This window comes from Megalops cyprinoides, chromosome 17, assembly GCF_013368585.1.
Source record: "Megalops cyprinoides isolate fMegCyp1 chromosome 17, fMegCyp1.pri, whole genome shotgun sequence".
Classification (NCBI taxonomy): Eukaryota; Metazoa; Chordata; class Actinopteri; order Elopiformes; family Megalopidae; genus Megalops; species Megalops cyprinoides.
In genome coordinates, this window is record NC_050599.1 from 18,051,058 (window position 1) to 18,195,236 (window position 144,179).

The following is a 144,179-nucleotide window of genomic DNA, read 5'->3' on the forward strand; positions in this document are numbered from 1 at the left end:
ACCTTGATCAAAATCACAGATTACAGTAAAAGTATAAGGATGGACTTTTTGTATTTGTAGACTCGTACTGCATTGAAAGACTGCTAAAGAATAAAAGAAAAGAAGAAAATAAATACATCCAAACTGAAAAGCCCTTAGGGCATGTTTGGACACGATGTGTATGGATGTTTTCTCATTCATATACATACAGCAGCTTTCAGAGTTCATCTCTGTGCTGTTACCATGGTTTCCTTTTTTCTTTTTTTTTTTGCTCCATGTTTTACCTGGTCTGTGGGTTTGCAATAGAGAGAGCAACATCATATAATGCCATTTATTTTACTATTATGGTACAGGACAACATTTTAATAAAGATGGAATTCATCATACTCCTTCAAACACGCACATACACACGCACGCACACACACACACATACACACGCACACACACACCTCATTTGAGCACACATAATGTATAAAAAAATTTCCAATAAATCCATCTTCCTGTGCCATTGTCAATCCTCCACTGCCCATGAAAACACTTGGTCTATTCTGTATTCCTCAATGACAACATTTGTTAATTCAAGCAACTTGAAAGTCAAGATGAAACACCAATAAAGTTGTACACATGATACTTTTTCAGCCAACAGGACACATCAACAAATAGATGGCTACAACTGTTGTTTGCTATGTGGCACATAAACTTTGAAAGACCACACTCTCTTCAGATGGTAGGATGAAAGAAAACCACAGGAACTTGCAGGAAAGATTTTGGGGACTTCGGTTATGCTGCTTTTGAATAGTGCTTGCTCAGCTCCTGCTCGGTAATGTGGAACTGTTTAGTGCAAACTGGCATCATTTTAACATCATTAATTTTTTGAGAAGACCATTTTAATGCAAGAAATATTTTTGCAAGTGTTTTTTTTCCTGTCTTACAGAGAAAACTGCTTTCTGTATCTCGCAATATTTTGTATGTGAAAAGCATTTTTGTGCAGATTTAAAAATGCTAAGAGTAAGAGATGGAATGCATACACCAAAAATCTGTAGTGGCGTGGAGCCTCCAGGATGCAGAGTCGTCAGATACAGTACAGTGGCTAGTTATGATAAATATCTGTAGAAATGGTTGAGCTATGCCCAGAAGTAATTTGCATTTTCACAGGGTGCGAACTTTTGGACTAAGGGATCCTTCAACATTCAAATCGCTATTAATTATGATTTATCAGGCAAGTCAAGTAGCTACTGACCATGATTACTGATGCATCCAGCTAATAAATTAATAATCCAGGTCTAAAATGCATATTTATGTCATATAAATAAAAATTTGTGGACTAGCAAAAGGGCTTGTATTAATTTACAGCAAATGACAAGAACGGGAAATAGAAAAATGGCCATGCCTGTCAAACTTTAAAACTATGAAGTTAGCCGGCTAGAATTTAGACAGGACAACCAATGTAATATCAGGTTGATAATTAGCTTTCATCAGATTGGCTTGGAGATGGCAGTCAGTGAGCAGCACTTCTTCCTTGCAGTATGATCTACCTACATCCTGAAGTGTGCTGCTCTTCTCATAATTATGATAATGGCACAGATGGTAAGTAGAAGTATCTCCGTATTCAACATTCTCGCATTACAGAGCCGGTCTAAGCTGCTGCCTCTGTGGAGGCAAACTTTCCATGAATACCCATTCTGCTCTCACTCAGGCAAACTGCAATTTCTATTATTATTTATTTGTTTGAATTATTGATGGATTGACTTACCTGACAAAAGCCTCCACTAACACATTTACAACTGAAAGGAATTCGAGGATGTTCTCATTTCAGCAGCTAGATATGTGAAGGGTCACAGATGAGTACCTTGATTAAGGGCATAATGACATAATGGGTTTTTTTTTGAGGTCCAGAATGCTAAAAACCCCACTGCACCCTGAAAGGTGGTTTACAGGTTCATTAAGGATCATAGTGTCCCCTCCCCAAAAACATGGAATGAGTACTCACAGTTGGTCCCCTAAACAAATGCAAGTCACATTCATCACATCAAATATTTGTATATCATTGTCACTGTGTATCATTCATTTTCACAATGTGCCAGTCTTGGTCTTTCTCTCCGTTTCATAGAATTGTTTCATAGCAGACCCTTTTATCCCATATTTGGGAGTCTCTGTTAAAGGAATGCGTGGTCAGTTCTTTGGATTACATCCAAAGGCATATGAGGCAAGTTCATATTCTCTCAGGTGTGGAAGAGTGGCTGTAATCAACAGAAGACTGTGAAGACACAGCTGCCACTCCTACCACACAAAAGCCAGGAGCCTCTCTTGATTTTACTCTTCCCTCTCCATCACACGCACACTGCTCCCTCTTCCTTCCTTCTCTCGTGCTCTCCCCCTCTGCCACGTTCAGACGGGCATCTCCATTTGCTCTTCGTATCGGCCCATACAGAATGGCACTATTCATTCTGCGGGCTGAGAGAGGGGTCGTATCAAAGATTCCTTTCATTTCTCCAGCCTCTCTCTGCTGAGCTATTTCATTGCCTACATTAAAGCCTTGCCTAGCTGAACATGCACACTACAGCACTGATGGGGATGAAAGGAGCATACATTTCAAATTGATAACGCTGTGATTTACATAGAGATTTTAATTTATGTTTTACTCCTGGGCCGCAATGCAATATATATTTTTTTATTTTCCAGAAAGAAATCTAGAAGTATTTTACCTCTGACCCAGAGGCAATAAAGCATCATCAAAGTCCATCTTCTTAGGGTGGAGCTGGAATGCAAGTGGATTCAAGGATAAAAGACACGGATATTAGCTATTGCTTGGTTTTACAAAAATGTAACTGAACAACGTTCCTTTGTTCTTATCTTGTAGATCCCTTTTTCCAAGAACAAATGGCAGTGGTAAACAAAAAGTGCTGGAAAATGTACAGAACACCACAGAAAGCAAATAAAAAAAAAGATCTGCATGAAGATTAGAGTTGTCTCATACAACTGGAAACTTACCAGACCAGCAGTATGAGGGACTGAGATGAAAGCGTTGTAATGCATGGTTACATGAGTAACAGCATCATGCCATTAGTTACCACTCCCACAACAGGGCAAACAATTTACGCATCATAATGGAAGCCTTGCAGTTATGATAAAGGCTCACGTGCAGGTACTCATGTGACAAACTTTAGTGAAAACATGAGAAATCCAAAACTTTGTTGAAACCTACTGGGAGTGAGAGTGTTCAGAACTGTAATCTGTTTAATGTCTGCAGCAGACACCTGTCAAAAGTTGCTGTAACACGAGTGGTGAATTGGCATGTTCTTGTTTTATTGAACCATTATTTTCAATGGCCCATATACATAATGTAATCAACTATGGTGTGCATTTGTACAATCCTCTTAAAAGGACTGTTTTAAGATTGTCAGCAATTGCAAAGTATTGTGAACTACAGACTATGTTATCAGAACAGCATTGTGTGTAGAGCCCAAGATTAGTGTCTCAATGTGAATATACTGCAATTACTGCCCATCCCAAACTACTATGGTAACATAGTATGACAACATACCATTTAAAAACCAATGAAGTTCCATATAGCTTTACCTGTAGTAAGAAATAGATATAGGATTCATTTTACATATTGTTTCCTTATGAGGTTAATAGCAGCCAATTAAATCTAATGCAGACCATCTCACAGGCCTGAAATGTTATTTTGTCCAGCATAATTAATTGTCACCAAAGCATAAATACCATGTAAGTAAAACTGAGACAACAGACTACTAATTTCATAAACTGTGATTTAACTGTCTCATTTAACTTGTGTAAAAGTGTCTTTCTCTGTGGTGATGGTGTGTAACAGATTGTATTGAATGCGTACTGGTGTATCTTGTTGCATGCTCCACACACCGATTTGGAAGTAGTGGAAGTGCTGTCACAGGCAGGCAATTTTCTTGTCAAACTTTCAAATTCTATTTTAAGAATTACAACCTGCCATTTTTCCACAACAAATTTCCCTTTGTCATTAGAGACTGTTTATGTTTTAAAAGCACACATCATTTTAGTTAATAGACAACATACAAACGTGACCTCGCTTGTCTTATTTCCACACCTTTAGAAAATGTCCCTTTGACTGCCTCATATGAAGGCTAATGGATCTCAGATAGCACTGTTGAAAATACTAAGCAGTTATTAGGTAGCTGCAATACAATTTTCGTCTGTCAGCGGCGCTGACGTGACTCGTTTCATGAATGGCACTAAAATAACGCGAGCACAGCATGCAGATCATAGTCTTTATGTTTATTATTATCAAGGTAGGGCTGACATTATGCACACACTAACAGAATACGTTCAGCATGGTGCATGGAAAATGTCTGGGTTAAAATATTCACTGGGTAATTAGTTACATGATCTATCACAATTTCTGGGAAGATAGGTTAAAATTAGGATTATGCATTTGCGTCGCATCCAACTCAGATTCCACTCAATGTTCTCGCTATGTAATCCCTGTAATCAGTACTAAAGTTTTACTAGCTACACTGTGATTTCAAGTATTGTCTTCTCAATATCGAAAAAAAAAACATCATTTACACAAGAGTAGTAATAGTAACATTTTCTTGGCAGAAACGAGGAAATAATCAGTGTTAATATGTACATGTTTTCGCGCCCTTGACATGCAATTTTGCGCGCGAGTTTGTTGAAACATAAGTTTCAAAACTTTTTGTTATTGTTTTTGTTTTGCTGTTTGTTAGTATACTGTATAAATAACATGCTGGAGACGTTCCGTGTTTTCTGGTTCTAATTATATGCAAGCCAATTACGAAGAGTGGATATAATATCAACATGACAAGTACTGATCAGAGGACTGTTCTGAGAACTGTTCATGAGAGGTCAGTCATGACGACTGGCTTCACAAAAACACCCCGAGAGAAACTATATCGTTGAAATGGATATCTTGAAATGGAGAATCTTCACAGCGTCTGTGTTCAAACAGCTACCGCTATAATACCACCTTCATGACGTTATAGCATAGCTGATCTCATGGAAAACGTACGTGGTATAGCCTCCGTGAAAACGGTCTGTAATGCATAAAAGAAAAAGGAGAAAAGGATAATAAAACGTTAACGTCTTCCCAAGCGTGATTATTCTCCGACTCCAAGTGATGCTGTCCGTGGTGCTGAATTCCATCGGCTCACTGAAATGATCATCTTCCTGTGATACAGATGGATAGTGCCACAAATGACGTGTAGCCAGCAGATAAACCCTACTAAAACTGCAATTTTATGTTCCCAATGGATACGTCAAGGGCAGCACAAAGTCCATTTGAAGGTCAAAGGACAATAACATTTTCAAATGTTATCACACCAACAAGATGACACAAAAAGGTAAACCGAGAAAAACAACGAACAAAAATAGACAACGCAAAACAGCAGAAATAAACCACAAAACACAATAAAAACAGATTAATGTTTCAGAACATTTTCTGTATTTAAAGGGGTAATTACGACAGTGTATCCACACGATGTATTACAAATGCTACTACTACTATAATAATAATAAAAAAAATCATTATAATAAATGCAATTGAGCATGCGGGGAAGGGGCGAACCCCTGATAATATGTCTAAGAATAACGTGATGTAAAGGCACGTAATAAATGGACGCCGTCTTTCTGATATGAACTGTGTACCACAATCACCTTGATAACTTTATCACTCAGTGATTAAAATATTGATTTTAAAGCGCGACATGCCACATTTCGACTATGAAGGGTCTGAGCTGAGACATGCAAATTATTTAAGTAAATAATTAAAATAACGTTCTGTGGCAGATGTGTCTCGTAGGAGAGATGGACATATGGATAGCTAATTGAATTCTGGAGCAATCTGAGTTCAGCGAAACCAGCCAGAAATAAACCAAATATTTTTTTTCTCCCTCTCGCTCACAATGAGCTAAGCTCGACGTCAGATGCTGCGCAGCAGTGCAGCAGAATGGGAGCAGAGACAACCAACTGCCTTTTAGGTTGATATTGCGATTCCAGCTCGAGAGTTTGGCTCTCCTGGATGCGATCCTGTTTGGATATCCATCGCTTTTGCAGTCGTTCTCTCTTTCAGACCGGTACTGAGTGGATTTCTCCTGGATTTTCGCCGCCCGACATGGATTGCCCACCGTTTCTTAAATCGGTGGATTGTTTCTTGGCGCAGTGAGAGAGGGAACATGCGGGGCTTGCTAATGGATTTGGACAGCATATGCTCGCCTCTGAAAGTGACCATGCCGTGATCCTGCGCGTGGGCCGTTATCCTGCTTAAACGTCAGTAGAAGAATTCGGGGGGAATCTAACGACACAAAAGGATTAACACTGAGTGTTATTCAAACAACATGAAGATTACCTACCCCGTGCTAACTAAGCTGATCCTCAGGTGGACCACTTGGCTACTTCCGCTGCTATTACACTGTGTGGGATATTCTCGCGGGATGCCGCACGTTTTAAGATTTGGTAAGATGACTTTTTTAAAGGTTATGGCCCTGACGATCACACTTGTCTTACTCAGGGGCAGTGTTGTCCCTTTTCACTATGGTACAATGAATTTGGACATCATAGCACGGGTTGTACTTGCTCGTTAACATGTTGCCATGTCCCTGCTTATAGACTTGCGTTTTCTTTTCTGACCGAGTCGTACCTTTTCAACAGACGGATGCAGTGCTCCTGTTTACCAACAAAATCCTGGTCGGTGGAGATAATAACAAAACATCAAAAGCACATCTTTCAATGAACGATATGGCTAGCATGTGTAGAGATACCGTAAATTGTATGTCTGGATAAGAGCATCTGCTTAGCAATACAGCAATATAGCAATATATATTAAGCTACTGCAGAATTACTGACTTGTTGAGTTTTCCAGACTAGAATAATCAGCTGTACTTCGTGGTTTCATTTAGGGTACACAAAAAGACGAACACCCAACTCAGCTGTCCCCACTCGATAGAATGTATCTGTTATAACCGGTATCTGTTGTCAATTTACACACTAAGCATACCAAGATATGATGTTTGTCATCCTTTGCCTGGGTAAAGGATCTTAGACTTAGCGTTTGTTTTCATTAAAGACAAAGTGAACTCAGGCCTCCTGCGGGCAATGATTGCAGTAGTCATGTAGTTATGGACTTGACTTATTCATATATGCATTGTGAAAACTGCATTAGTTCAGAAGTGATTGCAAATAATAACTTAAAAACTGAGAAGTATCGGCTACTTACTTCGGTCACTGGTTGCTTTCAGCACGTTGCTATTAGCAACCATTGCAGTGAGTGCATTGTTTCATCCCACGGTATTCATAACCTTTCGTGTTACTTGAAAGACGCGCTTTGAAAAAAATGTATATATACATAGCTCTTATGAGGTTCATCGAGGCCCTTCACGTAGGCCTTGTGACAACCCACCCTTTTAAAATGAAGAGATGACTATATGTTTTCCGCACCATTCTAGGCTAAAAGAGTAAGATATAAGCTCGGCTACGTTCCGTCGTGCCATCAACTTTTCATTTGAAACTTGAGGGCTAGTTGACAGAGCAATTCTACGTTTCACAATCACTTAATCAGAGTAGGGATCTGCATGCTGTTTTCTGTAACTCCTGGAAATGTCAAGTCCGACCTGGTTTACATTATTAACGACTGTATGTCAGTGACTACAGCACATTCTTCAGAGCGAGTGTCATCCCGTGTTACATGTACTATGTCCTACTGATAATCACAAATGCTGGAGGCCCTGTTTAAAAGTCATACCGCGTTCTCACGAGCTGCCTCTGTGGCAACGGGGATGCGCTGGCTTGGCCTGTCCTGGAAAACGTCACGTTAACTCAACGATTTTCGCATCAGGATTCGCTCTTCCACGTTAGTATTAGCTGCAGGCTACAGGCGCATTAAATATAATCCAATTATTAGTTGATTTGTTTAAATAGATCGCTATACTAAAATGCGATATGTTACAGAAGGGTACTCATCTGTCTACATGCTTTATATCATTTGTTTGGGCGCTCTGGAAAGCCCATCGCTACCTCTGTGTTGATATTAACTACTTTGTGGACGTGCACCATTCTTATCTGTGACTTCACCCTTTGCACGGCGGCCGCAAGGGAAACGGTATAAACAGCACCGATGACCACCACTGCCTGCCCCGAATTCCAATGACTGAAAGCCTGTTAGTTGTTTGCATTTACCAAGAGGGGAAATTCAAGTTCAGTAAAGCACAACAGATATTATTATTGTCGTCATTAGTGGTAGCAGCAGTGCTGATATACCGGAACCTAAATAAAAAAAAAAGTAGGTACATAACAAACTACAGTCACAAGTAAAATTCCATTTAAAATAAAATGTAACTGCCATAATACACTTTTAAGAATCTTGAAAATTAACAGACACATAGTAATACACAAAGTCATCACATCACTGAAACGCTGTATCGAACTCGCGTTTAGCAAAGAGCAAAAAGCTAAGCTGCTCTACACAATAAGCGCTGGTGATAACAGCAAAGTCTCGTGTACTCGATAATGCAGGCTTGATAGGCAGAGACACCGAAAAAAAAAACACGCACATGAACAACAGGGATGACTGAAGTGAATAACCTTTGCCATAAGTTAAGGATATGGGCACAATGATAACACATATACTCCCCTGCCTTCAATTGATAACATCGAAACAAGGCTGTAACGTAAGGTGCTAATGACTAGTTTAAGTTAATCAAATGGTTTCATTTGAATGGTAACGTTGACCTTGCAATTTTCAGTCCTAACAGTTAATTCAGTCTTATGTTGTAATAAGGACTTGTCAGAAAAAAATAAGTTATTTTAATAACTGTTACATCTGTACATGAGAAATCGTAATCCTTAAATGGTACTGTTTTATTGATTACTTTTCAGAGAAAATATACTTTTAATGGATGGATTATCAGATAATGTATCTTGGTTGAAGCAGGGACATTAATCAGACAGAAAGTAGCTGAACATTTCATAGAATATAATTGGTATTTGTACTGTACAATGTATTAATTCTGTCATAAAGAATTCTAAAACAATGTGAACGTAACTCTCATTTTAAACACCACTAATTTCACACACTCATACCTTCAGCTGGGTCAGTATGTCATGCAGTTGCATAAATTCCTCTTCCATTGTGATAAGTTGTTACCACCATATTACTCCATATAACTCAACAAATTGTGTACAGATTCTCTGAAATTTATGCTACCAGAAAAATGCACATGAAAAACTAATTTGGAGAAAATCTAATGTCGGAGGACATTCAGCCCATCGAAGTGGTCCTATACAATTAACTTTGTATAATGAAATCTAACAAGCATTGCATTTTTCAAAGTCAATTTATTTTTCATTAATTTGAATATACGATCTTCCTTCGTGTACTGTAAGAATAAAAATGCAAAATTACACAAATTGGCTTCTCAAAGTTAAGGACAAAGGTCATAGCAGTGCCCCTTTATGCCATTAGTCCATAATTGTATTAAAGTAAACCTCGATCAGCTTTTGCGAACACAATGTTATTATAATTGTATTTCTTTTGCATGCCATGTTCCTTTTTAATTACACCTCAATGCTCACACTTATATGCTATGGTCAAGATTCTACAATAGCAACATGACAGCGGTTCTACACAACCTTGTGAATTTTTCAGCCGTATTAAGGTCAGAATTTTGATGCTGGGTCATTGTGGAGGAGTAGAAAGAAAAAGCTGTTTCCCTTTGAGTTTCACAGCCTCTGTTCTCCCTGATGTCCTGTGTTCATTTATAAATCTGTCCTCCCCTGTGCTCCTGTTCATTTGTAAAAGCGCCGAACTCTTGACCCCCAGCACTCTTGCACAGCATAGAACTCCGTGTAGTGAGAAGCCGGGGAGAGCCGGAAATGTGTATTCCCTCAACTCTGCTCACAGTACACTCCCGCGAAACTGTGGAACATGAGGATATTACAAGAAACATGACATGTGCTGTCTCACCTGTCAATCAAACATCCAAAACAGAATCCATCACTCAATGAGTCATTCACGATCACCCAAGTGTTATTTTACATAAACTATTTATATGTGGATACTTTAATAACTCATTATTAAGTAATAACTCACCCTTTATGTGAAATAGGTAATATGTGATAGGCATACATAATTAGGTAAGTGTACAGTGCAATGTAATTAAATGAGAACTACAATCTAGCTGCACCTATAGCATTATGACAGAACCAATTAATTAGATTAGTTAGAAGAGCAAGCGCATATGTGTCTGAAATTTCAGAGGTTTGCATATTATGTTTGATACATTGGAAATTGATTTTAACCAAATTCCTTGAAATGTATTATTCTTGGCTCCTAAGACACAAACAACATGGTAGGAATTTGACAAACAAATCAACAAACACACAAGTCAAGACAAACAATCCAATTTTCCACCATAATCCACAGGGTACATTTATCCACAACAATTCCACAGTAAAATTCGAATACCTCGAAAATGATGTTATCGCCACACAGATCCACAAATATTGTCTATGTTGCATGTTGTTGAAATTAGATTTGTAGTGTAGTATAAAATACAGTTTACCAACTCTGATTATTGTTCCACCCTCTACTCCACTAAAACTAGCTGCTCAGTCATGGCACTGTATAAAGTATTTCAGCTATTTGCATAATTAAGTTTTGGTTATGAATGCTTCAAAAAAAAGGATGCTTATGCAACCTATGAGCTCTCATATTTAGTAAGTACATAAGCTTAGTTATACATTAACATTTTCACAGTTCTTCATGGTAAAGACATAACCACTACATTATGATAGCTACCTAATTTTGTCAATAAAATATTATCTTAGCATGCAAATCTACATTTATAATGATGTTACATGTATGTATGATGAGTGATGTACTGAATGATTCCTATGGAGTTCCTATCAAAAGCTTGCAAAGATTTGAATAAAAAACAGCTTGCTTTAAATACCCCCAACCCCACCCCTAATGTGTCTGTGCACGCATGTATGGTTTTGAGATACTTTTACATTTTATGCAGATGCAGATTAGATATAGAAAACAAAAATGAAATATTGTTTTTGTCTCCTGCATGGCTCTTTTGCCATAGCATCATTAATATTCATGATTTAATTAAAGTTAATCTACAAGGAAATGCAGCCAAGAACAATTTAACACAGACTGATCAGAAGACAATATATTACATTAAGAAGTAAAGTCACCGGAATTATTTTTACGAAGGGTTCTGCTTGTCAGTAGTATATTTTCAAAAACAGTTCAGAGATGGTAGTAATATTTAATCAGAAACAGCAGTGTCCATGAGTGTTGTTATCCATAGGGAAAGAAGCATGTGGGAGATATGAGGAGCTCAGCTCCCTTTAAAGAGGCTAAAGCTCCTATAGAAGCATCTCCATCAAACTTTGGAGGGGTCTCTGTGAGAAGTGATCACTAGAACACTTAATTTTTTGTATGTGAATATGCTCCTCTGTAGTAGTACATCTTAGTGGAAATGCTTCTTGTAAATATGAACACCCCTGGGACTAGATTCAGACCAGTTGTTTTCAAGAATTTTAACTCCACACCAGGTAAGGAGCTACACTTAGAGGAAGCACATGCACATTTTTTCACATGGGGAAAAACTGCAGGTATTACTGGTGCTTGTCATTGAAGTGTGTGTGTGTGTGTGTGTGTATGTTGAATTTTTGTGTCATGGGTACAGCATTAATTTGAATAAAAAATCTCTCAAAATTGAAGAGCCGAACAAATGCATTCATTATATTCATTCATGATATTATTACACTAATATTATATTCATGCAACATAAATTATCGCGCAGACTAATGTAATGTTTTAGGCACTGCAACAGATAAATACTTTATAGTGGATTCAGTTTCCCCCCTACTTTAGGTGCAATTAGTCTGGAAACTATTAAGTACATTTATTTGATTTTCAAATAGCCTTTTTAAATGTTCCTGTTAGCTGGAGCTGAGGTTGTTAGTTGAAAACATACGGCCAATTAATCACACATGTGATCTGAAGTAAAATGTGAGAAGCAAATATTTTAAATTAAATAACCACTGTTAATTTAAGAGTCTCTGCAGATTCTCAATTAACCACAGTAATAGGCCTTACAATCAATGATGTTGTATGAAAGTCACCACATTGTAAGTTAAGTAGACACAGTGGGAGCGAGAAAAATGTAATAATAATAATGCTAATAACAATAATAATGCTAATAATACTACTAATGATAATAAAACTACTAATAATAATAATAATAATGATGTAATGCATTTTAAAATTCAAGGAAAAAAGTAAGGAATCAGCATTAGCAGTGCCACAACAGCTCAACAGTTCTTTGGCAGCACAGCTTTATTTTGTTAGTGGATAATTATACAGGTGAGGCTGGTTAGCCAATGCTTGGCCTCATAGATGCACACATCCTTCACACAGACAAGCAACTGACCAGCTTTAAATTATACTGATGGAAGTGGAAGAGGTGGTATACGCTCATGAACTTGTAACCCAAGTAGTGGAATGTCAGCAGTCAGAATAGCTGGGTCACTGTCCACTTCCTTGCAGGGACTGAAAACCCACTTATTTTGACTACATCTTGACTCCCCAAACTCTGACCTCTCCCCTAAAATATGATTCATAGCTATTAGGTTTTATACTCTGAGCTAATTGCTCTAAGCTAGCATTCTGACATGCACCGGTTGGTGCAGTTTGGCGGTTCGGTGCCTCTCCTCCCCCCTGCAGTGAGGATGCCAACAAAGACTGGGGGAGGGGGTTTCTTCTCTAAATTTGAAGGGGTGCGTGGTCGCCAGTGGCCAGTTCAGGGTTTTAGGGTGGGGAAAGTTAATTGAAGTGTAGTAACAGGTCGAGATTGTGCCAGTTGGTGCCATGTGTCTGGTGGGTGTGGGTGTACTAGGCGAGTCTGGAGCTGCTTCTCTTTCACGCAAATGAGTCGTTTCTTCCGTTTGGAAGCCTTAGAAATTTGATTGCTTTTTTTGCATGCACAACCCACCCTAGTCTGTAAGATCAGGAAATAAATGTTCTGAATCTGAGATATCCAGTCACCCACTCCTTCTTCCATGTCAGAGCTGAAACCAGACTCGGAGACCATGAACGCTACTATATATATAATATGCTTAATAACAGTTTACATACAGTTTTCTGAATGTTTGCACAGTATCAAATACTAATCCCATCTGAATGTGTTTTTATTTATATACCATGAAGTTATCCTATTTGTTTAGATATTCATAATCCCGTTGTTCCGAAAAGCATCACTGTTGCTTTTTCTGTGTAAATATGGATCTTATTGTCTCTGTATGATTTTGCTAGGTCTCACAGCTCCATATTTACCCTTTCTGCGTTATCTGCACAGCACTTTAGCGAAGGGGACAAAATTAATTAAAAAATGCTTCAGTTAATTGACTTTATTTGCTTCGGTGCTGCCAGTCTAAATTATCAGCTCTCTCAAATTGAGTTTAACGTCACTTGCTTTGTGGGTATTACAGCGTGCCCTGGCCCTCTGCCAGCCCGTTCAGAGCAGATACATTCAAATCTTCTCTAAGCTGCTTAAAACATTCATGTATCGCTCACAGCTAATTTAAGGACATGGGGAAACTGTCACTTGCAAATCAGTTACATGGTTAAAGATATTTCAGTTTCACAGACAGAAGTATTTCCAGGCATGTTCTGAAACACAGAGAACAGAGATAAGTAGAGGAGGAAATTGGGCTGGCTGTTGGAACAGTGCTTTTAGTACTGTGTTTTCGAAGGGTCCATAACACTGCAATGTGTGTAGCAATGTTCTTTGAAGTGATTATCCAAAGAATTTTCTATATTTTCCTTTGAAATAGATCACTGTCACTAGAGAAATATCAAGGAAATGTTCTCTTTGTGCTCTGTATCCAGCTTTGCCTCATTTTTACAAGTGCCACAGAAGAAATTAAATCAATGTCTTAGTTCTCCTTAGTTCATCAGAAGGAGTTGTGGTTGGGTTTAAGGAATAGCCTGTTGGTTCTACCATAAAGAATCTGAACCCTTAGCTTTGAGTTTGATGAGCTGACATGTTGATTTAATTCTGACCACAGTGGGTCAATATCGTCTTCCTCAAGTAAGTGGTGATGGGAGTATTTCTTTGGTATGTTGTATATTTTTTTCTTTCAATATCATCTCTCTATCAAAAAGGCCCTATCAGAAATATAATTTCACAGCAATATAGTTTGGATTCTTGCCCCTCCTCCTTTCCTTTATATATTAATTGATAACCCCTGTCTGTCTTACTCTAGTCTAGACAGTGTTATCCATTGACATTAATTAATAGTTTTGTGGAGTCAATCTGATCCTATCTTCCAGGTTCTCCTAGTAACTATAGTTAGTGCTCATATAACTGAATTGGGATGCTTATTAAACAGTACATACACAGCATTGGGGACCAGTCATCGTCACTCCAGTCTGGTGCTCTTTTGGTGGGCTTTGTTTGTTGGGTACAGAGATAAATGAGTCTGAGATTCCCTGCTGTCACTCCTACTTATCTCTCGTTGTACCTCAATGCCTATGGAGTATACACAGATCCTACAGTGTGAGACACTAACATCAGTCCCTCTCGATGCCCCTACACATGGAGCCTGTAGCATTCTACTCTAATGTTGGTGTTCATAAATGGATCTAGTTAGAGTGCCATAACAACTAACACAATAACTCTACTCCTCAGATATGAAGAGTTGCACAAGTTAAGTCTTGTCAGGGAAAGTGAGAAGTGAGTTTGTCATATTTTTTCTCAATTCATTCCTCCAGACAAGGTGTGTTACAGTCTTTCATACTTACACTTATATACCTGGTATTACCAGCTTGAGATTGGGTTTATGGAATGTGCGAAGAATTCAGAGGTGAAATTTCTCACGAATTTTCTCATTTTTAAAATCTTCGTCAACCTCCTAAGTGAGGCAAATGAAAGGGTATGTCACAGTGCAGGGTGCAGCGTGATTCGGCAGTAGTGCTTTCATACGCTAGAACCACTGGTCTCATGCTGTTCCACTCCTGCGCTTCTTTTCCATTTATACAATATCTAGTTTGTTGATTTCCACCTGAGAGAACTGCGAAGAAACTGAGAAGAAAAGTAATCCTTGAATGTGAATATTATATCCTTTTCATTTTAGGAACTCCCCATTTCTCATATCTACACTGTTCTCTGAGATTTGAACCGGTGGAGGATTTATGACTGGATAAAAGACAAAAACCTGGGTCATGACAAAGGCCTGCCATTCTCTGTGCCTCTCTACACAATTCAGCACTCGTTGAGTTTCCCATTTTAACTCCCGCTCTCAAGTCTGATTTCATAACCCGTGGCATATCATACCCGCTGAAATGCCCACTGTGATTCTCTCCCTGTGTGATATGGAGAGAAGCAGCAGCAGACAGAGGCAGTGTGCTCTTAGCAGTCTGTGAAGGGGGAGAACAGCGCTTTGATTTCCCTAGGTGTCACAGACAGGCTAAGGCACACCTAGGCCACTCACACCAATCCACACTGGAAAAGGTAGTGGGGGAGGGGGGATTAATGAGAGCAAGGAGAGTGACAAAGAGAGAAAGGTGCAGAGTGAGATGGACCAAAAAGCTGGTTTAGAGTGGGAGAAAGAAAAGGGGAAATAGGCAGAGGTGGGTGAGAGTTACAGGGAGTGAGGAAGACACATATGCAAGAGGAGTGTTTATGAAAGTGAGAGGAAAATATGAGTGTGAGAAAGTAGAGTGGGGGAGAAGGCTGTAAGACCACATGCAACCTGAAAAGATGCTGTTTATAGATGAACATGTCAGATATGAAATACATCTGTAAGATTTCAGCTTGGTGAGTCATGTGCAGGACAAAAATGTAAAAAATTAAGCTCAAAACAGGGTTTTATTCTCAGAATATCACTGCAGTGCTAATAATAAGAAAAATATGTGGGACTAATGACACACATCGTTCTTTTCTCTTGTGATGTCTTTGATTCTCAGATCATTTTTGAATGACTTCTTTTTCTTATAAGGTGGTAAACTCACAAGCCCTCCTGGGTTTTTTTTTCAACCGCCTCTGCATTTTGATTTTTTTAGTGTTTAAATTGTCTTTTTGACTTTTCTATATGTACTTGGGCAAATAAATGAAACTCTCTGTAAACACCAGGATGGCAAATTCGGATGGCTTTTTGTAGATGTGACTGTACTTTGCCAATGAACGTTAGAGACATGACATCTCACAGGTCATGTCATGCTGTGTCATACTGCAAAGGTTTGTATCAGTTCATGCTGCAACCAGATAAGCCAATAAGCTTAACCTGAAAGAAACAGCCTCGGAAAAGGACAACAATATAAGGGAAAAACAAATGAACTGTTACCATTGGAGAGGACAGTTTTTCTCATTGGAGATGCGGGGTAATATTGAAGATTTTGTGGTAATTCATTAATTAGCACCCATGCTGAAGAAGCACTCTGTAACCTTCTGTTCAACACAGTGTGAGGTCTCAGCTTCCCCACCGTTCTGGCGCGTGCCTTGGCAAATTAACACAGCGCTGCAGCACAAGTGTTATACTGTAGAGACACATTTACAGATCCTCAGCTAATGGATCCACTATCCCCCACCCCACCCCGCCACAAACTACACTGCCTTGATCAGTGCCTTGCTATATTTAACTGAAGTACTGTCTTATTGCCATGTTAAAACAGTTCACACAAGTGAAAATAACTGCTTGACTGAGGTAGGACTTGTGCAGCATGAAGCTGAGGACTTCTGATCATTATTATTATTTTTTTAATGGCTGAAATGGATGAGACAAATGAAAGATGACTGAAGATCATCTTTCTGAACCAAGATGGTTGTGTCGTAGGTCCTTCAGCTAATGCCCATGTTTCAGCCATATGAAGTGTCCACTTCCTTCGGGTGATTTTTTTTTTGTGTAGTTGGAATTTGTGGACACACATCCAAATGTTTCACTGCTGTTTCTGAGATATTTCAAATATTTTATTTAAAAATTATATTTGTGTTTGGGTTCAAATTTCACAATACATTCTGCACTGGGCATAGCCTGTTCCTGTCACAGTATTATCCAGGTCAGTACAACAGCGCGTTTCACCAATTTGTCAAGACACTGATGACAGTGCTGTTTAAATAATCTAGGACTCAGATGTGTTCTGAGGAAACTTACCACTCTGTGAATGAATGTAGAATTGATTTTAGTCTTGCAAAAGTAATATGCATGACATAATATGCTTGTTTGAAGTTTTAATGGAGAAAGAGGTCTTATTAAAGTCTGGAAGGGCCTTAGCTGACCTTTCAAACAGCCCCTGGACATCCAAGAGGAGATAATATCACCTGTGCCATTACCAAGACCCTTCAAAATGGCTTAGCAGGCTAAAGCAAGACAACGAGCAATACTCAGTGGTAGTTCAGGCCCTGTAAACCCCCAGCATACTGGTCCATGGTGTCAGACACTAATCACTGGTCCTCTGAACCATGTACTCAGAGAATATTTAAGAAGGTACTGAGCCATGAGGCCAGAGAGAGTGAGATTAGAAAAATCATTCAAAGAGTCAGTGGCTCATATGTGCAAAGAGTGGGTTGCTCTGTTTCTAAAATGGTGTGAGCTTGGGGAAAGTTTGGTTATAATGTCTGATGACAGTGAATTAAGTTTTCTTCTTCAGCTTTATCTATCATGGCTAGTGCTGTTGGTGGAATGAGACGGTGAAAAAGTCAGACAGTTGAATGTGTCTGTTTGCAGGTTGGAACAGAGCCATATTCTAGAGGAAGAATTCTCTGCGGCTCTGACTGGTTAAGTGGAACACACATATCCAACAAATTTATGTTAGTGGTGCCAGAGCTGTTTTCAGTTACGATTCAGCCATTAATTCAATGGTGGAGAGCGTTGCCCTTGGCTTGTTGTTTCACGCGAATGTCTTCTGGAAACATCATTATCATTAACCAGAACCAGAGGGAAGTGATAGCAATCATCCAGCCTTCTAATTTCCTGGTTGATGTTGCATTTTCAGTTGTCTAGTCAGATGTTTATTGACATCCAAATCTCGTACCACTGTCATGTTTTTTGGAATTTGTTCAGTTGTTGTCAGTGTCATCAGATCATACTGTCTAACACACAACGAGATACCAGTGAGGTGATAATGGAGAACTTGTGTGAGGAAATGGAGACGGTGGTTTATATCACACCGGCTGGTAGATTGGGTCTCACACTAGAGGGTAATGTACAGCCAGGATTTTCTGTCAATAATATAAAATTTCAGCTTTTACCCAGCAGCTACCTGACCTTGCCCCCTTTTTACCCTCCCCCATTCCCTACCAAGAAAACAACAAAAAAGTAATTTTTGTGCTAAAACACAGACAAATACTCTGAGTTTCTCCTGCACAATCAAGCTGGACTCTGTAAGAGCAGATAAACAGAAAATTTCAAAACTACAACACCATGGGATTACATTTACAAAATTCGTGGCAGAATACCATGAAAAAGCCCAAATAGTGGTTAAGTAATTGATTAATGGTTGCCCAGTAGTGAATGTTTGTTATCTGTGAAGCACCGAGACAATTATCCTGTGAGGGGTGCCACGTCAAATAAAATATGCTTGATTTGATTGACTGAAATTCTGAATTATTCAGAAAAACATATCCGTTGTAAAGAGTAATTAGGCACCACATTTAAGTTTGTGAATTATATGTAGTCAAATATTTGCTTCTGTTATTTTACACAAACCTCAGCCTGTGGTTTGAAACACAACTATTGACCATTAGCCTCTGTGGCCTTTTTTAAAGTCTCCTATTAAAGTGGGAGAGTGAGCCTTCTTATGGACAGGCACCATATCTCAGCACTGACATGCACACCAAGGTGCTGAAGCCAATGAAAGCTTCAATGGTTGCTCAGCAACAGCCTTGCAGAACCACAGTGGTAGCAGCCTACTGCAGAGAGAAGCACAGTGTAATGGATGACCATTATCATGTTTTCTACAGTTGACCTTGCGGTAAGGATTACACAGTATGTGTGTATATATGTATCTCCTCTGCCCTGTGGTGGAGCATGTGGTAGCTGCCCCCCCATCGCAGACCCCCACATCAAGGGCAGCATTCGGTCTGAGCTGGCACACCACTGAGGTGATTCACAACTGTAACGGGACAGAAGAGGATGGCTGTTTGCCTGAGGCTGACGCTTTCCTTTTCAGAGGTCATTTTTGAGAATACACAACGCAGGACTCATTATTTCAGAGATAATAGGCTATCCATTTGTTCTCTAAATTGAGTTTCTCTTCTTTTCGCCTCTGCTGACCCTTAAATAGTTTCTAGCCGGCGGTGACTGCGGTCGCGGATAGTGCGATGACACCCGCACCAGTCACCCAGGCCCCACGAGGCGTCCTCTGTAACATGACCCTGTCATCATTTGTCCCATAAACAGATCCGCCCTCAGCGCGGGAACGGAATGTGACAGACAAGGGTCCCTGAATGTTACAAAGCCAATTGAAGATTTAGAGGTCAGTTTTTGTGCAAACACACTTCCTCAAGCTCATTTCTCCAAGCTCATCTCTCAGGGGCGTGAGTCCAGAGGCGGCTTTCTGCATGTAAACAAGTGAGCAAATGAATATGCGACAATGATTTCCCACTCCCAGCGCAACCAACATCTGTAAGGCAAGACCTTGATATCAGTGGCAGTCTGAACCTGATTCTATAGTAGTGCAGCAGCAGGAAAAGTATCCTGTGATTGGTTCCTGCTTGTCGACCTCTCTTGTTCTCTGCATCCCACTGAGCCTTAATAAGACCCCCACCCCCACGCCAAACACAGCCTTCGTTTCCCACAGCCTTCAATTCATTCTAATGTACCCATCACCCTCCCACCCTTGCACATTGGTAACAGTCAACTTTGATCATTAGAGAACTGAAACTGTAGCCAGAAACCTACGGTCCTGCATAATGATTTAGGTACCACTGTTGTTGCCTTGCTGCAGTTCATATCCAGGTGTATAAATAGATAACATGTGAAAATTAAATTAAATTAAAATAAAATTAATAAATATATTGTTTATCCCCCAAAACAACAAAAGAGATTAAGATATTTCAGTCACCCTGGGTAAAGAAAATTTATTAAGCATTACCATTAGTATATTTAATTATTATCAGAAGAATGATCAGGACAAAGTTCTTCATGGTTCATGGGAAATGGCAAAGTATACAGTGAGGTAGTGATTGCTGAGGTGGGGAAAAATTGCATAGGCTGTTCTATCTGATATTGAGCCAATGGCTAAATGCTGAAGTTGTCTACTGAAGTATGCAGCTCCTCTAAATGATAGTTCTTTAATGATATACCTATATACTGTAAAGCATTAATTGTAGAGTTTGTTATCTGTCAGGCCGGATTAATCTGGTGAATTACATTATTGATTTATTTTGCAGACACCTTTATGCAGCTCAGAGAGCTGTTAGAAGTGGGATTCTGTGGTTTATAAGAGATTCACTTGAGAAAGATTCTGAGTCTTGTTATTAAATGCATCATAATCCGATATACTACAACTAATTAAGCAAAAAAATGCAGCCTTGCACCTTGCTTTCTTATAATTAACAAATTCTAGACAAAAATATCAATGCTTATTTAATTTGAAAAAATGTTCATCAGCAAGGATGCTGCCATACACATTAGTTGTTTTTAAACAACGCTAATTCAAAGGTAAGCCTTTCCTGCATGTTAATTATGCTCTCTGTCCAAGAAGTTCTCCAAATACCAACTGGAGAAATGAATACTTGACCTCTGTCACCGTCAGTGTTAGTAAAGGCTTGTCAGTAAACTTGCTTTGTAAAATAACTCTGCATATGTATGTACATGCATTTTACAGATAAAGCTGTAGGCCTACCAGTATCTTTAACTGTATGATTTTTGAGTGAAATAATCATTTGAGTCTTGTGAATTGTTTGGTATCTCATCTTGATATCAGCAATTCTTAGAATGATAGTTATGTTGGTAAGGATCGATGCCATCTATCAACATGATCCGCAATATCTGATCACTAAAATCAGTGCCGTTTGCCAAACACAGGTGACGCTGTGATCACACATTTCATTGTTTAACTTATTTGTTGATTGTACTGTTTATTGTTTCATAATAGAGTTTAAAATACACATATCCATTTAACTAACAATGTACAAGTTGGCTGGGTAATTCTAGGTAAGTCCGTCTGGATAAGAGGGTCTGCTAAGTGACAAATGTAAATACAATTCCTCATTAAGCTGTCTGAGACTGGCTAGAACCTGCTAGAACAAGATCCATTTAAGTTTGGAGCAATGGATATTTGGAGAAAGAACAGGTGGAGGCTTCCTCCAGGTGCAGTGCAGATCACAAACAGATGGGGGAAGGTGAGAGGAAGATTTGGTGGAGGCCCAGGGCTGTTCCCTGTCGTACCCGTATATTTAGTAAGCGGGCACCTCATTCTGTCGAGGAGAATGCCCTCCATATGGTGGACCAGCACCTTACAGGGCACCGGATCAGCTTGTTTGCATTCCGCCCGTGGCTGGAAATTAGCATCACTCACACTTGTTTAAGCCTTAATAAAGATCATTCTGGAGAGAGAGGGAGCAGTGAGATGAGGTCACCATCTGTCACCTGCAAATGCCACTTTCAGAAATGTGGAAGCAGTAACTAGAGAACACACTGTTTCACAGCTGTGTCTGGTCATTTGAAGTGCCAAGTGAATCAGATATGAAACATAATTCACCACGTAATAAAAAAATACTAGTCATGCTCATGTCAATTTTTCCCGCAACCAAAAAAAAAAAGATACCATTAAAATTCACCACACATTTGTAACATTTTATTTTAATCATTTAACGTACAAACAGCACTCAGTGTAACAGTGTAATAGAGATTTAGCACACAGTTTGTCATTCAGTTTGCAGGTGAAATGAGTGTATTCAGATTTTATGTTAAAAGCAAAACCGCATGCATGTCTTTTATCAGCTGAAAAATACAAAATTAGAACACCATAGCAAATTATGGTAGAAAGACAAGCACAATACATCATCATGTATTTAAAATAATACTGTTTGCTCCTATAGGCATAACATCTAAATGAAAAGATCTTTACATTGCATCTTTGTTTTAAGCAGAGGGATCTCCAGTGTTGTTATTAAAAATGAATTCTGCGCCAAGAGTGGGATGGTACTAATGAGGTATTGGGTCATGGGAGCACGTTGGGTGAAGGTGGATGAGATTGCTCGACACTCCTCCTGTGGCAGCCAAAGTCAAATGCTGTCTCATGGCTGATTTACTGTGCACAGGCTTCTGCCTGGCTGGGCTGCAGGACATTTGGGTCAGAAACACTGATGCAGGAGATACTATTGATTCTGGTTCTGCAGGGTTAGACCTCCTCCTGAAGACTGAACTTTATCCTCAGCTGAGTGGGCACACAATACAAATTAGGGCTCAATTAAAAAAAAAAAACACACACACATTGGGGCTGCATCCAAAAAGTGCTAGATTGTGTAGTTTCCTTGATTCATACATCCTTGCATCCTCTGTGACCCAGAAATCGATACTTGGTCGCCACATTACGGATGGTTCCAGTTCCATAGGAGACATGTGGAAGAAACAAGACATTTCCCCAATTGTCTCCTCCAATGGAGTTTTTCAAGGATCTATGTAAACTCCCACAACCTACTACAGAAATATAAAAAACATGTATACAACATATAAGCAGCCAAAATACTATGACAAATCATAATACAGATAAATTATAATTGGACAACAATTGCATGCACCTGGATTTTTCACTCCAAATAGTTTGTGAAGAGGTGATATAGTATTTTACATTTTCCTTAAACACTCATGAACACATAAATGAATTGGCTTTTTATAGCAAGTTTCATTTTATGGATGAAATATTTTGCCAGCAATATAGTCAAACTGACCCATTCCATACATTCCGTGCTGATAAAATGAACTCTGCATTGAAGAGGGAAGGGATTCCTGTTAAATGTCATGCTGAATTGTCAAAGTTTAACTGAACAATGACATTCTATTTCCCACACTGTGTTAGGCCTCTTTCTTTTTTCCTCACATCTCTTCCTTGTCTTGATGAGTGTCATGGAGGAATCAGTGAAAAGCCGTGAGGAGAAGTGAGAATTCATCTCTAAAGCTGTGGGATGGCCCCAGGGTGTCTACTTTGGCAGCTGTTGTAGGGGCAGCATTTTTGTTGTGTTTTTATGATTCTTGTCTATTATCATAAACAGTTGTGGGCAGGACCAGTGCTGGAACACACATCTGCATCACAATAATCCCATGTCCACATCAATAACAATACAATAAAGCTTCAACACATTGAAATACCACTTTCATCGCTTGCTGTTTTTGTGGTAAAATGAGTATTATGAGTATGAGTATTTTAACTGTGTGTTGGATAGCACTGCAGGGATTCATGTACAATCATATAGTGGTCATGGTGGTTTTTTTTTTGGTTTTTTTTTTAGCTTTATCTCAGCCTTGTCATACAAAGATAAAGGTCTATTTACGAGAGTCTGTTGCGGAAACCCACTGGTGGAGGCCCTGTCAAATTACTCTCCCATATTGTGATTGTTAATTAACTATGTGCATCTAATCCCATCCATTATATGTGGAAGTTTTACTTCAGGGTCTTGGTATTATGTTGAATCATGTGTGGATGGTGTGGATATATATATGCATATGTCATGCAAGGATGGTGGTGTCTTTTTGTAGTTTTTCATGTTGTTTTGTTGAATGCACGTCGAGCTTAACTTTGGGAGTCACTCTTGATAAGAGCATCTGCTGGATGACAAAAATGTAAATGTAACCTTAAATATACTCACATCTTGTACATCTCTCTGGATAAGGGCATCTGCTGGATGTAAATGTAATGGTAAATGTACTTACATCTTGTACGTCACACTGGAAAAGAGCATCTGCTGGATGTCAAAAAATGTTAATGACATTAAATGCCCTCACACCTTATAAGTCATTCTGGATAAGCACATCTGCTAAGTGATAAAATGTAAATGAAAATAGAAATATTTTGCAGTATGGGACAGTGGTACTCAGTTTGAAGCACAGCCTCACCTAATTTTTGCTTAAGAGGAACAAAAGGTGTGTTTTGAGAAATGTTTGAGTCAGATTGAGTGTTTGTTACTGTGTGACATAGCAATGCATTGAAACCAAAACCATCGCTCCATTCTGATGCAACTGATCATCCTTTCTGATATCTAAACGCAAGGTGCTACCTCACCATTCACTTGCAAAAGAAAAAGATTCCAGCCTTTCATTTATTGGGTAAGACCTTCAGCAAGTCACTGATTAGACACAAAGGATCACTTGTTGATACTGCAGTGTAGTTTGTCATAATGGACATGTAAAATCACACTGCTGTGCTTGTTAGGTTTCCTCTCGCTGGAGAGCATCAAGTCATTTGGCATCATGCTTGCCTCATGTATCATTATCCAGAGGGAGACATACTGTTTTTTATCTGCAGTAGACCACATGAACAGAATCAAAGCACATCCTGTGGGTCAAACCTGTTAGTGTTATAATGTCTATTTAATTGTCCAGTGGATGCCCTTATCCAAGGTGACTTACGTAATTTATATTGTACTAACTAGCCATTTATGAAGCTAGATATTTACTTACGCAATTTACATACTGGCCTTGTTCAAGGGTATAGCAGCAGCATTTCAACTGAACCTCCCAACTTTGTGGTTACAATCCCTGATCCATTATCACTACTTCACAATGCCATCTTTTGGAAAATAGGCACTGACAGGCAAGAGGTTACCAAATTTCTATTTTTTTGTTTCTGGCAGAATTTTAACGAATTTTATATGACTGCTGAATTAATTAAAATACCACATGAAACAGCCATGACCGCTCACTAAGGGACAAATGGCTTATTTCCATACAACAATTAAAGAATTTTATATGACTGCTGAATTAATTAAAATACCACATGAAACAGCCATGACCGCTCACTAAGGGACAAATGGCTTATTTCCATACAACAAAGCAATCTTCTCTAACCGCATTCAAATTAATGCTTTGTTCATAACTTGCTTAGTTCATAACTATTAAAGGGAAGAATCCGCTACTAGAAAGTTCAGCGAGCATCAAACTCTCATGCTCCTGACAAGGTTGTATGCACTTAAGTTGGAGAGGAGAGAGTTACTGACAGCATCATAAGATTAATGTTTAAAAGAGTTCCAGGGAAGAACCTGCTAGAAGAAAGTACAGCAAGCATTTACTCTCATGCTTGTGACAAAGTTGTATGCATTTTGTTTGGAGAAGAGAGGGCTACTGACATCATCATACGATTCATCTAAAAAAGGGTTCCAGGGTATTTTATGTTCAGAGAATTCCTCTGAATAATTAATGGAGCCCTTGCCATGAGTTTTAGATGTGTCACATGTCCTACAGCATGGTGGCATGTTATACAAGTAGAGAGGGATTCCCTGTCTGCCTCATTATCTCAGCATTATGGAGTCAACCCACTCCAGTGATGTGTAAGCAATCAGCATTATGTCAGTGGGACTTTGTGTTAGCTTTATTTTAGACCTGTGAAAAATATCCAAAAGAATCAACCTTGAGAAATGGATTTCTAGAAGGAAATGGAATATTTTGGCATGATTTTCAGTTCCACATTTATGGTTACATGCAAGAGATTACTTGTATTTGGTGGGCCATCTGCACAAGTTCTGAATTCACAAGTTGGTATCCTGAAGGGATGTTGGTAATTATTCTTGCCTTGATATTGATATTATCGGGTGGATGAGTGCTGTCTAGTAAGTAGACGAGAAAGAAAGAAACCAGAGGGTTGTAAAAATGATGGTTCTGTATGTTACGTGTGCTTAAGGTGACTAAATGACTGAAAAGAGTTGTTACACTATGAGGAAATTCAATCTGTCAATGACAACACAAAGGTAAAAACACTTCCGTGGGACCCCAATATAAACACCTATCAACACTGAGTTGACTTAGCTTGCCCATGTGTGTTGGATTTACTGTATTCTATATTTGTGTGTTTTTAGTATTATACACAAGCTTGTGTATAATTATATACCCATAACCTATACTAATACCTGAACATACTGTCATAGTATTGGACAGATTACAAGGTTGTCCTGATAATAACTCAAATAAAAACAAAAATAAAAAATAATAATAATAAAAAGTGATCGATGTAGGGGGGAAAACAAAGAACAACAACAAATTTTTTGTTTGTAAAGCAGAAGGTGTCAGCAAGGAGAGCTTGGAGTATAAAGAGCTTAGTATAGAATGGTATCTAGAAAATCTGTCTTTGCCTATGTTGTGTAACTTGTAAAGGGCCAATAAATGAGAAAGAAATGGAACTTGCGGTGGAATGCCATGAATTATAATTAGGTGCTGAATGATTATAATGGCTCTGCTATGAAAGTACTGCTTCCCAGCACTGGTGTTTTATCACTGTTCCTCATTAGGGCTATTCTGTAACATGTGGAGAAAGGATTTAATTTCTTTGACAGGTTTAAATGTGGCAGTAGCCATGCTATTGACATAAAGCCCATTACCACTTTTAAAGCACATGTCATTATTTTTTTGCCCATTTGTTTGTTTTATATATGCAGTAATCTTGGGTGACTTGCAATGCTTCAATTTTAGATCACACTCCCTAGCACTATATATTAGCTCTTTTGAGGTCCAGCATTCACAGTAATGGTGCCAGGAGTAGACTGCTCCCTTTCACAGAGAGGACAGGCTTAGACTTAATTCTTTCTGCATATTCAGCACTATAAGCCACACCAAGTCAAGGATGACATCAAATTCCCAAAGTAATAGGAATAAGCCCACCCTGTAATGGCAGCAAGTTTCACAGACACAGCCCTTAATCTCTGCAAATGACTCCTTGTACCTGCATAGGGGAGATGAGGTCTCTCTGAGTACATGGTGCTTGAGAGGTCATTTAATTGGAGATGGAGGCAATGTTTGGACTGGCTGTCATCACAGATGTGCATTTTGGCCCTGTGGCCCATGTCTTTGCCTGTGTTAAATTGGTATAAAATGTCAGGGTTCAGAGGATACCATGAACAATATACACAGACAAGCTGAGCTTCACTGAAAGAAAGCAGTAATATTGAATAATGCCACTGTCAGACATTCAGTACAACACTATTACACCATTCTTACAGAAAGATATGTGTCTAACAGTTACGCCTCATTCAGGAGTCATTCTGTCTTCCCTATCCCAATTATTTCACTGAGGAGAGGACCCCGGGGATGGACCTGTGGGTAGTGTTACTGAGGGCATCTGGCATTTAAATAGATAGGCGATGTTTAAATAGCGTCAACAATGTCAGTTTAACTTATAACAGAGTTTCTGTACAAATGTTTAAACATAAGGGTAACATGGGTCATCTCTTTTCATGCAGGCCCCTGGCATTGCAGTAACATTATTATTCCAATATTTTTTATGGAAATTCCATAGGAGCTGCTATTTACTCAGGCATACTGTGTTATTACTGCAGGAGACAGCACAAAGAGGAAGTAAAATGAGTTTAGTAGGGCTGGGGATGTAGTCAATTTGGTTTCATGCATTGTGTCTGACAAAAATAAAACATGTTGGTGTGTCAATGCAGCACGATGCAATGACATATAGGCAGCAGGCAAGCCATTAACTCTGTATGACTCCATATTTATTATTAAATCCTATATTCATATGTTCACCCCCCCACCTTGGTGTAGTTTTCCCCTTGGATAATTGTGTTTCTCAAAGCTGCAATGACTCACCTACTGAGATTCTGGCCAAAACAGGCTACACATAGAGCAGTAAGACAATACAAAGAGGTGAAGCATTACTAAGGGAATAATGATGATCAAACAAATGTGCATGCTATTGGAATGGACATGGGAATATGTGCGTTTACACCAAGAATCAATATTCAGCAAAGATGTAAAGCATTAACACCTATTCAGGCGATTTGGCTGATTTACTTAGCAGACAATGCCTAAAGGTGAGGTGGATGTAATGAGGCTTGGGAGCATGGTGAAGAAATGTGCGAGTGGGAGGAGAGCCTATCAGATAGTCCAGTAAGGTCTTTCTCCTCTGAGATATGATTTTAAGGAAATTTTGGTCAGTTATCTAGAGCAGTTTATTCAATGAGTAGTTGGATCAGAAAATGACTAAAGTACAACACAGATGATAACTGGAATGCATTTACTGGAACACAGCCCACTATCACCGAGCCACATAATCATCCATTAATCATCTCATCACATAGGTCTCAAACTAATTCAACATCCTAATCAGGATCAGAGTGCAACATCACCTTTAAAATTGAAAACAATTAATCCACACTGACTGGGATCACTTAAACATCACTTTGGTTCAGAGATAATACAGTACTCCTATGTGAAAATCCTAAAAGTAAAACAAAGTTTCCATGAAATCAACATATGAAATATGAACTGCCTTTCCACCTGTGCAGGAAGAATGCTTAATGGAAAGGTCCTGGTTAGTCATTACTATTCAGCATGTAGGTGTTGAACAGGCATTAAATTTCGAGTTTATGTGACTTTTTTAATACGCGTTACATGCTTAATCTTGTCTTTGATAAATCAGAAAGACTTTTTTTCCATTTTTGATTTACTTATTTATAAAGAACATAGAAAATGATGATGATGATGATGATGATGATGGCAAAGGGACTTTTTTTCCAGTGGTACTAACCATAAATAATTCCCTTCAACGTATCATTATGCATGGACACATACGTCCCAGGAAACTGAGGTATTGTTGCCTGATAAATGGGTCATTTATCAAGTGGAGAAGGTGGACTCTTTACCATTATAAAGTGTGTTGCTACTTGTCTCTAAGGTACAGCAGATAATGCTTTCCCATCAAGAAAGACAGCTACTTATGCCTCAGGACTTTCTGATTCAGGGTCCTCATGTTTTTCCATAGTAATGCATTTGTCTCTTTTTATAAATTTGGAGAACCCAATCCTTTGCTTTCTCTTATTTTTGAAATGTCCAAATGTGTCATAAAAGCCACCCCATACCTGCAACCCACAATGACAATCTGGGGAAAAAAAATCAGACAGTTTGATTGGCTTTGCTTAATTTCCACTAGCCTCAGTATTTTTATTTTTATTAGGATTTTTTTCCCTATTTCATAAGGTTCATAAAGGTTTGAAGCATTAATTCACAAGTTGTAGCTGGTGTGCAATGCCTCATCTTTAGATCAACTCATCTTTTAAGTGCCTGGACTTAATATTCCACCTACTTTGAAGGCATGAAGTAGATACTGGATCCTCAATAGAATTTGCTGCAAACGATGACAAACAGGCCGAATGTTATAATTGAATGAGATGATCAGTAAACCAGAAATTCCCTGGGAGATTGTTTGAAACAACACTGATTTGTCTTCTAATACGGCACTCTCATTTTGACCATCGGGGCTTTAATTCATATGCACGCATGCACAGGAGCATACACCAAAACAATCATGATTTCTGAGAAATAATCCCCTGTGCTGTGCTTGTGAGGGAGTGCACTTGAGTAATGAGAATCAAAGCACGTTTCACACAGTGATGCACTTGGCTGGCAACCGCTTGTTGTGTCTCTGAGTTGTAATTTAATCCGTTCGAGATCTTCAATGCTCAATGAAACTCGCTGACCATGAATTTGTTCAAACTCCACAGACTCAGAACAGGAAGAATCTCCATGGGCCCAGTTAACTCTCTATATTTGACCTAGTCCGATCCGCTGTCAATGGTTATTGTTGAATGGAATGAAAAGGTTATGATTAATTCTGCCTGAGCAAACATTCACATTCAACATTCGAGTCACTTTACACCATTCATCTGAGATTTAAACCCTTGATGCTTCGGCTAAGAGCGCAGTGTTCTGGCCATCTCTTCCTGCTGCTGTCACACAATTAGCAGGACAATTTTGATTTGTTTCTAAATAATCACTGGTGCTCTTAGAGGAATTAGTAACTTGGTAGAATGGTAGATTTGCAACGTTCCAGCCATCCATGCCAGAGGCACAGTAATACTTCTGTCAGTGCTCCATTGAAATGTCGACAGTCTAACCTGAAAATGCTGCGATAAAGAGTACCTTGAGAGTTTTTGCCTGATCGGTTCTTCAAAATGATTTTATGATATGAAGATCTGCCTGATGGGGTGTTTTTTTTCCCAGATTCAGCACTTTACAGATAGAGAAAAATAGAGAGAGACCCTGCACAGACACTGCTCTCGTAGACTGTGAAGATGGATACAGCCATAGAGTGATCTTGTACTGTTACAGCTCAATGAAATGCTATTTCAAATGAAATCCAAGTGAAGTCTCCCCAATAACACAGAGTGAAGTCCAGTTAACATTAAATTTAAATAGCCTAGAATGTAATTCACATTTTTTTTCCCCAAACAAGTTCATCAGCTTGCTCCTTCACTGGCTTTATGAAGAACATTAACTGGCACATAGAAAGAAATGTAATGGCTTCCAATCAGCATCATGCTCACAGTCCGTGGTCTCTCTTGTTTTTACTCAGACTGTTTCATCAAATCACCCCTCTCTTCCAGCATTGTTCTACCTTGATGGCGCAAGGCGTCGGTGGGAAATCTCCTGTTTGTGTAAGAGGGACCCATGGGCTTCTCTCTACAGCACGCCCCATTACACTGATAGTCATTAAGTCCTTTGGCTTCATTACAGAATGCGACAAGGGCCTCCCAGGGCAGGCGTATGAATGATGGGAAACGTTACACACTTTCACTGTTGCAAGTCGCTCCTCTCCTGCTCTCTAAAGAAGCATGGCAAGCAGTTAATCCACACAGTAATACCCAGTGTTGTGCTGTATCGGAGGACTGAAAGTGGGCATGCAAGGCTTTGAGTAGAATGAATATGCATGGTTTGAGGGTTTTTTTTTTTCATGTGTTGCTCCAGAGGATTTATATCTGTAGCTGACTCCATGTGAGTACACAGCCTGGGGGAGAAATCTAATTAAAAGTAATGAACTGCAAGCTGATAGTGTACAGATGCATACATTGAAATATATCAGATGCATGTGAGTGACAGGTTTAAAACATGTTAGAATTCTGTTTACAATAAACAAACAGCTTGATGGCATGAGGACCATTAAAGGAAATGAAAGTGGAAAAAAGAAGCTTAATCTCATGGCCTGGTGAGTCCCAATGACCAGAGAGAGAACACAATGAATATTGGAATAGCTCCAATAAAACACCTTCCACAGAGTGCTGCACTGTTGGTCCCTGAAGACCCATCCATCCACCCCTAAATGAATTGAACCAAAGCTGCCTCCTCTGTATGTTCAAACACTGCGACACCCTCTCCTTAACATACAAGGACAACACATTTACTTTCTATTGGTCGATATATTAAGGTTTTCAACAGGTATTCTGATTAGTGACAAGTGCCATGGTGATTTTAAGTGGACATGAACACTATACTGATAAATCCATTGTTGAGAACTTTGCTGCTAAGCCTTTTGTTTCCTTCTCTTGTTTTCCAGGAGGAATATTTGAATCCATTGAAAGCGGTCCTTCAGGAGCTGAGGAGCTGGCCTTTAAATTTGCTTTGAACACGATTAACAGAAACAGAACTTTACTGCCAAACACAACACTAACATACGATATACAGCGGATAAACATCTATGATAGTTTTGAAGCTTCAAGAAAAGGTAAAGTCTGACAACTTGTAGTCTTTGTTTTGACACAGGTTTATGTGTTCTGAGATCAGTTATGGGAAGAAAAGTTTATGTATTGCTTCATCTGAGCAACATAGTAGTGTTCATTTACATTTCAGATGTGTGTGTGTGTGTGTGTGTGGACTAATTGTACTGAGAAAGAAAACTGTCAGCAAAGAACTGAAGTTAAATAAGAGTGAAAATTCGTTGTAGATAATGACTCAGAAACGTGAATGTTCCTGTAGCTGCAGACCATTTTATGAATGACAAATTATCAGTTTTTTTTTTTTTTGTAATTAGCTAAAATTCTGTAGAGAATAGCAGTAATTTAGGGGTCTTATGTATAGGTCCCAGATTTTTTTCACTACCACATGACCTGTACCTAAATATTTTCCTTGAAAAAGTTGATCAGTAAAATTATGTGCATTTTTAAACAAGCATGTAATAAGCAGCAGGGCAGTTCCCCTTACTGAGCCAGACTTAAATAAAAAAATAATTTAAAAAATATATCTTCTGAGGAGCATATCTGTAGTCACTGATAAATCAACAGATGTGAAAAATCACGTTTTCATGTTTTGTTAGTTTTACAATGACAATTAATCATGGCTGATTTGAAAGATTTGAGATTATTCTGGCTCTCAAATTACACTTTGGTGGAAGATGGCATCATGAAATATTCAAATGCATTTGAAGTCAATTTTAAAAAATTTAACTGTTTATATCAAACAATGTGAACTACATGTTCAAGATGTATAATGCCATACAGAATGTTGTCAGAATCTACAGAACCTACAACAAATTTGAGGATCTGACAAAAGCGAGATACAATAAATTAATAACTATCAATATAATTAAACATTCAATAAGATTGCAGAAAAGGCATATTACTACCCAATCAATTGAGAGAGAAAAAAAAACATATTATGGTCAGCCAGCTCAACCAGCTCACAGATCAGCTCACAGACTGTCAGGACTTTACTCTTGCAGTCTGAATGTGCAATCCCTTCCATTATGTTCTATTTCTTGTTGTGACAAGGATTGTAATTCCAGACTGGACAGATACAAACTATGCAAAAGAGAATAGCAGTGGAATATCTTCTGATGAATTCTGGGATAAATCTGAAAGAAATATTGTCACCAAATATTTCCATGTTCATATGCTCATGTGTCATATAGCTTAGTGTTCACACAGTAAATTCAATCCATTAAAGAGAAAACTGCAAATGAACTGGAAATGGCACAATTTAGCTACAAAATTTAGAAAACTAGAATTCAACTATGTCGTATATGTGACATTCACATGCCCCTTTTGTTTTATTTGACATGCACCTGTTGCAAATAACTTAATCTATTTTTGCTTTACACTATTGTTTATATATGGAAATTTTAACTAAAATTGAATTAAATTGAACTCATTGAACTAAAAATTGAACTAATTTTAAGGTCAATTTCACTTTCTTTTTAAACTAAACAAAACCATTCTGTACAAAACCATTCATACACTGTTATGTAAACATTTTCATACATTGACACATTCTTTACATTTCTCAGGTAAAAGACTGAATCTGATACGCAATAGTGTCATCGCTGCTGATGTTCATGTCAATACCCTCAATTTGTGGTAATTAAATGATTAATTGAGACCTGAGGGACTGCAATGGAATAATTGTTTCGCAAGTGAGAGGATGATATATAGCCCCATTTCCAGCTATATGAAAAACTACTTATGAATTAATAGAATTTATATATTTATGTACAGTAATACACTATTCAAGTTCATATATACAATTTCTATATGAATTACATGTCATATAGTGAAATGATGAAGCAGGGAGAATGTTTTCTTCTAATGATACTTTTTAATTTGGAGAATCCAAACTATAAGAAGAGTGTACTCTCTTTTCAAATCAAATATTTGTTTGTGTTTCTTACTCCATACTCCATAATTCTGTGTAGAATCTTGTCCAAGTAGAAGCTTGTCCAAGGTGAATAAGTGGTTGATTGAGACCCAAAAGTGGAGGACCCTAATGCCAGCCAGTTAGCTTCTTAAACCAATCATTAAGTCCAATTAGTCTCCCTGGCCAGTTAATCACTTGAATCAGTCATTAAGGCCAATCCTCCATCTCTCACCAGCCAATCAGCTGGTCAAGCTAATCAGTTCTATCCTGCCTGATAGCAGGCCAATCAGTCACAAGGTTTAAAACCCAAACATTTAAACAAATTAAACAAGGTGTCTTCTGAACAAGCTTCCTTTTTAAAAGTCTGACCAAATGGCCAAGGGGAAAATGTCACAGGACATACATACCCTCATGACACAAATTGAAGGTACACATCCATGTACTGTGACTGTCTTAAAATGTGAACAGGTATAAATGACTTGAGTTTTAGCGGCATGCATGAGATTATGTTGTGAAAAAATGACGAGGTTCCAGGAGACCGCGCACGAATATTAATATATATGTAGATAAGTGACTCGGCTGGAACAGTACCCACTAGCACGTTTGCCCTTTTCTTTTCTCACCATTGACAGACTTCTATCTCCTCTTCAGCCTGTGATCAGCTGTCCCTGGGCGTGGCAGCCATCTTCGGTCCCTCCCACAGCTCCTCAGCCAATGCAGTACAGTCCATTTGCAACGCGCTGGGGGTGCCCCATATCCAGACCAAATGGAAGCATCAGGTCTCTGATAACAGGGACTCCTTTTACATCAGCCTGTACCCAGACTTCACCTCCCTCAGCCGGGCTATCCTGGACCTGGTTCACTTCTTCAAGTGGAAAATGGTCACGGTGGTCTATGACGACAGCACAGGTGAGAGAGGTGATGGCCAGTTGTGTGTAGTACCTTACATGAAACAAAGGATCACTCGTGCACTGATAAGGTTTAAAATTACACAAAATCAGTCCAAATTTATTCTTTTGTTAAGAATGGACATTACCATGTATTCTTGGTTTTATTGCAGAGAGAGAAACATGATATAGACATATGTTTAGAGCATTCTTACGATATGTATACAAAGTCTAGTTTGAGAAATGAATTATATATAGATTTTAATAGTTTTACGTTAGAGACACGGAAAAACAGTACAATAAGATCAGACAGTAATTTCTCCCATTTAATACTAAGATAAAAATTCAGACATTGCATCTGTACCATGGGGACACATACAAGCTTTGCAATGTTAATTAGCTAGCAAGCTCTACTGTTTTTTGAGGAAAACTGTTGAATTATATTTCCAAAACTCAAGGTCTCTGTCTCCTCAAGGTAAGGATCAAAGTAAAAGCTGTGGTGTACATGTTGCAGGACAGAACTATAAAAATAGATAGAAAATTAATTGTTTTTACTTTGTGATTTTTAATTAAAAACTGATAGGTTTTATATTCTATCAGTTACATTTAGTATTATTTAGTTTATTTACATTTAGTAGTAAATTTTAGAATGTTAACCAACTATGTAACTGTGCTAATCAGCATCTTGCACATGCTGAGGGCAAGGGCTAAAAGTTAAGGGCATGATTAACATCAATGGACAGGATTTTATTTCTGTGTTTTCTCAGAGCACAATCTGTCAAGTCTACCTAATAGTGCATCAATAACATTAACATTAACAAGTGGTTTTGAAAATATCTAGCCTGGACATATCTGTCTGGAAAGGGTCATGGTAGCAACATTTGGCCCATGTATTCGATGCTTACTTTTTACATGAGATTGGTAACAGCCCTGTTTGTTACACATGCTTCTTTGCAAGTGTGGGGAAAGGCAGACCGACAAAAGCTCTTAGCTGTTGTGATTGGACTTTGGCTTAGGAAGGCAATACTTTCACGGGTAAGCAACACCTGGCAGCTGAACCATGAATATTTAATTTATGATATAACAGCCCAAACCAAATTAGGATGACCCTCTCCAAGCTGAGAATTAAGTGTCCTATGCTATGCTTCTGTCTGCTGAGAAGGCCAGAAAATACCAAGCAGTCCTGGGCTGCTTGAGTAATCTATTTCAATAAATTCCTCACGACTGGATACTGTAAATCCTGTGCTTCTACAGCAATGCATAAATGAGCAGGCTCCACTTCTCTCCATGATTGAGTTGCATTCCTTAGTGGTTTGGAGCTGTCATTTTATTGCAGGGGCAATAATTTAGGCACACCAGCTGAGTGTGGGTTTATAAGTCACCAGTCGAGGAGAGTTGAGTCACAACTGGAAATCAGGATGTTCATTCGTCAAACCATCTCTCTCTCCTGTTCCTATTCCCAAATCATTTCATCCCTGAATTCTCCACACACGGCCAATATATGGGTGCACTGGTGGCATGGCAGTAAAGTAACCCAGGAGCTGGCTGTGTATACTGATTAGATGTTTAAGAAAGCAGTGTCTCTTTGGGTCCTTCTTTCTGTTTTATTGAGGGTGTTTCACTGGCTACCCCTGTTTGCTGGAAATAAACTCCTGCAGTACAACAATTCAGAACAATTTGGCAAGGAGCTTTAGATACTATATTTGAAATGTAGGACAGGCTGTTCCTAAATAATCACTCTTAACTGTGTTAAACAGATGAGCAGTGCTTGAATTCTTTAGAGGTGGTCAAACACAGGTTTTCTCATTTCTTCTGCGACTACCATATTGTTCTTTCAAATGCCCTGATTTTATAAAGAAACATGGAAAGTAGGATGATACCTGAATATTTCATGTTTAGTCCTAATGAATGAATGCCTCAGGTTTTCTAAACAGGCCTTAAAACATCCATGCTTATATTTTTATTTCATTTGTTTGACATTCAAACAATGGCGGAGCAACATTTTCAGAGGTTATTTAGAGTTCCATTCACTCATTAATCCTTATCCGTGACTGTGAGTACTTGTCTGACACATGCAAAAGAAGAAAGTGGACATTACTACTACATGTAGTTTTTTTTTTTTTTTTTTTTACTACATGTACTTTAAAACTAAGGTCCTTCAAAAAATCCAAGACACTCCCTTTTTTGCCTTTTTAAAATGGCTTTTTCTCATAAGATTATTTTCAAAACTAGCTAAGGATGATGGGACTATCAATATGATGTGGCCCAAACAGCTTTTGTTCAAGTGCAGTTTGCTACACAACAGGCATGAAATATACAGGTGGAATCAGCCTATTTGAGGTATTAGTTCCTTGCAATTTCCCCACTTTTCCCAGAACCTTCTCCTCTCCTCTCCTCCCTGAGATCCACTCTGTGACACATTCCATTTAAACATCTCACTCATAATACCTGTGAGCATGAGGTTGACAAACTCATTGCTCTCACTGTGCTCAGAGATACTGGTGGTATCTTAGGTCCTCCCAGCCCATTTTGTGTTTTGCATGGATGGAACATCCAAGGCAAATTAGGTATGGATAGAAGGGAAAGTCAGGACACATTGAGTAAAGATGAAAACAAACAGACTTGCAACTCCCCAGTGAGTTTGCTGCTTTTCCACCCATGCCAGGACAGAGAGACGCAGACTTAATGCAAACTGAACTGATGAGGCTGAAAAATGGATTGAGGCCAGCATAATTATCTTGTTGTGTAAAGCTTTGTCCAATAAATTTTAAAAATGTATTTTGGCCCTCTTCAATGCTTGTCAGGTCTTAATGTTGTCCTGTCTTTTTTGTGTCCTTTACTGTTATTCATGCAGTACTGTTGTCCTGAAAGCCATTTCATCAGGTTGTTGGTGTTGAATGCATAAACAAATGTTGATCCTCCCCAACCTCACCCTTGATCTGAAAAAAACTTGGCCCAAGATTTCCTGAATGCCCTTCACTAAATATGGTTTATGTGAATGGGGTTCAACAGCAGCAATTATTCTGTGTGTGTTTTGTGAATGTGTGAATTTGTAAATTAATGAATTCCTGTACCCCTTTTGAGGGTATTGCTATCTGAGCATTCATAGTCCCAATTTTGGAAATATGACTGATATTTTTATATCAGATTAACAAGTAATGAAGGAGGTGGTTTTAATACAGTGGTATAGGAGCTATAATGCTGTTTTGAGTATATTTGCTTCCCTTTCAATGCCCCAACACTGAAACATTTGTCTCTTTTGGTCCATGATTCTCATCACAAGTGAACCAACTCTTTACACGGGTATGTTAAGGGTATTTCCTCTTTCCCTGTCCAGGACTCATTCGGTTGCAGGAGCTTATCAAGGCTCCCTCTCGATACAACATTCGTCTGAAAATCCGTCAGCTAACTGCGGAAACAAAAGATGCCAAACCACTGCTGAAGGAGATGAAACGAGCAAAAGAGTTCCACGTGATCTTCGACTGCGGGCATGAGGTGGCAGCTGGCATCCTCAAACAGGTGAGGGCCTCTACATCTCAATTATCAGTGATTCGTTAACATTTTTGTCTGATGGTATTGATCAGGTACACCTGAATGCTGTGAAAATAGAATTTTCATCTGCCACCTTTGCATGCTTTTATTTAATATCTAGTTCTATGTTACAGGCTTTCAAAGCAATATGCAGGGCATTTATTGTTACATGAAAATGCAAGTAATATGACCAATGTAATGGAAGACGTTTGTTTTAATCTAACAAATGTACACTACAGAATGAATCTTAAATCCATTCAAATATATATTGACTAATTACAAAAATCAGAAAATATTTATTAACATGAAACTTATTCCTTTAATTAATTGAATGAATTTATATATAATATATATTAATATATTAGAAAACTAAGAAAATTAAAATATATTTGACAAAACAGTCCTGCAATAATCTAAATAAATGCGTCCATACTCTTACCACCAGGACATTGATCCCCGTTTTTCTCAAGTAATCCAGTTAAATTTGAAAATTTACATTTAATAATTATACAACCTATAGCAATATAAAAAAACATGTTCTCAGTTAATAGTCCAAAGCAGATTTCTAAAAATTGGAAAAGCTTAATTAATCGATATGGAGTCTATTATTAATCTATTATTGACAGTGGAGTATAGCAACAGCTAGGACAGAAACCTCATTAATGACATCAGTGGAGAGCAATGAGATAAAAGATTATTTTATTTGACAATAGCAGTGTGTTTCTATAATTAAAGAGTGGGTATGTAATTTCAATACTGTAGAATTACTGCACAAGCTTATTTTAAGGATTAATTACCATAAATGTGAATTTATGTTTCTAGTGCAAAGTAAATACGTGAGTGCATGGCATGAGACATGAATGAATTATTGAGTGATTGAGTCTTTAGAAAATCTCTTTCTTTTCAAGATTGGATTCTTTCCTCTCTTCATGCACCAAGCAGAACCATTGGTTATTTGATATTTTCTGAAGAAATATAGATTTCAGTTAGTTCTTTGGAGAAAATAGATCATTGTATTTTTGAGTGGATGTTAATTAAATGCAGCATCCCCCCCAACCCTCATCAGACGTGTATCAAATATTAAAGATAACATGATTCACCCGAGTGTTCAAAGGCCTTTTAATCAATTGCTGAACCGCAGATTGGTAATGAAGGTCAAGGACTCCCATCATAATGGTAAAAAGAATATGATCTGCTCATATCTAGTCCTGGCGGCCGATATTTTTTCTGCAAAAGTCATAATTACCAGGTACATTCCTCAACATAGATTCCCAATGATGGATGCTCAGTAGGTTTGCGTTCTTAAAAATTGTTCCATTGTTCAATTTTAGATGAATGCTACTACATGTTAGAGCAAGTTATGCAGTTCTTTTCCCTAAAGGGGTTATTTTTGTTAATTCAAGTGAACAAAGCTATGTCTTCAAGTCACAAAGTTCCTTCATATTTGGTCTTAGCTGTATGTTAGAAATGCTGACTGCAGTAGTTGTGGATGCTACATACTGCATTTAGTTTGATGCTTACAATAATATTGAGAATGCACTAAATTCAACACCCTTTTGAGCTTTTGTTAATTTTACTTGTGTTGTTTTGAACTGCCAGTTCTTGAACAGGTCCTATTCCTCATATGGTGTGCCAGTGATGATTTTGTTTCAGACACTGGATTGAAAAGAGCGAAACAATCTTTACAATCTGTTTCCTTTACATAGGCACTGGCCATGGGAATGATGACAGAGTATTACCACTACATCTTCACAACTCTGGTGAGCAGTTTAAGAAACGCTTCTCAAAAAAATGATAATTGCATCCATTACCATTCATTCGTTTTATACAAAAGAAGTAGTATAACCTTGTTTGTCAGATGACCACCAGCATCTCGGCAAAGCATCAAAGCGCATGAGATGTCAGGGGCATGCAGCTTTGTTGGATGTTGTGAGCCTGATTTGTCAATCAGTAGTTATTCAGTTTTGCACCTGCATTTCTTTCTTGAAGTTGTGTTTTTCCAAAGGTCCCGTCTCCGTGTGTTAGTCAACTATGTACCGCATTTTCCATTTCCACACACCATGTAATAGCTAGCAGTTGCTTGTAAGACTTAGGCTCTCATATTACAGGGAAATGGATGCCCACAACATAGTATTAGTATCTAGTTGCCTTTTCTCCTCATTGTGTCGGTTCTCATCCTACACCAGAGCAGCATGGTCAAGGGATTGTTTCATACAAACCCAACCTATTCCATCAACTCCCCTGTGTAATTTTGATGATACCATGTAAATGTAAGTTCATATTTAAATTTCTCTTACTCATGCAATGATCAAAATCCTGATGCTTCCTGATGCTTTGATGCTAAAGTACAAAGGGACTACAAAAGGTGGTCTTACCAGAGGGAAAGAGGGAAGACAAATATATGAAAATTGCATCAGTGTCCCAGAGGAAATGGAGTTCAGACATTACCTCGGGAAACCAGTTACATAACGAATAAGGCATGCTGCTTCATGTGTCATATTTTATTCATCTGAATAAGACCTTGAACAGTGTTATTTAGCCTCTTTGACACACCCCCTACAGGTGAAATGCATTCATCTATGTTCAACAGACATCAGCATGTTGAAATGTGGACATTGTTATGTGAAATTCAGTCTGATAGGTGGGATTTGCTTTTATTTCCAAATAATAAAGTCTCTGTACTACTTTGTGAATGCTTTTGCAACAAAGGCAGCTATCAGCCTACCTTAGATATGTCTGAATATGTCCACATGTCCACAATGGAGAGTGGGTGTATGAATCAATTATATGTGATTTATATATACATATATATGCTCATTTTCTGCCGGCTTTGACCAGAGATGCTGGTTTAATATACTGTAAATTAAATTGTTCTTAAGTGAACTTCAGAGGTCTGGGAAGATGATAAAAAATACACAAATACACAACAAAAAAAACTTATACACAATACTCTGAGTTTTATTATTTATTTGGTGATCTCCAATCCTCCTTTTTCAGGACCTGTTTACTCTGGACATGGAGTCTTACCGCTATAGTGGGGTGAACATGACTGGATTTCGGGTCCTCAACACTGAAAATGCCCAGGTCTCTTCCATCATTGAGAAGTGGTCCATGGAGCGGCTGCAGGCTCCACCCAAACCAGACTCTGGACTACTGGATGGATTCATGACTGTAAGGCAACACTATATAATTCGATTATACTGTGCTGTCATAAACCATGTACCATTTTACATTGCTGGAGGTAACACTCTTTCTGAAAACAGCAGAATTCTATGGATTATTTCCCAGCAAGTGGAAATTCTTTACGTCATGACCAGGCCTCATAGCACATTTTTAGTTACATTGAACTTGAAGTTATCTGTGAATTCCTATGCAGAGAGAGACTGTAGATGCTTATATTACAGCAACTCCATACCTCTTTTCCATTCAAATGTTTCCAGATTGATCTCAGAATTGTTTGAGCTTGTTGATACTTAAGTGAAATTAAATATAAACTACATCAATTTTACAACTCTGAAATAGGATTCTGTTTCGAGGTTGTATTTATAACAATATTATTACATGGTTTGTTCGACTCTCAGACTCCTCACCGGCTCGTGTTTAGCCTTGTCATAGGTAGTCCCATGAAGGCCATGGGAGGTTGTAAATCAGCGCAGGAGAGAGGATGCAAGTCCCACATAGAACAGTTTTATTTTCCAACATGCAGACAGTAAGTGGGTTATGAAATATGTACAAGTATATACAGGGACTGAGAGAAAACAAAACACCACAAAACCATCACACAAGAAATATGTACAATAAACTGTCACTATGTTGCAGTGTTGAGTATAGTACACCAAAACTGGACAGTTTTACACGGCAAACCTACAGAGCATATCTCCTTCCTTCTTCCTCAAGGGTGTATAGGAATGTATATGTTAACATGCAGTCCCTTTACATATCTGAGTAATAACTTACAGAATTTTTCAAATTTAACCAAACAAATAGTCATTACCCTCTCCTGACCATGACAATAACATTTTTGGAAGCCTAAACTGAATAGATCACTGAGTTTGAAAACAAGATCCATTCTTTTGCTTGTACTGCATGTTTGCTCAGGAATGCCCCTCCCATGTAGCAGTCCCACAGTCTCACAGCCAGGAAATGGTTAGTAAAATGCTGATTCATAAACGCTTTAAACAATGCCTGGGGTTCCAACTGAAATCAAAAATAAACCAATGTAGGACAATGGTGTGATGGAGGATAATGGTATGATGATAAAACCTGTTACAATGTAGATACACTGTGATGTACACAGATATTTGCACCTGTCCACCCATATACATAAATAGCATCTATGAATAAGTGGCCAATATGGACAAGATAATGCAGTAATGACTCAACATATGAAAACAGCAAATGAGACCAGGGTTAAACTGTGACCAATGAGGTAAATGATACAATGATGGAAAATATTATGAGCTCTGATTATTTTGTTTTGACAGAAATTGTCTGTGTAGGCTGAAACAAGGGGAGGCTGGTGTTCTCCTTTCAAATGCATGTGATGATGTCATCATCATTGGCCCAAAGTACAAAAATAATGCAATGAAATCCCACTCATTGACCTGCAAAACTTTAACACTCTAAAACCCAGGGGGCAGGTAATTAACCACTGTTGGTTGACTGAAACGTAGACATTGGGAGGTTTCGTGGTGAATGGCTTGTGAAATAAGCTGGAAGCTGGAAGGCTAAACTGATTAAGAAAACCGTAATATGTCAGGCATTTTGCCAGGTCAAAAGTTAATCTCTCACATTATTTATATGTTTTGTTTATTGTCCCCCTGACTCAGTGAGGCAAAATAAAACATAAGCATGAAGGGTTTTTTTTCAGCATTACCTGCGTTTTATTTTATGTAATTAAGACAGGTGACTTTTGGTATTTCTTAATTAGCATTTGGTGATTTATTATTAATCATGTCTTTTTTCACAGAAGGGTATTTATAGGGCGTACTAATATCTTTAAAAGGAAAGATGGAATTTTGTTACATTTTTTACAGAAACAAGCTACTGAGTAATCTGTCCATGCACCCTCACACAATGGTTTGAGTGGGCAGACTTCACTGGGCTCATCTGAACCAATCAATTTCGGCTTGGTTAGTGTGTTTAAAGCATTGAAATCCTGTGAATACCATATATTTGAATGGAAAGAGCAGAAATGGACTTCATGTTCTCCCAGGAATGAAGATGATCACAGATCGCCATCTGACTCTGCAGAAAGAGCAGATCAATTAACTTGTGAGTGAGTGAATGAATGACGGATATCGAGAGTGAGCTTTACAGGTGTGTCTGAGCTCCAAACAGCTCTGGGATAGGTGTCTAGTGCACTTGGCGAATGTGTAAGCAGTTTCTGCATGTCTGTTCCTTGCTGTTTTATAAATTACAGGACATAGCCTCTGAGCAAATAACTGACATTATGAACTGCGGTTGCACGTATTATATTTTGAAGGAAATTTCAAAAGGAAAACAGTAAGGTATTATCCCTATCAGTGACAGTATTGCAGTAGAAAATAGCAAATCTATTGAAGAATCAATCCTACAGTGTAGAAGTGTTTCATTTCTTCGAATCTCTTTGGCACCCTGACCCAAAACAAGAAGGAGAAGTTACTGCAGGAAGAAGTCAGGCAGGAAATATCATTTTTAATTTTCCTTTTGAAACCCATTTTTATTCATGGAAAAGGGATATTCCTTATATTATTATTCAAGGTGTAGAAATGATAAAATCTGGAGTGAGATTGTCAGTGTGCTTTGAGTTCTGCACTCTGTCATGGTACCTCTTTTTCCTTCAGCAGCAATTAGTGTCTCTCACTAAACCCTAATCAAAGTTATAGCTAAACTCAATTCACCAAGCTTGTGAAACTTGTGTAATTGCAAGTCACAGTTTCAGACACACAACCTAGCACAGAGCCACATCTTAACACACATAGTCCTGATTTACTCCTTAACTTGCGTAACAAAGAGTCACAACTTAACGTGGATAACCACGAATCGCATGCTAACATCCAAAAACACAACGCATCTTAACACATGCAACACTAATGAGAATAATGTGACACGACCTGCATTAGCACCATTTCTCACGCTGCCCATCGCTCTGCCTCCTGTCTCTCATGCGGCAGGGCCTATGAGCCTGGGCATGGCGTGCTGGCCCTGACTGGACACGAGCCCAGACTCTGTTTCTAAAGCCCTGATTTTGGCGCTGAGTTGGGGACGAGCCAACGAGGCATGTCTCTTGCCTCTCGCTCTACTCAAGGTCAGTGGGAAAGTTGGCTGTCATTGAAAGACAGCAAAGCCATCGGCTTCCCCCCTTTCATTTAAGAAAAGTGAGCAGATACACAGATACAAAGTGCTAAAATGGAGGCAGAAAGCACTGAAATCATCTGGACTCGGTATCAGCTACCCTGATGAGACCAGATTTGGGACCCAGATAGAAGTGCTTCTCACAGCAGAGCTGAAAGCCTGTAAGCCACAAAGAATTTCATGCATTTGCCGAATCTACAGTAGGACGAGTTGTCTGGCCCCCATTTGACACCCGCTGGGTCAAGAATCCAAGACCTACTGTGCATTTCCTCCAGCAGTTGGCCTGGCGTGGTTCTCTACTGGCACCATCCTAGTCTTCCCAATCTCGTCCAAAAGTGTGCCAACACTGTGTGAAATTTCGGCTGCCATGGAAACCTGTCTGTTACATTTTGCTCCAACTCTCAACCCAAGGCTGCAGGGTCAGTACATTGAGAACTGTTGTTATTTTTTGTTCATGCTGTTTGGCAGACTGCAGACCACAGCCCTTTGATAATGATGTCCTGTTGCTGGTTGCAAATGGCGTTGTTCACTTTACTAGAGTTCAGAAATACACAAATGGCTGTTATTTGATTTTTAGTTATTTAGCAGATGCTGGAGGAGAGCTTTCATATTATATTAAATATATTGAGGATAATTAAAAATTAAAAAGATGGTTTTGGCTTCAGTATTTCAGAATTATGTATTTACAAAGCATTACTTCATTTCCCAATAATAAATTAACCAGCTTCAAAAATCTAATTTATGGTAACATGCACTTTTGTAACACCCCATGGTTTGCTGAGGGCAAGTTCAGTTTTGATTTTCTTGTGTTCCTGACAGACATTACAGCAGAAATTGAATGTCTGACATGGGGGCAAAGTTATGCTTAGTGACATGTCATGGTGCAGACTGTTGCAGTACAACAGCAGGAGGAGGGTGAACATTGTGCTGTTAAAGTGAACTGGTTCTGAGGTAGAGCTTTGATAGTATGGGTAGCAGTACTATGGATGGAGATCGATAAGTATTTATTGATGGCTCCTCTACTGTGCAATGCTATAGAGATCTTTACCATGCACAGTTAGCGTTCTCTCACCACACATTGCTTCCTTACTTTGCAGTAGTCATGGCCACATTTTGGATACATTTGTTGGATTATCCTGGTAACGTAATACATGCATGTGGTCGACTGGTCACTGCATCCCCTGGAGTTTAACACTACACAGCATTTTTGGGATTCTCTGGATTGGTGTGTCATCAGGGTCCAGAGTCAATTACACTCGCTTGGCTGTTTGCAGCACTTCTTGCAGAGCGGAATATAGATTTGCCAGCAACTAATAAATCCTTTTGTAATATTAATGCCACTTTGTGTGCGGGTGCTGCAAGCTCTAGATGGTGGACACACAATGTATCAAAACTCAGTCATTGAAAAATGCACCCCTGGGTACTTTGTCTCATTTGATTTGATAGTGAGTTTGAACATTAATATGTCATGAGTGATCCAGCATTATATATAGTTCTATACGGCAGCATTGTACATCTGTTCTTCTGCCAAAGAAATAATTCACTCATTTTGTACTTGTTTACTAAACATTGGAGCCAATCATTTGTTGCATTTTTAATGCCTCACAGCATACATGTAATAATGTTGATAATTACTCTGTGATTACAACAATGAAAAAATAATGTTTGTTTGCTGACAGAAGCAATGCTTAATTCTGAAGTTAGGGCTTGTATATTTGAAGACCATATTACAAGCAATTCAAAATAAATGAATGAAAATGTAATCATGTGAACTGAATGGAGTGCCGCGTTTCCCCCTAGTTCTTTTCTCCCCTTGCATGCAGTGTTACCAATAATGGGCTGGCCTAGTACTGGTCCAGACATAGCCTAGAGCTATCATCAGCTCAGTTTCTCTGTTGCCTTCTAACCAGCTGAGCCCAGCTACCACATCGACACCACCAGCAGCAGCCCCCCACCCACGATGCTGGCATTCCCCCAGGTTACAGCAGCAGCTATGCGTGGTTAAAAAGAGGCCAGCGTCATCTTAAATGCTGAGGACATCTTCTGACTGACACACAATGCATACTTACAGTGAGGCACTAGTAAAGCGTCCCCCATCACCACACAAGGTAATACCTCATTAACCTGTGACAGTGAGGGGCGTCAACAGTGATAGCTGAATAGTTGAAACATGAATATTTTTTCTCTTGATTGATCTGTAGCCTGAACAAACTGTAAAGCAAAGCTTATGCATGCAAAAACATGCATTCACACATGTTAGATGCGCTATAAGGTGATCAGCTGTGCAAACTTTATTTTAGTCCTGTAATAGTTCTGTCAGGCACTGTAACGTTGCTAGGAACAGAGAACAGTTTATTCCATCATATCTTGGAGAGCTGGCGTTTTATTGAATGCCACTGTGCTCTGCAGGGACCAGACTTCAGGTTCCAGAACTGAAAAGAAAATTCTTTAGCCCTAGAGAAATACTCATTTACCATAGCAGTTTGTCAGGAAAACAGCCCTGAATGCAGTGTATGAACAGAGACATACTGGAATTTAAATTCACCTATAAGCTTAATCTCAATATTGTAGATGAAGTATTTCAATAGCATTATGTTGTTAGAAGTCAGACTGCATAGAATTCATTGAGAATGACTACATATTTTCATCTCTTAATGAATGAATAGCAATGAAATATATATAAAGTTGCATTTCTTTAAGAAACATTTTAATTCACTGCTGCCCGATCATTTTGTGCAGTGGAGCATTTCACGGCATGATTCTTCTTGACATTTCATCTCAGCTATGGGCTTGCGCGAGCTCTGCTTTCTGGACACTCTGTTAAAATGCATCACTCAGTGCGCCAGCTGGAACAGGAGGCTGCCAATACAGTGGGCAGACAGTTCAAGGCCAGCTACTTTGCGTGTGTCTGACACAGTGGATATTTAATTGTAAAAACCTACCCTTAAAGGCTTCACACATTTGTGCATTGAATGTGATATCGAAGGTCATTGCTTATTGAGAGGAAGCGGGGTATGGACAGGGACCTGTGAATTTTTCCAGCTTGAAATCTCATGGCTGCTTATTAATGTGAGATGGATACTGTTATCTTAAGTGCCCACTTCATCAGACATAGCCAGCATAGCTGAACAGTAAGTGGACAGCCCTAAGAAATGGACTCTGCTGCCAATAGCGTTTTGTTCCCAGAGGGGTGTGGATGCGTGGTGTATATGCCATTCTTCCCTTCTCTCTTTCTGTCTCATGTCACCTTTTTAAGTACGGATAAATTAGGCACATTAACCATTAAAGCCCCATCATTACGCTTTGAAATGCCCCTGGCCTTTTTGATATTCTTGTTTGCATAGATGCACACCATTTGGCCTTGCATAAACATCTCCTCGGGGAATGTGAGGTGATTGGGGTACCACCCTCTTTTTTAATAATTGCTCATTAGAAGGATAACAAGGTACTCATGGAGAGTAAATTCTACCTTGTGGATTCTGAGGGCTCATTAAATCTGATACATTGTTTAACTGCAATGCTTGAGTGTTTAATTTTTCCTTTCACCCCCTTCGGGGACAACATACCTGAAAACTTGTAGTGTCCCCTGAGGCATCAGTAGTCTTTTTTTTTTTTTTGCGGGGGCGGGGTGTTTGTTTTTTCATTATGCTGATCTGAGGGCCAATTTACTCAGGTATAATCAAACATATGTTATAAATATAAACAGTAATCCCTACAGAAGTAAAATGGAAACAACCTTGATGTGGAGAGTTTGAAGCCATTAGAATGCAGAGACCGACATCGCTATAAACTTGTTTTACAGTCCAAGGAATTCTGTCCACAGATGTTATGTTCGCCCTTGTGTTTGTCTCTGAAATTCATAAAAGAGTGCATTAGGAATATCACATCTGTGGAAAAGATTACTTTGGAAAAGATCACTTTTTTGGATAGATCTGCATATATGCAGTCAGAACCCTCTCTGTGCAGTTAGGTAAGGTAAACTGACAGCGACCAAAAAAGGAACTTGTATATCATGTCTAGAGGAAGTTCTTAAAATGGTTATGAATGATTAGTAATTATCATACTACACAAAAATGAATCACAGAGGAACACCAAAATTCTCACAAGACAAGAAGGGAAAATAGAACCTGTGCCAAGGCTATGGAGTGACATCACTTTCCCAGCTACAGCAAGCCTGGTCATAAACCCATAATACAACTGTTCTAGAGTGGTACAGCCTTCCCGGCCACTTCCCAGTTTGACTGACACTTTTAAGAATTTGATTCAATTGAAAGAGACATTAAATTACTACGCAGTCGCTTAGCTGTGTTTTTTTTTTCGTGTTATCCATTTATACAGCTGAATATTTCCTGAGGCAGTTCAGACTTTTAAATAGAGGCACTTTTCATATTAGCTTTAATACCCTGGTTCAACATTATTGTGTTGCAATTCCACAATAAAATTAACTGTACCTGCTTTCATTACTGGCATGTTACATTTGTAAGGGTGAAATTAAAATATTGGATACAACTATGGTTTTGTTATTTTATTAGCATTATGTTTTTATTTTTTCAAATTATGTCAGAATTAGAATTATAGTTTGATAAATATTTTTAATCAAGAAGGGTTGATGTAGTTGGATCTTTCCTTGTGCTGGAAGACTGTCCCATTGATAATGTGGTAGGCTGTAGCCATGGATACAGCCCTGGTAGGCAATTCTCGTGGACATGGCTATATTAGGTGGTAGTCATGGATACGGCTGTGGAAGGAAATCATTATAGATATGGCCGTTTCAGGTGGCAGTCATAGACATGAGCTAAGCAGGACACTGCTATAGGCTAGCGCATATTGATAAGCCGTTGCACCAAGTCCTTCTGGAGGATCACAAATATTCTCTCATTCATTTTCCAGAAGCAATGGACCCTCTGAGAGTCCAACACATACTCCCAACAGCAGCTCTTCCTCTGAGAGAGGCTGATGAGTGTGATAAAGCACAGGCCATCTGAATTAGGCCAAAACAATGTTCCTGCACAAAAAAATATATTCTTAAACATTAGAGAGAAAAGTATAAATAAAAACAATAAAAATGTAGCTCATTGACTAATTGCATGTCTCAGCCAACAGTAAGCTATATTTTTACAGTCTACCAGTCTCATTTGTTGCTTTACTATAAACTCAGTAGAATGCAAATACATCATAATTCAGTTCGCCAGTACTGCTATTACACTGCAAAAATGTAACACTCCACTTACATTACGGTATCTCAGCAAATAGGTGTTGTACTATGGTAATTCAGCTCTGTGACAGAGCGAAAGCCTGACAGCACTGTGTTAACAGACAGTTAAGTAGAGATAAAATTATATGTAAACAGGGTGTGCATGAGTCTCTCTCTAATTATCCCAGAAGCCCCTGTGTGTCAAGGCCATTGGTAGAATGTACAGGAGCATGTGAGGTGGGCTTGTATGTTGAAAGGAAAGAGATGAACACACAATGTAGGTGTAAACTAGTGCACAATAACTGTTACAGTGCTGCTCAATGAATTGCAAGTAGAACAGCAAGAAGGAGAAAACTGTACAGCACATTGTCATAGCCACAGACAAAACCAACTATTAAACGTACAGCGTATTTAATATACTGTAGCTCTCATCAAGCAGGTGATGCTTCTTAGCCAATAGCTAACCTCACATACACACATTCTTCACACACACAAACAATTAACTCATTTTAAGTAGTGCTGATCTAATTGATTGGTTGGCAAGTTGGATTTGGCTGGCAAGTTGGTTTACACAGGATCGTATAAACACTATGAATATAAATATTTGTTATAAAAAAATGAACTTCATGGGCGGCACAGTTCAGTACAACTGAAGACTTGTCCTTCGTGAACCATGTTATAAATACAAACTCAAATGCTGCACATTATTAAAGATTGGTCCAATGTTAAGAAAATCTTAGTAACTTTGTTTATAAAGTTTCCAGATTTTACAATTAAACACAAGGTTGCAATATGCGCCGTTTGAGCCTGTTGTAAAGAATGATAAGTTCCTGCTTGAAATCCTGCATCCACAAAAAATCAAGACCTCAGTGCCAGAACAGAGGTGGATGTCCTTTGAATGAATGCAGCTCACAGCATGAGTTATTATGTGAAACTGTCCTTGTGTATTTTTAGCAAAAGGAACCCTTTTCAAACCCATTCCACTATAAATGTTGATGAAAAACACCTATAGGCTTTATATGTACGTGCATTGCCACATGACAATTTTACTAAACAAACTGATTTATGTCTCTGGGGAAATAAAAAATAACAGAACTGAAATACCAAAGGGATTCATTGTTTTTTTCGCCACCTACTAAGCTCAATACATTGTGTGCCCTCCATGCTAGCCATGCTGCACACAAAGTGACATTAACATTACGAGTGTTTATTTCTCCCTGGGAAATCATGCAAGCAGCTCTGCGGGCACACAACACCGTGGATCCTTGCAATACGCACGCCGGTCCAGCCGATGCCAACAGCTCTCTGCTGGGTTTGTGGCGATTCAATAAGGCAGTCAGACTCAAACACAAACTCTCTGACAAATGCGTGAGACATGCGGTTATGCACGAATGTGGTGACATTATTTTGTTAAAGTAACTGTTGTGCTTTAATGTTTAAATGCTTTAATGTTGAAGTACTGTAAAGCTGTAATGTTTGGGGATAGAATATTGTCTCTATTGTGTTGTGTGATAGATAAGCCATTGATCGCATTAGAGACATAACAGTATTGATTTTTTGTCCTCAGAATTAATGTTTATTGAGTTCTCTCAGAAATATGCATGTTTAATATTTATATGTTTTCAATTTGTATTCTGCAGTAGCCACACAAAGCTACTGATGAATATGATTCCTTTTATAGTCTTTCTGTTTCATGCTCATAGCCAATATGAAAAAATATAGCTTGTATGAGTATCGCTTATAATTCAGTCCAGCCGGCAGCCATCCCTTTAATCAAAAGGAAGAGACAGACAGTGCAGTTAAAAACTACTTTTCAACAGTATTGTGGGTTTTGTTATTTTTGGAGCTTTCAATTTTATTGCTCCCAGTACTTACAGTAGCTTGCTGCTGGCAAGTTTGATATAATCGCTAGCTAGCCAGCTGACTATGCATAACATCTATCAAAATTGTTTGCTTTTAGCCTGGTAATCAATATTCTCACTTCTAAGTCTATCAAACAAATGATCATCTGTTTTATGTTTGTTTTTTTTTCCTTCCCCTATTTTTACTGACTGTAGCTAGCAAGTTAGTTGCAAGTGTGTTAAAAATCTAACTACTTACTCAACACAATACATACATATGATGGATTGACATTTAAGACTTTATTACTTTAAAAAAAACATGACGTGATATCGTACAATTGGACAGTAGCTTACAACCGCTCAACATTAATATTTTACATGTTATAAAGCAGCTACCTCTATAAACACATATGTTCTCGCCCTAATTCTAGCCCTAATCTTGTGCTATTCTGTGATGTACAGGCTTTTCATCTGTGGGCTACATGTCCAAAGGTTCAACCACAGTGTCACTACCTTAACATTAATGAGGTATGCGTTACTGAACTAGTCACTGGGGCAATAGCCCAGGTCTTTGGTTTTTAGTTAGATACATCCAACCCATATAAAGCAGGGGTCTTAATTATGTGAAACTCATCCTGACAGATCATCCTCATGTGGCTGGTGTTCTCTGTGCAAGCTTCACTAATGTCCTAAAAAGAAATGCCATTTCCTCCAGGAGGCCCACCTGTCATACCCCAAAGTTCAAACACAAATAAGAAAAGTGCTTTAACTAAATCATTTTATGAAATTATTTAAAGAAAGTTGGCAAGAAAAGAATCCTTTAACAGGCTTAATTTGTCATAATATGTTGGAAAAGAGAACAGTCTCTTGTTTGTACAATTTGAAAATTTAATTCAATTTAATTTTAATTCAATTCTTTGTCACACCAAGTTAGGAAATTCTCTGTGTGCTCAAATTCTTGCCTGACAGGATATGAAGCTCAGACACTTTTTTTTAAAAAAAGCAAAACATCAAGACAAAAGCAAAACTGTGACTTCCTTGGTCTGTTTATATGTCACATATTTGTTTCCAATTTGTCTCATGAATTTGCTGATAAATCATTGTCTGTATCTGAGTCAGCAGATGTGTGTGCATTTTGTGTAATTTTAGAAATACTACCCTGGTGAAGAGCGATTATGATACGATCATTATGATGAGAGAGCAGTAGATCATTTAGCCCTGCTACATTTGACTATTGACATATGATCAGGTGTTTTACAGATGATCGACTGAATATGAAATGAACAGAATAGAAAAACATTTTGCAAGGAAATGTTCAGGAAATATGGCAAGTCAAAAGGGGAGCATTTAAAGCAAGTACAGTAACTGCAGTATTTTGCAAAAATACATGTCCCCTCCATGATGAGAGAAGGGCAGTTGTTTAATTAAACCAGGCAAAGCTATTTTTCCCTCAAAAGAATAAACATTAATAATTAATTAACAGAGCAATTCATCATATGTCTCAGAATTAGGTCATAATTTTAGATTCTTGTGTCTTTGTTAAATGCAGAGATAATTACTTGCCAGTTACACAGTGATTAAGTCCATGTTTAGGTCAATATAGAATTTCTGAAATACATGTAATTCCATAGTCACAAAACAGCTAATTCTAATTTTGCAAATGACTTAAAGTATCAGGTTTCCTGATACCTGGTGAGACGAGGAAGCCCTTGCCAACTTATTCACTCCTGTCCTGGTCAAAAGGAAACCATTTTTTTCTGCTTCTGTGGGATCTTGGCTATTGTTTGCAAATTTGCAGGGCTGGTTTCAAACCAAATTCAATTACGTTTACATTCCAGTGTAACTGCAGTGGTGACTTCAGAGTGACTGACAGACTGACTGCCCCATCAGGTGGCAAAGAATGATGATTTCTTTAACTTTCTTTTCACACAGGAAACTCAAAACTCCCCAGTGAGACCAGGCCAAAGTCATGACTCCACAGAGTCAATAAAGATTGCAGTCTTATTTATAGATAATTGCTGTTGAGCTCTGATTCATTATGGAGATGAGCTGTGATGAATAGTCAATTCCACTAAATAATGGTATAAATGATGCACTGCGAGAATTACTCCAGTAATTATGACTGGTGATAACAACATCTCTCAATGATGAATATTGAAATGTTTGTGAATGTGCCCCTCATAATAAGATGATAGATCTTGATGTGTCAGGAAGGTGTAATGCTTTAATTTTTTTCTCCCTCTCCACCTACATTATGCTATTAATGTCTGGAAATAATGAAAAACACATTCAGAAAATGTCCTTTCCGATAAAGTCCATCAATTTGCCTGTTTCAGCATCAGGGCGGCCGTGGAATCTTGGTTCTGTGATTCCTTTCTTTCACACAGATGGGGGATCTGTTGATATGGACTCTGGGGACAATGTAGTCAAAAATCTGAATTGTACACAACACTGTTTCAAAAGAGAATTGCCTTAAAATCACAAACCTCCATTTCCCCTTGTTCTGTACATGTGTCATATTATTCAACCATTCTGAGGTTATTTAGCCTGGAAGTAATGATTAGCATTTGCAATTATGCATGCAAACGAGAGTGAGGTTGATTATAGGTTGAATTACTTACAGTGGCTGATTTTTTTGTACCTTTATTGATTCGGTGGCCATATAGTACTGCTGTTGGACAGAGAGGTAGGTGTCCGATTTTGCAACTGTCATGTCAGACTGGCTAAGACAGTGATGGACGGACAAGGCTGACCACAAGCCTCTCAGTGTAAATTGGTTATGCATGCAATCTCTGATGATGCTGGCTCAAGACAGCACGAAGTGATGTGTGATGTCTTCATGTGGTTATGTAAAGTGAAGTACAGCTTTCATCTGATGGCAACACCGCTATGAGGTTATCTGAGAACACTTCGTGGTTATTCAAAGCTCACATGTTGCCATTTCATCGTTTTACTCTTTGGTGGAGCAAAGCTAACGGGAAATAAAATGGAAATTATATGATAATTCAGGAAAAATATTTGTTTATGTGTATTTGTCCATATAAACCCACACGATTTTTTCCATATGTCCTGAGGGACCAGCAGCATCACTTCCCTGTTTTGTGTGTGTGTGTGTGTGTGTGTGTGTATGTATCTGAGGCAGGGGGGACTTGTAGAACTAACACACAAACCATATGATCAGAGCTCGGCTTCACACACCATCCCTCTCTGGAATATACTTTTGTGAATCCTGGCTTTCAGTGCTACAACATTGTAATACTTTGTAATACAATAATACTGCCCTTCAACAGCACTCCTCTATCTTTCCTCATATGTTAGTAATTAATAGATGTTTGCCGTGACAGCAATGTCATTATGTGTTGTGCATTCTTGCAAGTCTAACACCATTCTATACAGAGATCAGTAATTAATAAATTATTACATATTACAATATTCTACACAGAAATTAACGTTGTTATTTATTGCTAATATTCTGAACAGATATAGGTCCTTTTATTTATTACATACATTCCAAACTGAGATTTCTGCTTCCTGTACTGTCGACTCCGTTGTTGACTGTAAATTCCCCATTTAAATTAAGATACAGATCTTCTGGAGCGATGTTACTATATCCATTCACACCCTTGCTTATGGGGGAAAAATTGTAATTGTTTCACCACAGAGCTATCATCAGTGCAGTCCTTCTATAATAACTGCAGTGAAATTGTTTGGTAATTTAATCAGAACAGTGGAAATTAGATTGGATTGTACCTTTCTGTAGGCAAGGATATTTTTAGTAAGGGAATATTAATGATTCAGGGATTATTAATGACCTTCATTAGGATAAGAAGCTCCATTACCATAGCTGAATATCATTCAAAGGCAAACACATAGATCCACTTCATTTGTGTAATTTATATTTACATAATGTTTCTGTAACATTACATTAACATTGTTATAATTTTGCCATGTACTAAGCGTGGGATGTGTTAGCCAAAGGCTTATTGTGTGAATCTCTTGTATCTCAAACAAATACAAGGTCCGGTTAGGGAGTGGGATAATAGTTGTAAATTTGTAATTGAATAGAGCAATATATTAAACAGTTATAAACAGCTGGACAGCTTGATAATTACCTTAATTTAAAAAGAAAACAAAATGTTTCATGTGCATTTGAACAGTTCAATATGCAATGTTCTTTTTGGGGGGTACAAGATGCAGAATGGCTTTTATCATTTCAAAAAAGCTATAATGTTACATTGGAAATAAAATGCAACATAAGTGTAAAAGAATATGAAATAAAAAAGGGTATTTGTGTTGTGTTAATGTGTGTTTATCTGGCAAGTTGTCACGGTAGTGGCAGAATTTTAATTGATGTCAACACTACTAGAGCTCATGGATATTCAGTTATAAATAAAATGACTGTTTTTCTGTTGATTAACTCTATGAGATAGTAGCAACCTATAGCAACCTTCAATTAGGCCTAAATAACATGAATACTTGCCAGTGTTATGATGGATTTATCACCATTTGATATTAACATTAACTTTTTTTGTAAACTTTGAAAGACAGGTCATTGTCTTTATTGCTTGTCAGTTGGGAAATCTGCACTCATTTAATTAATTTATCATATAATTCTGTCTCTCTTCTTATGAGCGCTTTATATTCTTGGGCTTTATGGATTGGTATGTGTGTTCTATGCAATGATGGTGAGCGTTCTGCTTTTGGATTTGTTTAGCTTCATATTTCATAGGCCTTTTAAGTCAAGATGATACATCTGATGTATAGATTAGACACCTTTATCTCAGGAGTTTCCACATTTTTATCAGTGCCTTGGCAACATAATGTGAGCTAGCTCCTACTCCGGTGTCTGACAGTGTCATAGTGACATAATGAGGAGAATGTTACTGGTACCCTTTTGGAGGAATGTAGATGTTCATGAAGTAAAGAGATGTGTTTTGTTGTTGTCATTGTTGGTTTTTTTTTTTTTTTTGGTTTTGGTGGTTTCAGACAGACGCCGCTTTGATGTACGACGCGGTGCATGTGATCGCGGTCGCGGTTCAGCAGGCCCAGCAGATCACGGTCAGCTCCCTGCAGTGCAACCGGCACAAGCCCTGGCGCTTCGGCAGCCGCTTCATGACCCTCATCAAGGAGGTACGGAGAGGGACGGCGGGTGGAGGAGGCCCTGCCCTTCACAGAGAGCAAGAGCAACAGAGTGTAGCATTGAAAGAAAAAGATGGGAATTTTGAGAGATGAGCAATGAAGTGAAAACTTTTTTTTTTTAATTTTGTGTTATATTTCTCAAATACTATTATTTTTCTCATATAAAAAATAATTATCTCGACATCTAGGCCCACTGGGATGGACTAACCGGAAGGATAGCTTTCAACAAAAGCAACGGGCTGAGAACAGATTTTGATTTAGACGTTATCAGTCTGAAGGAGGAGGGACTGGAGAAGGTATTGTACATATGAGTGTGATGTGTAGAAAACATTAATAAGATTAAACTGTTTATTATACTGTATATGCTGTAGGTAATCATGCAAGCTAATGTTTTATTTTTACTCTAAGTTAATTCCATTTTCTGTCTGTAAAAAATGTTGTTGAAAATCTGTTAAAATCTGATTTTGTATTGTTAATGGGAATTAGCAAATTACAACAAATTATACAACTACAGTTTTACTTCACATATGTTGTGTGGGAATCTGTGTTTTCATGTCATAATTACATAATTGATGAATATATGAGAGCATGGGAATGAAGCAGTTTATAATAATTTATATCTAATCTACAATAATCTAATCACATATAATCTGTGGTGTGCTTTCATCAGATTGGAACATGGGATCCTCCGAGTGGCCTCAATATGACAGAGAACCACAAGAGCAAGACCAGCAATGTCACTGATTCTTTATCCAACAGATCCCTGCGTGTCTCCACCATACTGGTAAATAATCACAGATTCTATCATACCAGTAAATATTCTGAGATTCCATCCTTTTGGTAAATAGTCCGATTCAATCACATCAGTAAATACAATATTGTTAAATACAGGTTCCATGATGCCCATAAATTGTCAGAAATTTCACTATACTGGTAAATACTCAAATATTCCACTTTGACTATGCATGATTATGTTCCTTTTTATTATAGGGCTACATTAGGTTTATACTGTAACTAGTCTGTTGAAAACCTTCCTCATTGTGTCGGTCCTACCTGTGAAGGTGAGCAGTTTTGTTGGAGGATTGCACTGTTAGAGTGGGTTGATTGACTAATTTATAATAAAATGTGACTTTATAGCCTACAGGTCTCTGTTAGTGGCTTGCACGTGACTTTGTCACATACTTGTCCTCACTGGAGTTCAAGTAGGAGGTTCTGGGCTAACTTCCGTCCTCATATGTCACCTGGGATAAGTTTGAGAAATAATGGTGGTTAAAGAATAACTGTCTTTGGTAATTAGTGAAAAAAACTGTCACAGTGTGTCTTATTTTGCTTCTTTATTGATGGTGTCACTGACTTATCAGATCTTAAATTCAAGCAGACAATCATGTCCTTCTCTCTGTCTCTGTTTCTCTTATTCCCTGTCTTTCACGCAGGAGGAGCCTTACGTGATGTTCAAGAAGTCAGACAAGCCGCTGTACGGAAACGACCGCTTTGAGGGGTACTGCATTGACCTCCTGCGGGAACTTGCCAACATCCTGGGGTTCCGCTATGAGTTACGGCTGGTGGAGGATGGCAAGTATGGGGCGCTGGAGGAGAGCACGGGCCAGTGGAACGGCATGGTCAAGGAGCTTATGGACCATGTGAGTCAATTTGCTGCAAGGACATAAAAATAGGGGACAGGTCCATGTGCATCAAATTGCCCCCTCAATAATACCTGACCACCTACCCACACAGTTTCCTCACTACAAAGGCTGCTTTTAAAATGTTATTATTATTATGCAAATACTTGTATGTAAGCCTGTAAACATGTAACAAATTACTAAATCCCTGCAGTACCAAGACAAATTGTTCGAATCACAAGATGCAAAGTTTTGTGTTTTACAGAAGAACAAACACCAAAAGAACAGAAGAACAAAAACAGCAATTCAGTATGAAAAGTTACGATAATTATATGTTGATTTAGCCTTTGTAAAATGTTCTCTGGCACCTTTCTTTGAATCTTGGATCTCCACACAGTGGAGTCACAGTGGTAAGAGAGAAAGGTAGATTTTGTGATGACACCCAATGTTGTCTATTCATGTAACCTAGTTAGCCATCAAATTAGATAACATTGGATTTTCTGGCTAATGTTAGCTAGCCATCAATAGGTATTTGATCTGAAATCCGGTATTGACAGTTGACAGAGAACTGTAGTCAGAGCATCACTTGCTAGAATGCCAATTTAATGTATCTGTATAGTTGCGTTAATGTTGGGATTTATTGCATGGTAGCAATGTTAGCGTCCTCCCATTAATCATCATTAAAGAATTAAGATTTGTGGTTTCTCCCATGTTCAAATAATATCTATGTCCTTGATTTACTGGTTTGCCATATCACTGCATTGCTCTTTGACCTCTAAGGAGAGAAATATTACATGCTCTCACAAAGTGAGCACACAATGGATATACAAGCTTTCACCAGGTCATGTGACTTACATTGGGTTTCATTTTATTATGAGTAAAGGGTCTTGTTGATGGTCTACTAGTCAAGGCAGTGAGCTTTGTTGAGGAGAATAAATCTGAACCCTAAGATCTCTCCTGTATAGCAATGTACTGTACTGTAAATTCATACTACATCCAAAGAGTTTAACGGTATTTAGGAAATTATTATGAGGACATTTCCCTTTAGGTGTTGCTGCTTACCCCAGGCCAGTATTGTTGATGTTGTACCTGTCATCATTTGTACAAACATACACATACCCCAATTTTCTCACATGCCTCAAAAAACCCCAAAGGCACGAAGGGAGTCCTGCTATTCATACTTTACATTTACATTTATTTATTTAGCAGACACTTTTATCCAAAGCGACTTACAAAAGTGCATACAGTAAGTATAGCGACACTACGGGGACAGGATGTGTACAGTTCCACAATGAGACAGTTCTCAGCTGAGAGCAAAGTCTGTTTGAGGACACAGTACTATCAGATTTGTACATCATATAGGGCAACTAATACGATACACCTTCAAACAGCAAACTTCAACAACTTCAAACGGCGCAATGAGCGTCATGGTAAAGGCGGCAACAAGAAACAATTTAAAAAGCACAGCAATTTACGACAGCACTGATGGGGGGGGGGCAGCAATTGTGTACTGGGTCAGTCCAGGTAGAGTCTGAAGAGGTGCATCTTCAGGCCCCATGCATCTCAGTTCAGTTTTAGAAGTCAACACTGAAATTGTAAAAATTGAAAAAAAAAAAAAAAACAGTTTGAATTTTCCATTTTTATGTGTACAGACATTACATTGAGAATTGGATTATGTTTAAAATGATGGCTTTACTGTTATATTGTTGGAAGTAATTACTGGGCAAAGAAATGGGTTAGCTGTGCCCTGTTTCCCAGAGACCATGAATGTGCACTGCACTTAATTACATTTTATAGATACAATATCAATGATAACTTACATACTCATTGTAAACAACTCTGCCCTAGTCTTCAACAGCCTAGAACCTGGCCCAAGTTTTTTTTTTTTCAATTGCATCTGCATTTTTACAATCAACAAAAATGTTCACTAATTCGCTCAGCATGACATTTAATTATAATGGTATCTATTTATGAACCAAAAGTGTTTCAGTGCATTTATCTTGCACAGGGTTTTTAATACATTATCGCTGCATGTAAATTGCTGCTCCCTAGGAAGTTAAGTTTTTCAATAAACCTCATGATGGCAAAACTGTCTAGTACCTACAACAGCAATCGACTGGCATAAATTGTTCATTGGTCTACAATGATCACGGTGGATTTCTTAAATTGATAGCCTGTACAGAATCTCCGGCTCCTGATTTGTGGCTTGTTTCTTGATGTTTGTATTGACAGAAAGCTGATCTTGCAGTGGCTCCCCTGGCCATCACTTACGTACGGGAGAAGGTCATCGACTTCTCTAAGCCCTTCATGACGCTGGGGATAAGTATTCTGTACCGCAAGCCCAACGGGACCAACCCCGGGGTGTTTTCCTTCCTCAACCCGCTCTCGCCCGATATCTGGATGTATATTCTGCTGGCTTACTTGGGTGTCAGTTGTGTGCTGTTTGTCATAGCCAGGTAACATGTCAGATTTAGTGTATGTCCTTTGTCTTTTTTAAACATGCAGTTAATCTTGCTAAAGGACCTAAAATACCCATTTTTAGATTATTAGTTCAATGGTCAAGTTCATGTTAATGAATTTTCAGGTGATTATTATTATTTGATCCATTAAGGTGTCATTTTATATGACGTTTGGCCATAATCTTCAGCAATTTGAGGAAAGTGAGACAGAGAGTAGTATGTAATTCCTCAAAGAGTAATGGAAAAATTCTCTCTGGTGCTAATTCCTGGCAAGAAAAAAAAAGAGAAACTGCATTTTGCTGATGTGCAAAGCTTGGTTTTATGCAGATTATGTGGTCATGCCTTTCATGCAGACTGTGTGCTTTCAGCCAGTCTATTAAAGTTTCCTCCCTTAAGTGTCCACCCCTGTGCCCATGTTTTGAAATCTGTAAATCTTTAAGGGAGGAGTTATATTCACCATTGAAATGCTCGCCCTCTCGTCTGACCATCACTGACAGCTCTTTTTTTGTTACCAGGCTTCAAATACATGGGTTGGTGGTTTTGTGGCTGTTGGCGAATATGTCTATTAGCATCTATGAATTTCTGACATTATATGGCTGCCAGCCCCTAGAGTGAACAGGCTGCATGCTTTTCAGACAAATAAATGAAATGGACAGGTAATTGTTAAAATACCTAAAATGCTTTGTAGAGAGACCAGTGGATCTTATTGTGATAGAGACAGAGAGAGAGAGTTTAAAAACTTCAACCAATCATGCCCTCAAAATCCATGTTATAAACAATTTAGAGAACATTAAATGGACAGATTGTCAGCCATTTCAGCCATATTATCAGTTATAATATGATTAAGCAGCTCATATCAAAACGAACAGCAGTGATGATAAGTCACATATGTTTAGGGCATTTGCTGCTATTTTTCACCACTGCTGGAGGAAGCCTCTCCGTTTGCGATGACAGATTCAACATCCTTGTCACACAGAGCCTTTAATGTTGGGTGAAGGTCATTGATGAGTTATTAAGACAACAGTTCCGCTCTGATGTTCTGTGCTTATCCAATCCACTGTTATGACAGCCAGAGTCATGAGTAAATGATACAGTGTGCCAAGACCAACCCCACCCATCTTCAACAATGTCAGTAAGTCTAGGAACACAGACAGTTGTATAAATGATCTAGTATTAAATTACAACAATGCTGTATCCCACTAATTACACAGAGAGTGTGTTCTTGTTTCACAAGGAGGACAAAGCCTTGGGTGGATCATATGCATTCTGTTTCCTGTGGGTTAAAACAGTTACTGGGAGCAGAGACACACAGGTCACCATGCTTTCATAAAAACATTTTAAATGGCAGATTGGCCCAAGATATTGTTTACCTTTGTCTTTACCAAGTGCTATTTAAAATACTGGCAAACTGTATTGTACAGAGAGCAATCAACTGATTTGCAATAGGTGGCAGCTTATAGCCTCTTGAACGGTACTGTTGGAACACCAGCTAGTGCACATCTGTAAAGAGAAAGCTGGTTACAGTACAACATACTATCCAACAAATAGTGTGTATGTATTTGTGTGGCCAGTTGGTTCAAGCCCCACAGTCTACTGCTCTAATTTACTTTTACCTCTAGACTGAAAATGTTAAACACTTACTCTGCCCAGTGTCACCACAGGTCCTGTGAAGCATTAATTGACATCATAAAATTAATGTAAAAATATGGAGAATGGCTGTCTTGTGGCATCATGATGGTTTAATTAAACTCAATGAGTCTAAATAAATGCAATAACTCAAATTCACAAAGAAACATCTCGTGCACCCCTTTGTCCTGCATACCAGTTGGAAGCTGTTGTGATCATTTACCTGTTTGTTTAGCATGTATGTGTTCTTACTCAGGGGTAAAATAAAATGCTGGCAGTTTTACAACTTAAACTGCGAATGATTCATAGAGCTGGGCTTCTACTGCTCAGCACTGTGCTCTGTCAAAGGCCACACTGAGCTTGGCATTTGAAGCACGGTAAGAAAAAAAAAAATTAAATGTTAACCGTAGAACTTTTGGGCAGCCATAGCTATTTTTAACCCAAGAGTTCTATGGCTAATGCCCATTTCTCCAATGTTACTGGCAATATGATCATATGAGAGAGAAAAGCTACAACTGTCATCTAAGTTGGTTCAGAATATGCTCCTAACATTTTACAAGCCTATATCTTAAAGAAAGAAATGGGTAAGTTGACTGAGTTCAATATTTCTCCCTTAATTTGTTGATTATTTACTTTCTTTAAAGAAATATTGGTGTGCATATATATATATTTCTTATTTATTCATTCTTAGTGATATATACTTGAGAAGGGATATACAGTGTGTACGCATGTATCTGTGTGTGTATGTGTGTGCGTATGTGTGTATGTGAGAGAGAGAGAGAGAGAGAGAGAGAGATCACAGGTTGACACAATGGGGACTAGTTGAAATATTGCTGTAGGCCTGCTGTTTACTTTTTGCCATTGAGAAGGAGAGTATTTATTTTAGATATAATAAATAAATAAATGCATACGTAAATGATTAAACACACCCTTAATCCACCCTGAGGCCTAGAGGAGGAAACAGCTTACATGGCTCTAGGCATACTGTGAGCTCCAGGAATTAAAACAGATATCCCCAAAAAATATAGGCCTTGGTCTAGGGTAGCATGACAATTCGGTGTCATGGGCTGTGTTAAAGTGCATTCCTACATTCAGTTTCTGTCTTCTCAACCTTGAGAATTAGAGGAACAGAGAAAGAGAGGTCAGTGAGATAAATTGTCTCTTTCTCTGCCCAGTTCTGGATCCAGCCAAGGTAAAGTACTGTAACGGCTGTAATTATTTCAGCAAGGAGGATGAGGGGAAAAAAAAGACACAAACATGCAGAGCTTCAGGCTGCAGTAATTGTTCCATTGACCACTCTGCAACCTCATTGATTTGCGAGGCTCCACTGGAGCATTTAATTCCAAGACTATTGTTTTTTAAATCTCCTACAAGCTGGGTCACCCCAGAACCCATTCTATCAGGTCAGCATGGATAAGGCAGGAAAAGCCAGACATGAGAGCGGTAAACATCCATCTGCACTACAAGGGCAGTGAGATGAGGCTGAGGAAGAATGTGGAGCTGCAGAGATAGATACAGTCCTGTCGGCCTTGTCTGTCTTCTATCTCTGCGCCCAGCCTTTGATGCTGGCCTGACCTAGTGTCTTACAAACCACTGCTTCTTCAGAGGAGAATTTTTAACATCAAATTGGCACAGTTTCATTAAATACATCTGCATGCATTGATGTCCCGAAGAATCCTTGAAGTGGAGTTGTTTTAACTGAGGTGGGCAGGGAGAAGAAGGGAGAGTTAGATGTTGATAAGTGGATGCCGTAGCCAGTCCTGTCTTGATTAGTCTGGACCCCCTTGACGAGCCAGAACCTCCACCTGCTTAACTGGTCCATACTGTACCTCTAAATGAGGCAGGGCTACTTACTGGCAAACAATCTTCGATACCCTAATGAGGCAGACCCCACAATCAGATGGTCTACATCAATGGGATGCAAATTCCATAGAAATAAAATTTCAGTCTATACTGTAACTAGTGGTGAAGCTGACTGCAGTGCTGAAAGACATGCCAAGGTATGGCATGCCTAACAGTCCCCCAATGATGCTTTCATTGTGACAAAAACATTATTTCCATAGATTTGCAGAAATATCCCTGCGAAATTAGCAGGGATGATGTGCTGTCAGTTCAAGCAGTAGTTAAAAGTGCACCATCCCCAAACTACAAAGTACATAAAAATCAAATAACTTGTAAAGGTTTTGGTTTAAAGGGAGTTGTCCATTGATTTGAATTAAAAATCTACGTTAAAAAACTACTTGTATTAGTCTTGTTGGAATAATCTGCAGTTCAGCAGTTTGGGTGCTTTGACATTTAAAAAAGGTCAGAGCAGTAATTGTGAATTGTTCTTAACTGTCAACCATCGGTTACACATGTTACCTTCAGGAAGTGCAGTGACGGGGACACTGCTGTCGGAACATTGAAGTGACATCCTAAATCACAGCTGTCATTAGAGATCCCACTTATCATGAAGAGTCCGGACTTCTGGTGTGTCCGAACTCTTGGCAGAATTCCCAAGCTGTCTCTCTTAGTCTGACTGTCTAGTCACTTCCCAGTGTAACGGGCTGAATAAATCCCCCTGTCCCTGCCTGTTGTTTCATATGCTCATCTCTTTTACATGAGGAAAAAAAGTATTAGTTTTATTTACGCCATTGCATAAAGTGTTCACTTGAAGTTCGGTGTAATAATGCATCATTTCCCTGCCCATAACGCCTGCACGATGCTTTACAGAGAATAAACAGAAACATTCATGTCATTTTCACATCAGCTCGGGACAAAGCACAGGCCAACTTATGACAACATGGCAGCAGCACAGTGTGCGATAAGCAGGTGAAGGTGTGTTAAAAATACGAATAGCGAGTAGTGTTAATGACTGGAAACCATTATGAACTTTATGAAAATTTTCATGTATTATCTACAAGGTATACTGTAACCATGAATGGTGTTCTTACTTTAATTTCCTTTCGATTTAAGTTTTTTTTTAAATTTCTCATTATTTTTATTCAATCTGCTTCTCCCCTTGTCTTTGCAGGTGGAGGGACCTGTGTGTATTTTCATTGACTGTCTGTGTTGTTCTCTGTTGTCTGCTGCAGATTTAGTCCCTATGAGTGGTATAACCCACATCCGTGCAACCCCGACTCAGATGTGGTGGAAAACAATTTCACGTTGCTAAATAGTTTCTGGTTTGGAGTTGGAGCTCTCATGCAGCAAGGTAGACGCCTCAGCCTGCTCTCCCTTGGTGGCACATGTCCCACTGTTTTTTTTCTGGGGGGGTAAAACCACTCTTATGAAAGCTGACGCATGGGTGCCTCTGTACATGTAGCCAGGTGTAGAACTGAGCTGCTGAGTGATGGTAATGAGTAGGGATTGTTAAGTGCGAGTGTAGTGGGTGCCCGCTAGTTTGGTTAGAGAAAAATACCACTTGTTTCAACGCATGTGCTCCTTCAGGTAAGTGTTCTGGTCAAAATGGGAGAGGGACAGTGTACTGCTTCTTAGCCTGCCTATCTTATAGTCTCTTCTGTTACCGGCATCTTCTCAACTCATTTATGGCCTGAAGTTGAACAGCCATCACTGTTGTGAATCTCATCATTTTCTTTTACAGCACTTGTGTGTAACAGTGAGAAAAGCTGTATTTGTATCCATTTGTTTCTTATTTTATGTATTTAGGGTGACACAGAACCCTGAACATAACCAAAATTAGTGCATTGTATGACTAACTCAGTTGCTTGGAATCCTGCTATAATGTGGGTAATTAGTTTTTTGTTTGTTCTATTGTTCTATATTTTTCCCAGAGTTTTCAGAATGATTATGCAGCCAAAATTGTTATTACTCAGGAGATACATGATTATCATGATAAATATCCTGAAATTAACATAAAACATAAGCATAAAAACCTGCACTGTAAATGGAGCAGGCTGGATCCCATACATGCAATATAGTACAATTCTGAGGCTATTCAGGCCAAAACAGGGAAGTTGGGAAGATGTGGAGATGGCAGAAGAACAGGCTGGGGCTAAAGGAGAACACTGTCTCTGAGCCTGTGAGTGCATAGGGCTACACTGTAGAGAGGCCCCCTGTCCACAGCTTCTTAACCCCCAGAAAACTGTGGGACGGTGTGTGTGGACATGACGTTACCTTGGGTACATGACAGACAGCCCCAACCAGGCTCTGTTTCAGTGACACCGGCTCCGTCCCTCAGAGATGTGTACAAGACGCAGACCCGCTCCCCCCTCCACACCAGACACTTCCACCGGTCCTTCTTCCCCTGTTGTGCTTTTGTTTGCACTGTTTTTATTTGCTGAAATGTTCTTCCTCCAGAGAGAGTTCAGGTCTGCAGCACGTCATGGGTAAAATCTTTCTGTTACGATGGTGTGCTTGACCAAGCAACAGGATGAAATTTCTTGTCTCTCACCGACACATCATTTTCATATATTTCCAGCGCTAGAAGTATGTTCAGTACTTAGATGGTTACATTAAGGTCATTGGACAAAATATGTAAGCTACCTCCATCTAAGGAGCCTTATATTTCTATCAATGTGTACTTCCATAAAGGAAACTGGGTGTATTCATTGCTATGTGTACCATCCAACAGGAAGTTGAACGTCTCCAGCAATTTATCCACTGTGCAACAGGAAGCCCAGGTGAAGCTCACTTGCACGGTGCAGTGTGGTTGGGATGATGTCTCTCTCTGTGCTCCTCTCTGCCAGGTTCTGAGCTCATGCCCAAAGCTCTCTCCACCAGGATCGTGGGAGGGATCTGGTGGTTTTTCACTCTCATCATCATTTCCTCCTACACTGCCAATCTCGCAGCCTTCCTCACCGTGGAGCGCATGGAGTCGCCCATCGACTCCGCCGACGACCTCGCCAAGCAGACCAAGATCGAGTACGGCGTGGTGGAGGATGGTTCAACCATGACGTTCTTCAAGGTAGGAGGAACGTGTTGATGATATTGGAAACACTTTCAGAGGTGGGGACATATTAATCTAGATTCCCATGAGGCGCGGATCGGATTGCAGGACATTTTTTCAATCAGGACAATTCTCCGAAGAAATTCATTTCCCAGACCTGTTGTAATACATTTAAATGCACACCTTCAAAATGTAGAATGTATGTGGGTTGCATAATTGACAGATCAGTTTCACAGTGTGTATTACTGAAAAGCTTACTGTCAGAATACCCATTTAATCTCTACACTCGTTATACAGTTTTGAATTGGCTCCCAGGAATTTAACAAACCTTCAAATGAAGCAATATGCATATATAGTGTATAGTGTGTATATATATATATGATGTTATGGGTGTTGTAAATGTATTATGTGGGTGTACTTGGTGTGTTGTGCGTAGGTGGAAATATTCACAGATATTGAATCATTTATTCCCTGCTCATTTCTAAAACAGATGGTTTAGTACACTCATTTTCAACACCCACTCACGGATGTGACACATGTGGAAATTTGTTTCGCACAGTAAAAGCACAAGCATACTCTTTTTTGGGGGGGTTGGATCTGTTAAACAATGGATCCTATGTGTAAAAAGTTGCCCACTTTTCTAATAATGCGGTATTTACTGTGTGATTTATTGCATAATAACTTTGTCTATGAATGAGTTACCTTATTCTTAGTCAATGCACAGAGGTCTCCAACAATTTTTACTTTGCCATATTGAGTTATTATGAATCTGGCAAACAGATGTTATGCAAATTATGAAAAATGTAAGATGCTTAAATTCATTTTTCAGTGTTTCTGGGATGTATTTTTTCTGCAGCTAAAACACTACAGCAACTCACCTGTTACTGAGTGAAGGAAACACATTTGACATGTAATAAAATGGCTATTACTCATGATTAAATTGTGGCTGCTGCCTTCACAGCACAACACCAAGTAGATTTGAAAATGCAGAAATGATAACTGCAACAGAGCCATTTCAACTAGGAAATCTTGATGGATACATAACTTTTTTCCTACTTTTTACTTTTTACACTTCGGCCGTAACCTCTGATCATCTTGACATATATCTTAAATTTCAGAGGGATGATTTCTACTCAGCGGGGTATCAAAATTTAACTTAAATTCATCAGTCTAAATTTATTCAATACTTCTTGCTTTGAGTATGGGTAATTTTGTAAGGATTTTTTGATAAACTTGTGAAGATTCCCAAAATCTTAACCTTCACTCTTTAGCATGGATGCCACATTATAATCATAAATTCAGTTGTCTATGTGGATTATCCTGTTGGTTATTATTGGTTCCTGTCCAATACCCTAAAATGTACCTTCCTGTTAAAACTGAGTCCTAATCTGTTACACTTTTTACAAGATTAACCACTTACAAATTGATTTGTGTTGACTACCTGTGAGCATGTTTTCTTTGTGGAAAAAAAATACGATATTCGAAATACGAATACAAAAAATATGATTTCTTCCATCTCGCTAGATTATTGAAACTCAAATTCATGATTCTGCAGATGTAACAAGCTCTAATATCCTTAATATCAGTGATTATCAAACTCATGATATCGTGTTAGCATCTAAAAAATGTAACACCTGCTTAAATTTGTTATTCAGCGCTAAGATTACTGAGGTTAGATCAAATCTGGGACTTAATCAGGTTCTTCAAAAGCAATCAGTGTTAAGTCAGGAGAATTTTGTAAATCCATAAAACAATTCCACTGGACAGTGGATTTCAGTGGATGTGCAAATAACAGTCTAACACAGTCTTGGCCTTTGACTCCAATCCACTTCATCAAACCAGGATGAAATGCACCAATTCCCTGCCCGCCTGATTGGCAGTTACCTAAGGGCAAGGGGTAAGATAGCTGCCAGTCCTTTGTCAGGTGAAACCAAAAAGCAGGTTTGAAACCTGATTAAACAAGATAAATTGCACAGTTTATCAGCCCTGTGACTGTCACCTATGTTGTATTTGCTTCATACATCATACCAATCTTTGACATACCAGGCAGATCTGACCACAGAGAGATAATGTGGAAATGTGGGTAGCGTTTGCCTAAACAAATCAGATTTGTCAGATTATGTAGATCTGATATAAACAAGACAAAAAAAATAATTTGATTCCTTCAGTACAGAGAGCATTATGCCGAGAAGACATGGAGTGTGGAGAAATTGCTGGCAGCTATTTCTTGTGATGCCTTTAGAGACAGAACAGATGGCAATCAATAAGAAATTCATTTGCATATGTGTCATGAAAACCACATTTCCGTTCCACAAATTGAAATGAGTCAGGGACTATGGCTTGAATGAGCAAATGAGTAAATGATCCTGCAATAGAGTATCTGCTAAGCCGTAGAACAACAACTATGCCTCAGAGACTTGACCTTTGCTCCACTTTAATTACCAGAGTTCTTTTGTGCTGGACTGATGGACAGTTTGGTAAGAAATATCAAACAGTGATGAGTATCTCCAGAGAGTAAAACACCCCTCTGATTCCATACCCCATTATTTGGGGAGCATGTGGCCATGCATATCTAATCCACAGCAGACTCAATCAATGACTCAAGACAAGACAACTCATTTTATCTGTTACATACAAGTACCTGGAAAACATAACTAGCCTGAAGAGATACTCCAACTGTAATGCAGTAATTGTCATAATGATACATTGTTATTCTCTGGTCTGTAGATACAGTTGGCAGCTCTGAGACCACTTTAATCCATTTTAGTCCATAACAAGCCATATGAAGGGAGGGAAAGAATTTTTCCCCAGTGTCTTTTTTAATAATATGTATCTCCAAGGAGTTATGAATGATGGCATCTGCTGAAGTAGAAGGTACTCATTTCATGTGAAGGGAACGCAACAATTTCCTGTCACTACTGCGTCCTTTTCACTCTAGCTCAGATGCAGTACGGGCTTTTTGCAGCATCACAGCGGTTATCTTTAGTGTCACTGAAGTATCAAAAACAATACCTGTCACTCGTGTCTGCAGATGAATGGATTATTTTGGAAAAGTCTGACTTATTTCCCTTTCCCTACCCCTCAATTCAATTCAAATCAATCAGTTTCATCGGCAAGACAAGTAAACACTTCTGTTGCTGAATCATATACTGAAATAACAAAAGGAATGAGTGAAAAATCACAAATGAAATATGTGTTTGTTTTGTGTTGCTTGGGCTAGTGATTAAGGTTGAGGCATATATTTTAACTTTCTCTGAGCTCCTTTTGATGAGTTCATGTTTCTGGATGATTTATTGGTCTGATAGTCTCATAGTTTCATTCACTATCCCTGAGATTGCAGCAAAAGGCAAAATACCATGCTGCCAGTACCACAAATTCTCTCCTTGCTCCCAAGAGAAATGATAGTTTCTCCATTTCTCTATCACTTTGGGGAAGTGTAATGCCCATGTCTCCCTGTACTTTTCACGCTTGTTCGGGAAAGGCAGCTCTGTCTCCACCTCTGACTGGGCAGCCATGTCTGTGGGCATCTTTTACTCTCAACAGCTAAGTTGTGTTCAATCAGTTTGTGTTTTGATTTCCTATGTTTACGTTTTTTGCTGTGGCCAGATAGTCCTGCATTTGCAGCAACAGTTTGTTTGAAAACAAGCAAATAATGTGATCAATATATGTTCTATTAAAATACATGCTTTTCACCTATAAATATGATGAGTTGTGGCAATGGAATTGCAGGAGGCATGAAAATGGCTGATGGTATGCTTTTTGTAGGCTTGGCTAACGCAGCATGCAGGGAAAGAATATTAAAAGCATTTTAATGTCTGTACCAAGGGTCTAAAGAGGCTAAAAAGTCACTACCAATTGCCAGAAGAAAGTCTTTTAAATCTGTACCATTGGTTCCTCTGTTAGTGAGACCAATTTGTAGAAGTCATGCCATTCCTCCAGACATACAAGTGTGATCAACCCTCAGCTTTGTGGCTATGCTAGCCTATGGATGTGTCAGCTATAGCAGTGTTGTGTCCCTCGTGTCATGTGTCCCAAAAATATGGCAATCCTGTGTGGCAAGAGGGTATGAGTGCCTTGGGGTTGGTGGCTTGGCTGTGCAGATGCTGAAAGAACAGGGGTCAAGGTCGGTCACTGTATAATCAACTGCTGTTGGCAGGAGGTAAGCTGTAGGTAAATATCCCTAAATTCTCCCCTTGTGTTCTATCATTTATAGAGTACAGACTCAGGTCTTGACAAAGCAGAAGCAGGCTTTTGTTTATTTAGTAGTTAGTAGTTATGAGGAGTACATTTTGATATTTGGGTGGATTATTTGCAACCATACTTATTTCCTCTCTGGTTGATGTGGTCAGGCTGAGCGCTCCACAACTTAGCACGTTCCTCTCAACCTGGAAATGGCATAATTCATTATATTTATTCTATATATAGAAAATAGAAAATAAGAAGATGGAAGCACTGTTGAAATGGTTATTCTGGAGGTAGAGATACAGAGATATTGCATAGCCTCCTCTGCCACTCTCCTCACAGATCCAACCACCCTGTGCTCCTTTGTGCTGGTGTGGATTATGATATGACTTTGTGTGACAAAATCAGACTCAGTGCGTATCTGGAATGATGACTTTACCTTTGGGCATCAGACCTGATAACAATGTGGCCAAGGAAAAAGTGCCTCTCAGGTACATTTCCCATTCAAATCAATGAGAACCTTTTCTGGGCTGTAGATGTGAATGTGGAGGGAGCAGCTCTTGGGTCAGGCTGCAGTGCTTTCTGGGTGCAGGGGTTTTGGATGGAAACTAATGGCAGCTGCTCCTCCAGGCTCTGCACAGATCTGGCTCTGAAGGACAGCTCTTTGACAGGTCTTCCTGTCCTATTGGTTTTCCTTTATTCCACTTTCTAGCTCCAGTGGTAAGGCTTGGGGGGGGGGGGGGGGGGGGCACTTTTTATTTGGCTTAGCTGCATTGGCTTTGGTGTATTGAATATTTTGCAGTGAGCTCGGATAGGCCTTTGCTCTCCTATTTCCACCAGTTCTACCTCTGATATGCCCTGGTTTATCCTCATCAGGGACACTATGCTCCTGGAGCTGCAGTACCTGGAGTACCTCATACGCTGCTCTACATTCTGTGCCTGTCAGTTCATGCAGTGGTTTCAGTGATTTAAACTCCCTTCCAGAGCAACCAAATGCTGGGCCACCATCCTGAATTAATACAGGACCAATCTGATAAATATTGATGGTGATTTCTGTATTGCCAGGGTTGTAGTCCACTTTATCATACATGAAAACACGTTTGCTATTGGAAATTGCCTTTGCTTTATCTTTTTGAAATAGTTTCATAAGGAAGCCTGCTACATGATGGCAGGTTCTTTGTAAAGCAGCTCATGAGTGGTGGCACCCCTGTTCCCTTAAAGGTGTGGTGTTTGCTCATAATGTGTTAGGATGTGTATATGCGTACAGCTTCTTGGTATGATTCATGGTGTTATATTTAGGTGCCAGCGGGGGCATCCTCCTAGCTCCAATAAGCAGACTAAATTCTTTGTCTGAGGGGTTTGATTTGAAATTTTTATGTCCTTTTTAAAACTGTGCATCATGTAATACCTTTGAACTTAGTGGCAGGTTTGCCAGATGAATGTGACTGGTATTTCCTCAGTGATGTCATCTAAAAAAGGTATCATTTATCAACGTTTGTGAACATGGGTTACATTGTGCTGTGGAGCCATCTATCAGCACTCCATGAAATGTATTTGATGCTGCATCTTATACTCTTTCTAAATTCATTAGGAGGGTAAGATACAACATCCTCATTCTAAACATTCTTCTAAGACAATTTATAATTTACTAGTTACTTATATTTCTCCTTGGTATTTGGACCTTTGCTTCTAATTTAATTTTGTACAGATCTATTATCACTTTATTAGTGTATATTTACAAACTATCAAGCTCTTCAAAAATAATGTGAATGCCATTGTCTATTTTATAACAAGAGGCCTTTATGATTTGAGAATACTCTCCTAGATCAGTGAGGTAGGGCAAAATGCACGGGTTTATTTTTGTCCCCCTATTCTCAGTTTATGGGATAATAACCTGGAGGATGATTTTAATTAGGAGTGTTTTCTTTTCCAGCGTCGTGTCGTGGAATGCGAGCTGAGCCAAGTGCACGGGGACCAAATCCTGTTCTCTGTCCTCCAGCTGTTTAGCTTGAAGCATTCAGCACTGCCACTTGGGGTCAGATGGAGAGAAAGCTCTCTTTGTAATGCAAAAATTAGTCTTGGGACTCTGAACTAGACAGTGTTTTTTTGTTTAACAGGAAGGGGAACAAAGTTGGCGGAGACTGATTTGATGAGTTCTTTAAGGCACTGGTCATTGGTAATGAGCTGTCAAGAGAGTGAAGCTGGGCTGTGTCTTCGCTATGAGGCGGTGGTCTCCGGTGACCAATCGATCATCCCAAAAACATGAACTCATCAAAAGGAGTTCAGAGGAACTTTTAAAACATGGGCCTCAACCCTAGTCATTATTTGAAAATAAAACAATACTTATAAATGTGTCTCTTCACCAATACTTCAGGGTATGTATATTTCTTCCAAAGGAGATGTCTTTGTAGGAAGCATGTGGAAAGATCTGAAGGGAAAGGGGTTGGGAGGTTATTGCTGGTTTGTTAATGATCAAGGTTGAGTATGCAGCTGTCAACCATAACTGAAAATAAAAGAATTCAAACTGCAGAACTATGTTGGCTACAGCACAACATAAAATTTATGTAATACAAATTATATTTAATAAATAGTAAAATATCAGGAATCGAGTCACCAGGGGTGTTTCCAACAAGACATACCATACATATTATACTAATGTACTTATTTCTAATATCTATGATATGACTTCATAGTGCACTTTGAAGAGCGAAAACTGATTTAGCAATATATCACTGAGGAAAAGTAAATGATGTAATAAAAAACTAACTGACTGACTCTGGTGCTGTTAGATGACATTAGTTTTGCATTTGATTCATAACACCTCACTAATGCCTTACTTGCAGATTTGTTGTTTAGTCTAACCTTTCAAAGCAATGTAGTCTCACAATGGCATTTTTTTTTTCAATCTAATTTCATATCCTGATCTTGATATTCACAAGTGAAATCTGAACAAAGTTAAATTGCAAGAGAAAAACAGAAACCATGTCCTCTTCTGTAGCTTCAGTCATCCTGTCAGTGTGAGTGTGAGGGGTCTTTACTTAGCCCAGGCTGCAGCTGTTATCTTCAGTGTAACTGAGGTATGAAAAACAACAACTGTCACAATGTGTAGAGATGATGAAAGGGTTAAAAACAATACATAGTTGCTATTTGCCTCTCTGTCTCTTTATGTTCCCCTCTCTTGTTGAGGGATACTAAATCTCATGACACACCATCATGGACTTCGACTTCCTTCATTTAACAGGCCCATAAATTGGCAGCTGTTAAAATACATGGATCAGGGACAGATTGATAGTGCTAAAGTAAATACCTGCAGGAGTGTTTTTTTTAAACAAATGTATACCTGCCTGGTAGTTACTCACCTTTTTATCATCATTTAGAGATATACATTTCAGCAAGTCTTACATTAATTTGCTTATTTAGTCTCTGAAATTGAATTGGCCAAAAGGTGAAATTACTGTAGACAGTTCAGTAGATTTAAGCTGGCTGACCTAAAATTTTTCAGCAAGCATGCAAGCAAAGATGAATGAGTAAAGTACTGTATGTGCCCATTAAACAACCAAGCCCTATTTGACTAAGATGCATTCAAACCAACAAAAAGAGGGATGAAATTTAAACAAAACACAAAAAGGGTGCAGTTTGTGTTAGAAGGGACAGAAAGGAGACTGGCTATTTTGAGGAAGATTACGTTAGAAGTGGAAAATACTGGACCGAATCTAAAGCAAGAGATTACCAAAACATGATGGACTATGAGGACACCTAAGGGTAAAGTAAACCAACATCCCGTGCCTGAGGCATGTGAGTAAAGAAATATCCTATCAGGGGCATCGCATGCCTTAGCTACACCCTGAGTATGAGGGGTAAGAGGATCTTACCTAAGATAAGAAAGGATGAGAAGCTTTTCCTCAAATTTTTGGAACGCAGGGGAATGAGGAAAAGACCATTCAGCCTTGTCATTTGTCTTGTCTGTCATTTTTGCCCCCTCTCTCCCCCTGTTCAGAAAACCAAAATATCCACATACGACAAGATGTGGGAGTTCATGAACAGCCGCCGGCACTCGGTCATGGTGAAGAACGTGGAGGAGGGAATCCGACGCGTGCTCACCTCTGACTACGCCTTCCTGATGGAGTCCACCACCATCGAGTTTGCCACCCAGCGCAACTGCAACCTGACTCAGATTGGCGGACTCATCGACTCCAAAGCCTATGGGGTGGCCACACCCATGGGTATGTCTCGCCTCACTTTCCACTACAGCCAGTGTAGGTGGCTTTCCCCAGGTTCTGATAAACACCTCAGGACACCAGGTCCACCGCACTAAAACTCACCTCATTCAATTCAGATTCAGTTCATAAATGAATTGTGGTTTTCTCCGACTCAGTGTGCACTCACACTATTTTATTTAGTATTTAGTATTTTCAACTCATAACTTAGGTTGTTATTCAGGGTAATTTTCTCTCTATGCTGTGGCAGAAGTTTGTTTGAATAATCACCTGCCCTTTGCTGTTCTAAACAGATGGGCTTAATGAGAGCTGTATCTCTGTATGATCTTTATTTATGTTGTCCATGTGTGTCTGCAAATCTTTATTTATGGTGAGTTTGTGTGCGTTTGCATTCATGTGTGTGTGTGTGTGTGTGCACGGGATGGCTGGGGAAGGGGGTTGGAAGAGGATCTTCAGGCTAAAGGAATAAATACATAAGCCAAAAGGAGAGAGATGGCATGCTTTATTTTTAATTCCGTGCTGAGGATCTGGACAGGATTTGATTATCATGCACTGTGGCAGATTGTTTAATCCCTTTTAACACGTAGCCCCCAGCGGTCTCAGACTGCCCTCTTAAAGTACCTGACTCTCAGATAAAAATGCATTCCAAGGAATGCCGCTAGACAGCTAAATACATTAGTTCATTTCAGATTCTGTTGGTTTACGGTAGGATCAGATGCTTGTCTATTTTCATCTCCTATCCTAGGGAGCACAGCCCTCAAAACATGCATAACTCAGTTCACATTAAATTACACTAGATTACTTTACATTCATTTAGCTCATGCTCTCATCCAGAGCAACTTCCAGCACAAATGTTATAGTGCAAACACATGTTCAAAATTGCACATAAATGTACAAAAACAAGAGAAAATGAAGCCTTGTGTCAGCCATTTTGATTTTACAATTTATTTCAGTGTTGCTGCGATAATAAACAAATGGATGTAGAGATGTTGCAGTGGAAGTGGTGAAACATCCTTAGAGTACCTTCGTTGTCTTAGTGCTGTTTCTTGTTTGGTTTTCATTGGGATTTAATAACCTTCTGAATGGGGTATAAAAAGAGATATCATAGCAAAGTGAGAAAGAGAATAGATCATTTATGAAAAAAAAAAACGTTTCCTTACACGATTTGTGTATAGAAAAAATGGTAAACTGTGGTATCCAAAATGGAAGTGCACTTTCATCTTTCAGATGATGAGCAATATGTCAAATAAGTGATTATTTTAAAAAAAGACTGCATGTATTGTTGTTGTACATCACTGAGAAATGCACAGGAAAGACATTGTGTCATTGTGTTGATTGTAAATACTTACAGATATTCATAACATTAGGTGTGGGAGTTCATCTAGAAATCCATTACACAAAACATGCAATTACTCAGAATTAAACTGTGTGGCATATCAAATCAATTATAAGATCTAATTTCATTCTCTGTTCCATCATGTTTTCTTTAAACAAAACTGAGTACGGGAAGACCTTTATTTATCCTTGTAAATTCTACAGAAATTTCATTAAAATGAGGAAATAAAGACAGAAAATATATCTTTAGAAACAGTATTCAGGTTGATTGGCCTGAGAGAGATTTTCTTTTACTGAGATGAGCAGAGATGACAGATATCCATTCACAGAATAAATACCTTGCACATATTTTATCTTAGTGTTAAGTCTTAGTGTTTTTTATCTATTTGGCAGATAACCATAAGATTAAGATTAAGATTATAAATTTACTTTATTTCAATGAAAAGAGCGACACGGACATGCGTTTACGGGAGTCCTTCACTATTGGTCGATTTTCTGTTCACAGTTTTGTACGTCCCCAGCTTCATTGCCATGGCAGCAGAGTGGCATGCCAACCCACATTCTGTGTGCAGCATGGTGATACTTTGGTACTGTACTCTTGCAATGCTGAAACATACTGAAAATACATTTCTTTATATTATATATTACATATTGCATGGCACATACCTTATACATACCTTATACAATGCATGTGTTTATTGCATTCTGGTGTAAGCATACAATTTAACTTTAAAATTACTTTGTGTACTGAAAATATGGTTGTATTGAAATTTGCATTGAAAACCACCACATTAAATGGTCCCTTTCAATGTAATTGTTACTGGTACAGGGCAGGATATACTACTGATTTCTCCATTCACTGCAACCCCTAGAACATATCCAAACTCCCTGTGCCCAAATAGGGAGGGTATTTTGTGTTTTCAAAATGTTTGAATTGATGTTCAGAACATGAAGTGAACAGACTTTTAGCTATTCCAATGACAAAATGCAGAATACTGACAGCATAATTTTATCTTTCCCTCCTAGGTGGCCAAATACTTTAGACAGATAAAAAACTATCACAACAGCACTTTTGCCTGAAACTGATACTGTAAATGTTAATACCATTCCTTTAAAAGCCCTTTTTAGTTTCTCCACACTGTAACCATGATGATGGAATGAAGTTTAAAAACAGATGGACAGTAACATACTGGTGCGCAGTTATCGTGCCTCTCTTCCTTCCAAATCTACATGCCGAACAGCTTGAGCGGTCACACAGTGTCAACACTTCTGATGCAGAGATACCCGAGAGGTCTGAGCATGAGGATGTACGTAATCTCATTGTGGCTAAGCTCCTCGCTTATAGACCTTCGATTAATGTATTGAACCGCTGTTACATTATCATGACTGCACAAAGAGGGTGTACCTTAAGAACTGCATGGTTCCAGACCCACCATGCCTGATTGACGGCTATTTCTGGTCCATGTAGGTTCAACATAAGACGAAGGGCATGCATACAGTGCTTATAAAAGCCCCCCCCCCCCCCTTCATACTTCACACACCCCAAGTCCTTTGACTTGCATGGTTGTGTCTGACTGGCTGAACTTATATGGGTGCAGGTTTATTTTTTCTATTTGTAAGGGCTTAATTATTATCTGATCTTTTATTTTTTTAGGAATACCATCATGAGTATAAATGAGTATTTTTTTTTTCTGGTTCACATCCAGATGACACAGCCAAGAGAACACAAAAAGAGAAATATATGGGCCTCAACACATATGGTGACAGTGCTATTTTGAGTGCATAAACTAAATTTGTGTTCATTCACAGCATAGCAAGGTTGTGGCTGGCATGTAGAGCTTGGTCATCATGTCTCCATCCACATCGCTAATGTGTCATTTCAGTATTGTCAATTTTCATTCAGATTTTATTAGCCATGAGAAATCTTAATCGCCTCCTCTGATCTCAACACTCTTGTGATTTGACGTTCGAGTTCAAACCCAAGGATTCCACAGCAGAGTAGTTTTAAGGGATACGTGAATCAAAAACTGCCGACATTCTAAATTTAGCTTCACCCATTAGTCCTCTATCTGAAGTGAAGAGAAAGAAAGGTCAGGGTGAACGCGCAGTGCCGTTTGTGAAACCCACAGACCATCAAAAGAGGAAGAGGAGAATGGCAGGAGCGGAGAAAGAGACTGAAATGAGAGGGAGAGGAGAAGGGAGAGGAGGGAGAGCTGGGTGGGAACAGGAGGGAAAGAGGAGGGGAATGTCTGGGGAGGAAGAACAGATTAATGATATGGGAGGAAGAGGAGAGGGAATACAGGAAGGGAGCAGGAGAGGATTTACAGAAGCGGCATAGCTGGAGAAACAGAGGAATCACAGGAAGGAAAGATGAAATGACTGACAGGATAGGGACGGAGGGGAAGGACCAAAAAAGAAGATAAAGAACTTTAGATAGGGAGAGTTGGAAAAGGAGACGGTGAAGGTGGTCAGTCTGAGACCTATCTGGTGTCATCTCGTTCATCTTTTCTCAGTGTAACCTGCAATTAAAGCTGTGGAGATACTTGGTGCTTTTGTTTAAATCCTCATTAAGTAATCCAATCAAACATTTGTGTGGTTCAAACAGTAATTTAGATATTGGGACTCATTGGATCTGCATATTACCGTGTGCACATTAGGCTGTCTGCCTGATGTTTTAGCACTTTTTCTCAGTGTTGAGATTTAACCCATTATTTTAGGTAATTAATTATTTTTTCCATGGTTAAGTATCCTGTTGGTGTCAGAACATGCATAAATGTAACTTACTAATAGTACACATACCTGCACCTTACTTGAAAAATAAGTGAATGAAGGAAAAAAAATACACCTTGTTTGTAACACTCAAATAACTATTAAGATCTATAATGACAGGATTAGAATACACAGAGTTTAGACTGAGCCCTGTGCTGTGTTTAGTGTTTCTAGTGAATTATTGGCATTTAAAGCAGTACTTATTGGAACAGTAAGGTTATATGGTTATGGCGCAGAGTCTTATAGCTGTCACTTAATGACATTAGTTAATCAAGTTAGCGAAGGGAATGGCAATGGATCAGAGCAGTGACAGCTCACTGTATTTGTTTCACCACAAGACTATTCACACTAGGGTATGCACTATTTCCTTTTTGTCCCCTCAGGCTCTCCATACCGGGACAAGATCACGATCGCCATCCTGCAGCTACAGGAGGAGGGAAAGCTGCACATGATGAAGGAGAAGTGGTGGCGTGGGAACGGCTGTCCTGAGGAGGAGAGCAAGGAGGCCAGCGCCCTGGGCGTGCAGAACATCGGGGGGATCTTTATCGTGCTCGCCGCCGGCCTGGTGCTGTCCGTCTTCGTGGCGGTGGGAGAGGTCATTTATAAATCCAAACAGAATGCACAGCTTGAAAAGGTAAAGAACAGTGCTCACACATTTACATTACAATGTTGGCATCTAGCAGACACTGTTATCCAGAGTGACTTACATAGGTTTTTACATGTTATCCGAGAGGTAACTCTGGGTTAAGTACCTTGCCTAAGGGTACAGCAGCAGTGCCCCAGCAGGGAATCAAACCAGAAACATTTCAGTTATGAGTGCTGCTTCTTTTGGCTATGCTACACTGACACCCCAAAGTTAAGAACTCAACCCAGATGGGACTTGAACCCACAATCCCTAGCTTAGGAGGCCAGTGCCATTTGCAGATTGCATTGAAATTATAGTAGGAAAATATATATTAAAACACAGAGGCATTATAAACATCATAAATGGTTTGGGCTCCAGAATTTCCCCAAATAAAATATGGGCTGCAGTACTAAAGATCACAGATGTTGCTGGCTTCATGATTGCACCATTCTATAGAGACAAATATTCAGACCCCATCTGTACCTAAAGTAAGGTATCTAATTGTACCTCACTTTGCACAAAATAATGCCATTGCATTTATGCATGACATCACATGGCTACATGCCACACAAATTTGTCAGGCTCCCCTGGCATGGAATAAATGTGCGTGTGACGGATCGCCCACTGTGTTCACCTAACACGAACCGAACAGAGGACCTCTGGGAGGCTGTAGATGCTTGCTGACCTGCATGCAACACGAGAGAGGAATAAACAATTTCATTCTGTCTATGGCACATCAGGTGCGTGCAGTGCTACAATGGCAGCAAAAGCAGAACACATTAGAAATTGAACTCATTCATTGAGAAATGGACCTTCTCTTGGTGGTTCATTGCATTACGTTTGATAACGGTTTTGGGCTCGGATGCTTCTGAAGCCCCTCTACATCATGCGCTGTCCGTTTTCTGCTTATTAAGTAAATCGGTCTCTGTGTTGCCTCTTTACTGGGTCTCACGTTGTTTTAAAATAGCAGCCAGTCACACACAGAAGAACAGGCCCTGCTGCTCTCATTATGAAATACAGAAAAATTATCCATGCAGTTGCTTGCGTGACTGCATTACAGCATTCAGCAAGCAGTTTAAAGGACACCCTGGGGCTGTTCTCTGAAAATCTTTCTTGAAGTTTTTCTTGAACCTGAAATTCATAATTTTACATGTGCGGTTAATTGTCGCTTGGAATTAGATTAAAGCTCTCAGGGAAAAATAAAAAGGCTTTGAAAATTAAAATGAGGAAAGGGGTTTAGTTGGACGAATTGAGTCAGTTGTCCTTGCTGGCCAGATATGTTTAGTACATAGTACCACTTTTTCTGTGGGCTTGCTTTCCTGATAAGGTAACGCTATGTGCTTTTTCAGAGGGGCATAATAGAACAAACTGTCAGTGACAATGTCATCAGTGTTGTTAAGCTTGTCAGCAACTGTTCTCATGTGGAATTGTGTACCTTTTGGCTACATGATAGCGGGCCTGTTGGTAACACTGGCAGGCTGGACACAACTCATCATAAATGTTTGCTGTTCTCCTGACTCTTGCAAACACCCTCTTCAACAGCAGTCAGCCAAGCACTATAAATTATTTTTCACATTGAGCGCTTTGTATTCGATTGTTTTTATTCAGTTGTACGTCTCAATTTTAGCACATGCACCTTTAAGTAATTGTGATTTGTACCCTCAGCATACCCTTTCTAACACAGAGTGGTTGAGACAGATGGGCGAACAAAATACCACTAACCTCAGCTGCTCAGGAAGAGATGAATCATCAGTGTTTTGTGACAACCAGCATCTGTCACTCATTTGTTACCATGGGAACGTAGTCACCAGTACATGTCGAACAGTTCAAATCATCATGTGGAATCACAGTCCTGCCAGCATATAAAATCTGTCGCCAGATCTGGTGACATTTGGTGACTAAGTGATGCTCAGTCTGTAAAACCTGACTTTTGGAGGGCAAGCTGCTAATCTGAACAGACCTGCCTAAGACCTCCTGTATGTGATCTTTTGTTTTACTCTACCTCATACTGAATCCTCTTTAAGACTTTGCAATTAAATTTATAACATCAGTGTCTGCCCACGTTTCTCTGTGACTTTATTAACGATCTGTAGTCTGCATTGTCTGCAATGGACTCACCCAGGATAAAGCTGACAGGCATGTATGTCAAAAATGTGCCTACATTTTCTGTATAACACATTGGGAGACAGATATGGAGACACTTCTACTTATGTCTGTGACGCTCCACTGGGAAAAGCCTTTCAATACACCTTTATTGATTTTTAATGATTCATTTTTGTTGAAGAGTAAGCTGTTATTCAATCATTCTTTGAATCTCACTGGGAGACACAAACAGCTCTTTGTCATTGATTAATGTGTGCTCATGTGAATGATGGAGAAATTCACATTAAAAGCCTGCCCTGCTTCCCAGGGCACTTAAAAAATTGGAAAGAGATGAAGCAAAAACAGAGGGACTGAAATACATGGCCTTTACAAGCTAAGTTTGCTTTCCTGGTAAATCCTATTACAACTTTAGCCTGTTTACTGATAGAAGTCTGTCTTGAGAATGTGTTGTGATATTAACCACGGATGTTTTGAAATGAATCTGAAAATTATATAATCTAATGTGCATTTAGACAGCTTAGTGGAGGATCTTTCTGTTCTATGTGAGATTTATAAAATGTCCTTAGGCTTTCCAGAGAAAAATAAAGAGAAAGTGGAGGGGGCCCAGCTGGTCATGGTGTTACATAGGATCCAGAGTCTGTGGATGTTAGTCAATGCAGACAGAGTGAGGTCTGCCCCCACTACTCACTGTAACTGCCCCCAAGGATGAGGTCAGCTGGTGTAGATTTCTCACTCTCCTGTCTCACTCCTCCGCAGAGGTCGTTCTGCAGTGTCATGGTGGATGAGCTGCGGGTGTCTCTGAAGTGCCAGCGCCGACTCAAACACAAGCCTCCGGTGCCCGTCATCGTCAAAACTGAGGAGGTCATCAACATGCACACATTTAATGACAGACGACTCCCAGGGAAGGAGACCATGGCGTAGAAAGCCTGGTTTTCTTCAGGGGTGGTGGTGAGGGGGAGGGGGGGGGTATCTGCCTAGAGCACAGGCTGCCCTCGTTGTTCAAAGCAATTTGCCAGAAATTAGAAATATTTCCTGTGGAAATACTTGAGCTTCGGCAAAATCAAGCGAGTTACCTCATTGTGTCTGACACTAGGGAGGCAACTGTACTGCAAAGCGACACCTCAGATCCTGAGCAGAGTAAAACGGGAAAAAAAGGGACAGGTCTTATATAGACACACAGGTGGTAACTAACGCACGGGTTCACCAGGTGTTCTCTGGGCTCATCCAGCTGTCTTCTGCAAGTTGTATCAGTGTGTATCAGACTCGTGGGCTCTATGGGGTCACTTAAGAGTTTTTACAACACTTGTGTTTTGTGGATAATATGCATTACTCACATACGTTAATGGGGAGAAACCTAATGAACAGACAGCAAAAGGAGAGGTATTGTTGACTTGTGTTTTTTTTTAGTATCTATATGTTGGTGTTGGTCATGTTGGTAGCCTGAAACCACTGGACCACAGTGCGCAGAAAGCACTTTGACCTGTTCTGGAATATCAAAGTATCAAGTGATTTTTTTTTTTTTTTTTTTTACTAGAAATCAGAATTAACCACTCTCAGGCAGTACATTACAACTCTTTGTTTTCTGGTTACAAATGCATTTTACTGTAGCTAAGGAAATGCAGGGGGAGTATATTTTTTGCTCATATAAAAGCAATTGGTTTCCTTTCATTTTTTGTGGCATTTTAGTGTTTTATTTCTTAGTTGAGCAGGGGAGAAACAGTAAGCCAACATTAGATGTTCTATTGGAAATGGCAGATCTGAGATTCTATTGATGTATTCAAAAAAAGGTAAATTGAGTCAGTTTGTGGAATCTTTGGTACGTCATGTTTGCAGAAATTCAAATCTTGACCAACCACCCCACTCCACATTTTTCCAGTCCTGCTCATCGGCTGAATGTTGACATTAGGCCAAATTTACAATATTGCAGACAATGAAACAGTGTTTATTAAATAACATTAATCTTATATATACATATTTATGAATTCATGTATCAATTCAAAGACTCCATCTCAGCTTTTAAAAACAGACACTTCTACATGCATTTTTTTTATTTTCCCATGTATTTTTTTCTTTTTTACATCTTTTTTTACATTTTAATTGTTATTCATGTATTTATTATAAAGTTTGATTTATTTTTTGGTTCCTTTATTTATTATAAAACTACATTTCACACTCAATTGTGGCAATGTAAAACTTCTGTTGTTCTTTTGTATGAAGTTTTATAATGATTTTTATTCAACAAAATCGACAAAACTGATCATAGGCTCTAAACATGTGGGTCCATGACTGTGGAGACCTCATCTGTCTATATGTGACAGTATAGAGGTTTCAGGGGTCTCCACAGCTGTCTGTGGGTAAGGGTGTGGATGTCTCTGTTTTTCTCTGTGGGTTGGGGTAACAAGCAACCCTTTTAGTATTGAAGCCACACTCTTTTTGACAAAACTATTTTATATCATCCAAGAAAAAGGTATTTTTACATCAGGTGAAATAAATCATGTTAGGCAAAAAAGGATATGAATTAGTCTTTGGGTGCCCTCCCAATGTTGCTTATACCTGATTTCCAAAACTCTGTTAGAGGTCCATGAAAAGAAATTGTGTGCAAACTGACTTATATTGGAAAAAACTATATTAAAAATGGAAGTTAAATTAATTTTTACCATGTTGTGAAAATGAAATGGAATCGACGCAGTTTGATTGAAAAAATAAAGAATTGTTCTAAACTTTTGCTTTGATTTGTCTTTTAATGTGCTTCACAGGAAATCCTCTTAACTAAGTGATAAACTCATGAAATGGGATGTCTAAAAGGTCTGACCAGGCAGAAAATCTGCCTGTTAATGGGTCACATAATGTCAAAACAGTGGTGTATGTATACTATATTAAAACAGAATAAGAGGAAGGAAGGATGCTTTAATTTAATTATTTAGTTTCAAGGTTTCTGAAAAAGCCTTCTCCATTATGTGTCTAATTAAGATAAGTGCAATTCCACCTTATACTTTTCTAAATGTAATGACATTCTAATTATATGTAACAATGGATGGGGTGAGTCTTGATAAGTATTATTAAATTTGGCAGTGACATCAGCATCCTTTTCTTTGTTGTATAACAATAATTTGTTTGTTGAAGAGTGATATGTCTAAATGCACATAATGTGGCTTAACTCAATTGCTATTTTGATACAGTAAGTACCGCTGGCTAGTTTAATCAGAGAATCAGAATTTTTTCCTGAATCTTTTTTTTTCATGAAACTGAAGTGAATTTCCAGTAGAACAGTGGGTACTTCTATCTGGCCAGCCTAGTAGTGTAGGAGGGACTGAAGAACCAACAACAGATCATTATTTTACTCTACATTTGTTTGTTTCATGTGTGCCAAAGCGTTATATTGATTGACATGATTGATTTAAGACAACTGTCATTTCATGTTTTTTGGCTCATTTGGAAACCCAACTATTCTCATGATAATCTTGGATGCAGAGAGCAATGGGAAATTGACTCTGGGCTTCAACCTCTCGTAGGATTGTTGTAACTGCTTCCAGGACTTCACACCTGACTGTGTTTTCATTTTCTGAGCTGAAATGAATTTTGTCTAGTACTGAAAATAATTTCCTGTTGCTTGCTTGCAATGATGGTACACATCAGAGATGTTTCATTGGATTAAATGCTTTCTGCCGTCATTACTTATTTAATTATAATCATGTCACTGACTAGCACTGAATAACGGACCCTGTGTGTATTGTTTTTGTCAACATATTAAAGGATGAAACATTATCGGATGAAAAGGAGTCTAACAACAGGAAACTGTAGAATCTTAATATGCACAAATTTCTTGTGTACCATGAGGTCATAAAAAGGTTATACTTGACAGATTGAAACTTGACTGCCCATCCAAAGCAGAGCAAATTACAGAGGTCAGAAACTGAACCCTGTAAGATAGGATAATTGATAATAGATGATATGAAGATCTTTTTCACAAAGTAAACTGAATCTGTAAGATTTAAAAATGGGGTTAAAGGAAGAAGTGATCATTATTTATTTGTTGCCCTGGTTTTATGTATATATTAGGTAGTTAATATTTTTAAGTGAAATCTGGCCTTGGCAGGTCCTCATTTTATGTCAAGCTGTAATTGAGTCAAAAGGAGGACTGTAGTATTATCCAAAGACAGGAAAAACAAACTCAATATTATCATTCATTAAGCCCTGCCTACACCAAAGCATCACCTGGGGAAAATGATTGCTCATCTTTATTTTCCTCTCATATTGCTATTAATATTCCAACAGTTTCAGTAAAGAAGCTATCCCAATCTCCCCCACCCCTATCCAAATAAAATAACAGCTTGAGGCCCTCTCACCTCTCTTGTCATAGACACCAATCTATATCACTGTCGGTGTGTTTGTGAAAATATTTCAATTGCTTTTCCTGTCTTTGGAATGGGATATATTTCACCCAACTTGACAGTGATATGTGTATATTTATATCTGTATCGAAATCTATATCTAAGGTATCAGGAAAGTACAATATATTGACTATTGAGTTTTGAGTTGATTTTCTTCCACTAGTCATGTGCCTGACCACTGTAAATTACATCCTCAAGCCACTTATTAAAAGTTTTACATTTAATTTAGAAGGAAAAATGAAATTAAATGTATATATGATTGGTCATCTACCATCCTCAGTTACACCTCTCAGATTCTGTAATTCTTTTTTGCCATACATCAATAAGAAAAATTATTAAATTTTTATTTATCCATTTTTAGCTGCTGTCAGTTTTTTTTTTTTTTTTTTTTTTTGCTGTCTCCCAAAGCCTAGGAGGCTCTAGGACCTGGGGGAAGGAGCAGTCTCACAGACAGGCACCTGTACAGCTGAGGCTGATCGCTAATCAGCACAGGTTTTGCTTGCTGTCTTCATCAGGCCTGGTGCAGGAGAACAGCCAGCAGGGCCTCTGGGGGAAAGCCTTTGATGTAGCATGTGTGCCTTGGCATGAGAAGTGCTTTAGTTGACATGCTATTAGGCAGTCCTGTCCCCTTCCTTGGTCAGAGTGTTATTTTTGTTGTTGTTTCTTAGTTTGGTTTTGGTAGAGTGCTAAAAAATGACCACTGGCTATCCAAATACTTTCTGGAAATTACAGCAAGCTACCAGTAATGATACAGATGGCAGAGCTCATCAGTGAGCTTGTTAATTGAGTCTTGCCTGCAATAATATGTCATAAGAAGAAACTTGCTAGCTAGCTAGCTAATATGCATAGGTATCTTTATGCCTTAATCTCTAAAGGTTCAATGATGTCATGCCTTGTATCTTGGCCCTGGGTCTGAGAAGTTCAAACCACTTATAACAATGTTACCCACAGCAGTTGCCTGGTAACTTTCCCTCGTAACCTTGCACCGCTCCTGTTTTTACAGGCAAAACAAGAGTGCAATAAAACACCTCTGTCGGGTTTCCTTGAAAGGTGACAGGGCATTGCATATATTTTACTGACATTTAAAGAACTGTAATACATGATAGGCATCATAAAGAAAGTTTTGGAGCTTCCCCTGCTTTCCACCGGCAACCAAGACTTACAGGCTTCAAAATGATTGGTGATACAGTTTTTTTTTTTTTTTTTTCCGCCCACACATGGCTGGCTAAAGTAAAAATCACGCAGCCAGAGAACTGGCACTTGTTCCCTCTCACCAGCAGTTGCCATGGTAGGTGCTGTGACATGCATTAAGTGTCATTAAGATGCATTTTGACAGATCAGCACTGCTTATTTTTTATTTTGGATTTAAGCCATTTCACACTGGGGTTGGGGGGGGGGGGGGCATAATCCAAAGCCTTAAGCAAATGGAAGTATCACCTGAAGAGTAATTTGGAACATTTTGTTTGTTCTGAGAGCTTCACAGAGGACTGCTGGTGCAATTCAGTTACAAAGCAAATCTGACAGCAGGGCCCAGGTGAGAAATACAGGAGTTTGAGCACTGGACTTATTTGAACTTGATGTTTTAGGTATCCACTAAAAATGTAGACTATGTAGACTCTTAATGTTGATCTACATGTTGATGTAGGTCAACATTAAGAGAGGTCTTTTTGAGATATCATGGATGGTAGACAGGCAAACAGCTGGCTAAGACTGGAATAAGAAAAATATGCAACCTTATGACATAAATTATGATTTATCTTTAAGCATTTGCTTTTTACCAAAAAACTATACATTTTTATATCAATAACTCCCAAGTCTATTATGTTGTGTACCACCAAGTTGCTATTGAATAGGTCTATCTAGAAGGCGGGCACAAATTCAAGAATATCTTTTTTTAACCATAATAGTCTGAAATGGCTTTGATAAATGAACGAATGCATACTAGTAGGAATGTTATCTTTTTTAAAATGAATTAATTTTCTTGTGCTATGATTCAAGTCAAGGTTAAAGCAGCTATTAATTTGCTAATTGGCCAGTCCAGACAATGTTAAACAAAATGCAACATGAGGTTTTCTCATCCTGGTGTAAGCTGACTGCGGTCCTGAACATGGAATTCCATTCCCTGCTGTAAATTATATCAGTTAGACACTGATTAAAGCGTGTTATTACATGCTTGGCTGCTCTGAGAGTAACCCCAGAAGAGAACTTTCCATCACTCTTTGTGGCTCAAAACCAGGGTAGTGCTGTGCAGAACAGAGAAGCCCCTATCACCGCCACTGTCCCGCACTTTAATTTAATGGCAACTCTGCTTTTCACACCATATTTCACAGGATAAGGCTTCTTAATGTCCTTTTCTTTGACATTCACATCTAACTGCAAACTACTATCAAAGGAAACTATTCTTGCCATTATTAAACAACAAAGGTACTTAGATGTTTTGACCAACACAATAACAATCATCTATATATTGAACATAAAACAATAAATTCACTCTATAAGTTGGACAAGATGCTAAGTTAGCTAGCTGATCAAGGTCCACAAAAAGGTAGGTGAGTCATAGCCAGGTAGCTGTCAATAAACAGTATCAGAGAGAGCCCAGTCTTGTGGCCTGTTTTTAGTTTCTTAACTGAAAGAAAAAGAACATACATTCTGATAGTAAACTGTACTATCATTCATAACTAGAACATTTTTTCTGGCCCATAGCAAAATTTTCATTTGGTCCAATTCACAAAACAGATGTCTTAGATATTTAATTTAACAGCTATTACAATGAGCTGTTATCATTGGCCAGGCAGAGTGTATTGGAAATTGGTTTGGCACATTGAGTTGTTAATAAGGGAATTATCAGACTGGTCTCAATTGAACATGTATATTTTGAGGGGATGGAGTTTATGTTAACAAAAAGGTGTCAAAAATAGCAAGTGTTTGGTATGACAGTGTCAGTTGTTTTTTTGTAGGATGTGATCACCCTGAGAGATGGTGGATGGACAAATCAGACTCATAACAATATAAATCACAAGCAAGTCACCCTGAAAGATGAAATGCCTCTCCCTAAAAGTCTGACATGGCACTGGCAATGCCCCGGCAATGCTCCTGTCAATCACCTCTTTGCATTCTGACAGAAGCTATGCATCATTTTCAGAAGTTTCATCAAAGTTTCTCAACTTTATGTTCAAGTGAATGAGGTATTGATTTTTTTTAGACTGCGTATTCCAGTTGATCTCCTACTTCAGTTCTTTTTTTTATGAGGAGTAGAAAGTTATTTAAATTGTAAATTACATTACTTCATTGGGCATCCTTTTCCCAAGCATGGTAAGTCATGGGACACTAATTGGGACATGCATCTGATTGCAGGACAATGTGTCTGACTGCAGGCGTGACGTGACATGTCAGTGACATGCAGTTGAAGAGACTGACATCAGAATATTGCAGTGACTAGCACAGAGACCCGACCTCAACCCAACAGAATATCTTTGGTATGAATTGGAATGTGAAATTAGGGCAAAGCCTAGACAATCCTCAGTCCTTCAGTATTAAAACTTATTCACACTTTAAAGGAAGAGTGAAACACAATAACACCAGCTTTCTGCCAGAAATTGGTAGATAGTCTTCTTTAAAAAGAGGCTTCATCCTTTATGGAGACAAAATTTTGCATTTCAGTGCCACACATATTTGTGCATTTGAGAAATGATTAAAAGATCAGTAAAGATTATCTTAACAGTATTTTTTTTAATTGATGGGAGAATAGACACCCTAAGGTTAGGAATGCATTATATAAATGTTATTGGTCATAACCACTTGCATTTCTCCCACTGGTCTCTTATTAAACTGTGTAGAAGGTCTAGAAAACCTAATTCTTTTATGTGTGCTTGCAATGTTTCCATGGCAACCTATACGGATGTGTGGCAAATGAGAGATTGAAAAATTGTGGAAACAAAGCACATAGGCAGGTTTTTCAAATTACTTTTTGAGGAATAACGAGGTGGGATTTAAATACATTTAGATTCTTGAAGCTTTTCAAAATATTTTCATTTATTTGCTTTTTCCTCCATTCTCTGCTGGGAGAAGCGGACAACAGAGGAATTTGAAAAATTATAAATGTAAGTTTTGTATAACTCGGCAACTTTTTATTTTTGCTCTATGTAAGAGTATAACTTCAGTTGTATGTCTAAACAATGGCAGCAATAAATATATTTATACAAAATGAACAGCTATAGTGTATGCGTATTTGTTTTATGAATTTAAACTTGTAGAAATTATTATTATTCACAGAATCAATTGAATCAATTCACTGGATTGAATGAAAGCAACAGATATATTTACATAAAATGAACAACTATGAGTTAAATGGATTGTGTTTATTAATTTCGTGTAACTCAGCATAACAAAATATGAACTACTAAGTGAAAGACTAAATCAAGGTGAGTGTGCCAATATTCTTCTGAAGAACAAAGCATGTATTCCCTATACGTATGTTTTTGCATAGCTATATTCTTTCATACATAAGAAATGCTTTCCTTATGTTTTGGATTTTATGTTTTACTGCTACTTTTTCATAAAGGTCATAGGTATATCTACATCAGCAAACTCATACTAAAACATACTGTACCTACACTAATATTCACCACACAGACCTGTGCAGCATTCAGAGTCTTTCTGCAGGAGCATCTCCCCAGAGACTTGACTTCTTCTCCAAGAGAGACTTGCTCCTTGATCTTTGATCCTTTATTCATCCAGCACCTTGCATGTGCTCTACACATGGGAACACCAAGGATATGCAAAGGATGCAGGAAACAGCTCCTCTATAACATGACTGCATAGCAGGGAGCCATGCACGAAGAGATTTACCCACAGGGGAGATTGCCTTCTGCCTCCCATGGGGCTGATAGGTGTCAATCATCTCACTCATTTCATCTGGGTTGATTTTTACCCAAGATGCATTTTATTTTCCATTTGGAGAGGAGGAATGAAGGATCAGTGTGAATGGTGAGATGGTACGCACATGAAGATTATTACTGCTTTGGAAGCATCTGAGAGTGCCTGAGCGACATCACGGGTAGGTCAAGGGCAATGCGCAATGGATGTACTGCTTTGATTGGGTCATCTTCTACCTGACACAGTTTGAGGTCAGAGGAGATTCCTTCCCTGCTTTTTAAAAGCTTGCAAGTTGTTTTCATCACAGAAACAATTTGCAGAGGCATCGATTGAGGGGATTTGCAGCCGTCTTCCCTTATTTCAGCCCTTTTTCTGAAAGACCATAAAATGGTAGTAAAATTGAAACATTGTCAATGTAAGCAAAATTAAAGATTGGAGAGAGTGCATGTCAAGAGCAAAAATACCGCATTTTTGTCATGATCCAGTGAGTTTCATGGTGAGCAATATGAATTACAATGCTACAGAAAAAGATTTACAAACATTAAAAGGTATATAACCTTACCTCAATCAGCAGAGTATGTGCAACAGTGTTAATTCAATTCTCTCCTACATGGCTAGAAATCATTTCACGGCTTCTTTGCATGGAGAAGCTTAAAGGGGGACCAAGCACCCTAGCTCAGGTCTACTAAAAACAGTCTTGTAAATTTGGTACAGATTCATATGTATATGGATATGTATATATATGCTCCTATTCAGAATGTTTATCCCCACCATAAGGAAAAAGCTTATGATAACATATCTGTTTGTAGGAGAACAAATCTATTTACAGGACATTACGTGATGATACACTGCAGTTTATGTGCAATATGGTCTTCTAAAAAGAGACTGTTCCATATCACACTTGTGCATAAACTCTTTCCCAGTCAATTTGACAGTGGTGTATTCACTCTCTTAAGACAATGATTATCAGATTCCCATTCCTGCACTTTTGAGGAGTCTTTTGAGTCTTTTCAAATGCATCCATGTAAAACAAAGCTACATGGATACATTCAGTGTTGTGCAAGTTCACACTTCACAAGAGCTAGCTCAAAGTTCAGTTCACGCAGATTTAATTGAACAAGTTCACAGTCCCAGTTCATTTCTTCCATTTTTTAAATGAGCTGCTCCAGGGATATGAGCAGCTGGTTGAGAGCTGTCGAGCCGTCTATCTGATGAGCTGCACTAATAAAAACGTCTCAAGTATGGAATAACGCCATCCGTGTTTATTCATCAAGCAGTAACTTCAACACACCCAAGGATTCCGAATCTCACGCAAACCTGAACGAGCTCAAGTTCATGTTCTTTAGTTGCAAACGGATACGTTCAAGTTCACCGTTCACCGAAAAAATGAGCACATTAATGAACACGCTCTTTTAATTCGTTCATGCACTACACTGGATACATTTATACATACACCACACATAATCACTGTCTTTCCACTCGCGTTTTCTTTTTTACTCTGAGCTTGACTGACTGACTCCCAGGTTTCCCATCTGAGTAAAGATCTCTACCTTAATGCTGAACCTTTAACTTCAACACAGTTTCTCCAAGACAAACTAGCTCTAAACACCAGCAACTCTAGACAGCTAATCCATATCAAGGTATCTGCACAATGTAACTCTCAACACCAAACTCTTTTTTTTACAGAGAATGGTCCTCTAGGCTCTTCCTCCACAACAAGAGCAATCAAAAATCAAGAAGCAGGTCTCACCACTGCTTCTTTCTCACTGCTGGTCCGTTCCCTTTTACCATCCCATTTGAACCCCTAAATCTCACTGCTAGCATGCCTGCCTTACTGTGCCACCAAACTATATCAACTCATTTAAAATGTTGTTACCAGACTAGGCTTCACCCTCTCGAAGGATTCCCAAATCTCACCTCTCCTTGTTTCCTTTCCCTGGCTTCCAGTCACTGCTGGCATCAATTTCATGGTCATAGAATTGACTTACCAAGCAGAAAAGGGCATCCCTTCCCTTCTTTAATCCTTCATCAAACCTTCCGCCCTTGCATGAGTGGCCCACTCAACCACCTCTTGTCATTTGACAGTTACCCCCCTCTGTGACCTCACATCCTAAACTAACCCCGTGTCCTCAATGACCTCTCAGATTCAGCTACCTGCAACTGTCAGAACTGTACAATCGCACATTGCACTGGCAGTAAAAAATATACCTGCTCAGACCTCACCTTGGTTTCGGGAACACAGACACATCCTTATGTCTCCCTGATCTGATCAATTAAATCAGAATGAAAACTTGTATGCCACAATGTAGTAGCTGTTAGGCAGTATGGTAGTGTAATGTCAGGTAGCATTCCTTTTTGAAAGATAATTGTTGGCATGCATGAATTAGTGAATGGGCCACTACAGGGCAAATAGAAAGCTACTCTTATGAAAAACAGCCTCCATGTGGACAACATACTTGGTTGAATGTATTGTTTTCAGAGCTTAAAACTTAAAGGAGACCTCATAATGCTGAGTCCTAAAGTATATCATGTACGTTCTGATAAACTCTCTTTGGATCGTGGACATCTCATGTAGTAAAACCTCATCTCCCTCTGTATTTCCAGGGCATGTTTAATATGCGGTTTAACCCTGGAGGGAATCTCAGATAAGATTGCTGAATAGCTGCACAGTGACCTTTCAGTTTGCTGAAAGCACACTGATAGATGACTGCATAATAAATCATTTAGAAACAGACAAAGTACAGCCTGCATCCAGAAAGTGCAGAGCCAGCTGTATTAGATTACAGCACAACTGACCTATCCTCCAAAGGAATGTGAGATAAGAGAAAGTTTTTCTTTTCTTGTATGTCTTATATTCTTCTTATATATAATTTCCTATGTAAATTCTACTTGTTTTTCTTACAGTTTCTCATATGTAGATATGTAGCAATCTACAAGCTGCATGTTTTGTTATTTCATTCATTTGTTTGATTTCTGAAAACCTTTTTTCAACCATCAAACAACCATAATCAATCCTATGGCACAATTAGATTTTTCTGAATATATACCCTTACGCCATATAACTACTTGATTAGAAAAGAAGTGCATAGGAAGTGCATGAAAGTGGACATACATAATTTATTACTCTTGTGGCTTCCTTTGTTGTCAAGGATTACATTAAGTTGAAGCTTGTTTCACATAATTTATTCCAAACAAATGAGGGCCAGATTCACTGAAGGGTTTATGGGTGGTACAAACCCACAGAAAACTTTTTTGGAGTTTACTAACCAATCGTAAGTGAACTGTTACTCTGTAATAGTAACACAGAGCACCTTTAACCTTAAAATATATGCAAATCCTCATATGCCTATGTATAACTGGGATGAAAAAGCAATTAAGTCCATGAAGTATTCCCACCTTTGTTATTAAAACCAATATTATGCACAAGCCTCATATTCCTGTGGACACGTTCTGGCCACTGAAGAGCAGGTGTTAATGATTGCTTTTAGGTATAATGAGTGATTGTACTAATAAAGCACCATGAAGATCCTCAACAAAGCTACAGTTGGTAAATCTAATGCTGCTGCCCTGTAGTTTGCTTCAGCCACTTTAATAAACATCAAATTATATTGCATCATAAATCAATATACAACAATCTATAGATATTTCATCATAGATAGATGGACACACACACACACACACACACAGACACTAGTCCTGGAATATTATGCATTCCTTTCAAGATCTATTAATTTGTAGTATTGGTGCACGATGCAGAACAATTGTGTTAGGGCCCTAGTGGGATTTAAAAAAAAAAAAAAACATATTGAGATTAAAGTTGAAATATTTCGAGAAAAAAAAAAACAAAAGTGTGATGGGTTGAGTATTCCCCTATTCCCAGTGTTCAGATGGAGTACCAACCATTCAGTGGTCAGTGAACAGTTTGATGAGTATGAAAACGACATAAAGCATAAGCTATAGTCTTCTCAGCCTCCAGATCTCAATCCAGATGAATACTTATGAGACAAAGCATTTTTCACTACCATCAACAAAACACCATTTGATGGAATTTTTCATGGAAGAATGGTGTCACACCAGTATTATAGACACTTGTAGAATCTATTCCCTTCTGTTCTGTTTCAAGGCTATTTGAAGCCATTCTGGCAGCTTGTGGAGGTCCAATGCCCTATTAAAAAACTACATATAATAAATATATGTAATAATATATGGTACTACACTGATATTATAGTGTCATATATGTATCAACATTGTGGACTATGTCTGAATTGCATACTGTCTTTACTGCTACTGATTTGTTCCAATCGGTATATAGTCTTACGAAAAGCAATAGAAAGTTTTGTAAAATGAAAGAATGTGTTATATTAAATTATACTTTACTCACTGCTGAACAGGATATGAAATATTTGATAACTCTTCAGTCTGAGGGAACATGATCCATTGACTTTCTTTCTCATCACTGTCACCATGGAGACAGTGAAATAAGGCTTTTCAGCTTCTATTATTTAGCATTGCTGAGAGAGAATTTCAGATAATAAAAGTTCTGAAGAGAGGACACCGTATGTCTCGTGCCCATGTTCTGTTCTCTGCTTCCCTCTGTGATGAAAGTTCCTTTCTGCAACATCTCTGTTGAACAAAGCACCTCTTTACATGGCAAACCTGAAGAATATACAAAAATCCCTGTTATTGATTACTGTCTACGTAATTAAAGGAGGATTCAGTCATGTGTATGTGTACGTGACCAATAACTAACAGAGATGCAAACTGTCAGTCAAGTGCCGCGTGCACTTCAGTTACAAAATGCCACTGGTGATTGATTTATGGTTGATTTTTCTCTGCTTTTCAGATTCCTTGCTGTTCTGATTCCCTGATGTGCATATTTTCATCAATATGTGCAAACACTTGACGCATTGTCGTAACCTATTTATCAAGCACTGTGAAACAACCCAATGGGGCCTACACCCCCAGAGGCAGGGCATTAGTCTAAGGAAAGGTTGTGTATTGCACTATAATGTTATTCAAAAGGAATCTCCCCTTCAAGTTACATTCTTCAGTATGTTTTTCTACAGTATGTTATCTTTAAATTCTATTTCATTTGCCATGCATATCTGTCTATGTGGGACTGTCCAAAACTAGGCTTTTGTTGAAAAAGTGAGTAGAGTGTGCATATGTACTGTCCTCTGGCTGATGCTTAGGGTTAGGGTTAGGGTTAGGGGTGTCCAGGATATTGTTTTTAATATAACATCTCTGTGATGTGCTGTGTAGTTTTTAGGATAATCTTGTCTGTAGTGTTTTTCTGTAGTTGGGTGCTGTGTTGTTTTTAATGTGTTTTGGAAGAGTAACATGTTCTGTGCCATGCCAGTGAACAGCGCAAACTCCAGAGGAACACACAGGACTGGCACCAAGCTCACAACACAACAAAAGGTTTGATACAACGTTTTCAAAGGAAAGGCTTCAGAAAAGAAAGGTCATGGACATTTGAAGTGAAAAAGGTTGTGTGATGTGTTAAAAGACATTATTTTGATCTTCCAGGTTAGTCATTCTCATATCTGTTCACATCTGCTCTCTATATATGAAAACATGTGTGCGTGTGTATGTTGGTTAGCATATGCAGAAAGCATCACTATACATCATTCATAAATTGTACAAAATATATTATTCATAACACTGTCAAATACATATGGCATCCTGAGTGGCAGCATCCTAGAAGAGTTGTAGCTGGACCAAGAGGTTGTATTCATGTTGCCATGGGATCAACAACTCATGTTCACATCTCATGGGAATCTGTCAATCATAAGTCAAGGTATGTCAGGTGCTTGATAGTTAGCAATGAGTGGTTTGAGCTTTTTCAAGAGAACTGAAATCCAATTTCATTTTATGCTATGCAGGAGAGTTAGAAACACTTGTGAGCATTGGAGCTTGTTGCAGGAGTTTGACAAGAAATGAATCAGGAACATTTTATTTTCAACCAGCTTTGGCCAAGAAGAAAGAATTAGATTTTGAACATTGGACAGATTTATTAATCTTGACAGTGTATTGAGCTCCTGCCAACTCAGTAATACCAGACTTTGTTTCTTAAAGTTATTTATTTACTTAACAAAACACTTTAAACTCATTCACTATCTCTCTTTACCTTACCGGCTATAGTATAACTGAAGTCCTATTGTCCATGTACTTTGGGTTGAAGCCATTCTGCACTGGGCTGTGTTTTTCCTCTCCCTTGGGTGTATTGACTGGGTCACACTGACTTTAAAGGTACATATTGCCACCTACTGGGATGGAGTGTTGATCACAGCATGCTGCATCCTGAATATCTGTGATAAAGCAATAAATCCATTTTGAAAATGTGTGTGTGTGTGTGTGTGTGTGGGTGTGGGGGGGGGGGGGCAAAGGATGTCTTTCTGAAATAAACGTGCACTACATAGGCTGTTCAGTCATAGGGTTTCAGAATCTTATTCACCGCTGTAAAATGATGACTCGTTGGCATGGATGATTTTTTTTTAAATCTATATATTTATTTTGAAGCACATGATTAAGCCATGGCTCTGCAGCAGCCATGAATATGAAGAGACTGACAGATGCAAGCGACTGGGGAAGATGAGTGGACGTCTGTCGCTTCTGCCCAATCAGTGAGACATGGGCTCTGGTCCAAGTTTAACATGAGGAAGTGCTGCCCTGCTTTCATCACAGTTCCGCTCACTTGATGGAGTGACATGAAGCAAAGACATAAATACTGTCGCCTGGATGCGTAACCTTGTGCTGGGTTCCACTTTGCACTGACAGCATAGCCAGGAATGGGCTGGAAGGAGAGAATGGGTTTTAGTGTAGGACTGCTCAAAAAACCTGCTCTGTAAAACTGTACACTTTTCATTCATGGAAACACTGTGAAAAACAGATTGTTGTGAATTGTTTTTTTTTTCCACCCACTCAACATTATAGCTGGATTATAGCTAGGAAACACAGAGAACAGCAAGATGCAAAGGAGAGTGTTCTGACTACCATGCATTTTCAGGGTGAGGGATGCAGCATGCACACACACACACAGGATAAAATAAATAGCTTCTATTAATGGATAACATTGTAAAAAAAAAAAAAAATGTAACTGACGTAAGTCGCTCTGGATAAGAGCGTCTGCTAAATGCCAGTAATGTAACATTACTGGCATTTAGCAGCTAATTATATCAGCTAACTCGCTATGTAGGTGTTACCTCGCCAGCCTGGTGGCTTAAAGAAACTGTTGCCTAACAATGTGTCTGTGACTACAAATCAGTTTTCAACAAGTCATTTTGGTATTTTACATTCATTTTTGATATGAACAATGCCAATGGTACTAGCAAACTGACTGGTTACTACCATTCCATTTGTACAAACTGGCAGCAAGCTATTTTTAAAGCTTCAGTATTCTGTAAATTTCAATTGGTGGAAAGTTTCCTTTCAGTTAACTAACTCATAAGAACTTATTAAATGGCATGTGAATTTATCCTCACCCACTCTGAGCATTCAGTTTAAGCCTACCTCAACAGTATCATAGTCTGAGGACTAGCTTGGTCTACAAAAAGAGAGCCTCTGTGCAGCAAATGTAAAACAAGGCTAAATGTATGACACTCCCCTCTTACAAAAACACAACAATACATTTCTCTTTTTTATTATTTCCCAGTGATTATTGGTAGGAAAAAAATCGACGTGATAAAAGGAGTATCTTGGAACTGGAACTGGTTGAGAAAAATGGCTCTAAATTGGTATGAAGACAGTCACAGTTTTTTGGCGTGACATCCTTCCTCGATATAAGCTCCCTGTGTCAACATGTCAGGCTTTTACAGCACTTTGTCACCCTCTAGTGTAAGATCAGCAGAAGACGATGTCTGCAAAAGAAGGCGGTGTCCATACGTGAATGGCAGTTACGCCGTTAAAACCTCTGTTCAGTTTTAAGAGCCCGCAAACAATTGATTAATTTCTACAGAGCACTGGCTTCACTCCCCATAAAAGCAATGCATCTGTTAATTGGGAATGATGATGGGGAAAATAAACCTTTTCAATGTTATGAACCATTTTTAGCAAGTGCTTCTGTCAAGAACTCAGAAGCAATGCTGTCTGTTTCAAGATGCTAAAACCTGTGACATCAGCTGGTGTTTGGAAGTAAGGGAAACCAGCCCCCCCTGGTTCTGGATTTATTCAATTTAATAAATCACTTCATAAGCTGTGTTGGCATCAATCTTTGCCCAAATATTGTGTCTACAATCAGTCCATCCAGATGATATACAGACCAGCTGGTCTGTGTAGCACTTGCCCTGAGGTGACACTAATGAACAAGCAGATGGCTTTTTAGACCAGGTTTTATTGACTGGGTGCACACACACTCTGGATACAAAAAATCTTCTTCAGCTCTCTCTCTTAGGCTTCCTGAATGAAAAGACCAAATTCCAATAAGAGAAAAAAACTACCTGGAAAAAAAAAGAAAAAAACCTTGGATCCCTTTTCAGATTTATTTTTTAACATGAGTGCTTTTGTTGATTCATCCTCATTCTTTAGCCTCTCCCCTTATAGCACTATTTTTCTGAAAGTGGCAAACACAGCTCAGAGTGACCCAGACCGTTGGCACGAGGTTGGGACTGCCCGCATAAACCATGCGTTAAAGCTGAGACTCACAGACTGTTCAAGACCATTTCCCAAAACAACACAAGTCATAAGATGGCACACAATCCTTTGTAAAGTACTGCGCAGTGGAATAGGGCTAAAGAAAGATGTGCATGAACTGTAAGAACTTCAGTTGTGGCAAGAGTAGTGCTGTGGACCAACAAGGTTATTTTAATTCTTTATTTTTAATGTAATTAAAAAAATCTTTATTTATTGTATTTTTTTTGTTTAATTCTTATTTATTTATTTGTTTTTTGGGGGAGTTCACTTTGGAGGCATTTGTTGGAAAATTTGTTGTGGAAAATTTTACTTCCAGCCAATGCTCACAAATGCGGTCTAAACACCACTGTGTTTGTATGAAAATATGAATGATTCAGTTCCTGATTATCTACTTTATGACAGCATCTGCGGGACCCTGATGGCTGTACAAACTGAACTTCAGAGACATCTAAACAGCCGGTCTACTCTATGAAAAGTAATCTTTCTTATATCTTGAATGGTTATTTCAAAACATGACAGCAAGGTGGAAACAGATCATTGTGTTGACAAATTTGACATAATTTGATTAGTTCACACACGGAAGATGTATCATCTTTGCTAGGGGTCAGAAGTGTGGATTTTTAAAGATAAAATCCATGTTGCTTCTCTCAAGAGAAGCGCTTCATTCACAGCCTGGGTGATGGGTAGTACACAAGGTAAATATTCTAACCACCATCATCCACATTCTTCTTTTTAATATAATTAGATCTCATTGACATATTTGTTTTGTAGGTCCAAGTGCCACTTCTTTTCAATTGAGAATGTAACACTGTGAACAGAGTAAAAACAGGTTTTCACAACCACCACAGTTTAATACGGTTCAAGACCTAACTGTGACAGCGAACCGTGAGGGATTCTTGTGACAATAGTTTCATTTTGCTTATTAAATGAATGTTCCCTTATCTCAGATTGAGGTGTGTACAGCACTTGAAATTCACCCCGTTGAGCTATGAGAGTGTCCAGGTTTTTGGTGACCTCAGCGAAGTACCTCTCTGACCCGGTGATGTGATCATGAGTAGAGAACATGTGATCTAAATACTTATCTGTGATACCTGTGTTGCAGTAATCAGATGAAAAATATCTATTTATGTCATTAGCAAGTAGGACTACACCTCTGCCCAGTTCTTTGTCACAGATATGACAAGAAAAGGGCATAATGTCAAAGTAATATGACATCTGTCTTCTCATCCTCCGGCTTTCTTCTCTCTCACTTCTCCTGTCGCACTTTGGATGAAATAATGGATTTCTGAAGACAGGTTCAAAACTGATTGTGGTGACTTTGTACTTTCTGTACAGCTGTAGAAGGACCTGCAGGTCCTGCTGGTAGCTACTGATGGCAGCTTTGGGGGGCACACTCCCTCCCCCCTCCATTCGCGCCAGGTGGATGAGCATCTGGGTGTGGAAGGCGGCGCCGTTGACCCAGTGCTTGAGCGAGCGGGAGCTCATGTGCCCGTCCGCTAGCATGGAGTTCTTCAGCCTGGTGAGTTGGGAGCTCAGCAGGCTCTCCAGACGCCTCATGTCCTGGTGCAGCAGCGTCCCGTTTGAGAGGTGCATCCGGTAGCGCTTCAGAAACTCCTCCATCAGGTCGCGCACCTCCGACGCCTTCTCCTCCGCAAACACGCGCCGCAGGAGATCCGCATTGCTCAGTGGCGGCTCCCCATAAGTGGCGGAGGCCATCTCTATCACCATGGAGATCACTAGGGCCCCGATGCCCACGGCGTTGGGGACGTTTTCGACGGCTCCGAGGACGGACCCCAGGTCTCTCAAGTAAGCCCCGGCGTGGTTCCCCAGGTGCTCCTGCAGCCGAGCGGAATAATCCTGCAGCACGGCTGTGGAGTTGAGGCCCGAGTACGCCAGCAGGGACTCGTCGATGCCAACATCGGGCAGGAGGCCGCCTCGCACCGAGGTGTTGTAGAGCTCGGTGGCAAACACAGCCTGCACATCTCCGTAGTATTCTACGTACATTCTGCCGAGAATCTGCGCGCCCGTGCGTGTCGCTGTGAGTCAAAGAGGAGTGCGTGCCGGCTTTTCTCTATGCCGCTTTGGGGCGTCTGTCCATTAGGCCAATCCTGAGCGCGTCCTGTATTGCTCCACCATTTGGGGAATTACAGGAGACTGCAACAAAACAAACACACCTGGTGCCAAAAATGACAGTGCCCAAGTACATTTGCAGCAGGGACACAAACAGCAAAATATTATTCAATTTATTTGATGAATTGAATAATATTTTTAATATAATATAATAATAATAATATTTAAAATAATATAATCTAAAGGAGTCTATCCACATTTTTCGGTGCACATATGTCAGGGCAGTTCCTCCATGCCCAGGATACACCCCTGCAGATTGTGAAATCAACCCTCACAGAACTTATCTTAAGTTGTGAATTTGACTGGTTATTCAAAACCTTTTTTGTTTGATTTTTGTTTTGATTGTTTGAATTACAAGCCTAGAGTAGGGGTTGTCCAGATAAAGTGCTAGATCTGCATTAAGGCAGCAGGGCATGCTTAAAAAAGAAAATACATCAGAGCTGGCCCTGCAGTGGCACTGATACAAACACTTTATCAAGAGTTTTGAAAAATGCATCACAGGTTTAAATAATTTGAATGCTTGAACAAAACTATGAGAGGTTATTGCTTGGCAGACACTTGGCAGACATAGGGTAATTACACAACACTGGGCATTCCTGACAACCTCAGCCAAGTCTTCCAGCAGTACTTTGCTTCTGGTATACTTTGGACCTGTCAATGGTGTTTTCTTTTCTGTTGATCCCCATCCTATTTCCTACCAATCTCTCTCTCTAATAGGCTCTCTAACAAATTTTACTCACATTTGAAAAGATTCATAAATACTCTTTGCATTTCTCCTACAAAAATAGTCAATACAGGCAAAAAGCAAATGTATCACTATCGTTTAAATTGAACTCAACTTCTACCACACATGTTGCATGTATGTAAAAATGCCAATGTTTGAAATATTTATTGATTTATTTATTTTGCTGTTTTATTTTCTACTTGTAACTCAAACTATCTGCAAAAATACATTTTGCTGCTTTCAATGGCTAATGTCTTGGAGATATAAATATGTACTAGTTCACTTAAAGATATGAGAAAGAGTGACACTAGCAAATTCAGAGAAAACTAGAAAATTCAATTCTCTGTAGTCGTTTTATGTTTCTGCAATGTGTGGCTTTATACGGCCACATCTTGGTGTAAAAACATATTTTTAAAAATGTGGAGTTTTTGTAAGCAGACAAACAAGGCTCTGTTCAGAGTTGAACTCGGTGAGCGAATGGGATTCTTGAGGGAGAAGAGACATTGACGTTGACACAAATTTTTAGTTGAGGCCACTGCAAGACCAGCTTCTTGAAGTTCTCACTGAAAGAGGAAGACACTCTGCTGGGTAAAAGACAATACAGCACATTTTATTCAAATCAAGTTACATTTTCAATACCTTATGAAATCCATGACTCATAAAAAATATTTAAAAAAACAATCTGCTTAATCTGAGGTTATACAATACATGATATGCTATTACAAACACAGCAATCAGTGCTTCAAGGCAAGACAGAATGGACTGACACTCAGTGCCTCCCTGGGTCCCAGAAAATGTTTCTGAATACATGAGCCAAAAGTGAAATGGCAGAAATGACTGCTGGGGTGTGTTCATGTGGAAAACCTTCACTCACAGGGTACAGGCCTGTTGTATATATTCTCTAGTACAATTTTATATGAACAAAACAATGTTTTCACCATTTTGTGCTGCATATATTTTCATAACAATATTTTATGCCAAAAATAGGCCTTGTAATCTCTCCTAGCATTGTTTAACAGAGATTTGATTTGGTCTTAATGATGTTTCAAGGAGAAAAAAAACACATTATCCAGTTTTTATACTGATTTTAGAAAATGTGACAAAATTTGTTTCCTTAAAAAGTCTACTTAAATGCATGGCTCCCCCTAAAAAAATCTGAACACAATAATCATGAACCATGGTTACGTGATATGTGCCAAATGTAGTCAACCTTTCTATCCCCACTTGGTTATGATTGACACCTCTTTTCTCCAATTACCAGGCAGAAGAGCTGCCATATTTCAGCAGTCTAGGAAGATTCACATGCTAATTGCTTTTGCATTCACACTTTCTCTTGTCAGCTGGATCCTATCGTGCTGTTCCACACAAAATTTGCAAGTGAGAACAGGGAAAATGAGGTAGGCTTTTGCTGTAAACAGAACAGAATTACTATGATTGGAACCCAAGAGTTCTTACACAAAGATAAAATACAATCCTACAGTTAATATTATGAAATAAAATATTTTAAACGATCTGATAATCAAATTAATGACTATGGAGGTAGTTTCTAATATCAGTACATGTACATTATATAGATATCACTCACCATCTAGGTTGTTTATCAAACTAGTCATCTGCAGATATTTCCAAAAGAAGAAAAGCACACTTTTTGGTAGAGTAAATTCCCTGAGAGACATTCTTCAGCCTGAGATGCATTATGAGTATGTTAAAAATCATCATACAAAATAAGAATTCCCCAGACAAGAGATGAGTTAGGTTCATGCTCAGTTTGTGGTTTGTTCATTTGTTTTAGAGTTTCTGCTGTGTACTTTCAGATTACAAACAAAGTAATCTGAAAGTACTCGGTAGCTGTTTTCACAACTGAAATGTAGATCTTTTATCTAAGATCTCCGTTTATGGACCTTCAGGGAATACCATCCAGATAGTGGATATGCCCACTTGTAAAACCGGACTGAGAAGAGTTAACAGTTCAATATGAAAAAGTGCACAAAGTACTCAGAATGACAAAACTCTCCTCACTGTTCCACTTACACCAATTACAAGTTATACTTATATCAATTCCATGAACTGAAAATGGAAATTTAGGCACAGCATGAGTTATCGCACACTTGCCCTTTGCTATATTTACAAATGAGACAAACTTTAACACTTTACTTCTACTTTGTAGCTACCTCTCCTAGACTAAAAGATTTCTTACAACAGATTGTGCAACAGTTGAGGTAGCGTAAGCTTCATAGTGACCTTCCTTGCTTGTGCTGCAAAAGGACAGGACTGAAAGATATGATTCTGAGACAGAGGCTACAGCTACCACACTATTAATCCCGCATGAACTATCAATCCAACACACTGTTAATCGTGTGTGCACCATTAATCAAGTTTTGTATATTCCTGAGGATCACGCGCTTCTGTAATACCAGCTCTGCGGACAAAGTCATCTAGTTCAGTGAAATGTGTTGCAAGACGGTGGCTGCAAGAAGGGCTTACAGTAAGTCAGCACTGGAGTGTTGTTAAAAATGGATTGTTTCTTTTTGTTCGACACCTGAGATAATCGTATGTAGCAATGTTGCATTGCATGTTTTGTTTGTCTGAATTATTCTGTGCACTTTTGCATATTCAAAGTTTGCTCTTTTCTCTCATTATCTGTCATTTTGATAGGTCTTTTGAGACCTTTGCATTTCCACAACTCGGTTTTCATGCTAGGTTCCAGCAATAAACCCCCAAAAAAATCAGGTATTAGATCTTATACCATAATTAATCAGTTGTCTTCTCAGTCATATCACAATATGAGTAAATATTTGATTTGTCAACACACATTAATAAAAAGTGACCCATTTGATATTGTGAGTATTCACGTCCATAAATTTCACATTCAACATGGTCAGAGCAGAGTTCTTACATCAGAGGTAAGCTTTTCAGAAAAAAAAACCTAAGAGAATTCAAGTCATAACAACTAGCACCCTTGACTTTCCTCACTCTAAGGCCTCACTCACACAGTGCCTAGTTATGGTTGAGTTACACTTTCTGTACATAATACAGTCAGGTTCACACACAGCGTAGTTAAAAACTGGAGCAACAACCACAGTTGTCAGTCCCAATAGAAGCAAGTCATTCAACCTGTTGTTAGAACCACTAAGTAAGCTAATGTGCATTTGTAGAAGTGTCACACTGGGAACCTCGGCTGCACACCGGTATTATTTTTAAAATGAGCCAAATATAAAGTATTCTCCTTCCATCCATACTTATTAGCTACACGTTCAGCAATAAAGATGGCAAGTGGTATCTCCAATTCCTTCTGGATTGTGTATGCCATCAAACAAAGTAAAAAACAAACTTGCAGCAAATACATTCCTATTGTTTGCGCTCGGCTGCAGATTAGGACATTAGATGTACACCAGTATAACTTGCCTCATGTTAGCACAACTCCTCTGACCTTTGGAAATAAAAGCAAGTTCTCTTCTTTCTACACATGGAAGTACACAGTTGTTCATGTGGCATGCGTGTAGGTGAACAAACACACAACAGCACTGATTGCGGTTTCTTACTCTTGTTGTCAAGCCAAAAACAGCTGTGTGTGAACAAGGCCACGATTCCTGTTCTGTTGGAATCACAAGCACCAGCAGTTATTCACTTCCAAAGGAGATAAGCAGAGGACAGTTGCGATGCTGTGTAGCTTGGACAGCTTAAGGGGCAGATGTGATGTTTGAAAGTTAAAGAGGGCAAATATATTAAACACATAGACCCAAAGCTTGTTTGCTTAATAAAATAATAGAATCTATAATTGTAACACAATTCTTTCTTTACGTGTGGAGCAAATCAGTATATTCCATATGTTTAAAATTAATATTTTGCATAAAGATAAATACCTATATATACCGGAATTCAAATAACTCAACTCTGATTAATTGGCTTTCTAAGTAGCCAACGACCAATTTCTCACATTCCAAATACTCAGATTAAATAATGGAAATTCTTTTTGACGTTTAAACTAGGAACCCCATTTAATCTCATTCACTTTATTAACCTCATTTAATGTTTAAGTTGATTCACCATTAACTCTATACATTTTTAGTTAATTTCAGTGTCGGGCAAACTAATGTTTTGTAACAAAAATATCAAAAAGTCCTAAATTTAACAAAATCTACATAATCTTAAATCAAAAATACATACGGTATCTCACTTTTGTTTTGCTGAATTGGAAATCTTAAGTGAATGTCAGCTAATGTGACTGATTTGGCCCCTACATGCTGTGCTTGTGTTCACAACAGGAACTTACAGTGCTTAACACGCCGTCACAAAGACACTTACACTCTACTCATGCAGAGTCTAATGATTCACAGATTCCTGTCAACACCAGGTAAGACGGAAGGAATCCTGCAGAAACATCCAGGGGCATGGCTCGAGACCACATACTCCAACAGCACAGCATCAAAAAGATTGTCTTCTCCCTTCACACATGGCGCCACCTTGTGGGATAAATATGTAAGACAGTGTCCTTTGGGTTCTGAATGGTTGCTCTCATTGCAGAAATCCTTCCCTCTTTTCGAATCACAACAGACGTTGAATGGGAAAGAAAACAAAAGAACTGGTGAGGAGACCGATTGACAGATATATTTCTGAGACTTGTAGCCACCGTACAAAGAGAATAACAGGTTTTCACACACTTGGTGGCCAATAAGTGGCTGTTTGTTTCTGGCGCTGTACTGAGCAGACGACTTCCTAAGTACTTGCATGAGCATGAGGTAGATGCTGGGTTTGGGATCCGATCGCTACCTGGCTCAGGGCTTTGTGCGCATCTGTACGGAGGGTCCCTTGCGCAAGCAGTCGTCAGGTGAGCCAGAGGACTTGCTCACGGGGGAAACTTCCTGAGAGGAGTGCCCGGGCCTGATGCTGGCCCCGAGGGAGTGCGAGGTGAGGGTAAAGGCCGAGGTGGAGGTGGAGGTGGAGGTAGGCGGAAGCTGCATTTCGGTGCCGTGTCTTCCCTGAGAGCCGGGAGGCGGGGGCGCAAACGTCTTGAGGGGGCAGTGAGCCACCATGTGCGTGATGCTCTGGCAGCAATGGCATTTTTTTGGCTGTGGTGGCAGGTTGCACTCCTTAGCGTGGTGATCCAGGCCACCACAGTTGTAGCACCTATGAAAGGGAGAGAGTGAGAGTATGAGGTACAGACAGTGAAGAGCTTGAGAAACTAAAATAATGAAAAGTAATGATGCAAATGAGGATTAAAATACAAATGAAATACAGGCAAGGCTGTCAAATCTCATCAAAAACACATATTTCATATAGTTCGAAAATCCCAAGCGGGTGTACTGTGAGTGAACCTGACACACATTCCAATTGGGCTACTGCAGAATCGGGGGAGTCAGGACTGTCTCACCAGTGTTTGAAAATCAGGGAGTTGTACTGCGTGATATCACTTCAGGAAATGACATCAGCGCTTTACAATGACACCCACTGGTCACTGCTGCTGCCCTACACATTTATACAGCTATTCCCATAACTCCAGGACACACAAACTCCAGCTATCAAGTAACTGAGCTATCTCTGTCTATTTATCACGATCCCACTGTTCACAGCATTAGCTCCTTGTGGACAGATTGAACAAACTCTCATTCTCTTGCCACGGCTCAGTAAATTCCCCATCTTTCACATCTGTCCTGCATTTCATCTTTTTAGGTCTCTCTCTACAGAATTGCTGGGGTTCTATAGAAAACACTTACATCTTACAGAAAACAGCTGAAGAGAAATCTTTGAGAACTGTGACAATTTCAAGACTGCTTGATATCCACTTGCAGCATAGCAGCTCCCAAATGAGCAATTATCACTGGAAGGACATGAGACATTACACAACCTCAACTGTTAGACCGCGATACGATTTAAGCATGAATGTTGTTTGTAACAAACTCATGGGGGGGATAAAAAGAGTAAGACTGAAGCTAAATGTTTGTATCAGGAAAATGACATAATCCAGATAATAGGCAGAAGAAGTGCAGCTCTGAATTGCTCTCATGAAGCCAACACCCTGAACAGTTGTGATGAAACTCTTGCTGAAACATTCAACACCAGAAACAAACTCTCCCAAAACCAAACAGCTGTTTACATAATCAAAAACGGACACAAATGGCACTGAAGAATTTGAGAAAGAACTCAATTTACCTAAAATCACTAGCCTCATTAAGAATAGATCATTACATCTTCATTGTTATCAATCAATTATTATCATTCAATAACTGAATCTTCTCTTCATTCAAAATCATAATGCGGGTTGTTTTGTTTATCTCCCTGATGTACCAGTCATTTTAAACTCTTACAAATATGGAGAATATTCAAGCCAGTGAAGCATTTTGATTTTAAAAATAAACATTGCATTTTTACAAATGTGCCAAATTATATTTGACTTCAGGCATAATTGAATTTTGATTAAATCACAGAATAATTTCAAATGCGACTTTGTGAGTGAGTGTTATCATCTTAACAGAGGGCACACTTCTCCCACAGGAAGCCTTCATCTTTCACAGCCTCTTGTCCATTTCTTACACAAACAAGCAGCCCCTGCAGAGCTTCAACACTGGAACTGACAAATGCTTATGGCACATGCAATGTCTTGTCTTTGTCATTAGGTGGCAGTGTGACACATGTACTGCCATGGCTGAAGATTCCGTTTGTTTCTAGAAACCTTAAAGTTCAAGTAATGCTTATGACAGTGCTGACAGAGTCATAACAATTAAGGTCTTATTCCACATAACATCGTTAACAGCTTTACAAGGGTGGCCAGATTTAGGTACAGCTAATATTTATGAAGCACATTTTAATATTCCAGCAATAGAATACAGCTAATCATAGATTAGGTAGCCCAATAAAAGATAATTGGCTAACAACAACAGATCTTGGGGATTTATCTGGTTTGTTATGTGTAGTCTTCAACCCATTACATCAGAACCATACACTCTCATAACTAGCATTGACAGAGGCGATAAATAATAAGACAAAGAATTCCAAAGAGTGTATATTCAAGCAAAACATACACTCATGGTGTATTTGGATTGATTCACGTGATGAATGCATGATAATAAAATGAGGGCAGACCTGGTAAGATAGTAATATGGTCATTCACTCTCCCCTTTTGAATGCAACAAGTCAGTTTCTGCCAGCATTTTGCACCTGTCTCTTCTCGTAACCAAAAACCTTTACGGCCAACACATAAGACACAAAATCAGAATCCTGGTAGCACTATTTACTTCAATTTTCAGAAAAAGCCATTCAACTTTAGAAATGTGAAAACCGTTTCAAAATTTAACTCCTTTTTCAGATTGCAAAAATTCACAATTGGTTACAAGGATTTGTGAGAGATATTTTCCGTTTTCAGTTTTGTTCCGCTAAAAAATTGGGAAATTCAGTTGAGGCGTGAAAATGTGTATTTTTCTAATTTGAACAACCTGGTTTTACAAGAATGAAAAATTGAATATGCTGAATATGATGGGATTTCATGAATTCTCCTTTCAGGTCCTCTCCCATGGACTCAGCCACTACCATGGGAAACAGTAATGGGTAAAAAGTGTGCTCTGGGTGCAGTTAATGGGTCACTTTTATGGTCAGACTTATAGTGATCAATGTCAGAATATAAGGAGGGTATGCCAATCTCAGACACACTTTCTATCTGGAGAACATCAGCAACACTCCGTCATACAGCTTGGTGATGACACACATACGGTAGCTTAACCCCCTTGTGGGTGAAGGTTATTAGGGAACTTCCTGTTACCATGGTGATGCAGGGGCTTAAATCGACTACAGGGATGACTACAGCATTATCCTCCTCCTTAAACAATAGAGCCTTCCTCATAAAGCCACTCAAGACGTGATCCTCTGTCCCGTAATTTCAGTGTGAAATCCTTGCCTAGGCAATAGATAATTCTGATTGATAGATCTGTGACTGTTGCATTTCCATGAAGCCGAGTAATGTTTCTATAATAGCTTTTAAAGCTTCTGCCATTCTTACAGATCTATATCATTCAGCAATTTTGATTTGAACACTGTGGTAGAGCTTTCTGTGGAGGTGCTGTGTATCCAGGAAACCCTTACTTTCAGCACACCTCTACAAGACGTGAGGAATACAATAGACTGTTACAATATGTGATGCACATTTTTTCCTGTGGAATGTGTAACTGCTGTAGTGATGAGGCTGTGGCATGGCATTCACAGGACTGAATGCTTGTGCTCAATGCAAACAAATTACCTCGTCACCAGACCAAATTAGTATGGTAGACATTATTCAACACTAGGATGCATTTTGTAAATTTTCCTATTGTTCAGTGTTTTCAACCCTTTCATTTCAAATGGGTAAATTTGTTTTAAAAATATTTTTTAAAGTTGTCACAGAAGGATTCTGCTGACAAAATGTTAATTGTACAACAAAGCAATTTATCTAAATAAAGTTTCCCCCTGCCTTGACAAATATCTGGGTTTGAAATACATGGCATTAACACCAGAATAGTTTTAAACATTAGTGGAAACCACCTCTGTAGAGTAAATTTATTTGTATCAGCCTTGTTTGACAAACTGGAAAATTCAGGGAACCCTGCATGTGCACAAATGTATCATTTTTTAAAATGAAAATTTGGTCCCCACCTGTGTGAGTTACATGAGGAACATAATTTATGGTCTGAAATAACATTAAAAGTCTTAATTACACATATAAGTAATTCTGAGCGAGCGTTACAAGCAGCGATTGAAACGTTTTAAAAGCAGATTAGAAACGGTGGCCAAGTTATTTGCTTCACTGCGTTCAACAGATAAAAAATTCACGTACAAAAGTTTCCTGTTGCAATGATGTCAGTCTTTCCTGTTCCTATCGATGCAACAAACGTGCAGTTGTAAGTGTATGAGTATACATAACGGACACCGACATTATGTGCATGAGAATGTGTAAATCGACGGGTTTTGTCGAAAATTAACCACTGACATTGTGGCATTTCCCGATGTATGCATAGGCTTTGGGGTTTGGTGACCTGTACCACAACACAACGACCACTGGTCGCCGATCAATATTATCATATCAAGAAAATGCGCGACAGCTATTAAACAAAATATCGGTGAAATTCTCATCAGCTGTTTTTAGAGGAAACAAGCCCTTCTGCGTGACTGAGTGCATGGCTTGCAGGGGGTCCCGCATGGTGGCATCTTCAATTAGAGCGCGGAAAGGGAGGGGGAGGGGCACAGGAATTTCGGTTTCATACGCGCCCGTGAGGGACTAGCAGGATTCCCCTTGCCCACCCCGCTTTCTGCATCTCGCTCCACCGCGTACACCACTGAACTGCCGCTCATAGCTGTTTCATGGCGCAAATGGCGCACCTGAACAACATCATCTAGTAATACTTACATATATTCAGAAGCAGGAGATCCAGTCTGATATTTGACCATTTTTTTTCTTAAAGAAAACCGAGTCTACATGTTAATTAAGGTCACGTCCGTTATAATCCATTTATTAGCTATTCTGTAAAAATAATTCAAACCGTGCTCAAAGTATTCAATGTTTGTTTTCCGGCAAATGTATGATACAGATCACATACGAATTGCGGGGCTGCACGGAGGTAAGGATAAGGTTTTCTCTGCACAGAATGACTTAAGGTAGAAATGTAAGTTTCCACATTATGACGGTAGGTTACATCTTTAAGATGTGGTTTTATACAAGTACAATAAAAGTTTAGGTATTTCCATTAAACTATTTTATTACTTATAATGTCTTTTTGTAGACCATATAATGTATTGTATTGTTGATAAAACTTTTTTTCACCTAATTATCATAATATTTTCACCTCATCACCATATTTTATCTAAATAAGAAGTCTACTTTTTTGAAGTGGAACAATGTGGGAAAAAATCACATGGGGTGTGCAGTTCATACAATTACAAAATAAATAAATAAATAAATTCTCCAGCCAAATCCACACTGATTCATAAAACATAGCCAAGAATGTGGAACATTAAATCAAATTAAACTTAATAAATGTTTTGTTATCACAGTAACAGTATGCACAGGCACAACCATTCAGGAGACTTCTGGGAATGTGAGGCCATGTTTCTGAAATGTGCAAGCCACTTTTTCCCATTTCAGTGACCATTTAGAGCTTGCCACTTGCTTAATCTCTGTCCTTTTCAATAATGACCCTGCAAGGGCAAAGGTCAAGGGTCAAAGCAGACAGACCTCAAAAGATGTTAGTTCATGCCTGAAGAGCTTACTCTTTAAAAGAACAAAACAAGGCAAATCCAATGAGTAGGATTCATGTATGCCCTTCATTCAGTTGGTGATTCAATCAACCGCAAAGCTCTAAGATACAGCAATATCACATTTTCCAGTGTGGAAAAAGGTTGTTTATTGCAAAATATAAGATCAGCTGTCAATTGAATTATCCCCATAGTACTAGTTAATTAATTTAAGAGGGATATCTGCTGCTGTATCTTAGATCACAGACACAACAAGAAATACAACAAATAATTACCATATCTACATTTGAATTTCCTCTCTTAATTTAATTTGCTGTGCTCAGAGGCAGACCATCACAAATCAGCTCTCAATGAGGGAATCACATAATCTTAAACAAATGAATACTCTATCATTTAGTTCATAGTAGTATGCCTGCATCCGTTTTAACTCCCAACAAAAAGTTACTCTTCTTTCCTGTACGTTAGAGCATATGAATGGAAAAGCAATGAAAACCTTTTGAGCACCATTGTCCTCAGGTAATATACAGGTTTAGTCAAGACTGTGGTAAAGTGTAGTGCTGCTTTCAGGCAACAAAAATGAAAGAACAAAATGTAGAAATATACCAAATATATTCTAATGCACTCACTGATTTCTTTGATGTTTCACATGCATAATAATAATGTGTTTGTGTGTGTCCAAACACAACATTCCCCATTGCTGGAAGCACTAACAATATATACGTGCATATGAATGCAGTGTTTGTGACCTCCAGTACACTCACCGATCTCCCTTTGGCTTTCGTTTCTGTACCACGGTCTTCCCTTTGGGTCTCCTCTCACTCCCTGCACAGGGCCCTCCCCCGGGGCCCGTCACACGCAGTGATTCCAGGCCTTTGGAGGACTTCTTGAAGGTGAAATCCACCAGCTCCCCCTCTTTCAGACTGCGGAAGCCCTCCATGTACAGCTTGCTCTGAAACACAGTGCAGCTCTGTCATTCCGGTGCTACCTTGGTCATTTCGGAGCTAAGGCTTTCATTTTAGTCCTCTTGCTTCAAATCCGAGTCTCATCACAGTCTCAATTCAGGGTGCATCTTTGGAAAGGTGCAACTATGTGAAAGACGTACGAGGTTCACATTCAACATTCAGGCAGGTGTGCATGTGTGTGACACAAATTCAGAGAGGTGAAAGATACAGATATCAGACAAGTTCAGATACGTGAGAAAGACAGCTACATAAGACCTGTTCATGCGGGTGTGAGAGGCAGGCATGTGACCTGGATAGATAGGTGAGAAAGACAGGTATGAGACATGTTTAGATAGATGAAAGAGGGCTAATTTCCTTTCAGATGACTGCTTTCTTTTTTATTACAGCCAATAAGTTTTTAAAGATGGACAAATTCTTTCAGCAAATAATAAATTTTTACAAAAAAAACTATTACCTTTCATTACCAGATAGGGATCATTCCTGTCCTACCATTGATTAAATTTGCTTGATATCTGAATCTGAATATCTGAATATCTGAAGGATGCTGAATAGTAACCTCTGAGGGACTTTTCTAACTTTATAGAGATCAAACCTTCCCTGTGACCACCACGGATCCAGCTTTGTAGTGGAATGTTCAACTAATTGGCTAGATGTACCAGTGCAAACAGCCCAACAATAACCAAGCCACTGAGTCTTAATACATATGGAATTTAAGTCACATATTAGAAGGAATAAACATGCTACAGTGTTTACAGTGACTGCAACACAATGTATGGTAGTTTGACACTCCATAATACACCATGTTCATCCAGCAGTATGAAAAATAGCAATAAAGGATAAAAGTGTGTTTAATAGCATTCTCTGCATTGATGTGAACAGGCAATGTAATGTTCAGCAGGATTGCTGGCAACAGTTTGAATAAAACATGTATGATTATTATTTTTTTTTTTCAAAAAACACACTATTAAGTGTGACAACTGAGAGAATTAAACAATAAATCAGATGGCACAGGTGTCAAGTCTATGGGGAACATGTTTATTGGCTGGGCAGTCTACAAGTCTTTTGGGTAGGAGTCATGGGAAAAATAGAAGGTCGAAAAATAAAATAGACCTGGATTAGAGAAGATACATAAGATGCTCTCCAAAACTATCTGAAACATAAATTCTGTTCCTCATAATTGTTAAGGATTATGTCAGATACAAGCATGTTTCTCTTCCGCTGATGATCTGGTATAAGGCATTTAGTTATGTATCTTGTATTAAACGCGTTAATGTTTTCATTTTTGAAAACACTTTGCTTTAAGTTTTGTATTTTAAGTTGCATCGGTAGATCCAAAATTTGTTCAAGAAATAATAATAATAATAATAACAATAATAATAATGATGATAATAATAATAATCATCATCATCATCATCATAATGACATTTTCACACACATACATCTGAAAATTTGAATTAAATGAACTAATATGGATTTTAAAAATCAAAAATCTTAATCAGTTTGCAAAAAACAGCGCTTTCTCTACGAGCACATTTCTAATCTGAGTCAGCGACTATAATAAGAGTATTAAAACTATAATAGTAAAGTCCATTCCAAAGCCTTATTGCAGTAACAATAACACATTTTGCAAATATGCAATATGAGTAAAAAAATAAAGCTTTGGAAAGCTCATTTGTGCAAATATTGTTAATGTGAAGTCAAACTGTCTTAAGTCTTGGCTTTTAATAATTACATCTTACTCTTGTCATTATTGCCAGTCTTTGTAAACAATTAATCAAATGCAGCTATTTTGTGAAAGGATCATTTCCTCCCTATTCCACTTTGTATTTTTGCCATGGCACCCTAACCCCAACCAAACTATTAAGAAACTCGGTAAAGAATCTGTAAGCACAGGCTTCTACCTATGAGCTGGGTCTAAAAACATATGTGTTAATTGATCTCATTTGGATTTATTAGCTTCATTCAGCTATTTTCATTGCAGCATCAGTGTCATTCTGACCAGGTTCATCTGTATTGCATATTGTGTAGAAAATTGACTGTTGCTGTTTCTGCTAATATACAACTTCTGTGACCACTACAATCACATCTAAAGATGATGATTATGATTATTATTATTACTGTTATCTGTATTATTTAAATGCCTATATCAGTTTCATCAGTTCATCATCAGTTAATCAATTGCTATTTATTGTTTACAAAACCAACACAATTAAAAATACTTGTACAACAAGTACAAGTACACAAACAAACACACCAACTATGTTTTGCTACAATTTATGAAAATAGTTTGAAAAACAACATTCAGAGCGTTTTCATGAATAAATGGGAAATTTTTATAAGGGCCCAAACTCATTGGTAAAAAAAAAATCTCAGTTACAAAACAGTCATGATTAATAAATAATCTTATGATGAACATAACAAATATAAATGTATTAAACTCCAATTACAGCTAGAAATAAATTTAGACAGACTCAGAGAGAGGGAGATGGCAAGAAAAGGGGGAATGCACATACATCAACTGTCATCTCAGCTTTTTCCACAGTAGCCCAATATTAGTCACATTTTCTCAAATTAAGCAATTCAAAAATATAATTATGTTATAAAATGAGATTTTGTTTTGACATTTGTAATAATGATAACAATAAAGAATTATTAAACAATATAAAAATACTCTTGGGATTGTGTTGCGTTTTATATTGTTACAAAACACCGTATGAAAAGATTTTGAATTTTAATTTCTAAGGTTGTATTTAAATATCTTTAAAAAACAAGCATTCATACATACAACGTATCTCATGGACTTTGAGAAATGCAATGTTCACCTAATCCACCGCATGGCTTACTTCAGGCAACTTTCACTGGAGTTTCCTAAGGAAAATTCCCTGATAATATTCTCTTTATTTCATTTTACGTAACTTCCAGTTCTAGTATATTCTGGTTATTTTTCATTGAAACTTTTTTCACAACATCATTGCATTTTAAATGCTCTTATAATGAAAATGAAGATTATGAAACCACTACAATAAGACCTGATGCTTAAAGTTAAACTTGAATACAACAGAAGAAGCACAAATGTCAAAAAATGAATATTTTGAGAACTACACAAGAGACAGAAATAATGCTATAATAATGCAGAACTTGAAACAATATTAGAATATGTGAAGCAATGAGAAAAAAGCTATGTGATCAAAAGGCAAAGCAACATTAAAACAAGAAACACAGATATATTGTTAAAGTCTGAAAATACCACAATATTAATATATGCAATATCCAATCTAATGTCCAAACTAAGTTTTGTAAAGTTAGAAAAAGGTGTGCTTCAAAGTCAAAGGACAAAAAAAAGAACAAAATTCTAGATTTTTACCCAATCAAATTAATATCAATACAGTTGCCATACCATTGGTTCAATATTTGTTTGGATTTCTCTGTATTCTCTCTTTGAATACAAAAACATAACCAATATAAAATCAATACATAAAAGTAATTTTACTTGTCATGATTCAAACATTTACAATAAAATGATTAGCATGTGTGTACCATCAGCAAAATATACTAACCTACTGCTGTGATTTAATGCTTTGGGGTCCAGTTGAAAACATTCCTCCTCATCCAACATTCCACCTAATTTATCATGTTAAAAACTCACTGGGTTTATGGTTGATTCTGATTCTTTCTTTGCCTTGTAGCCTCTTTCTAATAGATGTCAATTTGGTTGTTTAGATACAAGGGTAGGGTAAAGTGGAGGAAAGGACAGAAGTATGAATGGAGAGGTGGGGAAAACATAGACCCCTCTCAATGTGCAGAGTCTGGTACTAACAGCAGAGGATACAGCAGCCAGAGATGCTCCCACCTAGAGGTCAATATGCGGCCATGTGAATCACTCCAGTAATCACAAAAGAAATTTTTCAGCAATATAACAGAACACCACTCATCAAAGCAAGTACAGTAATGACAACCTATGGGATGATTTCATCAGAGAAAAAGCCTTTCAACTTTAATATGAAAACTGCACAGACGACAACAGGCAGATGAACAAATTTGATCTCATGCTGAAAATCAATACCAGTTATCCACATGCACTCTTATTTTCTCTTTATCCAGAATTTGCATGAAACTCATCATTGTGAGAAATGATTCAATGGTAAGAGATTTTTAGGTAGGAAGTGCAGGTTAAATATAAGTTATATAATGAATACAATTATCCAAGAATTCCCTGAAAATCACACAGACTTCCCTCACACAGTGTATGATGTGTTAATACAACACAATGGTTCAGGTAAACTGTGCCAAGTCAGTCCATTAATGTTAAGTGATCAAAACTTAAGTCAAATTTTTATCACATTTCTTGGGTTTTAATGAAGAAATTACTAAGCATTAAACTACTAAAACTGATTACCTAACTTGGTGCTCAAATGCACCAAGCTTTTACTGTACAAAAAAATATCAAATAAGAAAGAAACAGCACTTGAACATCTCTGTAGTTTTCAACAATGCTTCCCTTCAACCTATAGAGTCCCCAGGAGATGAAAGAGGCGCTTCAAAATCATAAGGGTTCTCCATTTTACTCAAGGTATTTATCTTTTACACAGCACCCAAAAATTATGGATGTATGTATTAAGTTGGACAAAATCTCACTTGAAATAAGGAAAATAACAACTTCAATTTTAAAGATCAAATTCAACTGTCAATTTGCAGTTGAATCACAATCAAAATGAACAAAAATGCATTACAAAAAATCTTTACTTCTTGATCTTCTGCTACAAATCACTGGTTTTATAGGCTTGGCATTAGTTCTTTCTGCATTGCATTTTCAATCTTTACCTTGTTGTATGCAATGTTGTACTGCATCCTTTGAATATTATACCTGAATTAGCTAATCACGACTATCATTATGCTATCCAGGTCATGTTGAATCGCTTACATTTTATATATTACATACTCATACAACTGTATATTCACATAACTTATTCAGGTCATTTACCCATGGTGTACTTACACAAAGAAATGATGAGTCTGAAATACTCAAGGAAATTTAATAAGAAATTTAAGAAATCAAAATATTATCTAAGGGGGAATTTTGAGCAATGGCCTGTTTTGCTGTTGAGATTACACCTTCTGAGCAATAAATCCAACGTGTAAACATGTTTAATTTCACCTTTAATCTGTGACTTCCCCATAGCATTACTGCATTGTGTAGTCTCCCTGGGAAAGGTGTCTGTGGAGTAAAATGCACAGTAGTTGCTGTTTGTCCTGATTGTGCTGTCAATGTATGTGTCTCCGGAAGTTGCGGGTTGTTTGTCTCCATTTAAATTATATATGAAATTTGAGACAGGAGTCACTAACAAGAAACCATTGTTAACCCCACCCCTCTCCACGTCCCCCTGCCTCCACAAGCACATTGGTCCAATTTCCAAAATACTGCTTAATTATCATAACAATAACAAAATACAATATGTAAAATTTATATCACAGAGCCATGAGGGTTCTACAAAACAAGAAGGAAAAACAAATGCTGAAATAGCCATTCTTAGGTGAAGCATACCTTTTCACAGTTTCTAAAGTTCATATTAGACAGTTTAATGTGTTACATTCATGTGTTTTGATGTCTCGTTTAAAAAGAATAACATCCAATTGTATGAAAAGCACAACAGATTTTAATAAAAGATGCTATAACTTCTATTGCAACTGTTTTTCATACAAATATGGGTTTGAAATCAGGACTGATTGGTTCAACCTCCTGCAGTATCCAACAGGAACTTCCTTTCTGTTCACAAGCTGACCACTTCCTTTTTGAATATAACCAGCTTTTCTTTCTGGGTCAAAGTTGAGAGGTTTAAATAAGCACTCATCACCCCCAGGTTCATTAATAATGAGATGGAAGCGAAACATAACACCGAACGTGGAGCTGAACTTCTTGTCCGCCTGAATCATACACAATCATACACCAGCCCCATAAATACAATACAATAAACTGCAGTTAGAAGTATACTAACTGCAGTATACACTTACCATGATCCTGTTTGGTTAGGGGTGTTCAATTTGAAAACAATACATGGGTTTTATTATTTGTTCACACAGGCACATGAGTGTGTCTGAGCACATGCTTGCATTTTTGTCTCACATGTGGAGTCTCTCCACTAGAAAAAGAACCTGAAACCACCCCTTCAGAGTGACCTCACAACTTTCCTGGGTGGTGTCAGTTTACACAGCAAAGCCAAGAGAGGGCATGACACGAGGACTAGAGAGAAAATAACAGAATGATGGAGGCTAGGAGGAGGAGAGTAGGGGCTGAGAGGAGGAGAAGGGGGAGGAGAAGGAAGAGGAGGAGGGAGGGGAGGAGGGACAGCCATACTGACTTTCTGCTTGGAAATGTTTTCCTCTCACCACGAGACACAATTTGATCAGGCTCCTTGCAGCATCTGACAGGGGCAAAGCCCCACCACAGTAAGTGTGTGTGTGTGTGTGTGTGTGTGTGTGTGTGTGTGTGAGTGTGTGTGTGTGTTTAAGTGTGTGTGTGTGTGTGTGTATATGTGTGTGTGTGTGTGTGTGTGTGTGTGTGTGTGTGTGTGAGAGAGAGAGAGAGGGTCCTCATTTTGATGTCATTGCATATTTCAGTAATCAGTGGCAAAATATTATTGAAGAATATGGACACTGTTAAATGAGTAAATATTATGTGTTCAAAAAATGAAACACAGAAAGGTTTGTAGATAAGAGAGGTTATCAAAGTTCACTAAGACCCATAACAATCAGTGAAATAATACTCACATCATGTGCAAATACATAACTGCAATCAACCGTATATTGTAATTCTCCATTGTGGTTATTTTTCTGCTATTCTGATGTCCTCCATGAAGAGCGGGAATACTTTATTCACTAGAGGACATCCAAATGTGCAGCCTGAAGATTTATTTTTGGGGAAATGGCCAGTGGTGGAGCAGGGCAGCTCTGTGTTTGAAGTTTTTGGATAGGTGGACTCTGAGTGGAAGTAGGCGACAGGGGGACTAGGGTGAAACCATGTGGCATGCCATAAAAAGGGTTTAAAGACAGGAAGTGCTAAGAGGACAAAGCCAGTCCTATTACCAGATGGACACAGCCAAAGAGGATGTATAAATGTGCCAGAAAAAGGGATACAACCAGCAAAGCAAGCTTCACCACTGAGACCCAAGAGCCCCTGCCCTAATTTCACCTATGGGCAAATGAGGCTAAATACTAAACAAAGCCACCAAAAGAAAAGATATATCAGAACTTCCAACATTCCAGGTTATTAAGTATATTGTGTTTGCTCTGATCTGAGTGCCTGAAAGGTTCAATGCAAATATTGGATTTGCAGTCTCATGCAAGTGGCTTGTCCCTAACTTATTTTCACATACACTTGTAGCAAGTTTTTCTTTTTTTAGTTATCCTTTCAAAAACATAACTCTGCCTGATGTAAAACACAGGCCTATATGTTATCTTCCACGATTGCTATTTCAATAATTTTAGTAAATTATTGCCATTAGGAACCTGCTCTAAGGAGCTCTTGTTGAGAATGTATTTTTGCCTTAACTCTGTTTTACGTCAAGCATAAGAAACATTTGCCATACATTTTTTGTACAAAAAGAAATATTAATTCATGCTGAGCTGAAACTTTGGAGTACACTTGCAATATCTTTACATATTTGAAGATGCACACTATATACCATTACTTACACCACTTACCATTTCAGCAGTGAGATGGTTAGCTCAGTCTCACTCTGAGAACCCTGCTTCTATGCATGTGCATTTGTGACTCAACAAGTAGTCACATGATCAGACTCAAGCCTTCTAAAAGGAAATGATAAAAATGCAAGGGAGACAAAGCCTGATTCTTGTTATCTCCAGCCATGGAAGGGTGGGGCCTGCATACCAAACGGTGAAAATGGGCAAGAAGTTAATCTCATCTGGGGCCCACTGCATCCTCCCAACACGTTACCAAAAAAAAAAAAGAATGTAAACGCTGAAAATTGAATGAATACACCACACAGCCGTGGGACTACCAACAAAAACAACAATGATGCCAACACGAAAAGCACAGTAGATCCCTCACAAACGGGGATAACAAGAGCCATGGGGCTCCGTCCACCACATGCCTCAGCATTTGGTCTTGATCATCAGCAAATCAGCCAACCCCCCCCCCCCCCTTGCCTTTAGAATCACCTCTTTATGGGAATGCCTGAGGACATTGCAGCCCCACCCTCGGAGCTATCTGCACTGACATGCCCAGGGAGAGAATGAGTCCTGAGTGGTCAGCGGAGAGGTTCTATTTGGAGGTTCTATTGCCGACGCCGTGTTCTACAAACAATGGGCACCCACGCCATGCCATTTCCCTCAATTAGCGCTCGCTCTCATTCTGTCCGTCACATGCTGTTAACACACAAGAGACACAGTCTGTACTCTGCACACTCGAGACACAAACTGCGCACATCCACAAGCGCACTGAATCAATGGACTCATCTGAGTAACACAAGAAACATCCAAAAGAAAACACCACAAGGCACACAAGGGCTGTTCAGACGACACTGTCCCAGAGCGCCGGTGTGGTGTAATGACGCTGCTCCACAGTGCATTACTGGTTAGCCGCGAAGCTTGTTGCCGTGGTGAGACCTTGCGGGTCACTGTTGCCTGGGGGAAGCAATCGGACAGGAAAGGCTCTGACCCCGTGGCTCCCCGATCCTGCCCCATCCAAAGGTCCTCAATGGGGGTGGGGATGGGGGGAGGAGAGAATGAGGCAGCACAGGGAGAGGAAAACACAGCAGCCTCCCGGAGGTTACTCTGGGACACAGAGAAACTGGTCTGAGGCTGTTTTGTGCATGTAGGACTGTTTCAGGAGTTTCACCAGTGGTTCATGGATAACAACCAGAAGAGGTTGCATAATCAATAACAGCATTTTGGGTCCCCTTGTCTCTCTTTCAAATCCCAGCCCGCTTGGTAAAACATCACACAGAAATTGTACACACAAAAATAATCTGCTATCTACAGTACCACCACAGTTCACCCTATGTAACAGCAGCAAGAGCTTCACCTTTTCAAGTTACTTCAGGAGGGCCTTTGGAAACAATACTGACTTCACACCACAGTAATCGAGGTCAGAATAAATGGCACACTCAGTTTTGGGAATGCTAATTTCTGAGTTACTGAATCAATAGGGAATGTCTGTTTTTCTTTCATTTTAATTTGGACAGTAGGAACAATGTAGAGTAACAGAGCCGCAGAGTTTCATGTGTGAACACGACCACAGATGAGAAAAACACTGGACAAACCGTTCCCTTTGCTGAGCTGCAGAATGGCCATTTTACATCTTGCGTCCACATAGCTTAATGTTTGCACAGGAGGGACTGTGTAAAGCCCTAATGTACCAGCACTTTGCTCAAGGGTGCCACAGTACAGTATCCCATGCAGGAGTAAAATAACACTCAGGCAAAGAGACGTGTTCCACGACCATCTCTCCCAATCACCAGCAGCCACACTCCCCAGTGGTCCTCCCACTGTCTGAGTTAGCATACTACGTTTACCCCTAAGTACAAAATATGCCTAAAAATACTATTTTGGTATGATAAGTTCATGGATGTAATACTACTTATTCTATTAGAAAACATTTTCAGAAAAAATAAAATACTAAAAAGGTGGACACTTTTGGTCTTGCAGTTCTCAGTGGTGGACAGGGGTTCTTCTGCCAACAGGTGTTTGGCTTTTTTCCCCAAATACTGAAAAAACATATCAAGTCAATCCAATGTTCATGACATCATGGGTAAAGACTTCCTCATTTACCATAGCACTCATATTTCATCAGGGTTTCTTTTTTATTTCTGAACTGTTTATATTGTAGGTGGCTAGCCAAGTTAGTCAGCAAGTATTGGGTCAGCTCACCAGCCTTATAGGTTGTGATCACATTGTCCAGAAAAATAAATCCCTTGTATTGTTTTACATCTATATTTACATGGATGTCTGACAAGAAATGAAATAAAGAAGAATTAAATTAAAAATGAAATTAAACACAAAAATTAAAATTAAATTAATTAAATTAAAAACAATCACTAGCATGTTGAGCTTATTACAGAGTGAGTATAAAAAGCAGCAGCATAAACATATAACAAATCTACCACTAACGACTTGGTTTTTAACATGGCTAAGTGGCCTAGTCGTGATATAAGTTCAGTTGATTTTGCAGTAATATTCTTGCCTGTGGGGTCTGCTTAAACCATACTGTTCTGTTCCACTGTGACTGTCATGCTGAACTGTCATACCGACCCGCCGCAGGTAAATCCACTAACCGGTGAAAACCTTATAACAAGGAACTCGAAGAAGCTGAAATTGACTGGAACATGGCAGACATATTGTCTCAAAGAAGAGAGCCAGTTTGGCCACAGATATGTAGATGATTTTTTCTCATTTCTATTTTGAGGGGGCAGTGAAAAGGCTCAGGAAGTAGCAGCTAATCTAAGCTTTGACTACAGGTACATTGCTTACAAGCTCTGTTTTTCTTATCTTGTACACGAAACAAAACAAAACAGGATTTTCAAGGTTATGTGGATTATGACAGAAAGTAATACTGTCATATTTATAATATACTACTCTAGTTTCCTTCATGGTGTTCCAATTAAACTTTCCTTTAATGAGTCACTGAGAAAGCAATTCACCTGGGTTATATGAAGGTAATTTTTTACACCTACATAGCAAATTCAAATTTTTCTCTTAATTACTTGTAAACTCAATATGTATAGTAGGACCATCTCCAGTGGCCTGTACAACATGTAGAAACACAACTACACTTCATGAGTAACCATCATGCAGTTTCTGGAAAAATGAAATGTGAGAAACTCTCACCCAGACAAAATGAGACAACTGAATCTGATAAGTTGGTAATTCAGATATGCATATTCTGAACAAAGATTATATTAATCAAACAAGAAGGAATTGGTCTACTCTTGAGGTGGATACCTGGCTGCACTCGTAAAAACACAGTAAACTGTACAGTAGTAAAGTAAAACATATCTATTGATTATGAAAGAAAACGGTGGCACTAGTCAAAGAGTTCAATGAGTCTGAGGTTGCATGTGAACTTTGAAGGAGCAAGTCGAGCACAGTAAACAAGAAAAGTTCATGGAATATTAACCACTTAAACAATACCAGCTAAGCATTCCGCTTCACGTGAACTGTGCTTCAGCGTGAAATACTTCATTTCCATACACCTACAAATACAATAGCTTGAGTTTTCTTACATTTGAGAAACTGTCTGACACTTGCACTATGCAGATAGCTGAACTCACGCAAACTGATTGGTTCCTTTATCAAATGTTAATCACAATTAAATTTAAAACGTCTATACACGTATCACAATGAATCCCCAGAAATGAGCATTTAAAACACAATTCCGTCTTGCGACTTTAAAAGAAAACCCTTAAAGTGTTTAGGTACAGGACGTTTGTGGACATTCAACACAAGATTTCAGAACGTCTTCAAACAGCGTGAGAAACGAAATTTGTTATTAGTCCCTAAATTGATACTCCCTAAATTGATAAACAATAGTAAACTACTGAAAAAACTGCGGACGCGGTTTCAAATAGGGAAGACTTCACCACCGTTAATTACAGTCGAACCTCAAAACAACAATTTTATTTAGACCTCAGAAAACAAGTCTGCATCTCCAAAAAGCAAATCAACCATGCAACTCTTTGATTATCACCGATACGAAACAATTTAACAGGTAAGCAAATGGTAACAGTTCACACACGCCTGTAGTTCTCAGTCCACAATGTGGGCGGTTCACAACCCATGGAAGTGAACGAATTAACCGCGGTGTGTGCTGCATGTTTTTTCATGGTTTCCGACGTGTCAGCGGTCAACCATGTTTCGTGTGTGAAGGAACATAAGAGAAAACGTGATAAGGAATGCCTTGCATGTCCCCATCTACGGCCTAGGGAAGTGTGAGAAAGCGACACATACTGCTTTAAGAAGATAAAACTAATTGTGTAAAACATGATCTAAAAAAGGATATCTCTCGACATCTTAGAGAAAGACTATAAAATAATAATAATATATGAAATATATTTAAACATAACATCTATTTCGAACGTAGCCATCTATTCCACATGGACAAACTGACTTGGAATTTTTAACACCGGAACAGCATAATAACGTCTTACACACAAAACGATGGTTACGCATGGAAATCAGTCATACAATATCAGGCAGTATTTTTCTCGTTTATGGAGAGTACTTACTTGGTGCACGAACACATCCATGGGGGGGTCGACGGGACTTCCATCACGGCTTGTCATTGATATAAATCCGAATCCCATTCGAACATTGAACCATTTGCAATGGCCTGCTCCGCGAAGAACATGGTGCCGAGTCAACTCTTCCTGATCGGACGACTTTGCGTGGTTGTCTCCGGTACCATTGCCCGTCCCTCCTGTTTACAGATCCAGATGTTGTAAAAATAAATTAATTACAAACTTTAACACTGCCATATTGTGAGTTACTGTGCGCGTGCAGTAACCTGTTGGCAGTACAACTCTACCAAGCTGCCCCCATGAAAAGCTACATTAGCGCGGGGAATTTCTGCCATTGGCTGTTCCTGGGTATTGCACCACGTTATAAAGCCAGTGCCGTTGTTTTCCATGCTTTACTTTAAGAGATGATATTTTGTTCTTTTACTGTATATGTATGGAGATTGTTGGTGTTCTGTGTGGAGCACAACTAACCATTTATCCATGTATTGCATCATTTCAGTCACCAAATATACAACGACTGAAAAGAACTCAGTGGAAATCAAACTCAATGGGCAGGTGTACTCACGTTCCGCAGATCGCTGAAGATTCTTTTATCATTCACAAACAACGCAAACAATAGCCGTAAGCATCTTTTCATATGTGAATCAGTGGGGCGGTATACAACATTTAGTGTCTACAACAATAGCTTTATACAGCCCCTGCTCTGCGATCAGATTAAAAGTAGAGCAAAAAAGTAGAATTTAGAGAGAGTAACCTTCGGCCATGTTTCCCCGTGGACCCTCCACTCCGGTCTTCTAAGGATAACGGTTTTTCTTTGGAAAAAGGAGAACCTCTGCATCAATGTGGCATCCCGACTTTCAGCGACCTCAACTTTGGCTCTCATGGTATACCGTGCTTCCCCTCTTTTGATATTTTTCCGTCTCTCTCTCTCTCTCTCTCTCTCTCTCTCTCTCTCTCTCTCTCTCTCTGTATATGTGCACGTGACTTTGCCAATTACATGCTTCCTTGCTACTAATTTCAGTTCGAATCCTGGAAAAAGAAGTACAGGGGGAGGGGTGAATTCTCAGATATACCACCAGAACAAACAATGGTCAAACAAATAATTTCCCATTTCTTTCTGCATATAGATAGATAGATAGATAGATAGATCGATAGATAGATAGATAGACATTGACAGGGATATAGATTTTTAATTTCCTATACATTTTAGCAGTCACTATAACAATTTATTATGCACGTAGGTAAAGGTTTGCGGCTTGTAATACCAACAGCTTGGACAGCTCATATAATCATATAATAACAATTTTTAAAATGAGGTTAAATACGTGACAAGTTGCAGACTTTTCTAAGGGGCATGTTGACAAGACCTAGATGCTACTTCCGTACGTTCATTTAAATAGATTCAAATGCACAGCAACAGACATGTAGTATAGGTTGCACAAATTGAGAAAGGAGAGGGATTTAGAGTTACAGATGTGTTGCTAAACTCACACCACGTCTGATTCAATACAAAAAACAGTCTAAGCGTTTAGAACAAATTTGAAAAGGGGTTAAAGAAAAAACTAAAAACAATATAGCCACTCAAGCATAAGGTTTAAATCCCGACATTCCTTTGCCGTCTTCAACCGTAAATGGTTGAAGGCTATTTCAACAAAGTCGAATTGGGAGTGGCAAAAAAGTTGACAAAAAGTCCTGCATGTATAAAATTCGCTCACGATAAATAACCACCTGTAGTTCTAAAAGAAAGAATCAAAATCACCCCCCCCCCCCCCCCCAAACCTACCCAAAAAAGGAACGAAAAGCATAGCCTGCCTCAGTATGTACTCCTCTGTACGATCTCCAGCGTTCTATACGCAGCCAATTTATTCAAATAAACCAACGCTATTATTCCCAATTAAACTGACAACCAACCAATCATTGTGGAATTTAAATTCCATCTTCATGCAGTGAAGGAGGATTGGCAGGTTGCTTCATTTGAAGGTGTAAACATGTTACATGTTGCGGGGTGAATTAACAAGCGACAGCCCGCCCTCCGGAATTTCCTCGCCAGCTCCCGCCCCCACACACTCCAAAATTCTGTTTTTGAAGATGCTGTAGAGGCGGTCTCAGACTGGCCGCGGAATTAAGGCTGGGGTCACAGGATTGGTCAGCAGTGTCAGATGTCGTCGTCTCATTTACTGCAAAGAGGCATCCACTCTTCATTAAACGCGCTGGAAACACGGCCGGTTTACAACCATGCGTTTGTCTTATAAATCCGTATTCGTATTTTTCAACCAATTTCCCGTCGTTTTCAAGGGCAATTACATACAATGTCTCTCCAGAGACTAACGGATCCAGAATGATCAAATGGCTTGTCGGCTCTCTGTGTCTTACGCACACAACTTTTTTTATGTCTTTTTAAATTAGCTGATAGCTAAGCATGTACGCAGAAAATGGATACATTAATTTCCTAGCTGATACTGTCAGTGGCCGTTGCCTTTTAGAGCATTGAATTATATCTTCATTTACTTCTCATGTCAAACTAGGCTATATATCTTTGTAAAATGTGGGGGAAAAAAGTATTTAAAGCGTATTTAAAGCAACACCTTAATCTGTAACGTCAGAGTTCAGGGGTGTTTTTTGCATATTTATATTTATTCACAACTTTGGTCTGCAGCACGGTAGCGAAAGTATCCTTAAATCCATCATTTTCAAATACTCTGCCAAGGTCCCGCCTCCATTTCCCAGGGTGTATGTAATCTACAAACCTACAGAAACACGTGTTCCTGTTGAAAGAAGCCGAGACCACCCGTAACCCACAAAGGAATTCCACGTCTGAACATATCTACAAGCCACTCATTTTCAGTGTTTTATCTTGATCACAGAAAAAATGCGCACAAGAATCAGAAATTATGTGTTAGCATATACAATTGAAGATAGCATACACAAATTGGGTAACTACAAAAAGTAGTTCAGGAAATATTTCAGAGATACATTTGTCCTCGATCGACAATCAATCGAGAAATCGTCAGAACACATAATCTATATTACGAAAGACATTATTATATTATTATGCAATTGGCAATTCCTCTGTGCGTAAAAAGAGAAAATGCCTGACATGGGTTCGGGTGCATGCAAAATGGTCTTGCGCTCTGTGGTGGATTGCTCTCGCAGAGGGGCACATGGGGTCATTGAGTTCGTTCTCTCTTCTGGGCGTAAAGGATTTGTTTAGGTCTTTCTGCTTGCATTCCGGGGACTACTGTTGGTTAAGATTTCGTATTCCCCGCTGGCTGATGTCCACTCAGTTGAATCTGCTAAAACGTGGGAATGGTGTGTGTTACCTTGTGTGTGTTTATTAGGCAGTTGAATAACATGTTCAGGGGGAAAAAATCATTTATTTCTCGATTGTTTAATTCCGGTTACTTGATTACTTGGTTTTTCGCTCAAATTGAACTAAGTCCTTGGACTAGTATGTAACAATTGATATAAATTACGACATTAGATATATGTTTTCCATTAACGTATTAATGTATTATAACACTGAAAATCAGTTTTTAAAGTAATGGCGTAATTTATTTCCTGCAAGGGGAATACACGGAATTGGAATAAAACCGTTCGTTGAAGGAAAAAAAAACTAACACAAAGACCATAAAATTATGTAGAAATCAAAGCAGCAGCTAAGAGAAAGCACGTTTACAGTTTATAAACTGTGGATGCAGCCGTGATCTCTTTGTGCATGTTGTTACAAAGCAATAATGAGGTCCATTATTCCTCTGAAGCATGCTGTTTATACTGATCAGATTTTTAGTGACTTCCTCAGTCTCCCTCGGGGACTTCTAAACGTGTGCAAAGTAAATGAAGAGGATTCCTCGTGCAACGGATTGTGGGATGTGAGGCATTGTTGACTCCTTTTTCACGCGCACTGCATTTGCGACTCGCAAACATTTGGTAACTCGCAAATGCAATCCTTTCTCGTAACATTTTCGTTCTTCAATATCTGCCGTCGTTATCGTAGCCCATCTGTTTTGTTCGATGTCTCTGTTCAGCTTTTCCATCTTAACTTTTAAAAATGTTTTTAGAGTGTGGGAAAATAGTGCCATGCGCAGTGAATCGCTTTATATTATTACAACACGGAAATAAACAATAATAACACTAATTCAAGAGTTCTAACATATTACTCGTAAAAGAAACATGCATATAAGACTATTCAGACAATTAAGTAGGTTTAGTTGCACATATTTGTGAAATTAAAGTAGGTTTAGTTACACAGATTATATAAATATATATATTTCCCGCAAACATTTTTAGAAACATTTCTTTTCCGAATATTTTCAAAAAGATCAACTGAACGCATGCCTCTTTCTGTCCTCGATTACATTTCACGGTAATTAATAATGTAAGCATTATTTCTACACAAGTGGAAAAAAAAACTCTCATGAGTTTGAAATAAATTCAGTTATAGCCTTTCTTTAATTCTCTTTAAGATACCTCCGTAATTATATCACACGAAAATGTTTTGTTAGCAAGCAGATTCCTAAAATGAAGTTTTTTACTCAGTCTTTTAAAATTGAATAGTCATGGCATATATAATCTTCTTACGAATAAAACTCGATAAGGATAAAGGAGGAAAAACGTGTCTTCATTAAAGGAAATCCCTTGTTAGAATCGTGACGTCAAATGACTGCACGTGAGGTGCTAGGCTCCGATGAATGGGGGCAAAAAAAAGTATCGCCGGGACGGGCCAATACTTGCGAAAAGGCAGAAAGTAAGTATCTCGTACGTTATCTTAGCATCCAACAGCCTTATTAGTAATTTATGTACTTCAAATTTAAAAATTTCCATTCCAGTAACATTCTATTGAGATCGCCTTGTTTATTTCTTCATTTCATTACCATTAAAGACAGAAGCGTGACGTTTTTGTGAAGCCGGTATCTTCTTGAACATCGTGTCAGATGTAGTTTAAACAATTACCTGATGCCAGTGTCATTTTTCCTGTCTGCGAAAAAAAAACGTGTTGTTGCACTTGCCAGTGTAGAAAATCTGTAAAAGTATACACTGAGCATTAATTAATTTGCTATCGTTTCCATATGGGTGGCATTCTTCTGTCCACAGATGTATCGAAATAACTGACGGTAACAGAGAAACTGCTTGGACTAAATGGCGTCATTTCTGTTAGACATCTATGTAGCCTATTATTCACAGTAGTTCTTAACTTACGCGTTTAAACAGACAGAGGACATAATGTTTAAGCGGTATTTTTTTATTTAAGATGGACTGTTCTCTCTCTAAATTGATTTGAATGAGGTCGTCTGCTAAATGACAAAATGAAAGGGAATACTGACCTGCGCGTGGGGAGGAGACCTTCGTAACGCTCATGCTCTTCTTGAAAAACCCTAAAGTTAGAAGTGTGATCAGAATAAGACATGTGTGTAAAAATATATATTCAGCCAATCCATCGTACTTCCTCTGCCTGTAACGCTTTAAGCAAACATCGGGATGTTATATGTTTAGGTGTTCCGGTGAAATGCTTCCTGCGGAACCCCAGTCAACAGCTTGGAAACAGAAATGGAATTATACCAGACTGTTTGCGCCTCCAGGCAATTGCAGTGGGGGTCTGTGTTACTTTCTCGCGATTTTTCGTATCTATCGTCAGTGCCTGCCAGTGCCGGTGCCAACAGGTTTCAGGTAGACGGGCTGGCGGATTTTTCCATGGATAAATATTTAATCGCAATACTAGAGGCTCTGAGCTCTGGCAACATGTGATGTTACACCGGATAAATTTGATTGAACTTGTATCAGAAAGACCACTTGATGTAGACCTACAAGTCTTGATTTAGTTTCATTACTTTGGATAGGCTATTTTACAATATTCTAAGTACGTATGTGTCCCTTCTAATATGAATGTAGAGAACATCACCATCTTGGATTAAATTGTAAAAGACTAACATTCAGTTTTAATGTGGCTAATAGTATAGTTTTATTCCACCTGTTCAGGTGTCATTTGAAGTTAATTATGCATGACTTTCTCTCCATGCATATGGGGCATTTATTCTAGATGAGATTCTGTTTACATCAACATGATTGTGATTTTTGTTATAGACACATTACCTCCAGGTATACCTTTACCTGGGCCTGGATGTGTCTATCTTGGTTTACTTTCACAAATGATATTTCATTTTATCAAAAGCTGAGTGGACGTTGATGCACTTAGTGTGATCTTGTGAAATGATGAAGCAGGATGGTCTCTATTAGAACTAGAATCCTCTGTTGTATATTGTCTGTTCAAATTTGAAGATGTTCAACAATGAAGCCTTTTATTTAGCTACATATATTGCATCCACATTCCATGACACTAACATTTTCTAATGCATTGTGCTCTTTAATGTACAAGCCAATGTCTTAGGTCTGACTTGCAGTTTCATACTCAACCACGTTACCTTTGAGCTACTTGAGTAGCGATCGTGGGGTCGCTGTTGAGTTCACATGATCGGGAAAAAGGAGAGTCACTGCATGTCTCAAGTCATTGCAAGTCCAAAAGCCAAAATCAGATTAACTCTAGCCTAGGTGGTGATGCTGTCTGCTATAGCGACCCACCTTGACAGAACAGCACTGGGGAAATATTTCAGAATGCTTCAGAATCACCCTGATGAGAAATTTAGGTTGCAGTTAACACTGTTAATGGTGACTGTCACTGGAGACAGGACCACACACAGACACAACCCCATAAATACAGTTTCTTGTGTAAGTGTGCAAGTATACAAACGTATTTCAATTTTTTCAATTTTATTTGTATAGCGCTTTTCACAACACAGGTTGTCACAAAGCAGCTTTACATTGATCCCAGGCCTGAGACCCCCTGAGAGCAAGCCTAAGGTAACGGTGGCAACTTCTGGCCAGCACTGGGCAGATAGAATTAGAGAGAGTCTTAAAGTTGTACAATGTACTTTATGACATTTGGGTTAGATAGACAGCAGTAATTAACGACATAGTAATTATGAAATCTATCCTATAATGTCCGGTTCTTGGCATGCAGTTGGCTTGATGGGCAGGGCAGCGAGGTAGCAGGACTGCTCAGTTCTTAGCACGCAGTTGGCTTGACGGGCAGGGTAGTGAGGTAGCAGGACTGGAAGTCGGGGTGTATTTATCCATTCATTCATTAATTTGGCTGGCATACTTTGCTGAGATACCAAGATGCATTAAATACATTTCACAACAGCAATATGACCATTATGAACAGGCATTAAAAAAGCAGCAATTATTTGAGCATGAACATGGTGTTTAACAATTACATTAAAAGGTGACGTACCTACATTACATTAATGTGAGGCTAACAATGATTTATTATAGCAACATTAGCTTACAATGTTCTAATGGTGCTAAACAATGATTCTCAGTGCCTAGTGTCTAACATTAATCTGTAATAGTAACATTACAATATAGGCATGGAGTGGCCAGGTACTTGGTGCTCTGCAAAGCATATGCCCAGGTCCCAGCAACCAAGGAGATGCTGTAACAAAATAGTGAAGTTAGGGGTTGTCATTAAAAAAACTTAGAATAAGCTCTGTTCTGCACCCTGGCCATTGATGTATGCTCTTGGTTCCTTCTTCTCCCTATAATCAGCCGTGGACCTGCTCACCTGGCGACTAATGTTGAAACCAATCATTGCATGAAAAAGTCCAAAACTAATCCAGAATCAGCCCTGTGGGGCAGATTTTATCTATATTTTAACATTCATTATTTCAGTAGGTCCCCAACATATATATAAAGGATATAGGGGGCAGACGTTTATCAGCACTTAATAGATCTCATGTCCTTTGCCAAGAACAGCTTTCAATACCACGGAGACAAAACAAACAGCCCACCTGTGGTGCTCATTGCTTTCCAATACTGTATTGTGAACTGAATAGCCCGAGGAGTGAGAGTAACGGAGCAGAGCTTGGTAAGTGTTCAATAAATAGATCCAGGAGATCAGGGGTAATCAATAAAAATGTCCGAATTAAGCTCTATGGGAAGCACCAGTGCAGTACTAAATTTCACCGCTACATACGTCCCTGAATTTTTACATTCAAAATGAATGTATATGAACACCGAATTGAGCAGGCTTGTTGTTAGTAGGTTGAATCCCCTTCAACCAGTTTGTGTAGTGTTCTTCAAACTAGCGCGATTATTTATTCTACAAGAATATAGACACAATTCGTGTGACACCTCCTGGCTGTCCTGTTCAGGGAAAGTTGACCCGTTAAAGGAGATGGATTTGGAGTTTTATTCAGTTGAGAATTAACAAAAAATATTAAGTTTATTAATTCCTTTACGTTATATTGTTACATAACATCAACGTCAACGTGTCTTTCTTGTAGTAAACGGCCGTATTAATAACGGCAAATTCACGTAGTGTTTGAGCAGAAAACGCTTTCTTTGGACGCTGAAGTTTTATTCTTCCTGCGAAAAGCTCTGACATAAGTATAAATGTTGTGGTGGGTGCTTTCACTGTAATTAAATACATGCGAATATACAATTAATTCTGAACGCCCTTCAGTAAGTTAATGCTCATTCTCATTTTAATAATGAGAAGATGTCTCCTCGTTCTGCAGATTTCATCAAAGAAAATAAAAATGACGAAATTTCCTTTAATTTTTAATTCACTTCAAATTAAAAATTAAATTATCACTACTTGTAACACTTGTCAGGGTGCAAGAAAAACCAAATGGATTGAATGTATTTTAGATAAATGCAGTAAACGTTCAATTGCCCAATGAGAAACATTTTCATATGTAAAATGTTAAGAATTTTTATTTCGATGTTAATGTTTTACATCCATGTAATAATCACTTCATGAAATCAATACGATAAAAAGAGCATTGAGGGGTTTCTTTTTCAAATAATATGACATTAACTTTGGAATATTGTGTGAGTAGTTTAAACATTTAAGAGTTAGTTTCAACATTGAATAATCTTTTTCAGCTCTATGAAAACAGATGTTTTTGTTGCTGAATGAAAGGATAATGTATTGTTTTAAGACATACCCAAAATAGGAAAAGGGATGCAGTAAGTATATCCTCCTTTTCATATTTGTTCAATATTTTACAATATAACTTAAGGTGATATGTATTATGCTTCTTGTATGAATTAATTGTCCATTACATGCAATCTTTAAAATACACACAACTGTGCTGTAACAACATAAGTCTGCAGACATGAAATGTTGTAACAGTATTTGTGGTTTTAGCACAATCATATTTAGTTTGATATTGCTACTGCTATTAGTTTACAGGACAATCTGAAACAATCTTATATGCAGAAAGCACTTGGAAAATAGTTAAGTATCATCTGGGTTGAGGGTACTGTACTACTGCGGATATTTGACATGTGTCTATCCTTTTTGTCTGCAGTGAATAGTAAATTTGTAACAGCATATATTAAAAATAAATCTGTTTTAATCTATTATCTTTACACATTGTCTGGATATTAACTGTAAATATAGCAGAGCAAATGTTACATTACATGTGCATAATGAAATTATCTTTAGAACTTTTTCCATTTTGTAAATGAAAATGATTAATGGTGCATCCAATTTTCATCAAAATTTCATACATTTTCAAAATGTAAGATGTTCAACAAACAAGGTGTTCCTGTGGTGTTGTTTCTCTTTCTCTGTTTCTATGGCTGTTTTTCTTTCTTTTTCACTGATTTTTATTCTGGCATTCTTTTATGTCTCCCTTTTTTCATTCATTTTTTTTCTATTTAGATACATTAACTAGTTTTGTGATTGCATGTACATTTGTCTCGAAATTCATCTGTTTTTTAATAGGTTTTAAAGTTTCCATCGTACATGTCACCAAAAACATGGATTCACCAATCATCCATGATTCAGTAAAAAGAAGGAGAACAAATCAGAGTTTAATTCATACTTAACTTTGACCAACAAATGGGAGCATGTTGTCGTAAGTAAGTTGGGTTTATTTCAATATATTCTAAATTCCTACATTCTACAGTCACTGCATTACTAATATTGAGAAAGTGCCAAATAAATGTATTGCTAGCTTAATCAGTTTACACTCTGATTGAATTGGGACCTGTTTGTACATGTTTTAAACAAGGATTTGATAAAGTCTGCTTGTTTAAACATCTTGGACATTTTCACAATTTATGCTAATGGCAGGTGTGTCATTGGCTCCATGGAAGCACTTTCTATTGCCAACTCACAATGCTTTAATTCTCTGTGTAAGGACACAAGAATTTTAGCATGTGACCATCCGCAACATAACCGGGACCTTGTTACTTTGTTTGTTTCATTGATGTTACTTATTTAACTAAAGTTCTTGAATAAAAGGTACTCAATTTTAAAAAAGCTGCAGATTTATCCCCAGACATGCATGAATCCATCCAGATCCATGGATGTGGAGTGTCCAACTGGAGGAACCCATATTTTACCATTAATGTGTTCAAATAAAGTGCTGTTTGCCACACTAATAGGCACCAACACAATAGCAGAACATGGTGGAGGAGAAGGTGAGGTGTCATTGGGATACCTACAGTCCTCCTCTCTCAGCGAAGGGAGTCGTTACAGAATCAATAGGCCAGAACTGAGAAACACACAGGGATGGAATGCAGCGGCCATTTTGTGTGAGTCTGCTGTTCAACCAAACCTTGCCAGTGGAGTTCCACACAAAGTGGAGTAGAGAACATACAGGGTCTAAAGGGCTACAGCACCTGTGCAGTTTCCTGCCAAAAGTATACTATTATTAATGGAAAAGGAGATGAGATAGTAGCATGTTCTGTATGTTCTATGTAATGCATATATGGTGCTTGGATTTAATGCATAGCATATCTGCTTTTTGTATGTTGTGTTGGGTCATTAGAAAAGTCCAGCAAGAAGCCACACTACTAACAAGGACATGACAATGTTTCTTAGACCCACACCTTGGGGTCTTCTGCATGTGCATTTTTAGTCACACTGGTTTAAAGCAATAAGCTTGTTTTTATACATCTCAGGTCCTGTGTAAAATAAAGGTTTTGTCAAAGGTGTGTTTGTGCTTGTAAAAATATTCGCGTGCACCACGTGTACTTCTGCGCAATCAATTTCTTCAACTCATTTGTGGCAGTTTTATGAATGGAGTGATCAATGGTTATAGGTAAAAAACTAGGTATTTATACACAATTGATTTGAATGTTAACACTAAGGGGCACAAAGAAACAGGAATATTTTTAAGATTTTTTGTGTCTTTCAGCACAAAAATTGTTCATCATTTTATTTTGTTTTAAACACAAAACTGTAAAGTCATGTCAAAACTTGACCAGTATTCAATTAACAGCTCAGTTTAATATCCTGATGTACCATTAAGGGCTCAGATGGAATGAACACCAGTATCCAAAATGAGTCCCTAGGGCCACTATGAAATCTATTCTTATCAGAATAGGTTTAAATAACTTGTATCTTGTAATCTTATTTTTTTTTTTCTGTAACACTGACAACACTTTCACATTCAAAATGTAAACCATGGGAAGTATATATTGATATGTTGAGCAAGATGTTATATGTGATTTATAAACTCAAAAGGAACTAGTAATTGAAAAACATTTTACTTAATGATTTGTCTAGCATTGGGCACAGCACAGGGCACGTCATTAATATGATTTATTTTCAGACTGAGGGTTGAAATTCAGTGTTTTGTTGTGTAAATGAACTGGGTGTACTTTATTTATTAAACAAATCCAATCTCATACATTCTGCAGTATTTTATAATCCAAATATTTTTTGAATAAATCTCCATATTACCTATTATGCTAAAACTCTAAGAGCTTTTTGTAAATATTTGCAAATGTTAACCTCAAGCTTACTAACTGATTCATTGTGAATGCACATTTATAATAGATATGTATTCTTCCTACCACTTGTGTTATTTGGAAAGCACAGAAGCATGATAATAATGTTATTCCTGTTGTCAAAGGAAGAAGTCGCGTAAACGACTGTAATTGATTTCCCCGTTGGTCTTGATCAGACCAGCTGTAAACTACTGCGAAAACGACACCAGTGGTGCCGCTAAATTACAGTAATATTCATATTTATATTAATTATATCATAGTTATATTAATGCTAGGAATATTCTAGCAGTACATTCTGAAAAGTGGAAACCGCGAGAGGAGCAACACAATCTATAATCAACGTGCAATGCATTCTTCATCTTGTTAAAGGTATAGAATATATTTAAATATATTGTTCATGGCCAAAAGGCACACCTTTCGAAATCCATTAGCAAAATGAATATGGATGTTGATTGAATATGGATATTGTAACATTATTATGAAAAGATTGCTTCTTAAGGTGAATTCCAGACATACCACACACACTGTTGTTACTTAACACTTCCGGGAACAGATTATCTGATATGCCAAATGGTGGCTTGCATCGTTTATACTCACGCTTCTTCAGTCCCCCACAAAGGAACATCATCAACACCGAAAAAATATCGCCTCCATGCGGTCATTCGAGAAACTGCAATGATCTCTTCACGGCTTCGATGTTTACATGCTGGAGTCGTTGAATATCTCTTTTAACTGGACTGTAGTTTTACAAAATTTTATTTTTTCCAAAATTGTGTTGATGTTACAGAAAAATGAGATTTCATTTCACACTACTTTAATTTAATTCAAAGTGTGCCCAGAAAGAAATACAGTGTCGTGTCTATCGCTGTCGAGCAGATGCTTTAAATAACTACATTAAATGTAAACTGGTCTCCTGATGTTTAACACCAAATGGACCCTGCTACTTTTGTGGGAAATTGGTACACAGGGATGATGATGTCCAGTTATACCTACCCAGTGTACTCACTCCGATTATTATACATACAACCACTAGATGGCCCCAGACCATCAGTTCAGATCTTAACATCAACGAGGACGACCTCTATATCTGCCACGGGACATTTGGACTGCATCATTTGTGCTCGGTTTAACTTAATTTAAACGATGTAGATTGAACCCTATGGCCTCGTTGCTCTCTGGCATTTCTTTTAAAGCCTGTAATGATCTTCTTTGGGCTCTTTGGGATGAGTCTATTCATTAAAAAGGCTAATCTGTGTTGTACTCTTTCTGTTTTTCCACAGGTTGTGCTTTGCATTATGTGAGGCTGGTCAGCACTCTGTTGCTCTCATGTGCAACAAGTAACCTGGAGAATACAGTTTGCTGTAACCCTGTCAATTTTGCAAAGGTAATCTTGAAAATACTGTTTTTTTCTTTCCCCTGGTGTCATTAATTAATTGTGCCACCGTTTGAAGGACCCTCACCACTGTCGTTCGTGATAGGTAATAAAATTATAAAGTGAAAATAAAATGAATATAAGATGGCAGCAATTAAGATGCATATTCCACCATAATGGTGCACAGGGAAGAATCAAAACATATGATACTGTCATATTTTTATAACAAGTTAACATCTGCACAAATAATGTGCTTCCATTGTCATAATTTTACTAAATTATCTTACTGTCTCTCTCAGATAGCTTTCAATACTCATCATACTGATGCTCATCATACTTAATTTCATTAAGCTCCCTGCAAAAGCCAACAGGTTGCGAAATCTAGATCATACACACATGCACACACACACACTGACAAAGTCTCTGCAATCTCCTGTGTGAGAGAGACAGAGACATTATTCTGTAAAAAAACTACTGTTTCAACTCATCTGCCTGTGTTTACACTGAAAGATTACACTGATCTTTCAACAGTCACTTCCACTCCATTTCAAGACAGAGCTAAAACTCCATACAAGACTCTTCAGTAGGTATGGAGTGGTGAGTGGGATTTCCAGTAGTTGTTTGAGTAGGTTTGGTTAACTGCATAGTGATTGTCTTAAAGTTCTCCTCCTGAATCTTCATTTGGAACTTCAATAAACTCCAGCACACAATGAAACACAGCTATGCACAGGCACACACAGCCACACACACCTACATACAATCACATACAGCAACACACATCCATGAACAGCTACTCCTAGCTATCTCTAATCATACATTAGCCTCAAGCTTTTTTTTTTCTGTGTTCGTCAGGATTTTCCTTGACATGATTTTTTAGGGTAATCATGTTAACACTATGGCATCTTTTGCACTTCTGCAGGTTTATTGTTGAGAGATTTGGTGTCATGAGATTTATAAAAGAAAGGAAACTGGCACAGATCGCAGTGTTATGGAGAAGTTAAAAGAATTTTAACTAAACCGATGCAAAAGCACTGTCAAAAGCTCAATTTCACATATTTCAATTTCACATTTTATTTATATGAGCATAACCATAATGTATTGTGTTTGACTGAGATCTATGCTGTGGAAGTACAGGTAAATGGCATGCTTCAGTCAAATTAATAACAGAGCGACTGCCAACATCCCTGTAAAATGAAGGGAAACTGGCAGATGTGTCATTCTGAATCTGTTCTGTTTTTGATCTGTAAGGATGTGCTGGTTGTCAGGAATGCAACAGCTGTGTGGTACTCACAAGTGGAAGAAAGAGATTCCGTATTTAAAAGAACCATACAGACTTGATGGGAAGTGTTACTAACATTAGTCAGCAGCTCCTCAATTACCAACGTCCAGATCAGTAACAGGATTAAGTATGTCATGTGTGTGTGTGTGTGAAGTTCTTAGTGACTGTGCATGTGTGAGTGCTTGAGTGAGTAATCTCTGACTCAAGGCACAGCGGTCATTGAAAGGCTCTGAATGTTTGTCATTTACCCGTAAAGAGAGACCAATGCTTACTGTAATGAGTGTAGAATAATGCACAAATTGATGATGTTTGTTTCTACCTGGAAGGTAACATTGTGCAAGAGGGTCACAAACATTTCTGAAAGGTGGGTGAAGCCATCTGATTGTGAAACTATGATCTGGGGCTGTTTTTGCTCTGTGGTATTCCTTCTCTGAATTTTCTTAGTCACCTTTCAGGACTGCTGTCTCATTCCAGTGTAACAGTTGTCAAAGGTCAGTCATCAAGGCTCTCTAATCATTCCCCTGTGAAGGACTCCAGGGTCAGTCTTCCTACTGCATAATTGGTGCAGAGTTAGTCCTGTGTACCTAATAAGATTTTTATATGTGCTTTGTTTATGTGTGTGTGTGTGTGTGTGTGTGTGTGTGCATGCGTGCATGCTTTTGTGTGTGTGTGTGCGTGCGTGCGTGCTTGTTTGTGTGTGTATGTGTGAAGAGAAGGACATTTAATACACCTTCACAGAGACATGAATTGTGTTGAAATTCATAAGAAATGGGTGGGAACTCGGCTGCATGTCAGAATCTTTTTTCCTCTCTGAGCAGAACAATATATCCGTATGACTTATTTCCAAGTATTTAGAAGCATTTCCAAGTAATTAAGTTTCCCAATAACCAAATTCTTCACTATCCTCTCTAATTTCTTTCAGTTTTATTATGCCTGTCATATCGTGATGAGTGTTTCTGATGAGAAAGTATTGTTTGCAATCATTGACATGACTGCTGCTAAAGACGTGTGTACTGTAAGTAATTAATGAATACTAACACAATAAATTAAAAGATAAAGTAATTATTAATTGGATATAGATACTCTGGGATGTTAATTCTGAATTATTTCAATCATACATTTAGTGAATTACTATACTTTCCATATACCTAGTTTTGATAACCTTTAAATGGCCATACGAAAATAAAATCTCAGTGATGATCCTACAGCACAGTCACTGTGACACCTCTAAAATCCTAATAGTAACCCCAGGTGTGAGGCATTAAAGCTTATTAATTAGTCGGCAAAACTCTGGAATGAGGTATTTGAGGCCTGAGTTAATGTCCTAGAAGTGTTAACATTCTGAGTAGCCTTTTTACAAACAGAAAAAGCTCATTGTACAAACCGTGAGTGCTGTGAGTACCCATGTGTCAAAGCATCCAGGCACTTTCCTACTTCTCATTACCTAGTGACAAGGACATCAGTTCCATGGGATTGTAAATGCACAAACTAGACCACAGCTGTAATTTCAGTATTATTCCTTCTTTATTTAGCTATGCACATGTGACTTAATGGGCTAACTCTCCTGCCTGTACAAACGGGGGCATGTAGCTGGAGCGCTCAGGCGTAAGAGCTGGGGTGGAGCTGGGGTTCTGAAGAGTGGCTCTCCTCTCATGAAAGATGCAGTGGAGGGTGGTGAGGATAAGAACGGCAAGTACTGCTGAGACAGCCAGGCTGTACAGTATCACATCCCTCTGTGTTCCGCTGGGATAGAGGGGCACGGAGGCTGCGTCAGTGGTTCCGTTCTGCTCTGGGGCGTCCCACTCGGCAAGGGCGCTGTCAAAGTCCAAGCGCAGCACCTCTGGGGACAAGACCTTGACGCCAAAGTACACCCTCTTAACCATCCGGTAACTGCTGTCCTGCACATCGCAGCGGTAGGTTCCCGCGTTCTTCTCCCGCAGGGGCTCAATTGTCACCAGGTCCAGCCCCGGGGCGTCCCAGCGGGCGAAGAGGGAGTCGTCGGTGGTGACGACGCCGCGGGCGTAGCGCCAGGAGAGGAAGAAGCGGAACCTCCCCATGGCCTCCATCACCTCACCCAGGCAGTCAAGCTCCAGCCGGCTCCCCGCCGCCACGGTGAGGGTGCGCAGGCCGCACTGCCAGGTGACCAGGCACTTGACCCTGCGCACCCGGCAGTCCTGGCGGGACCCGTCCTTTCCCAGCAGGCATAGCTCCTCCGTGCGGAGACCCAGGCCGCAGGTGGCGCTGCAGGGGGAGCTGCTGACGATCACGTGTGAGCTGACGGACTCCAGCTCCTCGATCACGGCAGGTGGCAGAGTGGGGACGCACCAGCCAGAGCTGCACAGAAACCCCCAGACACCAACAAACAGCCACAGCTGCCAAAGTTTCACTTCCATCTCCACCTGATGAGTAAAAAATAAAGTCAACCATTGCAGGTTCTTATATCTGCTCTGGCCTTTTTTATTATTTAGTAAAGGCTAGAAGTGATGAAGTCAGTTTCCTACCTAGAACATCATTGATGGTGATTTCCTGCAAGAGGAATTTTGATGGAGATATCAGGTAAGAAATTGCCTAAGGGAACTGATGGTTTCCAGAGGCGCATGTATCATTTCAGCCTTCCCTCAAATCATATGTCAATCCGGGCCCCTTTATCTTGAGATGACAGTTGATTACAGGACACAATCTATACAATTATTTGGATATATTTCAGGTCTTTGGATATATTACAGCTACAGCACAAGTAACTCCTTCAAGTAACTCCTTTACTCTAGCGCTGCTACTTGCCTATACTTTAGCAAAACTGCATAATTTGCTTGTCCATCTGATCTCAAACCAGATGAAATGTAATCTCAATACAAGGCCTTTGTCTACCTCACAGAGCTAAGAGGGCTGGGATCTGAGGCTTCTGGAACAGCTGGTGATACTAAGAATGAAGATGCTTCTCTGTGCCTGTGACATCACAACAGCATATGAGCCATAGAGCCATGTCTTCAATGAATTCTCATGTCGCCGCAATATTCATGATTACTTGGATCTATCATACTTTGAATTTCTGATCTTAATGAATGCAATTATCCCAGCAGCCTGATTTCTCTGAAGTGAGTCACACATAGTGTACTGTGGCCCTTTATTCCTCAGACGAGGGTTTGGTAGGAATCTGGAAGAAAATACCATAGATACCATAGGTACCATAGATAAAAACAGAGAACATCAGGGAAAATTCTACAGCAATTTT

The 144,179-nt window shown here is 38.7% G+C and overlaps 2 protein-coding genes across 2 annotated transcripts; one reads left to right on the forward strand and one right to left on the reverse strand.

Annotated features, from left to right (window-relative positions):
- Positions 1 to 6,288: 6,288 nt before the first annotated feature.
- On the forward strand, positions 6,289 to 84,342 carry LOC118791743 (glutamate receptor ionotropic, kainate 2-like). Its single transcript, XM_036549168.1, has 16 exons — positions 6,289 to 6,447; positions 31,493 to 31,660; positions 34,216 to 34,473; positions 37,789 to 37,970; positions 39,689 to 39,742; positions 40,980 to 41,153; positions 56,340 to 56,483; positions 56,681 to 56,788; positions 57,163 to 57,276; positions 57,926 to 58,132; positions 60,344 to 60,567; positions 65,271 to 65,389; positions 66,885 to 67,102; positions 75,264 to 75,489; positions 79,971 to 80,221; positions 83,072 to 84,342. The coding sequence occupies exons 1-16, from the start codon at positions 6,330 to 6,332 to the stop codon at positions 83,234 to 83,236; spliced, it is 2,730 nt and encodes a 909-aa protein (XP_036405061.1). The 5' UTR covers positions 6,289 to 6,329; the 3' UTR covers positions 83,237 to 84,342.
- A 23,499-nt stretch (positions 84,343 to 107,841) lies between these two features.
- On the reverse strand, positions 107,842 to 127,258 carry LOC118792446 (protein lin-28 homolog B-like). The gene is made up of 4 exons (XM_036550300.1): positions 127,249 to 127,258; positions 126,483 to 126,673; positions 114,043 to 114,230; positions 107,842 to 108,193 (listed from the first exon to the last, which is right to left on the reverse strand). Exons 1-4 carry the CDS (start codon positions 127,256 to 127,258, stop codon positions 107,842 to 107,844), a joined length of 741 nt encoding a protein of 246 aa, XP_036406193.1.
- Positions 127,259 to 144,179: the final 16,921 nt, after the last annotated feature.

Bases quoted from the DNA above. Each gene is read 5' to 3' on its own strand.
- LOC118791743 (XM_036549168.1), top strand. From the start codon at position 6,330: ATGAAGATTACCTACCCCGTGCTAACTAAGCTGATCCTCAGGTGGACC. The intron at 60,568-65,270 runs GTAACATGTCAG...TGTCTGCTGCAG, and splicing joins GTGCTGTTTGTCATAGCCAG to ATTTAGTCCCTATGAGTGGT. The intron at 65,390-66,884 runs GTAGACGCCTCA...CCTCTCTGCCAG, and splicing joins TGGAGCTCTCATGCAGCAAG to GTTCTGAGCTCATGCCCAAA.
- LOC118792446 (XM_036550300.1), bottom strand. The intron at 114,231-126,482 runs GTAAGTACTCTC...ACTGTGTTTCAG, and splicing joins TGGATGTGTTCGTGCACCAA to AGCAAGCTGTACATGGAGGG. The intron at 108,194-114,042 runs GTGAGTGTACTG...TCCCTTTCATAG, and splicing joins CGAAAGCCAAAGGGAGATCG to GTGCTACAACTGTGGTGGCC.